General features: G+C 40.0%; 1 protein-coding gene across 1 annotated transcript; it reads right to left on the reverse strand.

Moving 5' to 3' along the window:
* Window positions 1–21,317: 21,317 nt before the first annotated feature.
* PREP (prolyl endopeptidase) lies at window positions 21,318–109,109 on the reverse strand. The gene is made up of 15 exons (XM_066547545.1): window positions 108,933–109,109; window positions 107,577–107,651; window positions 103,605–103,738; window positions 99,214–99,344; window positions 95,595–95,804; window positions 94,240–94,361; window positions 85,686–85,791; window positions 69,758–69,949; window positions 61,120–61,317; window positions 57,486–57,589; window positions 37,160–37,296; window positions 31,424–31,518; window positions 28,240–28,371; window positions 23,811–23,967; window positions 21,318–23,036 (listed from the first exon to the last, which is right to left on the reverse strand). Exons 1-15 carry the CDS (start codon window positions 108,975–108,977, stop codon window positions 22,742–22,744), a joined length of 2,133 nt encoding a protein of 710 aa, XP_066403642.1. The 5' UTR covers window positions 108,978–109,109; the 3' UTR covers window positions 21,318–22,741.
* Between the last annotated feature and the right edge of the window lie 35,070 nt (window positions 109,110–144,179).

Here is a 144,179-nt window from a genome sequence, read left to right on the forward strand (position 1 = left end):
CTAGATGTTGCTGGAAAAAGGAAGGAAACCTTTAATTCCCAGCCTAAGCTTGCATGTCAAATATTTCAGTAGTTACATAAAGTTTTCAATAGTTGTTAGATTTACACCTTTTATTTTTAACTCTACACTCTCACTGCTCATTTTGCTTTTTCACCTTCTTCTGGCTCACCCTTCATCTGTTCCCAGAAGCCTTCTGCCTCAGTCCTTACCAGTCAAGCCACTTGCACAAGCACTGTCATTAACAATAGATAAAGATCTTTTAAATAAATTATTATCTTTACTTCGAAAGATCCAGATGACCAGATGTGCTAATGCAAGAGATCTGTTTGCCTGGGGGAGCCTCTGTTCTTGTTAAAACCATGTTTGGACTGGCTTAGAGTCACACCAAATGCAGTTGACAGACACACAAATGCCATTTACCTCTTGTTTCATCCACTGTAGCTCTGTGTTCTGGAGGTGCATCTACAGAAATGTGTCAGATTAACTGCAGGTGGAAAATCTGTGTAGCATCAGTCACTGACCCCAGCCATGAACTGAACCAAGGTGAGCCCTGGCTGGACAGGCTTGTCATAAAAAGCTTATGAAGTTTAAGAAATGCCACTCAAATATTCATCCAAAAGCCTCCTCTTCAAACCAAACTCTTTATCTTGAAGTATTCAAAGAGAGAAAAATCGTGTAGCATGCCAAGCTCCATGTAAATACAGAAGAGTGACACGGCACATGGATAATCCTGCCCATTGAAGTGCAGCTGGAGTATGGAAAAATCATTGCAAATATCTGTTCTTTCATGTGTTTGCACTAGTTTAGTTGTAGACTTACCTGTCAAGGGTTGTCAGTAATACTGAGATGTGGGGCTGAATTCCACCACAAATTCCATATTTCTGATCTGAATGGTTGAACTCAATAATCTTAAAGGTCTTTTCCAACCTAAATATTCCAATGGTTGTATGAATCGTGGTCATCAATACAAAGAGGACTCCAACCCTGTAAACAGGTTCCCCACATGATTAACTATCTCCATCATGGTCACTGTTCTTACATTCTGCTTCAGACACAAAGCTTTGCAGAGAGCCACAGATAGCAAGGATGCAGTTATATTTAATCCAAAGGTATAAAAATAGGAAGTGAGCATTCACTTCATTATGTTTCTAATGAATTATAAAATGTATATCATCAAAATAAATATTCTTGAAATTGCTTCCTAATGAATCACTTCCACAATGTGCCTACTCAGTTGTGTCAATGATTAATTACATTCTTGCCTCCTTCCTGGAATACAAATGCTTTTGTTAAATCAATCCAACGTCAGTAAGACAACAGACTCATTCTTATGGTCATTCATTTGGTTGTGGATTGATAGAGTATTCCTTTCAGCATCTTTAGAGTGCATCTGAACAGCTGCAAGTGGCTGTGACATAAATGAACGTTCATGTCACCTTAAGCAGAATGAGATGAAAGACAGTCTATTCATCCAGTTTCAGCTTATCAGTGCACAGTCATTAAATACTAATATTATCTGGAGCACTGTGATAAATACAGAGCGTACTGTGCCAGCTGTGAGCGTCATCAGATGAGAGCCTTTTTACAACATTCTGATGCACAGAGGTGAATTATTCCAGATTATTAAACATTTCATTAGCTCTCAGCTTCAAGATGCAGCTTTAGAAGTGGCCAGTCTCACAGAAAAAAATCATTATCACGGAATGCAATACTTACAAATTGGTATTTGTGAAGTTCAGCAATGCCACTATGAAAGAGCCTCAGAAACCTTTGTGTAGGTGAGTGACATCGTTCTGCAAGGCTGAAAAGCAGTTGCTTATTTGCATAATGGCATTCACATCATTGTTGAAAGATTAGGATTCATTTAATGAAAGTGGTCATGGGCAGAGAAAAATGCTTTTGTACTGAATTTAAATAAGCCACTCCTGAACTTAGGTATTCCTCTTTGGCTTCCTAGCACAAGTCACATGGAAAACCTTGACTGCCAGCTGTCCTTGACACTGATGGGCTTCATGTCAGTGAAGACAGTTAATAATGCTCTTTCTTATGACCAAATACTTAGATGTCAGGAAGCAGGTTACTTTTATCTAGTAACTCAACATCTGCAATTACATGGAAAGAAAGGAGCACTGGAGAATTCATTTAGTGAGGTCTGTCTTGCACAGTGCAAAGGGACCAATTTACAATGACAGGAAATGAGAAAGGGTGGTATTGACAGGAATATACCACATGTAGCTGTGGGGTGCCATACTTTCAAAGTATAAGGTTTAGCTAAAATTGATGAAAGTTAAAAGAAAAACCAAAATACAATTAGGTCAATTTGAAGAATACCCAGACATAAAGAATCCATCTTTTATGAACTCTATGTATTAAAAACATTTGATTCAAGTGAGTTGCTCAGTGTTACCTTGTACATAGGCTGCAGCAAAACAAAACTGGTAACTTACAGAAGAAGAAAGCAAAGGTTTTTAAAATGTGAGGATTTTGTAAATACTTTGGATGATAAAGGAAAGGCAGAGTGCCTGAACCACAGCTGACTGCATTTGATAGTGCTCTTTTTCTTCAAAGTGCAACAATTACATGTAGGGAAAATGACATTTAAAAGAAAAAACCACAGCAAAGAAGAAATCAATTTCCTTCACCTATTAACATTCCTCTTTCTTGGTTCAATCCTACCTTTGTTTTTGCACATGAATCTCACCGAATTTAGTTAGCAGCCCTTTGGATGACCCCTCTCCAAATCCATTATGGAAAAGGAGACTCTTGATGTGCTCAGGGGAGTTTAGGGGTAGCTCTGGACGAGGAAGGATTTGGGGTAGGTGCTACTGCTGAAAAGCACAGGTGGCAGAACCATGTCCTGTTTGCACTGACGTGTCCCTTTCAGCAGTGAGGTCCTGGGCAAGGCAGGCTCTCACCATGGGGGTGGCAGGACAGTGGTGCCCCCCAGGACTGTGCATGGTGGGGAGCAAATCCTGCAGCATTTGTGGCAGGGAGGGAGGGAGGGAAGAGCCAAGTAAAGTCTCTGTCCTTGCAGTCTGCTGGGGTTGTCCTGTCTGGGCCAGTGCCTCCCTACTGCGCATGGAGCCACGAGATGGAGGGGACAGGTGCTGAATGCAGGGAGCAGCCTTCTCCTGGTGCCACACCCTGACCTGGTACCATCTCCCCAGTTTGCTGGGCAGAGAAGCCTTTGCAAGAGCTACTCAGCTATTTCTGGCAAAATCTGTTTTTCCCTGATAGTGCCAGGAAGTGCCTGGCTGGCTGGGCTCATTAGCCTGAAGTAGCATCTGTGACCAGCTTCCTGACACATGAATTTGCTTGTGCCTTCCTCATTCATTCAGGTACAGATGAAGAAAGACAGAAGCACTGGGGAGCCAGCCCATTGTCTGGGTGGTGTGGCATCAGGACAGCTGCTGTTTCCTCAGAAAAACTCACCCGGGGCTTCCGTGGCACCAGAGAGCATCTGGCTCCTGGACCATTCCCACAGATCACTGCCCCCTCCTCAGCTCCAGATGCTCCCCCAGACTCTGCCCAAGTGCAGGACCAGACTGGCCACAGGAAGCAGCCAGAGGCAATTACTGGGTTAATGATCTCTGTTGTGACTACAGAAGCAGATTTCTGTGCCATGGAAATCAGCAGGAAGGTACGAGTTCAACAGGATATGAAAATTAGTGAGTACTGGTATGCCAAGGCTTGGGGACTTCTTTTCCTCAAACAGGAAGGTGCTGCTGTTCTCACTGAGCAGCATGTCCATGAAGCACCTCTGCTGGCTGTGTATTAGCTGCACAAATATATTACTGAGACAGCCCAGTAGGGGAGAAAATGGATGCATTAAGGGAGAATGGAGCTCAGAATATATGTACTCATACCAGGCACACATACACAGGCTTAGATAAGAAAATGGATAACAATTGAAATTCAGTTAGGGACTTCATGGCTTATTTTTTCCTGGAAAGTGTCATCCACTTCAACATATTCCTTTATCTTGTTCTCCCTTAATAAGGATATTGTCTTCCAATTGAGTTAACTCTCCTTGTTGCTTAATTACTTTAAAAGAGGATCTCAATTACTCTTTTCATGATTTGTTGTCAGACATATTTGCCAGACATTATTTATAGCAACTGAGAAATTTTTTTCTTTAGTCTTTTCTGGTGTTATCTTTACAATTTGCAGTGTATGCTTTGGCTAAATACATTCAGCCAAAAGAGCAACACAGATAGATCTAATTGCAGACATATAGGCTAAAATGTAGCTTCATTGGGATTGCTCTCAAAAAATGAAGCTGTTCAGAATTATTTATCAAAGTGGCAACTGAATTGTGTTCCTGAAGGCTGGAAATTTGGGAAGGTAATTCTGCTTACTAATGTGGATTGTCTGCCATAATGCCAACAAGCTGTGTATCACTGCACACATAAAATTAATAAATGCTACTAAAACCTGTACTATGATTTTCTGCTACATGCACAGAAAACAACATCTGTAAGAGTATCTGGGCATGGATGACATGCTCAAATACTGTAGTGGTTGCCTGCATATGGAAATCAAAGGGGAATAAAGAAAAATTACTGTGCTATTCTTTCTTTTTCCTGCTTCAGAGCTTTACTTTGTGAAGTAAACGTGTGGACAGATACGTATCAGAGATTTATCCAAGTTAATTTTCAAATCACAGCCCTCTGAGCATGCTAATTTACTGTGCTACACTATTTCTGTGTGACAGCTGTAAAACAGACGTACCTGGCTTAGTGCAAAGCCAGCTCAGAGCTGTCTGTGCTTGCTTAGTCCTGCAGGCACATAAGATGCACTACAAATCATGTCCAGCAGTTTTCAAGAAGCAATACGGAACCTAGGGGGTTAATATTTTACTTCTTTTGGTTATTATTTGCACTGGTTACAAAGCATTACACAGGAAAAAATAAGAAGCGGAAACACAATTTACTGTACTGCATTTTACCAAATGGGCTGTGGAGTAAAGCAACAACAAACTAAAAAACAGCCTCAAGAGACTGATATGGCTGCAGAGCTCCAAAATATTTCCCAGTGTGCTGATCAGCTCATGTTTATCATGGAACAATACTGTGGCACTAACTGTAATACAATGAATAACACAAGATTCAGCTTGAACAGTGTGAGAATCTCATCCTGCTGCAAATTGCTAGGAAGGGAAGAGAAAGGAAGGGAAGAGCAAACTAATGTGGAAAACATGCAAAGCACAAACATTAGGCTGGATTTAGAGAGCTGCAAGTTATTTTACGATCATGATAAACTGGATATTTTGTCATTTAAATGAAGATTTTGAGATCTCAGCTAGCTTACGTTATAACCCAAGCATCGGCATTGAAACGAAGCTCAATAAGAGAACATTTGCAGATAATCTCGTCTCAGTCTCTACCCTCCTCATGGGCGGGCCAAGTGCTGCATCCCGGTGATCAGCAGGAAGGAATTGCTGTGCTCGGCTCCACAGCCTGCAGCTCCCTGCCTGGGGAGCTCTCCTGCTAACCCCTGCAAGCTTTGTGCTCCTCTGTGTCACAGGAGGCTCCAATGGAGGAGCATCCAGAAATAACAGGATCGCCTTCTACTTCAGATTTCATCCTGATCTTTTACACAGAAGTAATAATTTAATGCCTCGTTCATGAGTTTCGATATCCCTTCCTATACGAGTGGAAAACAAGCAGAAGAACTTTAGTTGTGGTTGCCAAGCCTCCTCTGGAATCTTGCTGACTTCTTGATGTGGGTGACTTGTTCTGGAAATGAGTTCTGGACAATAAGTCATGTGGAAAATCATCTGTTTCCTCAGTGATAGATTCCCTGCATTGTCATTTCACCAAAGAAATTTTCTTGGCTGGAATAACAGCAATCCCTTTTGCTAGAGAATAATTGTTATAGCTTTTATAGATGAGCATCACCTTCTCAGACCTTCGTTCTTTGAAAATGTCAACAACAATTGAATAAGAAAAGGCTGGCTGTGCTGTCTACTGTAATTTCCAAAAGCTTTCAGCAAGGTCTTTCACCAGAAGCTTTTAAGGAAGCAAAGCAGCTGTGGGGCAAAAGGGAAAGTTCATGTGTGAATAAATAATTTATTAGAAGAAAGAAACCAAAGGGTGAGAGGAAATGGTCATTCTTCATGGTGAAGTGAGATTGTAAGGGGAGTCCTGCAAGAAATTCTTACTGGCACTTGTGCTTTTCAACACTGTCATACAGGACATGGAAGCAGGGTGAGGAGCAGGATTTGCTGAGAATATGAAGTTAATAATTTATTCTGGACAGCAAAGATGATTATGCAGACTTGCAGAAGGAGCCTGCTAGATTGAGTGGGCAATAAAATGACAGATGAAATTTGATGTAGACAAATATGAAGGTGGGGGAAAACCAATCCTGTTTTCAAATATAAAAAGATGGGTTGACTGCATCCCTCAACAGCAAAAGCTCTGGGCTGTGACAGATAATGGCACTAAAACTATTCATGCTTGTTATCAGTATGCAATCTAAGAAAAAGCAAGTATTAACAACTGACAGAAAAGAAAGAAAGAGAAAACTGGACATCATCATTACGCCATTTCATATGTCCATGATTTTTCATTCCTTCTATTCTGCATGCAGTTCTGATTTTTCTTCCTCAAAAGGGTGTAGAGATGCTGAAAAAGTTTCTGAAAAGAGCAACAAGGATGATCAAAAGTATGAAACTGCTTCTATATGAGAAACAACAAGAGGAAGGGAGCAAAACAGTCTGAAAAAGAGTCAATGAAATAGCATGGAAGGGAGCCAGCTCAGAAGTTAATGAAGTCATGAAAAGCACTGAAGGAGAGGATCAACAGAACACTCCTGGTAGAGGAATGGGGCACTGGCAGATGGAAGTAGTGGGAAACAGGTTCAGCTGACAGCACCAGAGGTTGTTCCACCCTCTGGTGTGTCCCTGGGCTCTGAGCTCCTGCTTTGGACATGGATGTCCAAGTTTGCATCTACTCAAGGGGCACAGACAAACTCATGGAAAAGAGCTTTTCTGAAGCTTACAGCATATTAGGAGTCACTTGCAGTCACAGCTAGAGACAAGGCACCACCTTAAGAACCTTTCTGGTCTTATGTTGCAATCAGCAGCTTTAAATGCTGAAAAAACAAAAAAGAAAAACAGATTTTTTTTAATTTTTTTTTTTTTTTTTTGCCTAGGTGAAGTGATCCCTGATCTGAAATTTGGAAACAGAAACCTTCAGTAAAAAGACAAATGCTGTTTGACCCTTAACATTTGAGCCTGCTGTTGCACCCTTCCAACTTATTTTCCTTCCTTGTCTGCACCAGATGTGAGCACTCATGGGGAATCCCTTATTTGAGTAAAAGCTATTTTTGTGGCCACTGTGTTCCCTGAACTTGTTTCTACCACTTGACTGTAGTACAATGCAATGTTACTAAAAGCATTCAGTTTTTCAATAAAGGTGGGATTCCTTTGGCCAAAGCCACATTAAACATGACACTGAATCAGCCTGGGAGCTACCAAAATATCACTATCACTTCAGCATTCCTGCCCAGCTCAGTGCACAGTGCTACCTATCCTTAAGAAATTAGCCAAGAAAATACAATTGTGTAAAAACTACTGATCATGATTTCAAGCTGCACAGGAAAACAGAGAACACCATGAATAGCCATGAATTGGAGTAAAGCCATGCTTTTACTTAGAACTAAAGGCAACCTAGAGCTAACCATGAGTTGGTTAGACTAATTGCTAGGCTGTGTTTAACATTGTGTTTTAGCTGCCATTTGTTAGCCCCCTGCATTTCCTTTGTGAAGGAGAAGCTCCGGTCTGATCAATTCCTTTGCTGCTGACGATGGACGAGGGATTTTAGAAAGCGTCCCCAGGGTGCAGAGAGCCCTGCTGGGCTGTTTGCCTTCCTCCCAGAGGTTTCCTGTGGAAGGGTACAGTATAATTCTTTGGTTTTAGCAGTTAATTTGCATCTGCTGCTGTCTCTCATTTGTTATTCCTACTCCCCACGCCTGAGACTGTCATACTCTGTCCTTGGCATAATGGGTTTCAGTCAGTATGAAGTGTATGAAGTCATGAAGAGGATAATTAGCTTCTAAATTATGACAAGTGGGAGCAAATGAAGACTTAAAGCAAAGATATCAGTTCTCTGAGAAAAATACTAGAATGATATTAAATCAGATAAGAAATTACAGAAATTTGGAATAGGAGATAGAGACAAAATTGTTTATAATTAGCTTGTTGGGGTTTTTTTCTGTATAGACTACACGTACTTTACACTATTTATTAAATAGACTAATGACTCCTCTGTGAAACAATCTCTTTGAAAACAGTCAGAAAACAGATCTCTTTGAAAACAGATCCCTTTTTGGGATCACTGCTGTATATACCATGCTGGGAATCCTGGCATGCTGCCTGGGAAGCTGCCCTCACCCATGTTACACCTGGGATGAGGCAGGTGTCCTCTCTGGTACCACACCCCAGGTGTGTTTTCCTGCAAGGGTTTGTGTGTCAGGTTTGTAAGACACGGCTGTTTAGGTATGGGCTAAACTCAGAACCTGCATTTGCATGTCCAAAAGATGACATTTAAGAAATTTGTACATTTAAATCTAGATGCTTGTATGATAGAATTGGAAATAATCCAAGTGAAGATTTCCAGTCTACCCTGAGCATTGCACGTGGGGGGTTTGCAGAGACAAAGCTTGGTGTCCAAATCCCTTTTGTGGAGCTCTGAGGCACATCAAAGCAGGTGTGGAGTACACAAGGCTTTTAACCAGGTGTAGGATGAGATCTCTAGTTCTGATCCAGTGAAATATATTTTCTCTATTCAACAGATCAATGCAGAAAACATGAGTTCAAAAACTCGAGCCACTTACCCACTTACCACTTGGAAGCCAATATATAGCAACTTCAGTTTTCAGGTCTTCAAGGCATTCGTGGATGGTTTGTACTGAAAAATGGGCGTATGAAATAAACTCTGACAGCAGAGGCAGCATCTGAATAGTTGAACTAAGCTGCCAATCTCTGAAGTAACTCCTAAACCACCATGAAGTCCTTACTCACACCAGTAGCCATAAAGCTTTGCCCTAACAAAGTTTCAGATGCTGAGATCTTGCCCTTGAAAAGAGTTAAGTTGGTATCTCACTTTAATTCATTGTCATCTTGGGAGAAAAAACATTTGAAAATAACAAAATGCCGCCTGATAAAGACTGTATTCATATTTGTAGTTGCTGGACAGTTTCTATTTTTGAAGTTGAGTGAGTATAAATTCTGTATTTGTGGCAGCACAGTAGTACCAAAGCATATTTAAACACTTGGGCTGTAAAGTTATGAGTAATCTCCTCAGAACAGGGATATTGGTGTCAGAGATGTGGCTGGGCATCCTCTTTCTGCCCTGCTCTGGCAGAGAAGGTAAAAATAACTAAGTTTTTTTTGGAGTGTGGCTAGTTCTTGGGTGACTCAAGACTTTCCTTCAGAAGTGTATCAGCCTTACTGTCCATGTTGTGGACATAAAATGCACTGAAATGAGCTTAGATAAGACTCCCATTATGGTCCTGATGGAAGAAGGTTGTTCAGTTTGGGATGCCCAAGGGGTCTCTCTGATGTCTCAGCAGGGCTGGCACACACCTCCCAAGGCCTGGGAAACCTGGAGGCTGAGGGAATGCTCAGGAGCATCTCAAGTGCCACCAGACATGTGTGGGCAACTGAACTGCTCCACTGGTGACACCCCATTGATCAGGCACTTCTTAGCAGTCACACATGAGCTCATCTGACACAAGGGCTATGCCAGACTTAATAGGCTACTTTTGCAGTGATCTTTTAAAGACATGTATATTTGTTGAGTTTTTTGTTTCTCTTTTTTTTTCCTTAATTTTTTTAGTGTTCTAAAGTTCTGTGCATCACAGAACTATAAGGCACACACACTTGCTAGCTGAATTACATTTTAACAGGGTTCCCTAGCAGACTTCATGAAGTCTCCATTCTCTGATTTGTTTATCTATAATCCTACCTTTTACTATTCCCATTCCCCCTGTTCTATTTATGAAAGAAAGTGTGCTGAAAACACTCTGGAGAAGTGTGAATCATTGTAGCTTGCTTGAATTTAATGAAGTTAGAAGAATTTTTATTAGGGAAGGATTTTGCCTTTTCATCTTCAGTTGTCATGGGTTTCTCCAGCTATCTCTGCTGTAAAACCCGAGGGGTGCAAACTTATATGATGAAACAGTATTGTGTAGTTCGTTCAGAAGGTTATGATTTATCTGTTCATTAGAAATCACAGATTTCTGTTCAGAATTGATTATGTTTAAAGATTCTGAGAAAAAGAAATTCTTTGTGATATTTTGATTAATTCTGCTATGATATGAAAGTCATCATGTGTCTTCCATAGAACACACTCCCATATTAGATGAAATAAAGACTTGGAGAGCAGTAATGGATGTGTGGTCCAAGAGTAACTGTACTGAAGTGGAAAAATATTCTTTGTGTAACAGAGGCATCACAGCCTTTAAGACATCATTTATCTGGGTACGTAAAATTGAAGAAAACTTTTTCCTTTCAGCATAATGGATTCTTGTCAGGAATTATGAAACACAATTTTTCTTTTTCAGGTTTTAACACATTGCTAAAGAATTGGAATTTTTTGCTTTTGACAGAGACAATAGGTAATAATTCACTGTGCATGAAAATAATACCAAGATTGGACAAATCTGCAAAAGACATTGTTAACAGAGCTGACAATAGCTGTTCATCTTTTTTTTTTTTTTTTTTTGCAGCTGGCAAACTAAAATATATTTTCCATTTCCCTCTGAAGATGTGTCTGTGAGATTCATTGCAGCACTATGATAAGCAGGCAAGAAGAAACTGAAAATGGGATGGTATAACCTGAATTGTCTGAAGGGCTTAAGACAAACCTTCCAGTAAGCTCCTCATACCTTTCTCTTGAGCACCTTTAAACTGAGCTCAGTGCACATGTGGCTCCCAGTAAAGTTACTGGGAAACACAGCAGGAACAGCATCCCACAGTCCACTTTACTGCTGGAATCATTCCTGCCTTTCCCTGCACGTTCATGGCACCTGCAGCATCCCCAGAGCTCCTGACAGGAAAGGCAGCCCCTGATGGATGAGGTTGGGTGGGCACTGTAGGGAAGGGAAGGGAAGGGAAGGGCAGGGAAGGGCAGGGAAGGGCAGGGAAGGGCAGGGAAGGGAAGGGAAGGGAAGGGAAGGGAAGGGAAGGGAAGGGAAGGGAAGGGAAGGGAAGGGAAGGGAAGGGAAGGGAAGGGAAGGGAAGGGAAGGGAAGGGAAGGGAAGGGAAGGGAAGGGAAGGGAAGGGAAGGGAAGGGAAGGGAAGGGAAGGGAAGGGAAGGGAAGGGACCCAGGCCAGGAGGGTGCCTGGGCAGGCAGAGCCCTGGGGACGCTGCTGCTCCTGCCCTGCTCCCGCTGTGTCACTGAGAGCCAGGCTTCGTTTCCTGAACAATGGAAACCATGAAGGAGGTTGAAACCCACAGTTTCCCACTACTGTTTCAGACTTGTCCTAGAGGATCAGAGTTTTCCCCCCTGCCTCTGTCTGAGACTGTCAGAGTAACCAAAGCACAACACAGAAAGCAGAAAAGAAGAAAGCCCTTTCACTGGGCAGAAGCATTTAAAGATGAGATTTAAACCAAGACAAAATCTTGCACCCAAATATGAATTTATGAATACTAGAATGTAACTGCTGCAAAACCAATGGAGGACACATGGGGAAGTCTCTCTATCCAGCAGAACTGTCACTGCAGTTAAAGTAATAAGCAAGAGTCATTGATTTTGAATCAAGGCTGAGAAATAATCCCCCAAGTGCTGTTTTGAACTGGCAAGAATTTGGCAGGAGGCACTGATTAATGCTATTGTGCTCTAGCTCCTGTTGAGAGCTTATATGTTTTCAGCAACAATCTGGCAAAAAAAACCCAGAGGAGCAGCAGCAGACCTGTTCATTGAAGAAACCTTATAAAAGTAAAGGTGGAACCACACCAAAAATCTCTTCCAGACATATAACTGCTTTGGGGTAATTTAGGATTATTTAGAGCATGAAGGGCGGTGAACAACAATATGCTCAAACAGGACTCCATATTTTAGGACCACACAGTGATGTGTTCATGACACATTCAGTGAAGTGTTGGAAAAGAGTCTCACAAAATGTTGGTAAAATCAAGTAATTTCATTTTCTAATTTCCTCCCTTTTGTAATAGATGTGCTTTTTCACATGCGTTTCAGTGAGGAAAAAAACCAAACACCAAGACATTGAACCCATTATATGTGAGTTTGACCAGAAAACTGAAAACCACATTTGCACAAATAGCAGAGGTGGAAAAGGGAAGTGAAAATGCAGAGACTGCTGGCATCAATGTCAGTATCTACAGCACAGTCAGTTAAGTTAGAAGAGAGAAGGAAAAAGAATGATAGGATATCAGGTTAGTTGTCAGTTGTCAAGCCAGTTTAAAATTAAATGTGAGTAGAACAAAGGATGTGTAGATATTTAAAGGCATTTCTTGTAATGAGCTGGCACCAGAAGCTTTGTTTTGTTTTGATTAGAAAGCAAAGAGCTCAGGAAACTCCTTGATAGCCCTTGCATGAATCCAAGTAGTAAGGGAGTAGTAGTAATGATCAGGTACATACATATTCCTTTGCATAAAACCATCTCTGAGCATTTTACCTGTGTTTCTCTTTCAAAACACTCATGGGCCAGCAAAGTCACCTCAGATCATCACAGGGGATGAAGACACAAGGACTGAGTACAGAAGGGCATTCCCTCGGCTGAAAAATCCCAGCAGTGGTAGGGTGTCACTTTCAGAGAACATGTGATCTTAATCTTTATAATCTTATTCCTTTTTAAATCTTAAATGGCTTCAGACTGCAAGAGCTGGAAAGGGTTTAAGAATGAAGGGAAATATTTCCTTTTTACAACCATTTCCTCACTTGTCTCCCACCATCTTTCTAGTGTGAACAATCTTCAGGATGTGTTATGGAGACTTGAGAACCATGATGTTTGGAGGTTTTTTTCCCTTTGATTTAAACAGTAAATCGTACATGAAAGTGATTTGCTCCGGTTCAGAGAGGATTGTCCACACTTTTGTGGTAAGGCTCAGACTTCCCAGGACTTGAAGTGAGCAGGTGCAGCAGGGTCTCAGGCTGCCACCTCTTTGCTGCTCTCAGCAGGGCTGTGAGGAATGCCTGCAGGGCTCCCTAGGGTGTGCTGTTGGCTTGGGGCCAGGTGGGGACTTCCTGGGGATAGGGCACAGCTCCCTGGCCTTGTCCCTTTGCCTCGTCCCTAACGTGTGTTCTGACCCACCCTGTCACTGAGGGTGGCTGAAGCGGTCCAGCTGGAGAAGGATTGTCCTTCTGGGATGTCCCTGCTGGCTATCCAGCACCCCTAGCAGTACGGGGGCTCTATCCCAGTCCCCGTGGTTCGGGACAGCACCTGAGGCAAACGCTCTGTGCTATGACAGCAGCGTGACCTTGTGGCAGGACGTGGCTTGGCTTGTGGCTACAGTCAGCAGAAATAAGAGAGCGCTCTCCAGCTGTGGTGAATCCAGGTTTATTGGGTCCAAGGGAAACCAACAGCCAAAGAAGACAAGGCAGCAGTTGCAACAGCTTATAAGGAGGGAGGGACACAGGGGAGGAGTCAGTCCTTGGACGAATAAGGTTTCAGAGGGGCGTGGGATACAAAAGATTGACTTAGGGAGAACACCAATGGGGATAACTTGAGGGTGGGGCCCCGGCCCCTGAACCAATCACTCAACGCTCCAGCTGGAAGTTTCTAGAGAGTTCTAGAGAGAAGGGTGGGAGCGCCAAGTGACGGACAGGGCATGGGGGAGGGATTTGAGAAAGGGTACATTGATCTCCAAGGCAACTGGGGAGGAGTTGGGATAACTGGCAGCACAAAGGAGGAAGGGAGAAGCAGGGCAGAACCATTACATGATAGGGGGAACAGAACAGTCCGACTTATACAGACACAACACAACATGTGGCTGTGATAATTAATGACCTGCAGTTCCCAGATTGCTCAAGGACTCAGTTAAATATAGGCGCAAAATTAGCAGTGGCAGAAGTACCCAAGTAAGGTATACTGAAATATCTCAACAGGTATTTGAGGGCTCTTTCATAGCATCTATGCTGCAACTTCACAATTACTCTAGTGTGAAAATTTCCCTGCTGTTTTTGGATCTGATCTGAAAGTTCATTGCCAAAATGGGAAGATTCACACAGATTGTTGTGCTTTGGATGAGGACTGCCTTCTGCTGCCAGTCATTTTTCAGCTTCCAGTACTGAAAGCCTTGTGTTGGGGGGATGGTGTTTCACTTTGAGGAATCCCCAGACTCCTCCGTTCTGTTGGATTTCGTTTGATTTAGATCTTGCTGGCTGTGTTTTCCTGAAATGAGAATAGGGAAATGCCAGACATACTATCTGCGTGCCTGCAGGAGATGCTGTAATGAAAACAGCACGGAATTTGCAGGAGGAGAAGCCCGCATTGTCTTGGGGGCCCTGTGTCTCTGAGAGACAATTAGTGGGACAAGTGGCTGCTGTAGAGGTGAAATCACCATCAAGGCTGAAAGCTCTGCAAGCTTCCCATCTTCCAGTGTGGAAAGCATGCACAGGCAACATCTTTTCATTAGCAATTTCAAGGAATGAGATGGAGGAGATGCACAAGAGGTGGCAGCAGTCTGTGGGGACAGCTTGCCCTGGTGAAATAATGAGGGAAAGGAAAAAACAACAGAAGCTAAACCACAGCTAGTTCCAGCTAGAGGAGCTGATTAAACAGACCAGGAGGAAGTTCAGAGCAGCAGTATGTCTTGGGCATTACTTGTTTGTTAAGTAAGGACATCCAATTATCACAGAAGCAACTGGAGAGGTTTTTTCAGAGCCACAACTTATGTTCCAAAAGTGTTTCTTTAAAAATCAACAGCTGGAGTTTGCAACAGATGGTGAAAGCACAATGAAAGCAGGGATACAACCAGAGGACAAAATAGGAATTTTAATGCTAGTACCAAACATTCCTGATGGGGGAGATTCAGTGGTCTGTGGATAATAAGCATCCTGTCCCAGTCCCTGCTGCATCCCAGAACTGCCATTTGAGTGAAACAGTCCTTAGGAGGGCTATGTCTGTGGCAACCATATGTCACCCAAGGAGAACAGCTAGTCCTCAGAAACTGGCCCAAGGGATTTCTAAATTTCTAAAAAGTGATCTGGAACAGAAAGAAGAGAGAAAATGAAGCAAAACCCCAAGGAAAGGTCTCTCTCTGCATATGTGTGTGTGTTAGCCTGCAGCTTGTTTGTTTTGCCATAAGCTTTGTAGACATTCTCATATGCTGAAGCTCTGGGTAATTCAGAGTAGATAAAGTTAAAAAGCAAGAAGGTGGAAGAGTGAAAAATTATCAGGTGCAATGTGATTAGGAAATATGAGAACACCTTTTGGAGCTCAAAGGTAAAGAAAATTAGGTATTCCTGTAACATGCAAAACAGTGTAGAGAGAATGGGATGGGAGAATGAGAAGGACAAAGCTGTGGCTGTAAGATATGGGCTCAGAGTCAATAGGAGGATCTGTGTCAGATAGGCTTTAGGTTTTTAAGTCTAAAGCTGTCATTCAGAAAACCCTGTCAGTTCATTGCTTCCCTCCAAAAATATCTCTCCTGCAGGCCAGAAATCGCTCTTGGTAGCCGGAGGTTTCTGCTCTGGCAAAGGCCTGACCTGAGCAGGACTTCTCCTCTGCACTGAATGGCAGGATGACAGGCCAGGCTTAGTTTCCTGCCAGCTTCATGCTTTACAGGACAGCAGGACAGCTGAAACAAATGAGCCAGTGGCAGAATTTTGGTAAGCCCTGTAGAACCTGGGGCTCCCCAGCTTTCCTTGCCTTGGCTGCTCCTGCTGGTCCAAGGGGTCTCCTTACTTGTGGCACCTCCCTTATCTATAGGTCTGTGTGTGTCCTGGGTTGGCAAGGCAGGGAGATCAGCTCCATGCTTCTCTTTCAGGGAGGAAAACCCCTGGGAAGCTGGTTTCTAAGCTAAACTGGTGCTTTCATCAAAATCTGTGCTGGAGATAAAGATGACATGTTCTCCCAAAAGGCTTGTGCAGCCTTTGAGGGCCTGACAGAAGAGTAATTAGCTCCCCTAGATGTCTGCTGTCATCCTGAACAGTGGAGAAAACCCACAAACGAGATGAGCAGGCTAAAAAACTTGGAAAAAAATAACTTTGAGTGCAGATGTTTAAAGGAAGAGAAAGGTAGCCTCTGTAATTTGGCAGTAATCAGGCACTCTGCTGAGGCAGGGCAGGTGATCCTGGACACCTCAAATTCCAAATTTATTTCCTGAGTCCCTATGTAAGCCCATTTTTCTCCACAGACAAGACCCAGGTCACAGAATCAAGCATCCAGAATCACTTAGGTTGGAAAAGACCTCTAATCTTTGACTGTTCACTACCTTGCCAACTACACCATAGCACTGAGTCCTGCTGTTTCTTGAACACCTCCAGGGATGGTGACTCCAACACTCCCCTGGGCAGTCTATTCCAATTCTTAACAACCCTTTTTGTGAAGAAATTGTTTCCCATGTCCAGTTTGAACCTCCCCTGGCACAGATTGAGGTAACAACCTCTGAGTTTTACCATGGCACCCATAGTAAAATGATTAATACCAGACTTCTTTCTTGAACCTTAATTCAGGAGAGGCATCTCCCACTAATCAGATCCTAACATGGAACAAGTATCAAAGATAATGAAAACAATCCAAATTCTCCAATGAAATGTTCTCAATAACTGTCTAACTCATTAGCTGGAAGCAATTTTGTAAATTTGGTACCCCTCCCCCTCATTTGACTTCCTCTGGCAATCACAGTGGCCCTGGAAGGCTCCACCAGGCAGGAAGAATGGGCAGCAGGCCCATGGCAGCAAACTATTTAATGACTGGGTTGTTGTGCAAGTGACTGTCATCTGTGAGAGGAGGATGTTTTCCAGTTTGTCCTTGGCAGCCAGAGCTTTGCTGAAGGATAACCATGTTGCAAAGACAGGGAATTTCAAGAACTGCTTTTGCTTTTCGGCATTTTGAGTGATGTGTGCTCTTATGAAGTTCAGATTTGGAGCCATACTTCTTGAAGCTCAAGGAGAGCTGAACATCTCTAATTAGGAAAAGTAATCCCTTTAATTTCAAATAACAGCTGGAGGCTTGTTTACATACAGTCAACACAGAGGTTTCTCAAGATCTTAAATTTACAGGCAGTGATCATCTACTTTCACTCATTTCACTGTTTTGCTGTTATGTGAAGTTTTTCTAGTTCAGTCTGGGGAAAAGCAGCTTTGGGCTGACCTAATTGTGGCCTTTCAGTACCCTACAGGTAGGAAGCCTACAAGAAAGATGAAGAGAGACTTTGTACAAGGGCATGTAGTGAGAGGACAAGGGGGAATGGCTTCAAAACAAAAGAGGGTAGGTTTAGATTAGATATTAGGAATAAACTCTTCATATGAGGGTCGTGAGGCACTGGAACAGGTCATCCAGAGAAGCTGTGAATGCCTCATTCTTTAGTGTTCAAGACCATGTTGGATGGGATCCTGAGCACCCTGGTCTAGAGTGGGAAGTGTCCCTGCCCAGAGCAGGGTAGCTGGAACTGGATGATCTTTAAGGTCCCTTCCAAACAAAACCATTCTGATTCTACCTGTGTCTACTCAGTGAAACACAAAAGGAAAGGTAACCCATTCAGGAGCTGAAGCTGGGGTCCCCTATCAGTGGTCTTAGGTCTATAGCTTTACACCACTTACAATGAAAACATGGTTTTAATGCTGAGAAGCTTTAAACTAAACCAAAAAGCAGTTTCAGCAGCAGAATGTTAATTCTGGACACTAAATATATGAAGTAGGAAGTATTTAACAGCTTGGCTCAACTACTGAAAGAAGTATCTGCACATACCTACATCACAAAGTTTGTTCTACTACAGCAGATCTTCCTCTGAAACAGCAGTCCTACCAGAAAACAACATATTTTGTTGTTTTGAAATGACACTGTTTCATTTGAAACAATCACAAGACATCAAGTATTGTTTATCTGCTTCTGTTACTCTTCCAAAGGATTCTGAAGAGTGAAATGCCCAAGCCCTTTATTCAGTTTCTTCCTCAGGAAGGAAACAACAGTCCAAGTCACAGCATTTTGTCACTTTGTGCATGACATGCTCTTGTTGCACACTAGAAATGGCCTAAAATAATAAATCAGCATGGGTAACAGTTTTTCACCAGCTAAGCACTCCCCAAACTTGTAAAAATTTGCCTTAACTGGTATAAAACTAACTAATGAATAAACTCCTCTGTTATTTAGTATGTTCATGGTAGTTAGCACTACCAAATACCTACTTAGGACACATCTTGCTTAAAACAGCATGTGTTCCCCCACCTTAGGAGATTCAAGAATAGCAGCTCCTTCCTTTTTACACACAGAAGGCCTGGGAGGCATTGAAAGCAGTGCACAAACACAAATACCAGTTTTCTGAGCAGCATGTGGCCAGCTGGAAATGTTTAATGAAGTCACCACACACTGACTCTTGCTATTCAGACTTTCAGCATTAAACTTCCACTGCAATGGGTAAGGGCATGAGCACCAAGTTTGTTCCTTGCCTCCCTTACTCCTGGTAACAAGGCAGAGGGATCAACAGAAAAGAGATTCTCACAAACACATTATTGCTTAGCTTTGGTTTTCAATGCTGAGTTTTCAGTTATTCTTATGGAAAATTAGGAGAAACAGTCAAATCCTATCCTAGTCCAGAATTTCAGTAAATTTCTGTGCCAGTAGCTAGTCCAGCTTCCATTGAGACTCTGTCACTAGGATTGCTCTCCCATGAATAAACTGAAGACATGAGCTTATTCAGAATTTTCTATTCATGGATAATGTTATCTTGAGGACACACTATAGTTATCTTCAGGGACATGAGAACTGGAAGGCTACCCCACATCACTCTCCTGCAAGAGCAAGCTAAAAAAAGCCTGAGCAATGCTTTTTTTTTTCTCCTTCTCTCCTGGCTTATCTGAAGGCAGAAGTAATTAACACAAGGAAAAATGAACAAAGTCACCAAACCTGGCTGTTCAAACCAGTAGGACCTATCCAAATTCTGAGAGGTCTGTACAAAGAGACAATTACACAAAAGTGGTCTGCTAAAGATTTTCGAAGTAGAAGAGCTTGGCAGAAAATTGTCTGGTTGTTTATTAGCCTGGCTTCCAAGCCCCTCCCTTGGCCTTCCCCCTAAATCCTACTCAGCTTGGAAAACCCCTTTCACAGGAGAGACTGTCAGGAAGTCTATAAGCAGATCTTTAGGCAATCCTGAGGGGCAACCTCAGGCTAAAAATAAATAAATGACCTGGCAACATTGATCTTTGAAAGCTGCTGCTGGCTGTACTGAATCCAGAAGTGCTGCTGCTCATCTTTCTGCCTTCCTACAGACAGATGGCAAAGCAGAGCCAAGTCAAGAAAATCCTGCTCCAGAAGCCCTAGGTGCCAGGGACAGGTATCTATCTCCAAACTCCCTCTTCAGCGCCCTTTATTCTTACATACCCACAGGCCAGCTGCCCTCTTCCATCCCTAGACTATAGAGTGCAGCTCCCAGCTGAAATCAGTACACACACACACACACACACACACACACACACACATATATATATAAATATCTATATCTATCTGTCTTTTTTGCAGTTACCAAAATGTAAATCAACTCCAATGCAAAGGAATTCAAATCTCTCTCTCTCTCTCTGTAAAGAATATGAAGACTCTCAGCTTTTAAAAATACTTCTGACTTTTTTCACATAAATCAACTCTAATGCAAATGTACATTCATGGGAGGAAAGACAACTAAGATATCTTTACATCAGTTGTGAAGACTATTAAGAGAATTATGTAAAAAGTTCATTTATTTCTACATAAAACCAGATTTTTTTTTTCATGCAACATAAGCCTCTTACAGGGCTTTTTGGGGGGGTTGGATCTTGGTGCAAAACATCAGTATTTATTTTTCTAAGGTGGTTTTGAAAAAGCAGATATTTGGGAGGTTACTTTGCCCAGCCTCTGAATTTTGCTTCACATACTGGAAATAGACACCATAACACAAGATACAAGAGTATCTTCATAAAATAGTGTTTCCACTATAGAGAGAATAACCTTGAAACTAGAGTAATAGAAATTTCATTATGTTTTATATAGCAGGAATGGTTTGGCTCTAGGTCTATTTAATCAAAACCCTGAAGGTTTAAATCCCACTATATTACAAGAGCATTACTTGCTCAGAGTTAATTACAGATTCCAGTTGGAGTATGACCCTCTCTGCCTCAAAAGCAGCAACTCAGGTAACAGGACAGCTTTGCAACATCATTTTTTTGGCACCTGAATCCTGAATGTGGCACAGCTGATTAAGATCAAATAAATGTTGACATGATGACCCTGTTACAGAAACACAATGCCTTTCCAGTACTCTGGAACATTTACTTTGTGAGTGGTGTCTCCAGCAAGCAGCTCCACTTTCAGTACTTCTGATTGCCACTCAGAGATATGTTTGTTTTCAAAGTCCCCTGATTATGGGTCATCTGTCATGACACTGAGTCATTCAGGGAACTCAGCTTCAACAGAAAGCTTCAGAAGGAAAAGGAGTTACTTTTAACCTGTGCCAGAAGTTTTGTGCTTGAGCAACCGGAGAACAAGGAAAAGCATTTTTAGGAACAGACCTAGAGATGACTGAGCTGGCTGTACTCAGGTATTTGCAATTCAATGCATGGACACAGTTCAGCTCTATTTCTTGAATGTCTGAGGACCATGTTTCCACACAGCCTATCCTGCAAAGCTCTGTATCAGAGGTGAACTGGGTCCTGCCCTCTTGACAGAAACCGTACATTCAATAGAAGGCTACATGCCACAACTATGAATATTTCCAATGGAGATGGCACAGCTTTATGTGCTTTGTTTCTGTCATGTGGGAAAGCTGTTGACAATTTCTAGATGATCAAAGAAAGCAGTTAATATACCTCTGGGAAAAGGGGGTGCTGAATCTGTACCCTGTTTTCACAGCCTGGAAGGAAAAACAATCAACCCTCCCTCAACTCTCTACTCTGATTGTTTAATTCAATGCTGTTTAATTCAATACTGTGATCAGAGTGCAAAAGTTTACAGAGTATCTTGTAAACAACTCTTATGCCCATGGATCCTAAATAAACCCCAGATCACATACAGGTTCTACATGTGGTATTTCATATGAAAGCAGAAATAATTTTTTTATTTTCTCCTAAAATCAAATTAGCCATACCTAATAAGAGCCTGGAGAGGATGATCTTTCCTGGACTCCAGAGAGAATCAAAAGAAGTCAAGATCATGAGGGAAACACAGAGTGACTCTGGTACAAATTTATTTTAATTTTACTGCCCATCGCCCTCTCTTTTCAATACCACTCCTTCCTCTTCCTGCACCAAGACATTGTTTGTTTAGAGATAAAACTCCTGAGCCCAAGGAGTAAGACAGTAAAAATACTGTCCTTAGGGTCTAAGTATGAATGTAATGACAAGCATGACTCTGGAAGATTACATCAGTTCATCCAAAAATGAGAAACACTTATGTTTTGTGGAGGGGCAGCAAGACTAATAATAGTTGATAGAATACTTTTTTTTTCCCTGCAAAATCAAACAGTAATTCCTGCAGTGCATCAGAGATTAAACAGCAGGCAAATACTCACATCTACACAGCTCTACAGCCTAGATAGGAAAAATGGCAGTTCAAATAATGTGCCTGTGTCAAATCATAGGGGAGTCTGACTATGAGCTCTTGCTGTTTTGCAGCCAAAATTAGGTTATATATGCATGTTCAGATTTTGCCTTGTTAGAGAATGTCCTGTGAGAATCATCAGAAAAAAAACTGAATAATCTGGACAAAGCTGTGGCTTTGGATTGGAGGGGGTTTTTTATTTTGTTTTGTGTTGGTTTATATTTTGTTCATTTATTTAAATCAGTGCCTGGTCTACTCTTCTGTAGAAAGAGAAGACCAGGCACTGATTTAAATAAATGAATCAGTTAAGGAAATAATTTCATATGGGTTGTTGGAGATTATCTGTATAGCTTGACTTAGATTACAGTGAGAATCTAAGATTTCATCAAGTTTTTCAGCCTCCAGTCTTCTCTTCTGTGCGGAAATAAATGGCAGAAGAGAATACTGGTGACATTTTGAAGTCTCTTTGGAAAGAAAGAACAATTTAGCAAAATCATTATTATAGACTGTAACACGTTTATGAACAGAATGTAATATAAGCTTTTTAATAATATTTGATGTAACTGGATTACCGTCTCTTCAGTTTTTCATGGTTATCACTGAACACCTTCAATTTACATTCTTAAATAAATTACTGAGTAAATAAAATATGCTCAGAGATCTTGTATGTGAACAGTACTTACATTTAATTACAAATGATCTGGATATGTTTATAGGTGAAATACATTAAAACTGTTTACAGGAAAGAAGCTCAAATAGCACTAATTTTGAAATCTAAATTTTCACAACAGTACTGAGAGTAGCTCAGCTATTTTTTTGAACATGCTTTTCAAAATGGAATTTGGAATGCAGTAGAAAAAAAAATCAAAGAAATGCCAAAAAGAGGGAAGCACAGAAGATGAAAACTCCATAGCAGGTTGGATCAATAAAATATTAAACTGTAGTTCTTAAATGTAAGTACTACACCATATTGTAGTGTGGCTGTTCTTAAATGTTAAAGCCCTTGTTTTCTAAAGGAGACAGTAATAAACATTTTTCCTATTCAATCCACTCAAGATTTAGACATCGTGCTACAAAGGCAAACATATCTGACACTTCTTCTATAACTTTAGCAGTTGGCTTTCCTGCTCCATGGCCAGCCTTGGTGTCAACATGGATGAGAAGTGGATTGGTTTGTTTACTGCTGCGGCCCACAATGTACTGCAGGGTAGCGATGAACTTCAGAGAATGCAGAGGGACCACACGGTCATCGTGGTCTGCTGTGAGCAGCAGCGTGGAGGGATACTGGATGCCATCTTCTTCTGGCAGTTTGACATTGTGAAGTGGAGAGTACCTGAGAAAAACACACAAATGTTTCCATATCTTTTTCCTCAAGACCCAACAAGAAGGCCCTTTCCTACTGAAACCATCACAGTGGCGTTTGTTAGCACTCAGAATAGAAAAGTTCTCAGTTACATTAATTAGAATTGTGCTAATGGCAAGTGACATGCAATAGGGGCCACAGATCTCTGGCTCTGAAATGTGAAGAGAGTACATTTCTTTATTTCCAAGAGAGACACATCACAGCAATGTCCAAAATATCAGGAGAAGCCAGCAGGGAAACTGCAGGGAAACCTGTCAAGTCCATAGCAGGATCCATCCTGCCGGAAACAGGGAAATTGCAACACTCAACAGAAGCTGAGAAATTAATTAAGATCCTATTATGGTCTAGTGCCATTCAACTCCTACAAATAAATCCAACCCACATTGTATAATACAATTCACAATGGTGACTGCCTCTCCCTCATGGTAAAAAATACAATTTATGTAGTGGTCTACTTGAGAATATTCTATTCTAATAGCCTAAAAGAGTCATTATTCAGAAAGAAAACCTTACGAACTGTTAAAAGCTGCTAGGAGAACAAGGTCTTTGAAAACAGGACCACTTGATTCAACAGGACTTTGAAGACAGTCTGGTTCAAAACTGACTTGTAAGGAAATGCTCAACTCCCCAAATCCAGTGTGGGAAATGAAGTAACCACTAGAACAGATATTGATCATGACAACTGGAAAGTGTTGAGCAGACCGTGCATTTTAACAACCACAGAAAGGATCTGAAGGCACTCACTTGCGCAGCCATTCGAACTGCTCCTTACAGTCGGAGCAGCCGTAGTCAGTGGTCCAGGCATGGCCGATGGTGTACTTGTGGAATTTGAGCATGTCCATCACTCCCACTTGGGCAATAGCACAGCCAAACAGGTCAGGGCGCTGATTGGCACAGGCAGCTTCAGTGGGAGAACAATTCCATTAGTATTCAGGTCTTAAAGAATCAAGTTCAACAGTAAAAGGTTCACTACCAGGTCATACTGGGAGTAGGCTGTCAGTGAATATGAAGCCAAATACAGTTTCAAGCAAAACCGTAAGCAAATGTACAAATGGATAAAAAACACAACTCTGAAAAATGGTACGTTCAAAAGAACTTAAGAGCCATTTCTGTGCTCTTCAGACACCAAACATGTTGTTCTATGAAAAATGCCTTTCAAACCACCAAATTAGGACCGAAGGAGAAATGAACTTTTAAAGCAAGTGAGATTTTGAACTACTGAACTGAAGGTACCTAAACCATTCACTGTTTAAACTTTTAATATTAGTTTCAAGAAAGAAAAGGGCATAAAGGATCAAAAGCCCTCCATTTACTGATGAAAGTTGTCTTCCATAATTACTATGTAAACCCATAAGAAAAGAGTTTTGTTAAAAGCAGACTGTTACAAAATCAGTGCAACAACCTCAAATTAACAAAGTGAATTGCTGCTTTATTTTCTTGTTTTACGATTTTTATCTTCCTACAACTGGAAGGGACAATTTCTTTAAGCATAATGCTTGCCTTATATATTTTAAAAACAACTGCAGTAGGCCCATCAAGCTGAGTATTCAAGGTATAAGAGTGGCAAGTGGGAGATCTCTCCTGTAAATTATTATCTGATGTCATCTAGTTATGTCAGTTTTCTCTGAGCTGGAGTTAAGCCATCCTATAAAAAAGCCATCAAAACACACATCTCCTGTAAATACAACTGTTTCCTCTCTTACTGTTTATTCATTCAGTGTTTATCATAGCCTGTAAGTTCTTCAATTCCAATTCCTGTTTCTTGATTTAAACCTTTTCCTTGGTGATGTTACAAATTCCCCTGCCTTTTTTGAATTTTAAGAAACAAGAGCACTGAAATTTTCACTACTGCAAGGGATCCCAGAATCCCTTAATTAATTCAGAACTATTCACTGTGCATCCACATGTAGGTATGATCTTTCTGAAATTATTCTTCTCTCGTTTTTGTCAATTGTGAAAATGGATTGATTATTGCCACTCTTTGCCTCCTGCTAACCATGACATTGCTGTGACATGACTTTGCGTCCAGCTCAGCAAGGACTTTCTTTCACAGCTTTTAAAAATCCAAGAATAGCTCCTCACCTAGATCACTGTTACAAGCCCCATATACAGCCTGACTCCTTCAGATAGCTCTAATACATTTGAAAGCTGCAACTTCAGCCTGCAGAATTCTTTCTTTTATGTCAGCTATTATTTACTGGTATTCATTTATTAGCTTGCCCATTAGAGAAGTCAGATTTACTCATCTGCAGCTTGTGGATCACCATGAACCATTTAAAACTTGGCATTACACTTGCCCCCTTCTGTTCCTCAGATATTCAGGCTTAGTAACCTGCAATTTCATATCAGAGTTCACTTAGGATCCTGCATGTGCACCATCTGGTCCTGGCAACAAACCACTTTTCATTGGATTGATTCATTCCAAAGCCTTTCCTGCTGATGCTTCAGCTGGAGTCAGCTCCCCAGAATATTCCCCATGAAGAGAGACCCGTGCAGGGAACACCCTCTCCTCAGGAGGGAACATCAATACAAACAGACCATTTAGTTGTTCTGCTTTGCAATTAATTTCCTTTAATGCTCCTTTTACATCTCACTAACCTGCAAGTCCCAGAGATCGTCTGGCCAGCTTCCTGCCTCTGATGAGCATAGAAAAATGTCATTGCTAATCTTAATACTGGAACCAATTTGCTCATCAGTCTCCTGTGGTCTGTCTGTCCCTGCCAAGAGCTTATACTACACCCTAGTTTCTTCATTTAAACATGATTTTTACTTTCTGAAAAATGAAATTTTACTTCTGGTCATCTCTGATATGTAACTATGCTAGATTTATGAGTAATTTCCATAGGTACATATAGTGCCTTAAAGAGATGCTATGTAAAAGATCTTTAGGTTTTAACCTAAAGATCAGATCCCTCCTCTTGAAGCTACTTTCTTTTATGAACATAAATTGTATTGCAGTAGGAACAAAAGCCAAAACAACTATCATAACATTTTATTTTAATACTCTTTATTTCAGTGTCTCTTGAAGCACACTGTTGCTCAGGATTTTGGAAGAAATTGCTCCTTGCTAGTTCCTTACGTAGTTACTTCAGTGAGAAATCACCTATGGAGACACTCATCCATGCACACTACACCTTTTCAATTAGCCATAATAATTATATGCATTAATGAAGTGTAATCTGGAACACCAATTAATTTGTGAATTTTATGCCCCTGTACATAACTTTGAGTTTTAAAATTCAGTATGAAAATAAGCCCTCAAAATGTCAGAACTGGTTTTGTCTAGGCAAACATGAGAGGTCAAACACTGCATTTGCAGGGAGGTTTTCAGCTCACAGCTGTGCTGCTCTGCTCAGCTTGGGGATCACACTGCAGGACAAGGAAGTCTTGTTTTGCAGTTGAATGAGGCAAGAGAAGCTCAGGGCTCTGCAGTCCTCAGAGTCACCTCCTGTTAGCCTGACTGAATGCAAACAGTATTTTGGAAGAGTGACAATACTCTCCCTTGTCAGCTTTTTCTTCAATCAACAAGAAGGTAGAAAATGTGGCAGTGGGTCTTTGAACCTACAGGATGAGTTATGATCTCTAATGTTGCATCAATAACTATTGCAAAATTTATTTTTGCTTTGATAAAAAAAGACCTTATAAGAATTTCCTGAATTCACCTAATTCTACTCAGTCAAGGAAAATCCCTATCTGGCTCATCAAGAGCATGGAAATCCTGCTTGAGTGTAATCTACCAGTCAATTCAAGGGAAGGATTCTAACAAGATTTTTTAGAGGAGGGAGGCCTAGATTCCTGTCTCCCACCAGAATGATGTACTTCCTGCAGTTGCCACTTGCTTCCCCTTATTGACACAGGAGCCCAGCTGAATAGTTCAGCCAGCAACCCAGGGAGCTTTATTACTGAAGCTGGGTAGGATGAGTCTCATCCTGACTGAAGCTGAAGTCCACATAACAATAAAGAAGTATTTTTATATATATGTGTATAAATATATAGAATATATGTTCTATACATATAGAATATGTATAGAATATATATAGAATATATATATGCAATATATTAGAAGTTTAACTGCACTTCCAACTATGTATTTAGGCCCAACATAAAACTGACTTGTGCAATGCTTGCATTCCCAAATGGAGTACAAAGCCTCGAATCCTTTACCATATTCACCCATTTCTATTTTAAATGCACAAACACCTTCTGCCACTTGTCACTGAGAAGCATATAAGCAAAAACCAAAATACAACTTTACAAGTACTTGTTAATCAATCTTTAAAACAATCACTTTTTAAAAATAATAATGCAGGTCTAGCCAAGATGGCTTAGACCAAAGATCCATATAATTCCAAATTCTGTTTCTCATGCTGGATGCTAATTCACTGAAAAATAGAATAAAATCAATAGAGTCAGGATACAGCAGCTAATAAATATAAAAAGAAGAGTGGGCCTAGGAAAACTGCTCATCTTCTATAATTCAGTGGTTTATGAACTTGAGGTGCCTTTTTTACCCCCTTCTCACATAAGTAGCTCAAATCTGTCATATGGTCACCTTTCATACTGCTTAAAAAAGGCAAACAGACCCTGATACTATTACTTTGTGTCTCATTTTCCTTTCAAAATTGCACAAAAAATCACCTTCTTTTTTCTTCTGTTACTTTCAGATAAGGATCTTATTAGAAATAGATTTTGTAGCTCCTAGACTGCTCAGAATATGAGATCTTTCTGTGACAAGACTTCTGTTTAAGAGAAGGCTATTAATTTTCTTGAATTTAAGAACACAGCAGTGAATTTTAAGTGAAAAAGTTGCATTTGTAACAGACCACACACAGTTTCCCAATGCTACATAAATTAATAGTTCAGTGGTTATTTTGTAATGGTTAACCTGAAGAAAGAAAGATAAAAATATGTTTTTTAAACTATTCTTACTTTCTGTGTGATTCTACCACAGGGTTAGCTCTTACCACACAAAACTGTGGGGCTTTTCCAGAGACTGCAGAATTCCAATGTCCTATGCAAACAGCAAATGAAGTAGTACTACTGTACATATTTAACACCTGGTATACATTACATTGACATTCTGACAGCTTTTGACAAGAAGATCTCATCAATTTTGTTTGATTACTTTAATAAGCCCAGCACCAAATCTGGGAAATAGACAAGCAGTTCTTACCAACTAAGAGGCCCCCATTTGAGCCTCCATTAATAGTCAGCTTCTTTGGGGATGTGTAGCCTTCCTTGATGAGGTATTTGGCAGCACACTGAAAGTCATCAAAGCAATTTTGTTTGTTGGCCAAGATACCACCTAGCAAGGAAACAAAACAAGTAAGTTGATACCATAAAATCCTTTTGATACTATCTCTTCAGAAAAACACGTGTCCAAAAATACCTGGGAACAATTCCAGTTTCATGAACATTTTAATAATTGATGCTGCTCAGAAAAACAGCAAAAATGAAAGATTCTGTCAACACAGAGAGGCTATAAGATGGTTCTGTCAATACCTCTGATGCTTTCAGAAACCCTGAATAATACATACCTATACTGTGGAGTGAGTGCCAGGTAATGTTCCTAACCAGTGAAAGGAAAGCTAAAAGCTTTGCACAGCAAAATATATACAAAATGACCACAATACAACACACTTGAGGTTTAAGCTAATGGGACTTTTAACATCATTAAACTCAGTGACAGTTTCTTAAGGCAATAAAGATTCAGCTTATAAAATAGGCTATATAAAATAAGCACTTCTAATTTCCTGGATATATAATATGTGGCTGGTAATTTACTTTTTTTTCCTATTAGCTGTTTTCAAACCAGATGATATAAAGCTATGGTCAAAAAGAGACTTCAGAGTTCCATCTTGCTTTGAAAATTTGTTAATTAATTTTCAATATGGAAATGCTCAAGATACTGCATCATGTTGAATGAAATTCCAAATATCATCATATGTATAAGGGAACAAATAATGACAGAAATTGTTGCTTCTTTTGACATCATTGATAAGACTTCTAGGTCTGAAAAAAAAATTTGCAGGGTGGAATAAGGAAGGAAAAGGATGGTTTTCCCTACAATCTTTGAATTATTTTAATAGAAGAGTATCAGCTTAGAGAACTCACAGTTGTCCAAATCTTGCTTGTTTGGCAAGAGACTAAAACTAGATCCTCCTCAAACATTATCATACCTAAAGACCATGGTAATCTCAGCCAATTAAATGCTAGTAAGAAATGGGAACTAGGAAGAAAATCCTTGCATTCCTGTGGCAAAGGCAGTGGCCCAGCCAGGTAAGTGGGGCTTATAGGATGCAGAAATGGAATCCAGTTTCTTCTACTCCCTTTAAAAGCTGGATGTTTATTCCAAGCTATTACCTAAGGTTCCCCCTATGGTCCAGAAACAGGACAATTAATTTTACCCTAAATTAAGTTAGATGAGCTACAGTCTTCAGATGTCTCTTTATCTCCATTCTCCATCAAGTGATCCTTAGACAACCAGTTTACAATGGTTTTGTAAAACCATTTAAAAAACCAAGAGTTTTGTAAAACCCTTGTTTCTATGTCACAGAAGTTTAGCAAAGTAAGTCTGACATTTAGTCATAAAGATCTGGTAGAACTGGAACCAGTACATTTGTAAGTTTTTGTGGTTTTGGTTTTTTTTAACAAATAAACAGACATACTGGGACAACAAAACTTACTCCTTGCTCAAAACACCAGGCTGGTGTAAGGTCAGAATCATATTTATAAAATTAAACCTAAGCAAAAAAAACTTCCTGTAATTGCTTCTGGAATTAAAAAAGAACAGATACATATTTTATTTCAAACTGCAATAAAAGACTTGGGTCAAAATCGAGCAGGAAATAGGTGCATCAAAGAAGCATTATCATATTAAAATGAATTTTATTAATATCTACTACAAATCAATCTCCAAATTAAAATTAATGAAGGATACTTCATCTTTAGCAATGATATCCTGTATCTGCAAGCACATACAGCTTCTATTTATGAAACTATTACATAATTAACTCAATTGTGAGGAAATGACCCAGACAAATAGTTACCACAGATGAAATAGTAAAATCAAGATGCAATGATCTGGAAATACCATTTTGTCTGATAAAAAGATATTATGGCTTACTGCCATGGCAAATTGCTAGATCACAAGCACCATTGTTTTGGTACATTTGCCTTGCTGACAACATTCCCAGCAACTTATGCACTAGATTCTTGGAATATGAGTAAAGTGTCACCATTAAATAAGGATAGGTATGTTCCTGAAATAAGAAGGACTTTTCCAAGCTTTTTCCCCTGCTGGAGGAATGTGGACAGTTGTCAACAATAAGGCAAGTGGACAAAGACAAATAATTAAGACAAGATGGGAAAAACATGGACTGAAATACATCAAAACTGTTCAGAAAAGGGGAAAAGAGACTGACAGCTTTTCAGTGTTTCACTGGGTTTCCCTGTGGCATGACAGTCAGCTTAAAGAAAACCCTAAAAGGTCAAATGATTGCCTACAAGTTGGATCCCCCAAGAGTTTGGAGGGGATGATCTGAATGCGCTTCTGGAGCTGACGGTTTTCATATGAACTTCAATCACAGAACCATTTAGGCTGGAAAAGACCTTTAAGATCAAGTTCAACTGTTAACTCAGCACTGCCATGTCCCTAAGACACATCTATGTGTCTTTTAAATACCTCCAGGGATGGTGACTCAACCACTTCCAAGGGCAGCCTGTTCTACTGCTTGAAAATCCTTTTGGTGAAGACATTTTTCCAGTCATATTCATCAAATATTTAAAAAAAAAGGTCTATTCATAAATGATGCAAAAACAATACAGAAGAGTTTATACTCTGAACTCAAGAGTTCACACCTTCCATAAAGTTCTGCAAATTTTTTTGTGTGTGCATGTTTGATAACAAGAGAGTCTAAATAGTCAGTGTTGTTGTCTTGGGGATTTAGAATTGGGAACCTGCAATAATGAAAGAGGTATGTGAAACAAGCCAGATCTTTTACAATAGGCAGACTTTTTTATAAGATCAATTCAATATATATAGCTGCATTTTCCTGTGTTTAACTCCAGGGAACTTGATATTGCTTAAAAAACCTCAATGATTTTGTTGGAAAATACTGTCTTTATAAAAGCTGTTTTTAAGTAGGCTGCAAAAATAAAAATAATCTAATGAAAACTATCAAATTAACACTGGACAAAGTACAGATCTAACATGTAAGTACGGAAAAAAAATTAATTTTTTGCAGAATAAGTAAAATGCAAAAGGAGATGTGAACATGGGAGAAGGAGTGAAAAGAAAATGTTGCAATTTTCATTGCTAAGCCTGCAGTTTTGTTCCTGTGCTTTGACTGACTCACCTTTGTGCCAGGTCTCTCCATATTCGCCCCCGCCCCTGATGTTCGCCACTGCTAGAACTCCTCCCAGGTGTCGCACAAAAATAAGTCTTGACACGCTGAAAAAGCAAACAGATAAGAGGATTATTTTTATTTTCCAATTTTTATACACCTACCACTTCTCCAAAAATACTTTGAGGGAAAGATCTCTCCCAAAGTCAATGATGAATCTGTGAATTAAGTCCCTCTTGATGGCGAACCTGAGTAGTTAGAGGCTTTTTTGATGGTTATCCATGGAAATGAAACTCCCAGCAGCTTTGGGAGAGGAAGGAACCAGTGCTGGGCTGTTCTTCCTCCCTTAGTTCTGCTCTTCGAAGGAGAGTGGCCCGTGGTTTGGCCTAACAGATGACAACTCAGAATGTGTCACCATTTACAAAAATTATCTTCAAAGCCTGCAGTCTAGTCCAGTCTAGTCTGCAGACTAGAGTTATGCAGTACCTCTGGACCTCCAGAGCTTTCTGAATTGTTCCTCCTTTATGGGACCTCCACTTCTACAGAGAGGAAAGGAAGATTTAACCCAAAGGAAGAAATCAAAGAATTAAGACTTAAGATCAGCACTTGATTTTTGTTTATGAGCAGGTATTTTCAACCTAATTTCTGCTTAATTTACTTCTTTTGGACCTTTGCAATACTGTATTTGCAAAGAAAAATTCTGTATCTACCATTCCTTTGTGCCAGCAGTCAAGTCAGCAGCTGGACAATCCCATTCTTATTCATTTTCCTCTCACATTGCTAAATACAAAACAAATAGTATAACATAAAATTACAGGTTCTGCCTCCCCTACTATCTCCTGAAACTGTCTGAAAGCTAAAATAGCATATTTGTTTAAAATGCCAAATTGCAAAAGTATCAAAGACATTACTATATTTTTTTAATGGACTGAAGTAATCAAATTATATTTAACAATTTTAAAATGTTAACTGTTGATCTGTTGAGGCAGTATCTTAACATAGCAGAAGCTGCTGCCATCCACCCATCGCAAAGGAGACAAGTAAAATATTAACATTTAACCTCAACAAGTATTTTTCCCCCTCTAGTAGGTTTAAATTTCTTATTTACTTGAATTCTTTGCTCACCCAGAAACCACTGTCTGCAGAAAATAAATTTGTTCAACCACAAGGGCAAGGGCTGTGTCTTTTTACCTTTAAGTCCCATTGCTGTTTATCAGAAATGGTTTGAAAAATAGCAGTCTTACAGTGTGTCTCCTGTGGATGTAGTATCACAACAGGTGGAGTTTTCATACCTCCCAAAGCAATTACCTGTGTACTGGCACATGTTCTTGAGAGTATATATCAAGGAAGATGGAAATGAAAAGGAAAGCACAAGGATAACTGATAAGAGATTTCTGCATTTTCATAACCGCCAAAGGAAAAGCTTCCACCTAGGCTGGTTATCTGACCCATCATGTGGCTCAGGAGTCGTGAATTATCTCAGCTTCTGTAAAATGAATTCTTGAGACCATTCTGTGAACTGCATTTTCCTTAGACTGCTGTGACATGCTGATCAAATGCAAGATTGATATTCTATCAGCACATTGTGCAAAGGTCAGAGAGTATTACTGTGTCAAACTCCAGGCCTCTTAATTTCAACAGGTTGCTATGCAGCTAATGTGGTGTAACCTGACAGGAGGTTGCCTCATGAGACTGTGGCTTCTTAATGCTTCTTAATTTTTGGTATGTAGAGTCACAAAACCTCCCAAAATATTCTGCACTTCTTTTCCATGTCTACCTCAAACTTTGGAACTCTTGGTCCAAATTTACTTGATTCCCTAATAACCAGAAGTAGCAAGTAAGAATTAAAGGTAAGGTAAGAGCTTGCTTCCCAAACATACTGCCTGAGAATACTTAAAAAAAGAAAATATTCCACAACAGAGTCCATCCTCTTCCATCTGCTGAAAGAAACTGTGCCCATCTGAAGAATCATGGTGAGTCAGGACCCTAACTTGACCAATATTTTGAGTATTTGTAACAAACCTTCTCAAAGTTTTTCTCTTGAACTTTAAGTTCAAGGAACCAGGTTTTATAAGTATAAAATCCAAACTTATTATTTTTTAAAAAGTGAAAATTCCAAGTAATCAGACAGCACAAAGCTCAAGTTTCACACACAACCCTATTACTGCCTGCTGTGTTTTTCCAGGTGGATTCTTGCTTCCAGATTTGATTTCAAGTCAGCTTGGTGTCTGAGTCACAGCAAACTGCCCAGTCAGCCTGCACGGCTATGGAATGTCTCATTCTGCAAAACAAAGGCTGGCTCCCTGCCCTTCCCAACAGTCTCTGTAGCCTTTTGCTCATTATCCCTGCTCTTCCTTCTCTCCTGGAAGCAGGGTAAAGGAAAGGGCAACAGGGTCAAGATGGAGTCAGTGGAGGAATCAGAAGACAGTTCCCACCATGGAGAGCTCCTTCCAGACTCTCTAATCACTCTTATGGAGCATAAAACAAGAAATAATAAATCAGATATTGTTTTTTTTACAGTAGAGAACAATGTGAAGAGCAGTGCTTCACAGACCAAGAGCACCTCCCCAGAATTACCATCTGCTGTGAGGTATTAGAGTTGACAGAAAAATGCAGGCTAGTGCACAGGTGATGGGGAAGAAGTGCTGAGCCACTGGACTTGGTTGCTTTTTAAGCTTTTGTGGAGCTGAAGAGAGCAATAACAGAATAAGCAAAAGGAGTAATCCTCCACTCTGCACTGAGGGCTCACAGTCTCTCTTCCCTGCACCACCTCTTTGCTTAAAGGCTGGGAACAACCTGGCAGTGACAAGCAATTTCACAGTCTGCTGCACAGCCAGCTGTATTCCAGGATGACTTAGAAATTGCTTCTCCTGTACCCACGCAGGCACACGCACAACACTGAAGGGAAACATGTTGGTTCCTACAGTGTAGTTAGCCAAATCTGAGGCATCAGTGGTGGGTTTGTGATGGCATTTCCCCAGCAGCTCTGCCAAGCCACTGGTATCAGCTCCATCAGCCTTCACTTGCACTTGCTATGTGGGCTGTATAATTAATGACAGTGCTCTAGCAAGCACCATCTCAAAATGCCACCAAATGAAGCTCCCCAGTCCAGAAAGGCATATGAAAAATGCATGCTTGCATTCAGAAATAAACCACTACTGTAACTGACTTAATGACTTTGGCCTAGCATTCCTGCAGTTATTTCTGGATCCTGTAACCTGTTGGTTTGTTTCTATTGCTTTCAGTGAAAAAGATTTTTTAAATTTTTGATATGAAAAGGAACACCAGTTTGTGAAGTAAGCAGAAATAAGTTCCCCAAACCAGAGAGCTGGCTCATGCTCATGGGTGTGAAATACCAGTAAGAAAATACTGTACAGGCTGGAAGACATACAGGACAGAATTGAACCACTGGAAAGAAGATGGAAGGCTTTGTGGAAAGTTTTAAGTAAAAAAGCCTAGGAGTATTTAGCCAGGAATTTTTTGTCTTTCTTTAAAGGTAAGCTGGCTCCTACTGGTTACATTTCCATGGCTACATCTCAGCTCAGAATCAGGTGAGTGATGTAGCAAGCCTCAGCCTTGGCCATCCTCTGGCTGCTTTCTAGCACTCATGCCTGTGGTCATAAAATAAAAAAAAAAACCAACCAACCAACCAAAAAAAAAACCAACAAAAAAAAACAACCCAAAAAACCCAAAAGCAAACAAAAAAATCCACCACCAAATCGTGGTGTTGGGCTGTGGATAGAACAGCACTTGGATTTGGGAACTCCTTGTGGAGTGCTGCAGAATGTAGTAACAGAGATGGAGTAAAACATTAGTGGAATCTGCCAGGTAAAGGTTGAACTGGACATCCTGCCTTTCTGACATAAATTCCCTCTTAAAATTTCCTTTCCCTGATTTTTCCTCCCTACTTTCGGAACACATTTCCTCACCAAGTACTCAACTCTCAGGTTATTAGTCATAAACATGTATTTGAAGGCTTTGGCTTTTCTTTTTTTTCTTTTAGAAAGAGAAAGCTGAGAACTTTTATCTTGATATTACAAGGAAAGAGTAAGGAGGGAGGTGTGGCCAATCATGTTTTATTTACATTGGCAGTGGGATAATATATTTTGATTTGGAGGTCACTGATAGTTCTCTGTGCATTTACTTTTAAGGGACTGTTACAGATTCATATTCTTAATTTATGAACTGTATAATGAAGGTTTCACAGGGTTCAGGAAAATATAGGTCACTGCTCCTACCTCCCATCTTCCTCTCTTCTAAATGTCAGCTGCACCCTTTTGCTGCTGTTTGCTGGACTCCTACGAGAATCAATTTTTAGCTTGCCAAAATGGCAGAAACCCACCCACTCCGTTTTGCTGGGATAGTTTTCTGTCATTCTTGTGAGGTAAATCAGCTTAGCAAAGGATGCAGCAATCACCAGGGCCAATGGATGGGAGGTGGAAGTAGGGACTGTAAAATACCTTCTCCTTCTGCCAGCAACCAGCTCTCCAGATGTGAAATTTTACCTTAAATCAATAGATATGTAATAGTCATTTTACATTCTTTAAAAATGAAAACATGGTAAGTTTTGTAACAGTTCTCAGCATCTACAATAAACTGTAATAAATCAGTGGTTAAACCTAAGTAAAAAAGAATTTTGAAACTATGCTAGTTATATAATTGTGTCTCTCAAGAACCACTGGAAATTAGAAGTGTAGCTTTACGAGGCAGACAAAAAGCTTACAAATAATCACAAAGTACAAGATGGGAGGTCCATTGTTAGACAATGTATTTGCTAAAAAGGACAAGAGAGTGTAAATGCTATTCAGAAATACAATCACAGGAAATAAGAAAGGCAAGCACTATAAAGGATTTCTTGAAATGTGCTAACTCTAAAGCAAGACTGGTAGCAGCTAAAGTTAATAGTATTGTTTTATAATAGATTATTTTTCTGTAGTGAGCTGCTCTTCTGCTTCCTGAAAAAACTGTTCTCTATTCAGCCCTTTCCATTTCTGCTTTCCTCTGCCTCATCTAGGAGCATTTCTTAAGTATTCAAGCACTGCCTCTTGGCAAGTCTATTCAAATTGCCTTGCTTAAGAAATCAGCCTTTTCTTTAAAGAGATCATCTATGCAATAAAGCTTATGGCTTTTGAGAGCTACAAAGCCTGATCTGAACACAGCATTTTTGGTTTACAATGTGTTGCTTTGCATTTGTGAGGACAGTATCATTCGTGTCTCAAGACACAATCCTCTTTCCTGATCATATGGGCCACAGAAGGATTTTGTTTCTGATGTAATCTCAAAAGAATAATATGAAAATGCAGCCAAATTTTAATTATTTATTTTAAGTTAGTCAAACACTTGATTTTCCATAATATTTAGACATAGGTAATTGTTTCACTTGGAATAAAGAAAATTTCCTATGGTATTAGTTCAGCAATGGGCTCAAATATTTCCTTAATATATTTGTCCATGTTTTTCTCTTGAACTCAGTGACAGAGCAAGAAGAGGTTAAGGTGTAACCCTAAGGGCAGGGTGACTGCTGTAAACCTCAGGACAGCAGAGCACTCCTCTGCTCTGACATAATTTCTTCTGTGAGCCTGGGTAAAACCCTCGAATTCTGAACTAACAAAGCAGACAAATGATGCCTGGTCAGCCCTTATGGCCCTCATCTTGCTTCTTAGGAACCTGAAATGCATCCTGTCAGATTCATGGTGACAGCTGCTAATACCAGATACTTCAGAAGAAGGTGTGGATCACCCTGCTTACCTGTAGCTTGGTGTAATCGATATGTTGAAGCCTCCATATCCATACAAAAAGGCAGGGTGAGAACCATCTAATTTAATTCCTTTCTTGTGAATAATAAACATTGGGATCTTAGTGCCATCTTTGCTAGGGTAGAAAACCTAAGACAAGAGAAAAAGAAATACAAAATGCTCTTAGTGCTGTAACTTTCCACAAGTGCTGTTAACAACAATCAGAGGTGACCATTTCTATGGGGTTTGAGGGTAGAACCTTCCAAGCAACTTGCAGCAATTGCCCAGGTCAGGTTCAGTACTGGGCACCACCTGCTTGGTTGCTTAGCAGCTCTGGAAAATGTATCAAAAAGAGACAATACAAAGGGTGTGATGGTATCACCTTTAGGCACCTTATCCTTCAATTCTACACACAAGAGGGTTTAAGAAAATGTTACAAAAAGAATACAGCTCTCTTCAAGGGAAGACTGTCAAAACACAAGGGCTGCATGGTCCATCACATGTGAAAGGAGCAAAGACTGAGCTGGCACAGAGAACAAACAGAACTAAAACCAGATTTCCTGCACAGATGAATTTACCAAGGCAAGTCTGTATCCAGCAAAAGTGGACTAAGCATTGCCCACTCTTTCAGGTTGTCTCAGGGACACTTCAACCTTGTCAGGGTGGTAAGACAAGCCATGACAGAAACTTCTGTAGCACTTTGGTGCATTTTCAGACATTACTAGGCAACTAGAACCTTGCAGAATGCCCAGTCCATCAAATAAGATAACTGAACTGCTCACTGGCTTTCTTCCTGAAAGGAAACTAGCTCCCAAAACACAAAGTATCCACACAGCACACGCTTTCATACATCCTTCTATTGCTGCCACAGCACTGTGTGAAGTTGAAAGCTGAACCCCACGTACACAAACATACACTGCAATTGTTTAACACAGTTCCCACATCTTGTTTTGATGCATGTCTCTGCCTGCATACTCTAATTTGGGATCCACTGTGTTATATTGTGCCAATCAAGAAAAACACTGTGGCTGTGAATGCAGTTTGTTGCTTGTCCTAAAATTCTGGCTGATTCCTTTTCACTGCCTTGCTTTAACATCGCTGCAGCTTCGACTCAAATTAGAACAAAAATGTAGTAAATGAAGAATGACACATAATTTAGTTTCATGTTTACAATCTCTGCTTTTAAAGGAAATAGTCCTACAGTGATTTGTAAAGCACATGATCAACAGGTTCTATTTTTACAGCACAAGAACCTCATCAGTAATATGAACCTATGCAATGCATTTATTCTGAGCATTGCCTGTAATGTGAAACATGTAAATCCACATGGCTGAAAACAAAGTAATCTTATTTAATTTTAATTTAATCATTGCTAAAGAAATGTGAGAAATTTCAAATGAAATCACATCTCCAAAGGCTTTACCAAAATGTAATATAGACATATTACAGATAAAAATTCAGTATTTCACAGCACCCACAGTGGATGAAAAAAAAAACAACAAAAAAACCAAATGCCTAAGGGTGTTTCTACACAGATAAAATCACTGTTTCCAACTGCCATAACTGTATCTTAACTGACAAAGTGCTTTTCAGAACAGTAGAGTATAATGGATTTTTACTTTAAATAGTTACTTGAACACTATAAACGAATAAAATAACTGATGAACAGAACTGCTGAGGCTGATGATGAGGATGTCCAGAGACTCTTCCCTAAAACATCATCTGTCACTCCAGCTGTTGCTGGAAATTCTCAGGAAGCAAGCACCCAGCCCTTCTATATTTCCAGAAACTTACTGCAGTTGGCCAGTCCTTTCCTGATGATTAAAGTATGCCACTAATCTTACTGCTGGTTTCTGAATGTGGTCTTTATCTTTTATATAACAACTCCCTGAAAACTGACTGCTGTAGGGCTTTTACTGTCATCAGTTAAGATAAAATAACATACCATTAAATGAAATCTCAACAGAAAAAAAAAGATGCATGTCAAGCTCCATGGCATTGCTTAAATTTGCAATTTAAGGGTTTTCAGTACTATCTTTGCTAAAATAATTATTACCTCTTCCTCCAAGAACACAATAGAGGGGGGGCAGAAATCAATCCAGTGAGACACTAAGATATGTGAAGGCATTTAAGCTTCTCCAAATAGACTATTTTCAACAACTGATTCAATCTCACCTTTAAATTAGCTGTCATCTCTGAAGCAAGTCCAATGGTTTATTCATGTAACCAATAAAGGGATGTGCTTCTATCTCAAAGATTAAGGTAAACTGCAAAGGGCAAGCCCTAAAAAGGATTTCCCAAGATGGTGTTTCATGCCTAACTTTAGATGCTGTCAGCTTTTACAGTGCTAAATGCTCATAAAAGGGTACTACCTTTTCCTGTGTTATCACAGACAGGAGAGATCCACTTGTGCCAATCACATTATATTACTCATCGTTCATATAATTTCCAATAAGGTCTTAAGTCACTAAGGTCAGCATATATAAGAAGAGGACAAGTTAGGAAAATTAATTTGAAGGGAAAAGGATGGAGAAAAAAACTTCAGAAAGATTATTATGAATGCTGAAACTCACCATTCAAAGAGGGACATGCTAAAAATAAGTACCTTCAGCCTTTAGGAATGCAAGAGCAATGCTGTGTGGTTGACAGGGCACTCCTGCTGTGTGCAGCCCTTGGTGCTATTCCAGGACCACAGTGCTGGAGCAGCAGAGCAGCCCTGGAATAGTTGTAATTATCAGTCTCACATTAATGTCTCTGTGTCACATGGCAGAGGGGTCTCAGGGCCAGAAACACCTTCAAATTCAGATGGCAGAGCCTGAAGTATACATTCATAACTCCTAGTCTACTTATTGTGATGGAAGGAGAAAGCAACACTGTTTGCACAGTTACTCATTGCTACAAATTACATTAAAATTAAGCTATATAAGCAAAATAGAGCCCAATCTTAATCATTCTTCTTTAGTGCATACATATGTATTTATAGAGTGGTGTGTTACTTTCTTTTGATTTTTAAACTTAGCATTTGAAAGCAATTTAGACTTTGTTTTCACCAGAAAAAGACAATGCATGTTTAGTCAAAGACAGTTCACAGAGTAAATTTTACAAGCAAATGCAGTTAATAGCTTTGTGCTCTGGCTTGTAAATTTACTTAGGGGTTAAGCAGGATGAAGAAGTTCAATACATTCATTCCTGGGGAGGTCTTTGTCCTCCTAATTATCATCTGCTTTAAATGTGCAGTATTTATATTAGGTGAATCTTCACTTAGAGAAGAGGGGAACTACCAGCAGGCATTGTAGACACAGACCTAAATTCAGAAAGGCTCAGTATTTATCCACCTCTGCCTCTGCAATGACAAGAAGCATCCTCTCCATCTCATGTCACCAGGAGGCAAAACAAAGTATTTTAGAAAACCAAAAGGTCTGAAAAACAGATGCTGCAGATGAAGTTTTTCTTTCATTTATTTACAGAGGTAACATAGCCAGACACAGAAAGAAAAATAATTTTGGCAATCATCCAATATGCACTTCTCTTGTAAATATGAAATCAGTACCTTAGAATTTTAAAGAAATTGACACAATCATCCCAATAAATAAATAAAACTAATCTGCTGCACACTCACATTGTGCCACATAACTAAAAATACCTAAAATTACTGACATTGAATAGAAACTTCAATTTTTAAAAATTAAAAACCTCAGCAACTTCTGAGTATTTAGTTTTACATTTTCTCCCTTTCAGAACTATTTTATGTGTTTATATAATGGAGAGATTAAAAGATGTCTGTAATTATAATTGTTTGGGTAAGAAAAGCGCACCTGAACTCATCTTGCTTTTACAAAACCTAAAATCCTTCTACACAAAAACCAACCCCAAAAAATTCACCTTCTAAGGTAAGATTCAACACAGATTTTGAAATGCAGCTGTAAAACACAAATCCAGAATACTTTTGTTCATTTGGGTCTAATGTTTATTTTTTTTGAACTGTGAACAGTATCTGAATGTTCACAAATCTTTTATTATTTGCCTGACTTTCTCATTAATGGCAAAGCATTAAAATCCAGTTAAAAAGTGATTAATTTGTCTTGTCAAGAAAGAGCTATGTCCTGTAGATAAAACATGAATTTTACACACTAGTAGAAACTTTAATTTCTGAGACTTGAAAACACCCCCTAAGTCACAGAAGGCTAATTATTCACAGGAAGCCAGTAGTTATTTTAATAATAGCTCTCCCAAATTCTCTTTCAAGATTAGGTATTACATACCAGGAACAGCAATTGTTTCCATATCTGTGTGCGCTTGATTAAAAACAGGTAAGAATCACACTTGTCATGAATTGACATCCATTGTGTGAAATGCCAAAAAATTTTACAAAGAGCAACTAAAATGGCATATAAATCAAGCTGGAATGCTCCTTATTAAAAATTCATGTTCAATAATTTAGGTTGATTAACGCCACAACAATGCCTTTAAAATAATTTTTTCCAATATGTCCTATACAGTTTTTCAGAGATAATTCCTTTTCATTTGAAACAAACACAGGATTTAGCAGTTTTGTGGGATTTAGCAATATTTTTCTACTTCTAGGTAAGAGCAGCTGCTCTCACACACTGCTGCAGCCACCACAAAACACACTGTTCAGTCCCAGCAACCCCTGGCACAGGGGCTACAGGGAAGGACTACTTGGAACTGAGTTTCAAACATCCAGTCTCACATAAAGTATTCCCCTTGTTAAGTAAAGATTTCTCATCAGACACCAACATTTATGTTTTGAGATTTGGGGAAGAAAAGTATAAGGAATTCATAGCAAATCACATAACATTGCTCACATTTTGCCAAATATCACAAATGCTTTGTTAAATGTTCACTGTTTTAAAAATCCCACACCAGTATCTTTGAAAGGTGACTGGGAACAGTAAACTTAGAGGAATAGTCCCTAGAGAAAGCCTTCCTTCACAGATGGTGGCATCCAAGTTTTCAAACCTATGTTTAGGTACAGAGATAACAGAGCCAGAACAATGCCACATAGCAACATCCCCCCCTGACAAGGGCTAACACTGGCTGCTTCAGGAGGGCAAGTCACAAAGAGCAAGTCTGAACATGCAGTGCTGGCAGGCAGGGAAAAATCCTCTCTTGAGATGCCAGGGCAGAAAACTCTCTGATTCAAGCAGAATCATGTGCTGCCTTCCCCACCATCTGTCCACAGCCCATTCCATCCTCATCACCTCTGATCTTACAAAACAGACACTAGTCTGGGGTTAAAGATCATTGTACATCACAAGCAAAACTCCCCATTTATTGCAGCAGTGGCATGGACCCAAGTGTAAGATCTGCAGTGGCCCCATAGGCAGCTCTGGCAGCCAGCCAATGGCCACACAAAACCAGCTCTTACTAAACACCAGTTTTTGTGTTCTTATATAGAACATGAATCACAAGTCAGGAAAAATAACAAAGAACTGTTACCACTACAGAGCAAATCCACAGGACCTGAGGTTTCCTTTCTTTAGAGGGGAATCCTCATCAATCTTCTTTAAGCCTCTTAAATTAGCTTCAAAGCAATTCTGTGTGGGTTGCAAAGCTTGCTTAACACTGAGCTGGAGAGGGGCCAAAGTAACTCAGTACAGTAAAAATTCATGCAGGTAAAACGCAAAAAGAAGGACACCCACCACAGACATTTGCAAAAGCACTATGAAAATAATCAAGAAACTGCTCAGAAGAAATTGTTTCACCACCCACCCACCCACCAGCACAAAAAGCAGACTCATGCTGACAGAGGCAAAGTGCCAGGAGATGGTCTCCTAGAGGAAATGTCTCCTTGCTACTAGGTTCAGCTGCCTAACTGCAGGGAGGTATCTCACAGGGTGGTGGGAGGATGCAGAGGAAGACAAGAGAAAAATACAGGTGAAAGATGGGAAATCCTGCAAGACTGCCATGACAGAAACTGCTTTTAAATCACTCTTCTATATAAGTTAAAGCCCCTTACATAAAGCATTAGTTGTAAATGGGATCCAGTGAGACCCCCACACACCCTGTACCTCTGTAGAGAGGCTTCTTGCCTCTTCTGTTTATCCTCTGCCCCTTTCAGTGCAATCTCAGAGCTTCCTGCAGCAGAATAATTTAAATCTGCCAAGTACAGTTATTCCTCTTCTTTCATCAATTTGTCTTGAAGATGACTTAGTGTATAGTGAAGAGACAGACAGATATGAGACAGATAAATTTACCTTTTCATTTGAATATATACTCTTGTCATGTTAAACAGAAAAATGTCCCAGGGGTCTTTGTAAGTTACAGTCTCTTTTCTGAATTACCTCTGTGCTCATGCATTCAGGAAATGTACTACTGTGAAGTAGTATAGCATGAGACAAACCAAGGGGTGTCTTGATGGAAGTAGCACACCATTATGAATAAAATTATAAATAACAGCTGCTGGCTAGTCCATTTTCTTTCATTAAATCAAGCTTTACTTCACTCAGTAAACTGCTCTGACAAGAGACAACTCACTGCAGTACTGTGTAGGCATTAGAAAATAAACACTACTCATTTTTACCATGCTGGAAATCAGTTCAAATTGTAATGAGAAACACTCCAAGAACAAAAACATAGATGCAACTTACCATGGGGTAAGCAAGAGGAAGAACTGACTTTTTGCAAGCTACTTCACAATAACTATTTTGATTTATGGTTTTCTGATGTGCTGACACACCTAATCTGACACACTGTGAGATGAGAGAGATGCATTCACTCAGACTAGCCAGTAACTAGCTAACTAACTAACATTCACTAGTAACTAGTAACTAGAATTAGTAACTAATTCACCTTCCCTGGTTTTGACTCCATCTTGCTTCAAACTTTCTTGGCCATCTCAACATAGCCTCACTGCTGAGTGTTTACAAGCTTCAGGAAAATGACACCACTACTGCTGGATTTTCTCCCTAATGTTGGAGCATCTGCACAGTTCAGGTGCTCAAATTTCACCTGTTAGCTCATACCCAAAAAATTCTTGCACAGAGAAAATTCAATCTTAAAAATGGAGATGTCAAGTGTCAGCTTGTATCAAAGCCTCAAGAGGATCCATGCATTTGCTTACATGGCCAAGAAGCTTTGTTCATGACTTTCAATGGCCAGGCAACTTCAGAGGGCTCTTCTCTCTCTTCCTTAGAGAACCATACCAAGGTTTACTGATGTCAAGTTGGGTACCCAAAATCAGAAGCACTATCAATCACTAAACACCTACAAAAATTCTGCATGTGACTAGTAGAATATTAAAAAAAATCATTAATGCTTTTTAGTTTGAAAGTAAAGAGAGATCTTCTACACCAGACAATGCATGTTTCAAAATCAGTTCCAAATCACTTTCCTGTGAATATTTATTCTGAAGTACCAACTGAAATAAACAGGTCATTAAAAGTACTGTGAAGCAGTTCCATATGCATTTTCTCACTCAAGTTACAGCTACATATAATTTACTTTCTGAGATAAACTTGAATTTCAAGTTACTCATTTGCATCCCTACATGAATAAAAAAACCCAAAATGGTAGAAGGGGAAAAAAAAATCCCTTGAGAATGGTCAGGGAAAAACTAAAGTCCTGTAAAATACTTGAGGTGCTATCTTAGAAAAAATAATTCTAAGGTTCAGATGGTATTGATTTCAAGCTTCCTGTGGAGACAGTACTATTGTTTTCAGATTTGTAGCAGTCATTTGTACAATGAAGAAAAATCACTCTGTGAGTAGCAAGAAGCAGAAGAGAAGTATGAGTTTTCATTCATTGTTGTAATAATGCTTAGGGAAAAAATGATTCCAAGTCTAATATAAAGCAACCCAGCAAAAATTCCAACTGATGGTATAGTTTCCAGACAGATGTCAGAACTAAGACTTTGAAGGGACTTCATACCAGGAACACCAAGGAGTGTGATGAAGCACCCTTGTAGTACTCTTGGAGCAGGGCAGAGAAAAACAAGCAACAAAAGAGGAACATTTTTTTAAGCCCTAAGACTAAGGACAGTTTGCAGCAATCTTTTGTTTCTTAGGTAAAACATGAACAAGACAGCAAAAGCCAATAAACTTGTATCATAATCCACAACTAATATTCAACTCTCAATAAATCAAATTTCTAATGACACCAGATCAACTAGAATGAGCACTATCAGTTCAAAAACCACCACTAAGCAGAAAGAAAAAGTCAGGGATGTCCTTACTGGTGAAATATGACTCTGTGATTTCAGGCATTATGCTTTGAAGCATTTCTGCATCCAGACTATTTTTAGCTGTTAGCAGGGATCTCTGTACACTGGTTCTTTCAAGAATAATTGACAAATTGGATGAAGAGCAAGCAGTTCAGGGAGTTGCCAGGGAGAATTTATGTAGCAATTTTTCCCTGATTGTGAGAACAGAAGCTGGAACTAAGGAAATCATCTCTTTCTTTATACCCTTCATCTACACAGTTGAAACACTAGTTACTGTGAACAATAATAGTTCTTAGAGGCTCCCCATGTCCCATAAATCTCCTGTGAGATAACTCAAGGACAGAGAAGAAATAATTAATCTAAGGGAAGATAATATTTTATCAGTACCTCTGAGCAGTGTTGATAAAATAAAATCAACTGCTAAATGAAGATGCAAACTAGCTTATCATTAATAAAATTGCACACTGATGAATTTGTGCTGCATCATAAGCAGACAAAAGCCCAGAGAAAATGAGTGATTTAAATGTTTTTTGGGGAGAAAGTGAACTGAAAAAGAACTATCTACCTTTATTTTCCTTTAAAAAATGTTCTTTCAGAATTCACCAAGATTTTGTGATTTTTAAGTTTTTACTACTTCAGTTCTTATACTGAGGACAAATAAGAGAGGTCTGCAGAACAATTCCACTCATGTGTTCCACTTAACACAATTTTGCAACTTTGCATCTCTGGATACTTATCAAAGCACTTTTATGTTTAGCGTGCCTTTTCAGGAGTGATTCCAATTTAAGAAAAAACAACCCACCAAATCTGTTGACAAAGCATTGACTAAGCTTTTTAAGCTCTGCCTTGTTGTTACTAGTGCAATTTTTTTCTGTGTTTGGTATAAATGGAGTAAATGGAGACTCTGCCCTTCAAAGTGGTCAGCAACACCAGTGCATTACTAAGAGGTGTGATTGTGCCATCTAATACTGAATAGAGGTTCTCCAAAATCTCCTCATTGATATTAAGCAGAAATTATTTTCCCAGTATAAACTGAACTGCTCCTAATATTATATGATCATCCTGGTTCATATGCATCCTTTTCTAAGGTAATCATGCTCACAGTGAATGCAAGAGCTGTAACTTTAGGTTACAAGACTCAATATAATTTGCTTTCTTCTTCCCCTTCCAATAGCAGAGTCTGCTCCAAGTAGTGGCCACACAGAATAATTTTTCAGAGGTTTTCATCTTCCATATGTCTATGTAAGGTCTCACCAACACCTGACATTCTTGTTTTCCACTCTCAACTCTGTTAACCTGCTTTCCACCATGATGATGAATGTTAATTAACTACAAGAAAAACCCTAATCTACCAAGCAGTTTTGACCCTGGATGAAGACAGCAAGTATAATTTTATTGGGCTGCAGTGATTATGTGTGTCCATATATATCAAGAGTTTATCTGCATTTTTAGCAGTTCTAATTTGGTTTTGTCTCCTTTAGGTAGGTAATGCATAGCTATCATTATCAATCTTCCAAATGTAATTTATTTCTCTGTTCTGCTTCAAGCTGTGGCTGGTAAGGGCCCTGTCTGCATTTCCATGCTGCCCAGCACACTGTTGAATGTGGCCTATGATTAAGACTCTTAAGTCCTGCAATAACCAAGCAAATAAAGGAGCAACAACCTTCTCATTTGTTCTCTGCCAGCTGCCCTACCTCCTTAAACCTCTTTGTAACAGTTGCATGCCAAACCCAATAAATAACTGCATAAACTAGTTATGAACTTGTGTGTGCCTGGAGGCCTGCAACTCTGAAACACAAACCTCCCAGCTCTGCCAGAGCCACTGCTATTCTGAAAACACTCCAGTTCCCCAGCTGCCTACAGAGACACTATCGAGAATGAGAGATGCATCCACTGTAAAGTATTTAAATGGGAGTATGGAGCTGTGGTGAAGCTTAATTGCTAACAGGAAACACGGAGACACTGCAGAAAAGAGGGGACAAGGGAGTCCTTTTTGGAAGGAGCAACAAAGAAGCCAAAACTACCTGAAATAGTAAAATGCAATCCAGCAAGGCCAGAAATACAACATACTATATAACCTGACAGATGCAATCACATAAAGAACAGTGAACAACTCACTAAAAAGTAATTTAGAAAAGTATCTTGGAGATGTAGACATGCCAAACTGAACCTGAACAATGAATTGTTAGGGAAAAGGCAAACCCTACATGAGGACATATAAACCAAAGTCTCACCCCCAAGGTGTAATGAAGTAACCCCTCCTGTTGCATTCACATTTGCAAAGCCTCAGCTGGAGTGCTGTGTCCAGCTGAAACCATGGCACACCATATGCTGAGCATCTAAACAGATTCCAGGAAGAGGATGCAGAGTGATAGCAGGCCAGGAAATACAATCCACTAGAGAAACTGAACAGAGTGCAGATTTTTCTTTTGATTGTTTTTAGTCAAAAGGAAAATAAAATTGAGGGACACAGTGACAGTCTCTAAATCTGCAGAAGTTGGCTGTAACCTGAAGAGAACCAATTGCCTTCCATGGCAGTGAGGGACACAAAGCAATGCATTTCAAGCTCAAGAAGGGAATTCAGGAGAGACCTTTAGATGGTGTACCCCTATTCCCTGCAAAAGCTTTTTAACAGGAGAACTTGGGACAGATTGCCTAGGGAGTGTGAAGGCTTTTAAACACAAGCAGACAGAAACCAGGCAGGAACTGGTACAGGCAGAAGTGACCTGCCACAGTGCCCATGACAGCTCAGTCATGCCCATGTCACCACCACATCCAAGCACATTCAGGCATGGTCGTTTCTTCTTTTTCCCAGTCTTTTTGCCCCTTGTTTATTACAGCAGCTCTGCTACAGGTTTTTCTGTTCAGCACAGCTGTTGGGCAGTAGAAGTTGGTTCCTCTCTTCTTGCAGGTAAAGCCAGTATCCTACCTCCTGGGACTCCAACAGATGAGCTCTGAGATTGTTCTTACACAGATTTTATGTGATTTCAAGAAGAGAACCTTCAAAAGCAGAACAGACTCTAAAACAGAACAAGTGCCTCCCTTCTCACAGCCTTTTGCCTTTTCATATAACTATGAAACTGAGAAATGTGAAGGCCATCCAGGGAGTTTATACACTTAACAAAATTGACAGGAACAGCTGGTGAGAAGAGAGATATTCAAAAATCCACCACTTGCATTACAGATCTTGAGAAAATGGTTAAAAAATTTAAGTATTAAACATTTACATGTTAAAACCAAAGAAAACATTTTTAAAACTTGCCCATATGTATAACACAGATGTGCAAACACCTATTAACAGAGTGCCCAACATTTTATTTTCAAGTAATATGAGCCTCACTAACAAATAAATTACTATAGTTGCTACTGTTCTGGAAATTTGTTTAAATTTAAACACTGTCCTGTGGCACAGACAGATACATACCTGGGTATGTAACTCCTACTAAGAATAAATCCCCTTCCTAGGAAACCTAATGACTATTAAATGCACTTACATGACACTACTAGTACAGGACTGAAAAATACAACCAGAAAAGTCTGGTTTTCCAGGAGGCCTACTAAAGGCAGCCAGTGTGCCTCCCTGCTAGGGCAGTGGCTCAAATGCTGACCTATGCCAGTGATGACTGACAACTGCAATCATCTAATGATCTTTTGCCAGCTGAATAAAACTAATGATTGTGGTCCCAGAGCAATCTGTCCTCAATACAGCATTATCATCACAATTAAACCCCACCCCACCAGCCAGGCTCCATGAGGCAAAATGATGGGTGGGCAGATGGATAGAAATATTCCCATTCTGCAGAGGAGCATTCCCATTCTGCAGAGGAGCATTCTCATTCTGAACAATGCTGGCATGCCAAAGTTTGACATTTATCTTCTTAGTGAGAAAAGGGGCAGCTATCACTTTTTTCTTTCAGTAGAGGACTATTTCCCATTTTTATGACTACTTGGTTTAAGCAGGAATTAAACAGCTATAAAGAGGCTTTAGAGCATTTTTTTCTGTGGAACTATTCTGTGTTTGACCCTCTATCATGGATGGTATTGGCCATTCAATCTGCACTATACAAGACACACAAACACTGTCATGATCAAGACTGTGTGCTGTCAGCCTTTATTACTATTAGACATATCAAGAGGGGGGCTTTTTATTGATGTTGAAGTTCTCTGAACTATTTGTGCAAGATTTTAATAACCACCTTGATTAGGTTTTCAATCCACATCTGAAAACTCAACTCTGAGGATCAGCAAACCACTGCCATTAGAACAGCAAACCATATCCCGAGAGCAACACCTCATCACTGTGAAGCCATGGACAAATTTCATCCTGAATGTTCCTGTTCCTGTAGAATGAAGTTAATAATATTCACTACCTTTGAGAAATAACACTGATAAGCCTATACAAATGGGAGAAGAAAAGTTGGAAGTAGATTCCCACTGAGGAACATTAAACAGAATTCTTACTTACCCTGTGAGTAAGAGAGTTAATTAAAATAGCAATGTGTTCATGCTTAATTAGTGGAGGTGAGTTCAATCAGAGAAGTGAATATGAAAGTTCCAGGAAAAACAGAAGGGAAGAAATTCTTCAGTGACTTTTTAGAAGGAAGACAAACCCCAAGTATTTTTACTACAACATTATCATTTTAATATCTCTGTATCAGCAAAGAATCTACCTACTGAGGTTCCTGAAGACCTCAACACATGTGTTTATTTAAGGTGTCAGAGTGAATGACTTTTTAAATCTTTTTGATGGCAAAGGTATTTTCTTATTTACTGTAAAAATCAAAACTATTTTTTATTTACAATCAACAGTGCAATCATTTGAGACATGTGAGGCAATCCTTTAAGCTCCACAACAATTCCTTAAGTTCTTGTTTAAAACTCCTGGGTGCAAAGAGGAATTCAATTCACCATAAACACTATGTTTAACGCTTACAGGTCTTTTAGTCTGTGCTATTTCACCTCATGTTTTGGGGAATTCTGAGAGAGTGTGGAATACAGCTTGGGATTAAGTAAGCCAACTAACATCTCCCTTCACTAGAAAAGTGGAAAACAAACCACTGCAAGTTCAAATAAAAGTTCTACTGAGTAAGGTGCAGGAATAGTCTTTCATAAGGAGCTTTAGTTCAACTACTAAGCAATCACTTCTCTTGCATGCTTGAAACAAATGAACATTTTTATAAAGTCTAGAGCATGATGGTTCTACAGATGCTTCCATTTTAAGAAGCTCTCCAGCTCCCTACACACTCAACAGAAAAATCAACAATTTACAATTAAAAGCTTGGAACTATTGAATCTCAAAGCCTATATGACAATACAAATGAACACAGAGAGTATTTAAAAAAATATTTTAGTATTATTTTCACATTGTGTAGTTAGTAGTGTACTAATTCTTCCTAAGAGAAGTTTTTCACTTGCCTGCATCCCAAACCACATTTCCATTGTTCTGCATTCTGCTGAACAAAAGCTCCCAACTTCCTAACTATGCATCAATTCCCAGGGTATATAACAAGGGACAGAACAAATCCACACATTAGGACCTCAAAATAGGATTTGAACTGGATTGGTGAAGAAAGCAATGCAAAGTCTATCACTTCATCCTCTTATTTGGAATAGAGAGATGTGGTTCCTACTCTAGATACCTGAGGAATATCTGAACTGCATTTGATGGAGCTACTTAAATTATAATGGATGTAGAGCCAACTGCTATTCTGCTACTCCAGCATATGGATTTCAAAGCTCGAGAGCATTTAAGGTCATCATGAAATCATATCTTGATACTCTATCTAGATGTAAAGTCCTAAATTCTGACAATTTCCTTCCTTAAAAAGGAGTGTAATGTGGCTGCAAATATTTGACATATTTAATATACAATCTCTTGGCTTTCAAGAACTACAAGGGCCTTTAAACTAGAGCACTACATTTTCAGTGTTTCAGTGTTTCTTCACTGACCTCCAATTAGAAGAGGTAATGGCAGACTAATGTGGTGTTTGTAACAATCACATGCCAAGGCTCTAAGATACTATATTCCACTATATTCCACTGGCAACTTGCCAGTGCTGTCACAGTTGTCACTGTGATTTTGTTGATGTCCTCCAGAGTGAGACTGGTGCCTTGGTGCCAAAGCACTAAGTGAGATCAGAGCCAAAGCCTTCAATCTCCTTCCTGGGAGCTCTGAAAGAAGTGGCTCAAAGCTTATTGCCCCTCTGCAAGAGAGCAGGTGTCTGCCATACTGTGGCAAGCACTAAAACTGTGGTGTTTGTCACATTCCTTCTTCTCACCAACATTTCACAGAATCACAGAATATGCTCAGTTGGAAGGGACCCACAAGCATCAAGTCCAGCTCCTAGCCCTGCAGAGGACAATCCCCAAGAGCCACACCACGTGCCTGAAAGTATTGTCCAAAGCTTCTTGAACTCATTTTCTTCCTTACTGCAATACAAAACCTCAAGGAAATAAAAGGAATAAATAGAAACAAACAACAATAAGCAACTTGTTTTCCCCAAGCATTAATTCTATCCTCCCATCCCATGAGATCAAGGCAGGATTCAAACCCCAAATACTGTGAGAAAAAAGAAAGTCCAACTCTTCAAAAATCAACCCCTTTTTGGTTGTGATGGATTCTTAGGAGAGGGATGAAAATTCTGCCAAAATTACTTATTCCTCTGTAGAAAAGGGGAAACTTATTTGTCTCTGCTCAGAATCAGTTGCAAGTACATGCCTTCAGTTCTCTGGTATGAGAGTGCTTTGTCTCAGCAGATAAATTTAAATGATCTTATAACTTACAATGATCTATTAATATAGAAAGCCACACTTGGGTTGTGGTCAGTGGGGCTGGCATTGGGGCTGGTGCTGCCTAACACCTTTGTCAGCAAAATGAACAGCAGATTGAGAGTATCCTCAGCAAGTTTGCTGGCACCAAGCTGTGGACATGCTGGAAGGAAGGGTTGTTAACTAGAGGGACCTTGGCAGGCTTGAGAGGTGGGACTGTGTGAACCCCCTGAAGTTCAACAAGGCCAAGTGCCAATTCCTGCACTTGGACTGACACAATCCCAAGCACAAATACAGGCTCGGTAGAAGTGGACTGAGAGCAGCCCTGAGGAGAAATACTTGGGGTGTTGGCTGACCAGACACTCCATGTGTCCCAGGCAATGTGCACTCACAGCTCAGAAAGCCAATTGTGTCCAGGGCTGCATCCAAAGAAGCATGGGCAGCAGGTCACCCCTCTGGTGAGGCCCCACCTGGAGCACTGCATCCAGCTCTGGGGTGCCCAGCACAGGGACACTGACATGTCAGAGAAGGCCAGAGGGGACACACAAAGATGATCAGAGGGCTGGAGCACCCCTCCTATGAAGACAGGCTGAGAAAGTTGGGGTTGCTCAGGAGAAGGCTCTGGGGTAGCCTAATTGTGGCTTTCCAGTACCTAAGAGGGACCTATAAAAGAACTGGAGAGGAACTTTTTACAAGGGCATATTGCAATAGAAGAAAGGAAATGGGCTTAAACTGCAGGAGGGAAAGTGTAGATGAGAAATTATGAATAAATCCTTTAGTGTGAGGGTGGTGAGACACTGGAACAGGTTGCCCAGGGCAGATGTGGATGCATGATCCTTGGGGCCAGGATGGATGGGACTTTGAGCAACCTGGTCTAGCAGAAATGTCTCTGCCCATGGCAGTGGGGCTGGAACTAGATGATCTCTGAAATCCCTTTCAACTCAAACCATTCTTTGATTCTATGACATATATGTGGGTAAGGGGGAAAAAACTATGTTAAGACAATCTCTATAACCACACTGAAAAAACAAGAGATAATTATAGTATCAGCTCATGCATTGCTCAGCAGGTTGAGCTTACTACAGTTTTCAGAGGACACTGCCTTCCTCTGTTATTTTTATATTAATGAGGGAATCTAATGCTCATGGAATGATACCACCAGCAACAGCAAGATCCAGGAATAGCATGGGCAGGTGCTGTGCACAAGTTTCTCTGCCAGTCAGTCTCAAGCCTGACTCATCTTCTCTGAGTGTTGTATTTTCCTGAAGCAGAGATTAATCACTGTGCCAAACTGTATGGTGTAAAGTTCCACTTGGAATGAGAATGACTGTAGACAAATATTCCCTATCAATGCCTCATAACTTGAAATCAGTACTGCAATGGCTTGGTGATGGCAGTGAAAGTGAGCAAGAAAAGAATATAGTTCTCATGAAAATTACTTCATCTGCAAAAGTAATTTTTGCAAAAGAAAGGTGGAAATTCCTTCCAGCACAAACAGAAATGTATTTTTTAAGACCTGTGCTTCTTGCATCTGGGCTGCAATATCTAAACCACAGCTGCTTTTTTAATCAAACTAAGTTGTAAAAACAAGCTCTATTATGAATTTCACCTTTTGCAAGAGCTAATCCAAAGTGCATCTGTCAATAGCAACATCTATTTTTGGTTCATCTCAAAGTATTTTAAGTATTGGAGGGTATTCAAAGAATGGTAAAAGGAGCCAATCAACATTTTTATTGCTGCAATTTTAACACTTAAAAGCCTACACATCAGCCTAAAAGTAGGTGTGCTGTGAGCCACACCAGAAGACTGTTTATCCATGATTAAGTGTCACTGTGAGGTGCTAACATGGAGAGGCATATAAGAACATAGTTGGCAACTATACAGAGATAAAATACTTTTATTTAAATAAAATGCTTTTATTTAAAGCAACAGTTGAGTTATTAACACAGTAAACATCTTAGGGCAAGTGCTGTTTTTAAGCTCCTATAAAAGTATTTTTTCCTTCTGTAAAGCCCATCCCAGGCTACTTCCTGAAAAAGTCTGTCATTGTGATAGATGGAAGTACACAGGGAAGAAAAAACAAATTTAAGAAGTGCTTGGCAGAGAAGGAGTAATTAATACAACCTAATGTATCATTTAACAAAAGCAGCGAGGATAAATGTTTGATGTGTGGCAAGCATTTTAAACAGTTTGACTTTGTTATGAAGGTCACAGAGTCTTTCAAGGTAAGGACATAAATACAAGCTACAGCACAATAAACTAGACTGTACTTGCAGGGTGTCACATGGAACCAATAACTTACAAACATGCTCCCACCCTGGTGCAGAAGTCAGGTGTGTTGAAACAGCTCTCCCTTTAGTGCAAGTTGGCTAATTTGCTCTTAGTTTGGGCTGTAAAAGGATAAGATCTTAGCCCTAGGTACAAAAAAAGCAGCAGCTCTATCACAAATTTTCTTAGTGTAGTGAACTTTATTACTAGTCTACCGTTGCACTTTGCAACATATGCCAAATACTGTAGATTGGATTTGAAAGACCAAAAAACAGGCACTGTGGCAATTTTCCAATTGCCATTAATTCAGGTTTCATATACACATGACACCTTACATTTTAGTTCAAATCTTGACCCTGTTATATTCAAAGACTTTTGAAGAAGAACTCATTACAGTTTCATACATGCTACACAGCAAAGCTGGGAAGACATTTATTAGTAGGTATTTCTTCAGGTATATGAGAATAAAGAAAGAACCTTGGCAGGAGACCTGCCCTTCATTAAGGACATGGATTAGGACAGTCAGCAACATTATCCTCTACTACTTCACAATTCTGATGGAAATTAACATTAATTAATAGATTCTGAAGCATTGTTTACTCTCCTATAATAATCAGGGTTTGCCTACTTTAGTATATTTCTTGCATTCTTATTTCAGATTTTTTTCACAGTTCCCTGCAATGTTGTCTGTGTTTTGAAATGGCTATGTATTCATTTAGGTTGATCTGCTTTGATACCCTTCCATGCCCTTTCCCTCCTACAAGCAGAAGCACCATCAAGGCTCTAAGTGGGACCACACAAATGGAAACAAAGACTGGAGTCCATCTGACCTGCGCAGCACTGACAGGCTCAGTTACTACAAACTTGAGCAGGCAGTCCCAGCCCTGGCCTTGACAAACAGCCTTTTTCACAGCTCAGCTGAGATTTCTCCATGGATCTGAATGAAACATATCAAAAACTAATTTCCAAGAGGTGCCAAATTGAGATCATTGTTGGTATAAGGCAAAACTGGATGACTGGTGAGCCAAGAGTGCTCTTCAGAAGCACTGATCCCAGTGTAACTACACAGGTCACGTCTCCCTAGAGCTGGAACTGAGCAGAAGCCAAGTAAGGAGAAATCCAGAAACAGTGATACTGACTTCCACCACATTACAGCCTAGCAGTGAATCTCTGCCAGTGCTTTACAAAGTGAAGGTTTCCAAGGGCATAGCAACAGCATGCTTCCTCCTTGAAATGATTTGTAGTACTGTTCTACTTTACCTTAATTTAGCATGCTATTGATTTAAGTGTAAAACGAGATTTTATTTTTCCAGACATTTATTATATAAAATTTGATTTACTAGAAGAATACATTATTTCTAATTTACAGCAACTTCTTCTATACCCTTTTTAATTACATGGGTATTCGTGTTTCATTATTATCCTTCTGGGTTGGATGGCAGCATAACAATTGTACGAAGTTCTTTCCTAAGAGAATGCAGTTTTCTTTTTCTGATCCAGCTCACTCTGCCCTAAAGTTATCCTGAGGAAGACCCTTAATGAATTTGAGTGAAGCAGCAAAAATGCATTCTCTGTGGGAACATTTCAGCAAATTGTTCTCTACCACACTCTTACTTCTGTCTGGAGATGCAGAGACAAACAGATGGGGCTGTTTACAACCACCTCATGTACACATACTACTGCCTTTACGCTTTTAGAAAATGTGCCTTGGCATGTGTCAAAATTAACAATAAGATATTAAAAGAAGTATCTAATCTATTTTCAAAGACTCCAAGCCATGCTGTCACATGGCATTATGTTGCTTACCTTCTACACAATTTCACCTTTTTGCAGGCTAAGCTTATTTAAGTTCCACTTTTGGCACTAGACTTTGTTATGCCTTTGTCTATAGAAAGAAAAAGCCTCTATTCCATTCGTACTCTTAGTCAAAGATGGAAGCATCCTACATATAAAAAAATGAATCCACCCTCCAATATTTATTCTATAAATTGCAGGTCTTAAACATGCTAAACATTCCAATATAATGACTGTTTTTCTAGACCCCTAATTGTCGTGAACGGAGGAGGAATTGCAGCACACAATATGCGTGGATGACAAATCCCCCCGTTTATTGAAAACTCACACATATTTATATTGGTGTTAATGAAGCTTATACATATTGCAAAAGCTGAGCTCATTATTGGTTAAAGCACACTTAGATCAACCACACCTACTTCTATCTTCTAATGATTATTTTGTTTCTATGTTTGCATTCTTCTAGCTTCTCTACCTAAGATATCTACATTTTCTGGCAAGCAATTTTCTCCCCCATCTTCCCGTTTCAGCGAAGGTCACTATGACCTTTGTCAGTGATTAGACATTGGTTGCATAATCCCCAGCTTGTTTCCCCTATCCTTATCCATCGGTATCACATCGAAGTGGCCTTTCTCAGCTAACCAATTATCCAAAAAGCTCTCTACACCTAATGATTTCAGTTGAGTCACTATCACTGGATGTTTTTAAAAGACAAACAGATGGGCACTTAGTGACACGTTTGATGATGGACTTGGCAATATTATGGTTGGATTTGCTCTTAAAAGGTCCTTTTCAACCTAAATAATTCTATGATTTCAACGAATTTCCACGAACTCTCTCTACAAGTTCCATACCTGTCTTAAAAGTCCTGACCAGGGCATAGTACTTTATCAGGGTCTTACCAAAGCTGTGTTTAGTAAAAAGATCATTTACTACTTAAAATATGTATTTTGTATAATCTTTTTAGTAACAATACTTGTTATGAGGTCAAAGCAGTTGTCTATGAAGAACCCTGTATTCTCCTGAACCTGTTCCATATAATCTGTAGTTAACACTGTTTTCCACTGAAGTAATTTCTCTTAACTTTATAAACCTTAAATTTAGCTAATTCTTATACACCTTTATTAGGTGTAATAGGCACCTCCAAAGGAGTCTCCACGCTACCACACTGAGATACTTGTCTGAGCCTTTAGAGCATCTACAGTAGTATCCAGTTCAAAACCAAAGCATAGCTCTAAAGGAAGCCTCCTCTCCAATAGCTAAGTCCAGTTGTCTTGAGCTCTTGCATAGGTGATTAGAGCAAGACAGCAGAGTTCATGCTTATTACCTGAATTGTCTGGTAAACTGAAGGATCAAATCCTTTAACAGTCACTTCTCGGAAAACTCTTGGCTCCAGTTCCTCTTTGGTCAGATCACAGTGATATATAATACCTAAAATACAGAATACAATGCAAGCTTGTCAGTTTAGTATACATCCATCATTAAAAAGATGCCAGTTTAGGCACTGTGATGGAGTCAGGAAAGGGAAAGGTAACTCAGCAGGGTGAAAATCAGTAGTTTTGGACACATTTTTTCATTTATTATACAATTTAACACTTACATATTTATGCATTTCATCTAGGGAGGGTGCAAAGGCTTTCTGTGCAGAAAGAGTAATTCTCACCACTCACACAAAGCTGGGGGGGGTTAAGTAAAATAGGGGAAAAAACCATTCACATCAAGTTAGAAAGGACTTATTAAGAACAATAATGTTAGAAGAAAGAAATGTAAAATCAAATTTAAAATGCTCCCTTTTACATCCACCAGACTGAGAATAAATATATCAAGAATTTCACTCAGGTCAACAATTTTCTCCTTATGGTAAGATATTTGAAATTAAAATTCAAATGGCCCAGATAACAGAAAGAGCTAAACATCCACTTGAAATTGTGGCAGACTAGCACAGGTTACCTATAGAACTGAACAAAATCTGGTCTTGAGTAGCTTTTCTTACATCTTGATTCTGCAAGCTTGAAGAAAACTTCACTTGAGTTGTATGTATGATTTCCAAAGGATTGTGCCCAGGAGAAAACTTATGTCTATAAATAGTATAGAACTTCTAGGTTGCAGCAGAGGCCAAATCACAGGGAATGCAGCTATCTAGACACTACACAGATGTGTAATTAACCAAGAATAATTTTGCATTTAACTATAAAACAGATTTCCTGTCATTCAACCCTTGTAACATTTGAGTATGTGTCATACAACGTGACTATCATGTTTGCACACTGGTTAACATACTAAAAAATCCTAATATTCATGCCTGTACTACAGATACATGTGATGCATAAACTAACTTGAGTGTTAATTATTCTTTGTTTTTCTCCTTTACAACAAGCTGGTCCCTGCAAAATTTGGAACATATATGAGGGAAAATAACACTAAAATGTATGGCAGTAAGCACTGGACTGGGATCCTCAATGTAATAAAATCAACCAAGGTGGACAGGACTTGATTGAAATCCTGATGTATTGTGTGTATTATAGATACATTCAGGAAATAGAAGTAATTACTACAGAGATTTTAACTATAAAATTCATACAGACTAAAGCATGGAATAATGAGGAAACTTGTTTGATACCAAGGAATTGCCTCTTGAAGTTAATCTTATAGACTGGAAAATCAGGAAGATAGATATTGGTAAACAAATGCAGATGTAAACAAACATTTCTAGCATTTGATAAAGCCTTTTCCTATAACAGCGAATTACCAGGGGACTAAAGTAGGCTACCCTAGTTTGCTGGGATTTTTTTTTTATTTATCACAAAATGACATAGCAAATCTAATCAGGTTGATAGGTCCAAACCAGCATTAAGGCAGCATTTTCCTTAAAGATCAGGATCCAGAAAATCATGTGGAAGTGCCCTCCAGGAAGCAACAGCAGAGCAGCTGTTTGACACACAGGCAGCTGCCCAAGCTGGACAAATGTACTGGCAAACACTGCACACAGAGCAGGCAGAATTCCCACATCTTAGCAAACCACATGATGAAGAATAAGCAGTCACAGACTGCACTTCCAGAGCCAATCAACCTAATGTTACACTAACATGCAATTCAACCCCTGCTACTGCATCTCTTGTTCTGTTGTATTTTTAGTGTCACAGCAGTTAATATAAAAAACCATTATAGTATTTTTAACTATTTTGCTGGGTACTAAATAAATGTAAAATGCCAGTGGTCACCTAAGCATCAGACCAGACTGGACAGCAGGGATAGCCATATTTCTCAGGGAATAACAGAAATTATTTTATGGTGTGAGCATATATGGGTTTAGAACTCCTTTACTCATTATTTCATATGTATGGTTATTATTACTTTTGTTGTAGGTATTAAACAAGAGTATGTTAATTTGTTTCTCATTTGAAAAAAAAAGAATAGTCCAACCTAATAGAGGTGCAAATTATATTGATAGTAAAGTAGGAATATTTAGGTTAACCAAGGATCAGCCCCATACCTTTTGTATGATTATTCCACTGATGAGGTGAAGAGAGGTTGCACACAAACTAAAATAAACCTACCTAAAAATTACCTCTCTGATCTGCTTTTCTCATTCTTTCCTTACCCTCATACGTCTACCCACATTTCTCACCTCCCCTTTTTCTTCCAGATTCCAGGTCACCCTGCCCCAGTTAAGAGAGCTATGCTATAGTGAATTCTTTGTAGATGCTAAGGAAATCAATGAAAAGGAGAAGAATAATCTGCCTAAGCAACCAGCAGACAGTGAGAGCAGCTATTGGTGGCCAGCTGGAAAGCCACAGGCTAAAACAGGTCTGGGCTCTTCCCCTACACATTTTTAGCAGCTGCACAGACTCTACTGGACCAACTGAGACGAATGGTGCAGGCCTGTAAAACTGGCAACTTCTGGCCCACAATGTGGGCAGCTCAACTATGAACCATCAAGCTGGACAAAGTTAGAGATAAATGCAAGAGTGTCCACAAGCTACTCTCCAGCTGCAATGGCTGCAACAATCTGCATGTTGTTTAAAAGAGGAACTGAAAATAGATGGTATTTCTGTTTATGTAAACAGTAAGACAATAGGCAATTCATACACTTCTTATTTGCTATGATCGAAACCTAATTTTGATAATTTGACATAATCCTTTCTAGCAAAACCAGCAAACTTATCTGAAATATTTTACAGCCATTTTGCAATGTAATGTTGCTGTGCTCTGACTGAAACAAGCAAAAACATAGGTCAGATGCTACAAGCACATTTATGATACAAAACCTTGGAAGGAGATAAAGATGCTGAAACCTATCTGTCCTTTCATATTTGAATCCCATCTTGTATTAGGTATTGATTGTTTGGGCCATAAAGAAAGAAAAAAAAGAGTGAACAGTAAATACATTTTCTTGTCATGTACTAGGTTGACAATTGTGTAGAAACTCCCTTCCTATGCAAAATCCTAGAATATTTACTGTTTTGCCACACCTGTATTATGTAATGCTTTGGACAGCTCCAGCTTTGCAGGACTGTACAAAGATGATTCCTACAGCAATCCAACAACACCAAATACTGTAAGGACAGACAGTAAGGATGCTCAAATAAGGCTATGCATAAATGAATCATAAAACTATCAGAAACAATTTCTGTGACTTTTATTAATGTTCTTTAAAATTGTGATTAAAAATCACATTAAACACATTAACATTTATCTTTTACTGAGGTGTTCACCTTCTGTCTTGGTGTATGAAGCAAGAACTGTGAGAATGCTACAATTTTATCTCCAGTACACGTCAGTCTTTACTCTTAATGAAGGTGTCTCAAATACTAGCAGGCATATTATTTAGGCTTGATGAATCAAAGACTGATACATTTTTATGTGCACAATCACTGCTAATATGGGTGGAAACTACAAAAAAATGAGAAAGACACTGTTCTCGGGAAAAGGAACAATAACATGAGACAAAAAAATCTTACCTGGAGATAAAAAGGAAGTAAACTGGTAGAATATTTCAGTGTCCTTCTTTTGGCCACTATATCCCACAATACTACCAACTTCTAGGGGAAAAGTCTTGAGATGTGCACCAGTGGCTAGGTCATGAAGCTGCAGGATATTCTTCACATCATGCAGGTAGCACAAAACCAGGAAATTGGACTTCACACAAGCAACCCATTCTGCACAGCATGGAAAAGAAAAACAAAGCCACAGAAAATACAATTTAAAAAAGTAAGAAAGAAAACAATCAGACATACTCTGATCCTATGCATTTAGCATACCTAAATGCATGCAGCAAAATTTTTGACACACACTGCCTTTAACTTTTAAATCTTTGTAAATGAACCCAAAGTAAAGTCTGACATTCTCTGGAAATGCATTAACCATGCTGCTTAAAGTTAATTTATGCAGACACAGGAATAAAGAATTGCTTAATCAATATGCTTATGCATTTAGGATATTTATAGATCAATACTGCTCTTAAATATCACAGATTTCAATGCATAACCCAAGCAAAACATTTATCTTTGCCAGCAATACTTATGGAAAGTAATGAAAATCAAAACAATCATTATGATTTATACTCAAACTAAACTCATAAGGAAAAAAGACATGATCCTGTATTGCACATTGAGGTATAGAACCTAGATGTTACTATTGCTCTTGGTTCTATTGCTGAAGTAATCAGGAGACTATTCTTGCAAGCAAGCCCTACTGGGTGCAAGAAAAGGGTTTTTCTGGGGTGATATTCTCATCATGCCATTAAAAAAAGCCCACGTGCTTATTCAAACATAGCAACTAATGTTGCTAAACAGCATTCTTGAGACACTAAGGTAACAGGAGCAGGATGCAGCACAGTGAATTCAATCCTGAAGGATCCAGGACCAAATCCCTCTGCAGAGGTTCATTGCCTTCATGTCTCTCCTGGCAGTCCTAGTTCCAGTCCCACTGTGTCTGTGCAGCTGTGCAGGAATGAGAGATTCTGCTCCACAGAACTTTTCCCATCCTGAGTCTGTTCCTTCGAATAACTACTAGACATATGTGAACCTTTATTTCATGGCATGCCAATTTTTCAATTGGACTAAAAACGACTTAAAATAAAATATCTGGTCTGTCATTTCTAAAAATCTCTGTGGTTCTGACTATCTCACTTCAATCTCCATCTCTATAGCCCATAAAGTGTAGAAACTCTTTGGAGCTCCAGTTCATCCATGATCTATAATGTAACATACTCTTTCCTGTCTCCTGTGTCATTGGCTTTAGATCTCTAGTGACAAGTCTATTTATTTACTCATACAGACAGGAGAAAGATTAAAACATCTTAATATTGCTCAATATTTCTGCCATTTAAGAAATTATTTTGCAACAAAAGTATTTTAATTTCTCATTAATTCACAAATTGAATACAAGCAAGACAAAATACAAGCAAAGTTAAAAATCAAAGAAAGTATCCTGAAGGAGGTAATGTGGGACATTTTTATTTTAGATGAGGAGGTGATTCTTATTCTCTTCCAAGTATATATACACAACTTCTTCTCTGACAATGCAGACTGGAAATCTAAATCATGGGCAAAATACCAGTGTTGGAAAATGTTTTTTTTTATCTGCTGGAAGCAAAGAATTAGGAGAGGAACCAAATGAGGAAGAAAATTTAGATAGGACAGACAGAGGTACACTGTAATGCCAAAGTAGCACTGTGAGATGGAGAGTTTAATGCAACAACATTGGAGGAAAAATATTAGAGCATAAGCATATAAAAATTGATGGAATTTCAGTTTTATGCCATTTTATGTTATTCACATCTTAACAGTTTTTTCTAGTTTCCTCAATGTCCTATAAAACCAAATAATTTGAATTCAAAGAGCTGTAAAGAAGACAGTCTTATAAATGCATCTTTGCATATTCAAATTCCACAATAAAAGTTCCAAGTTGTATGTTGTGCCCCTTCCATTAAGGGTAACAAGTTTTTGGAACTGAAGGTCAAAACTCGTTATTCTGAAAGCATCATTTATGCTTTCATATAGAGTTCAGGTCTCTCATGAACCCCTAGAGCTCAAAGACTTTCAAATCCTTTTAGCTTGTTTCTGAAGGACCACTGAAATGTAATACTTGTCTTTCTAGGCATGTGAAATGATGTTTCATAAATACCTAAATAAAGCTTTACTACTCCCCTCTTCCCAACTGCTACCATTCATATTTTTTTACCCTCAAACTTTCCAACACCCTCATGAGCTTCTAGTCTAAATTTGGGAATTTTCTAACCAAAGCTCCAGAGAGAACACTAACTGAAATTTTAGCCATGACCTGAAATAAGGTACAGCATAACATAACACTGTTTATAAATTAGTAATAGATGTGTAATTTTAGCTCTAGGGTGGCTAAAATTTCTTAAGTGAGGCTGGAGAACATAATAAACATTGCAAGTTAATAGTTCTATTCAATTACATATTTTGAAATAGAGAATCACTCTTGGCTGTATACACAAAGAGAATATGTAGTAATTTAAAATATTTTTTACACTGTCACTGCACAAATTTTCCAACATTTTTATGTGGTTTATGAAATTCATACAAAATATGAATTTAAAAGTTAGCATCCCAACAGCAACACACCTTTTTTGCATGCAGAATTATTGTCTCTGCATGCAAAAAAGAATCCCATGAACTTCACTAATATTCTTTACTAGATCAACTTCAAATGTATATAATATATAGATTTGCCTCAAGAAAAATATTTAAGATATTTTTATTTTAAAATTATGTTGTGGTGATGCTTTAATTCCTCACTAATTATTTGATTAAACAATTCAGTTTAATGGATTTTTTCTTTAAGAGCCGATGTTAATTATTACTTTGACTTATATATTTATGAAGAAGTACTACTCTTTTTATTAGAAAGATTCAATTGCTCAGGAGAAAGGCTGCTGGCTTATGTGGGGATTTCTGTTACTAAGGAACTTGCCTAGGAAGCAGCAGTATCAACTCTCCATCACCTCTTTGGTTTACAAATTAGATGCTCTCAGGTGGAGATAACAGATGAGAAGCCAATGCAAAATGTTTTTAAGACATTCCATGAAATTTAGGAACACAGCTTCTGAGTACAGTACCTGTATTATAACTGGGTTTGGTGCATTGCTAACTGCCTCCAAAACTTACAGTAATGGCAGCTACAAAGAAACGCAAAGATCAAAATAGAGCAAAACATTGAACCAGACTTGAAAGACCAGAAGTAAAAGAAGACACTAAGAACCAACACTTATATACACAGCAAGCTAAAACAATACTGAATTATTAACAAGAGCTATTTTTTGACTGCAAGCTCTAAGTTGAGTCTCTGTTATTCCCATGCTCAGCACTGAGAACCACAGATACTGTTGGGTGCATTGCATTAGCAGCCAACATTTTGGTTTTGCTCGTGCAGTGCAGGATGCATCCTGCATGCCTCTGTATTTCCTAGAAACTTTTAAGACTGTGTGACTTCGAATCTCCTGTCTAAGCCTGACACCATTGCTATAGGCACCCTTTATAGACAAATGGGGAGAAGAAATAAGCACCTTTAGAGTGCAAATGAACCATTTATTTTGGATACCCCATTCTGGGATACTGTGAATTGCTTGCTGAGCACTTTCATATACACAAGCGATGGTTTTTAAAAACCTAACTATCCAAAACCTCTCCAATGTATAGGTCAATTTATGTTCAGTTAATACCAATGAACAGAGCAGTTACTCTCTGGGATACACCTAAATTTATCAACCTACCGACTTCCAACATCCATCAGGCACAGGATTTATACTTCTACACAATAAACACTAAGAGGTTGCCTTCTCCAACCTGAGCATCTTGCTTCAGGCATCAGAGAGAGATGAACATAGTTGGAGGCAGTCCTAAGTAGTGAAAGCAGGTGTGAAGAGTTATCCTTGGTACTGGCCAGTTCTCTCTGAAGAGTACAGTGACCACTTTGGTGAGGATAATATGTTACATACAATTCTTCAATAGCTAAATTTGAGCTAGAGGAGATATAATTCTTAACAAGGCCTAGAAAACTGAGCTCAAACTGTGTCGAGAACTTCTAGTTCAACCTTCCAGAAATTCATATACTGCTACTTTCCAAAAACTCTTTTTAAAATTTTGACAGCTGTCACTAATCACAAAGCTGCTAGCTGCAATGCTGCTATGAACAATTTTTTGAAACTGTTTCAGTGAAAAAAGGGGTTGAATCCTCACACTAAACATCTGTGCCACTAACCTTAGTGACTTAAAACAGTTTTGACCTTTCCTTTCTGCAGCACTACTACGGCATGTTAAGTGTCTGAATGTACAAACATGCTTTGACAGATGCAGGCTGAAATGCTGATGGAGAACACCCCACACTAGAGGAGCCAAGCAGCCACAGAGCTTCAGCAGGAATTGCTGAGTTACTCGATAAGGCTGTGCTTATGTGTCCACTCAACACATATATTGTTGAGTGAGAATAATTAATGTATTGCAATGGATGCCAAATCTGTAGCTGCAAGACAGACCTGGAATGTCATGGTGGTTTTTTTGGTCATCACAGACAGTGACCAAAAACTTCAGTATTTCTGCAGATTAACAGATACCAATGCTGACCTCAACTACAATGACCTGTAACCATTACTCAAGGCTACTTACAATTAAACTTGCAGGTAAAGCATGAGCAATTTACAGAATAAAACATGAATAATTCTGAAATGTGTAGGTAAATGTTGACAAGCCCTCACAATATAAAGCATGTATCTTCTCACTGAGACCCCATCCTCAGTGGCAGCCTGCTATGTTAAAGTTAATGGGAAAGCTTCAACCAATTTCGACAAGTCAAGGATTTGGTGCTCCTTCCAGACTTTCCCTCCTGGCTTCACTATGGTACTAAAACACGAATTTCAGCTGCAGTAACTCCCCTCCCCATCTCCCACACATTTATGAATTAGTTAGCAGGTTAAAGGTATAAAGAAAAATACTATTTTCCACTTGTGAATTGCAGCTGAGGCAAGGGAAGCATTTTACTTGCACTGAGTTTAGGTGTGCAGATGTGTACAAGGTACAGGGAGCACTGCTAGCTTTGCCTCTGCTTGTTAAATGGCCAACTGAGATTCAAGGAACTGTTCAAGATCCTCTCCTCATCTACAACACATTCAGGAATTTGTCTTATTCCTCAGCTCTCCTTACACAGGAGAGCTATTTTGCTTTTCATTGCCAGAGGGAAAGGGCTGGAAAGTAACTGCTGCCCTCCAGTTGCCCTGCTCTACCAGTACTGAGCATCCTGGGTGCAATGAGGGGTGCCACAGTTCACAAAATAAATCATTTAACCTTCTAAACCCAGCAGATCTATCCTGTGCCTTAGAACTAGGGTTGCAGGTCTGTTACTGTCAGTCTGCATTTATAGTGTCATAGCTGCCTTTCAATTCTTGCAGCTATGTGGTCATTTAAAGCACAAGTTCAATGTCAGATGTGAATCTCTCCTGTGGTTTGATTTCAGACTCCCTGAAAATTAAAACTAACACTTGATAAACAAACTCCAAAGGGAAGGAAATTAGCCTCATCACACTACAATATGCTCTGAGGTGCCCTCTTCAATTTCCTTTTAAAATAGCTGTCATTTATTTCTTCCCCTCAGCTCACAGAGTAGAGATCTAAATTTACCTCATCCCTGTGTAAAATCCCTGCTGACAGTTGTAAAATGAAGTGCGTGTACAACTTCACTGCAGCAACATGCTTGATTTTTCCCCTTATTTCCCAAATTATCTCACTTATAAACAGTTCTTGAAAAAGAAAGGGTCAAAGCCAATAGAAAAGTCTATCTTAAAGAATATGTTGAGGAAACCAAATGACATTCACACCATCATATAGGCATGTGTCTTTATTTCTTGGTTAGACTGTATTAGCTGTAGCATCTTTCTATGAATACAATAACACTTTGTGGAACATCTCTTTATGCCAGTCATGGACACTGGTAGAGATTCTTAATTCTCAATCATGAATTTATTATTTGTCAATAAATCTATTTCTGTAACTGCAGCTTTCATGAAATTGAATCTAAGTTATGATGCAGAAATGAACAGGCTATGTCTTCCAGGTAGGTCATACCAGAGCAGGATCCATATATCCCAATAAAACAGATTTGTGACCTAGGGTATCGCTAATTATAATGCTTGTGAAGAAATACTAATACAGCTAAATTACATCTTGTTAAAGTCACTCCCACACATAAGTAAAAAGCAGTAATACCCATTTACCCTCTGAATCACTGCTGCCTTAGCTTTTGCAGAAGGAGCTTCATTACACTGTCATCTCTTTATCAACCAAATCAAAGTCACTTGACTCCAAGATTTCCAAGAACGAATTATTAACTGTCATCGCTACAATTATGTCTTCCTTAAGAAAACTTGTAATGATTAAAAGAGCCTGACATGGAGACTGGCTTGCTTGCTGGCTATATCAAGTGAAGGAGTGAAGTTTTTTATTTATTCAGGACTACAACTTCTTGAACATGATAGAACTCCTATATCTTGATGCTAAGATAAAACATTAATCTGCAAGTGTCTGTAACAAAGAAACAACTGAAGAATTTAAATTTACTTTTCTGTAAGATCTACTATAGATTTATTAAGATCTACTTAAAACTCAGACTCTTGTATTTGTTACTTCAATCCAATTTCTTTACATATTGCCCCAAAAAGCTATAGAGGGAAGTAGACATATGATTGCCTGTTCTGGCTTCACATTCAATGACAGTAAAAGATAAATGACACACAACATATTCCTGAAAGTCACCCTGATGGCTTTATATGACAGATTATGTTTGCTTTCAACTATTTAAGAGCTGAATGCCTGTTGGGTTTACAGTCTAAAGGCCAGTGTCCTCAGCAAACGCATTCATCTGAGCTTTCAGCTTTTTTAGTGCAGTTCTTGTTAATTCTGTACTGTCAAGGCTGTCATGTATAAGCCATTACATGAATGTTGCATGCATTAATTTTTTTTTTTGTTTGTGCGTGAACATGAACTCATCACGACTCTGCCTTTAGAATGAAACCAAAATGGAGTTGAGCCAAATACCACCGTGTAGGAAAGAGCAGATCTGGCATTTATCTTACTGGAAGGAATAGATAATCAGTGCTTACAGAGCCGCTGGTCAAAGCTCCTTTGGCTGCCTAGACCACTCTCCATGTAAATCCACACATGGCAACCACATTTCATGTCAGTCACAGGTTCCTATCCCATTCTGTTTATACACTCACCACATCAATTCTTCAATTTGGTCCCACTTTATAAACTGCTGTCCCTCATAACTTAAGCATGGCTGAACACACTGCCAGTGAATTTGCACATGACCAAAATAAAGACTTGGAAGCAATTTTTCACTTACATCTATTACAAATTCTCTGCTTAGGACTTGAAACATATTTCATTTAAGATGTAGGTTGCTCCTGATTCAAATAGTTCCCAATCTTAAGAAAAGATTTGTGGCTCACCAAACTCTAATTTGCTACATTTCCATTCACTAAAATTCTCTCAACATTCTAGACCCCAGTCATTTGCAACATCACTACAATTCTGGATATGTTTAGAATAAACATTTATGTCACACTGGGGACATCTAGTCTGGGGCAGAAATCACACAGGACACATTGTGAACTGCAGAGAGAAATAAAGATTTTTTTAAGTGACAAAAGCCTTAAGCTGACTTTGAAATGTAGTAAAATAGGTGTGTCTCAGTGAGGAAAGACAGAAGGTACACTATATGTACATATGAAATCAGATACACAAAGAGAATTCTACTCATTCTACAAAGCAGCTCTTCACTGGAAAAGTAGCAAACATGAAGGAATTTGTATAAAAATTGATTAATAAGAAATTCAGAGTATTTTTCAATAACTAATTTGCTAGTTAGATAAATCATAATTATACCTTGTACTGTATGGAGAGCAAACTACATAAATGTACACGAGGTATCTGTCAAAATCAGGTTCTTCTGCATTATCTGAAACTAATTCTAAGCTTTCACAGAACTTTCTGCAAAATGATAGGATTAAAAAATACACCTTTATTTTGATTATATCAAAACCAAACCTTCATGTTTTGAACTTACTTCTATACTTTAAGAATTCCATGCCCTTACACTTCCCTGAGGCTTTTTTTTTTCAAGTATTGTTTACTCCTCTTATTCCAGGAACAAAAGAAATCCTGTCTCAAATTCTGACCAATTCTGTTCAAAGCATGCTGCAGTACTGCCAGATTTGCTCTTTCCCTTCTTTCTGCTTACAAAGTCCCTCTTGTTGTAATCACTGACTATCTAGTAAGCATTTATTTCACTGACATGAAGCAGGAAAATACTTTCCCCTCATTTCCTACAAACACCAAATTAAAACAAGGACAGATGAAGCAACTTCACTAGGGCCACACAGGACGTTAGAGAGAGAGAGAGAAAGAGATGTTCTGAATCGCTTGTATCTCAGCAAGTCTTTTAAATTGCAAATCCTAACCAAAGTTTAAACACAGAAAAAAAGCAAGAGGGCCTGTAAAAGATCATTCAACAGACTAATTACTGAATTAATTTGGAAAAAGCAGAACCTAATGTCTTTAACTTGACATGAACTCTTACCTAGAACATCTTTTTCATGTTCAGGGACGAGAACTTTCCATTTGGATTCCTCTGGATCACTGAAGTCAATGTTGATTAACCGATAATTTGGAGAGTGGCGGTTTGTCTTGAAAGTGAACACTGTTCCTTCATTGGTCACATACTCGTACTCAGCCTCAAAGTTATCTATCAGCTTCACCCACTGAAGGATTCCTGTAAGATCAAACACAGAATGTCAATTACTCAAACAAAACCTTCCAACAACGGAGGGCAAGGCCTCCCTGACAATTGCTGTGGGCTCTTTCTTGAACAATGGTGGCGACCAGAAGCAGTACAGTTAGGGAAAGGCCAGAATGTGTACCAGGTATTAAGGACTCCCAAAGACTGCTCCAGATCAATAGGCTGCAGTGGAAAAATGCCAGGTCACAGATGTGTTAAGATGACTGGTTTGGGGGGATTTCTAGCAAAATACTGACAGAATTATGGCTTATGTTTCACCAGCTTTTCTAAGGGGCTTCTGGAGAGCTCAGATGTTTGCCAAGCAATGCTCCTACCACAGTGGCTGCTGTGAAGCCAATGCCACAGAGCACATCAGGTTCAAGGGAGTTCACAAGTGCCCCCTTCCACAGTCTTAGAATGAAGGGCTGCAGCTGAGTTGAAAGAGTGCACTAAGCTTTCAAGTGCACTTTTATTTTTAACAGCTTTTCTAAAATTACTATTTAATTATAAAGAAATGTTTGGGGATTTTAGTTCCTGCAAAAAAATTTACTTTGAATGGAAAGTTTTCCATTCTCCTTAAAAGCCCAGAACTTCTCGCAGAATAGAAATGATGCTATTGGAATGAGTACAATAAACTTCAACATGAGGAATTTCTCTTTCAACTCAGGAACAACATTCCTGAAATGCTGTTCTGCAGAAATTTGTCACCATCAAAGGACAACTACATTTAGGAAAAACATATGGGTTTCTGAAGAAAGAAACTGCATTCTGCCTATCAATCTCTTAGAATACCACACTCACTAAAAGAAGCAGACTTCTCTCAAAAATGAATTGCCTCAGTTTCAGACTGTGGTACAGAGTGGGTAGTATTGACTCAACCTGAAGATGGGATTTTAAGATTCCACTGCTTTTTATTCACATTTTCCTGTTTTGCAATAGGTTGAGAGGCTAGTAGGAAGAAAAAGCAGCAAGGCTAGGTAAGACATGTGATGTATTTGCTATATGTACAACTCAGCTATCATCCAAACTTACTATTGGCAAGCATCATACATTAGCTATGCTGAAAAATCAGAATCCTTATTGACATGTGAAACTAAAGCTCTTATATCTTAAAATAACATTTAGTGCACTGTCTGCTCCTTTCCTAAAGCTACAGGTTGGGTTTTTGCTTTTAAGTATAAAGAAATAAACTGTTCATAAATCTGTTTGTGAAACTCTGTAATGCAGTGTTTGTATCAATAAAAAAAGCATTTCAGCTTATTTTATAATATTAAAAACTGAGCAAGGAGATCATAGCCAAGCTGTAATTACTGTAAATTAAAAAAAAAGAAAAGAATAATTGAGGTAGCAGTGAGATGACCTAGGTCATTTTAAACCCATTAGATGTAATAACAGAGTATAGTCAGGCCTGGTACATTCATAAAGTTTGTATCTCTTAATTGCCATTTTGGTTTAAAGGAAACTTCCCTGTCTCTTCATGCAAAGTGATTAAATTCCACTTTGTGTACTGCTGTAGTATGGACTTTCCACACAATCCAGTCAATTTAGTATCCTGAGTGAATACACTGCCCCTTAAATTTGATTTTTATTGAGATCCAAAGTTTAGCCCTTCCCAAGAGATTTCATGTTGAAGAAAAATCCTGCTAAGTCACTGCAGTTGCTGTGAGTTCCACAGAAAAAACCTGCTTTGATGCCCAGTAAAAACAAAGCAAATCCATCCTGCAGCAAACCCTAATAAACACCATGAAAACATTTCAAGATCCCAAGTCACATGGCATTTTAGTAAATAAAAACTTTAACTGCAGAGTAACACCATAACAATACTGGTATCTGACAGAATGAAACCATCATACTGAAGTACAAGACTTCATAAAAAGAAATTTCCAGGCTGTTGAAAAAACACACTTTTTTAATGGCAAATGTGAACAATAGTTGTAGTCTCCATGAGTGCAACAGAACTTGGATTCCATGAAAAAAAAGGACAATAATGTGACACTAGGGATTTACATTGCTTCCTTGCAACTCATTCATCCACTCCCAAATGAGCAGCTAGTAAATAAGTGAGAGGGTTGATGCTCTGCAGGGGTACACTTAGTTGTCATTATACAAAAACAAGAGCATCCATCTTAGTAAAGTGGCTTTTATGTAGTCCTTAGAAGACAAATATTGCAGTTGAATTACCTCTTAACCACTATCTTACTGAAGTGGTTAAATACACCAACATCTAATCCAGGATCAGAGGCAACTAGAGGCAGCCCTTACATCAGACACATCATTGCTGCACAGGGCATGTGCCACAGTTCTCGGTGAGAGGAACAAATCCTTCGCAATGACACAGGTATCAGCCATAACAGGATGCTTCTTCATGCTTGGTTGCAGGTGACCTAGCTGTGGCTGTGACTGAAAGGCACATTCTAGCATTGCTTCAGATCCTCCTGCTTAGCCTTCTCCTTTGGGCTAGAAATAACCTGATGACAAACACAGGCACTAACATGGCTGAAAAGTGATGGGGACAGAAATCATTTCTCCCCAGGTCATGCAAGTGGTAACACAAAGAAGGGACAGGCCCATACTACAGCCCACTAGAATGGCACTGCCCCCATGTCAAGAACTCTGGCCTTGCCCCTCAGTAACAAAAGAACAGTATGTCTGTAAGTTATCACTTCAAAAAGTACTTGAAAAACAAGGTGAAGGACAGACATTCAGTCCATTCTTCATAAAAAGGAGAGAAAAGAGTTGAAGAACTGGATCTTGATAAGGCATTCAAACGTTTAACCACCAGCCCACTGAGAACACGTGTCTTTGAGAAGAATCACTGAGAAGTGGCATTTGGATAGTCCAAGGCTACTCTTAACACCTGAAATGCTGAAGACTTCAGTTTAATCCACATAAGCACACAATGAGATAGATTTATTATATACAGGAAAAGCATCACAGTTTCCTGTACACTGCTGCTATACCCTAAATCTTTACCCTGCCAGTCCTTCTATTAAAATACATTGCTGAAAAGATACAGATGGTTTTGCCTGTATGTTTTATACCAATCAGTTATTCATCATCACATAAGTGCATTACAATAGGAACTGCAGGTAGAATTCAGTAGACACTAAAGCCATGCCACACAACAGAAAATCATAATCCTACAGAGCTAGGCTTCTGCAAAAAACAAAAGCAACATTCAGTGTTACAGACAGAATTTTTAAACTAAGTTCTTGGATCCATAGAAGATCAAAAGAGAAATTTTTTCAGTAAGCATCACAGAATAAACCCTCAATCTTGTACTGGCCTTGAACATAGTAAAATATTCCATGGTCTGCTGAGAGCTCTGGGTGATGAAGCAGGTCTGTGAATGACAACAACTACAGGAGAAGGAAAAGATAATTTGAACAAATTGGTCAGAGCATGAATTATCACAAGGTCTTGTTACCAACCCTCTTTATACAGAAAGGAGTAGCTGAGAGTCACTGTCAATCACTTCACAAAATGTTCTTGATACTTCTGTATTTCATCTTTCACAGAAAGGCCAAACAATCAATTAATGGCAAATAACCTCTTGCCTGTGCCTACTGGAGAGACAGGGTTTAATGTTAGGGTTATCTTATACTGGGAAAAAAAGTTTTCAAAAGGCAAACCTTTGCATTTGGCTTTTTTCATGTGCTCTAACAGTCAAAATTATCAGGTGAAGATATAAATGCTCATCTCCATAAATCCCATTCTGTCTCGTCATTTTTTGCAAGACAGCTTTTCTACAAATGGGGCAGTGCTGAGAAAGCTCAGGAAATGAACCAGGAGGCTTGGCTCATAACAGCAGGACAGGTTTTCTAACCCAAAGAATGATACCACATTTTATTACAGTACACACATTAAGTAAATAAATTTCTACCTACAGAAAGATCATGATTTTTTAACTCCTAGATTTTCATAGAATCACAGAATGGTTTGGGTTGGAAGGGATCTTAAAAGCCATCTGGCTCCAACCACCCTGCCATGGGGATAGGGTCATGTTCCATTAGACCAGGTGCTTAAAGCCCTGTCCAACCCAGGTTTGAAAACCCCCAGGGATGGGGCATCCACCTCTCTAGGCAGCCTTTTACAGCGTTTCACAGTGCTAATCCACAGTAGGTTTTACATTCAGTAGAAGACAGATAATCTCATGGTGTACAGCATCCATCAGATTGGAAGAGACTATTTCAGGGCCCCTGTGGCATGTTCATAACATATTCTGGGAACTGAATGGCAGAGTCCTTCACTCAGACATCTACTTCCACATCAAAATCTAATTTCTTCTTGAATCATGCAAGACTCAGCTTGCTCCCAAGCCCCTGCTCTGAGCAAGGCAGCTAGGGAAAAGAACTCAAGGTTTTTTCCCTCTTTTTTCTTCAAAGACACAAATATTTAATTGTCTCACTTTGATCTCCAAAGGCCAGAGATATTTTCAAACAATTTGGACTTTCTTTAAAAGCAAGATCTCTCTATGTCTTGGGACCTGACTTCACCTATAAACATCTGAGGGAGGAAATACTGTAAAGGAGATATTAAGATGTTCTTAAAGGAATGCAACTTTTGTATTTGTATTGAGAGGGTACAACTCATCTTGCAGATGATGGATGACAGCTACTCAATGATCATGGAAAGTTAATGTATTTGCCATCTAAAATATAAATAAATGGAAGGGAGCAATCTTCATTCCTTTGAGTTAAAAAGTTAGACGTGTCAAGTTATATTCAAAGATTAATCCAGAAGAAAGAAATCAAGCACTTTTATGAACAGACATTTCTCAATCACTTTCAAGGCTCCAATTTTACTTCCACTGGGATAATCACTCAAAAGACAGGAGAAGAGAATATAGATGATTGATTTTGAGAGAGTTATAGCTCATGCCCTCAGACAGCAGAACACAGCAACTGAAAAGCAGGCATCAAAGCTAATCTCTCTCCTTCACACTACACTTTCTCTAATACAAACAGATGAAAGCACAAATACCTCATCAAAAAAATAACTTCATTATGAATACTATTTACCCTGGTGGTGTTCAAAGCCAGTTTGAATAAAGCTTTGAGTAACCTGGTCTAAAGGGAGCTGCCCCTGCCCATGGCAGGTAGGGTTGGGACTGATGATCTTTAAGGTCCATTCCAACCCCTCAACATTCTATGATTCAGTGATTTAGAAATGTAATGTCCAGGCAGAGAGCAGCAACGTGAAGATGTCCTTGCTCAAATTAGCAGCAAGCTATTTAATTTCATAGAATAGTTTGCATTTGAAAGGTCCTTTAAAGTCATCCATGCCAATCCCCATGCAATGAGCAGAGACATCTTCAACTAGATCCAGTTGCCCACCTGAATTTAAATGTTTTCAGGAATGGGGCATCCATCACCTCTTTGTGTTGTGGCAACCTGTTCAAATGTTTTAACACATTCCTTGTAAAAATCTCCTTTCTTTTGTCTAACCTAAACCCTTTTTAAAGCTTAAAGCCATTACTATTTTTTGTATGGGAACAAGGCCTGCTAAAAGTTTGTCCCCGCCCTTCTTACAGACTCCCTTGAAGTTGTGAGGCAGCAGCAAGGTTTCCCTGAAGCCTTCTCTTCTCCAGGCTGAACAACCACAGCTCTTTCAGCCTTTCCTCATAGGAGAGGTGCTCCAGTCTTTTGATCTTCATCGTGGTCCTCCTCTGGGCCCACTCCAAGAGGTCAATGTCCTCTCTGTGCTGGGGTCCCCAGAGCTGGATGCAGTGCTCCAGATGTCTCATGAGAGCACAGCTGAGGCACAGAAACCCCTCCCTCATCCTGCTGCCCGTGCTGCTTTGGATGCAGCCTAGCATACAACTGGCTATCTGGGCTGTGAGTGCACATTGCTGGGTCATGTCCAGCCTCTCATCCACCAACACCAAGTCCTTCTCAGACCCAGCAGGGGCTGCTCTCAACCCCTTCATCCTGCAGCTTGCCTTGATAAAGGGGGTTATCCCAACACAGGTGCAGCACCTTGCACTTGACCTGATGGAACTTCATGAGGTTCCCATGAGTCCATTCCTTGAGCTTGTCCAGATCCATCTGTACAATATCCTGTCCTTCAGGAACGAAGCACACTCAGCTTGGTGAGGTCTGCAGGCTGGCTGAAGGTGCACTCGATCCCATTGCTGTCCAGCACTGCTCCCACTCTGGGACCCCTGAGCACCCATTGGACCAGAGACACTCATCACCCCTGACCATTGGGACACTGAGCTGTTGACCCTTGGGATGTGATCATCCACAAATACCTCATCCACCCCAAAATCCACCCATCAAAGTCCTATCTTTCCAATTTAGAGATAATATTGTAGGAGATCACATCAAAGGTCTTACAGAAATTCAAATAGATGACACCCTGTAGTGCTTTTTTTGTCACTAATTTTATTTATTTTTACTGCCAATAATTTCCCTCCAAAAAGAAATACACATAAAGTATGTATTTATACCTATATTTATGCATAATAAATTAAAAAAATACAGTGAAAGCAAAACTCTAAAATTGACATTTAAGGGATATGAAATGTTTTTCTTAAACACTCATTGATCCTTCCACAAATTTTTCAAGACAATTAATTTTTTTCTCCCCATTTGTTAGGCTACAAGAGCCTTGTTTTGATATTCATTTTTAAAACTTTAAAAAAAAAGTTACTTCAATCACAGAAAAGTTTTTCAAAACATGGAAGAGTATTCTCCCTCTCACCACATTCCACTTTCTAGCTGATGTCTACTGTCTCTTGTTCATTTTCATTACAAAGGTTTTGACCCACTATTTCAGGCTACACAGCACACACATACTGACTCATCCCTTTGATGTTACTGTATATAGCATTGTTCATTGCTTATTTATTTATTAAGAGAGCCCAATAAATTGCAATACTAAGCTAAAACACAAAAGGCCAAACAAGCCTTTTTTCAACACTGAAGTGGACAAACATTAACTTTTTCCACCTGCCCTCAAGTCATATACATGCTTTTTTAGTGTGGGGGAAAAAAAGCCCAACATTCTAAACACAGAAAGAAAATTTTAAAAAAATTCTGACTGATAGCCTTGCTCTTAAATTCTTTCTTGCAACCCTTCCCTGCCAGTCTAACACAAAGCAATTCCAGCTGACAATGACTAAGCAATTCCAGCTGAAAATGAATAAGCTGTGAACTTCTGTGTTTGCTCCATTTTTATCACATCTTTTCAAGCCAGTGGTTCTCAAGTATTTTTCTAGCTCCTATTCCTGTATATGTGTCCTCTCACCACCTCACACTGTTCCCACCAGACACAAACCACCAACCTCCAAGCAGCCCAGTACCCAAGCACAAGAGCCCCTATCACTGTTCTCTCTCCAGAAAACTCCTGTACCTCCTATTTAAAACAAATCTGTGTTTAGCTTCCTTTCCAATCCAACAACTCAGGTGTGCTTTCCAATTAGCCAACCCTCTCAGCTTTTTGCATTCCAGAAATCACTGCAGGTTTTCATTAAGGCTATGTTTCTACACACCCAAAGGCTATGAGAAGAGCCACCTCTTCTGCTCCCCATGCTGGTTTATACCCCTTCTTTTTTCCCCTCTGCACTCATGCTTCAGGTCCCCTAGGAAGAGCAAAGTGGGGCTCTGGCCAGAGTTCTGAGTCAGTAACTCATAAAACAGTTCTACAGTGTTCACAAGAGGATCCTGATTTTTTCATTAGGCTTCCCAGCTGCAACCACAATACAAAATAAAAAAAAAGGTCAATACCAAGGACAACTTCAAGAAGACCAATAGACCAGGTCACGCTGGTCTATGTTCATAGCCAAGGGTGATTAAACAGCTTTCATTTATTTCTTGTTTCACACCAACAGATTGGTGCTAAATTCCTTCTTCGCAGCACCAAATCACATATTCAAAAGAGTAAAGAGTCAAGGCTGACAATCTAATAAAAAAGAAACAAACAATCTCATTTCTCAAGAAAAGGGAAAAACAAAATTATTACCAGGCACAGGAGCATGAAGAGACATGCTACATAAATAACTGCACTGTTTTTGTGGTTTGTTTGGTGGTTTTTTTTGGTTGGTTGGATGTTTTGGTTTTTGTTTTTGTTTTTTTTTTTTTTGGTAAGGTGTACAACAAAGTTTGCTAATTAATAATTGCTTGATTACTGTGTATCCAGCTGTTTGGCTACTATGAGGCATTTTCAGGTATATCAGGAACAGTTAAGCAAAGTGATTATTGAAAGAAGTTTTCTTGTTTGACTGGTTCAACAAACAAACAAACCTGAGTGCTGTCTGTCTTGTGGAAGCCAAGTTTGATAAAATAACTACCAAAAATTGTGCCTTACAGTGCTCAGCTACTGGATAAATATGTGGGTTTTTTAAGAAATACTTAGCATTAGATCACTTTTAACTGTTTGTTACAGGAGCCAAGAGTTGAAAAGCCTATGAGCAGCTTAGCAAGGTAAGTAGGGAAATCTGGAGTACTGAATGAGGGAATAACCTTCTGGTCATGAACCCACAGTGCTGTCCTTCCTGACCCAGCAGGCACTGCACCCCTGCTACTGATTCATAAGGCAAAATTAAACTTTATCAGTTGGCTGACAGAGTGGTCAAATCCAGACAAAAATCCCATAATTTTGTCCCTGATCTTTCTAAACCTCACCCCACAAGGAACTAAAGAGGAAGAACAAAGCACAAAGGGAAGAGTTATCCATATCCACAGTTACTTGAAACAGAGTACAGCAAGGGAGTTACCCCAAAAGCTTAAAGAGCAGCCAGCTGTCTGCTCCCAGGGGGTCTTCTTACAGCACTGTCTTGCCACAATACTGTGAATTATGACCTCAGGTCTTGAGAAATAGAGTATTTGTAAAATACTGATATGAGATAAAAATATTTTTAAAGGTGTGTTTGGTTAAGTTAGTTGTAAATATAAAATTCCAATTGGTAAACCTGGTCATTTCTAACAAAAATTTTGTCACAAAAACTGGACTGGGTTACTCTGGTGGGTTTCACAAAACTCCTATGGTAGTAGGGGAGGAAGGGAAACAATATCTCCCCAAATCTCTTATCTTTTCAGACTAATTTAAAATCTCCATTAAAATGAAGCTATTACATATTTGTCATAGCTTACTTAGCACAGTGATTTTCTATTCTAAAAAGGAGCATTCTTGGCACAAGTAGCTCACAATGGCCTCCTTAAAAACCTGAACATTTGAAGAGGAAAATGACTCAGTCTGTATACAGTAGAAACCCTGTGAAGGGGGGGAAGGAAAGCATGAAGAACATTTTAGCTAATCTGGGAGACAGAAAAGATGCTCAGATGCTTCCTGTACCATTCATGGAAAGAAACAGAAACACTGTTGTGTAGATTATCTTCTGAGGACAACAATCTGACAAGGAATATCACAGGAGACTGCACAGCCAATTTGATTGGTCTACAGCTGTTGACAAAAATATCGTGACACAGTAAAGGGGGAAGATTATTGATGCACCTAAATTTTTAGATGCAGAAATAGACAAGTTGAATCCTTTTAAGTCTCCTGAACATTTAGAAATAGTCTACTCTCATTTATTAGATGTGATCTCCATTCAGCGACTAAGATGATTTCCCACACAACACAGGACAAGTTAACATCTGTTGACTCACAGCCTGAGAAATGCATGAACAATCTATGAATGCACAGGACACAACTTCCTTCAGTACTACAAAACTAATATAATGTTCTCTCTTCCAGAGAGTCTTTGATGACATCATTATCATCTCACTTATTATTTAAAATATGCAAAAAGAAGCAACAACTCATGCTGTGCAGGAAGGTAATGAAATGCATTAACTCAAGATTACTAAAGCAATAATTAAGTGGCAAATATCGGACAAACCATGTTTCATAAAAAGATAAATTGTGAGAAAGTTAAACCAGAGGTTTCCTCTTCCTCAAAGCAATTTACTTTAGATTGTTAGCAAAATCATTCTGTTGTATCTCTTGATGATTCTTGTGGAACAATCCCTTTTAGTGTCTTGGATTGAAAAGGTACAAGTTTACTTTTTTATTTGTATTGTCTAGACAGACAGCAAAAATGGGACAGGCATGTAATTGAGCATAAATATAGAAGAAGTTCACAATTTAAGAAGGCAAAAAAAAAAGGGTTTTACAGCTTTGCTTTTTCAACTGAATGAGCTTATCTGGTTGGATTAAGATTTTCAAAACAGCCACAAACTGTTGAGTTTAATTTGAAATTTAAAAAGGAAATATTTTCTTGCTATAAAAACGTGCCATATAAAAATAAGAATAAAAATGGAAGATTACACGTTCCTTTCACCTACTGGGGAAAGAAATATCTGAGATCCTGCAAGCTTGTTATGGGCTATATTGTGTTGCTTGATGAATCCCACAGTAGCTGACTCACCCCGAATTCACAGCCATCTTCCAAGTTCTAGTTGGCAGATATTTATTAACCACTTTTTATTTCCACACATGAAACACACTGTTTAATTTTGCACTCCTGTTTCTTCTTTCTTTTCCCAAGATGGATACCCCCCCTTTTCAATCTGCTTCCCCACTCTACCCTGCAAATTTAAGCAAAATAATTCAACCAGCTACCGTGCTCTTTGAGGGAAAAGGCCTCTTTTTGTCTCTCAGACAGACAAAATGAACTTTATTCTGAGCAAGAAAAGTCTCCTAACACATGGGTAGAAATATTTTTTAAAAATTGTGCCACATCTCTTACCTACAGCAAGTTAGAAGCAAAGCCCACAAATCAGCTAGCCAACCTTAATTCTAACAATCCTTAAGTAGAGCACATTTACTTATTCTAAACTATGATCTTACAATACAAATAAACTCAGAAGTATGAGAAAGTTGCTGACACCAGACTTGAAATATTTAATGAGCATATAATTTCATGTCCAGCTGTGTGCAGAAGTAGACTAGTTCAGCTAAATCAAACAAGTCCCCAAAAATGAAAATAATGAAAAACTCTACCAATAAAGTCTATAGATGAAAGAGAAGACTTAATTTTTATTTGATCCTATGAAATCTGCCACATACCAACCACTATATATCCTGTGCAATATTGCCAGATTGCATGAAGTTTTCAAAATCTTTTTCTTCAGTCTCAGTGAAATGAGAAAATTATAAAAAACAATCACTGTTTCTAAATAAGCTGTACATCATACTATCAAAAGGATCCAAACTATGAATCACTTCATGGAAACACAAATGGCTTTCACTGAATCCAAGAGCCTCAACTTAGAAACCACAATATTGCTATCGAGTACAAGAAGAGCCAGTACCAGGTAACTAGCCTATAAAATACCTATACAGGAATAGTTTATTATTGTGATTCCTTCATAGTTGAGGGAAGTCCTAATCTTTGTTTTGCTCCATCCAGACAAGGGAAGTCAGGTCTGCCTATTTATCCTCGCTGCTACAGCCAGGATGCTGCTACAGAGTGATACAGTCAGTACATTGAGCACAGGAGCTTCTATGAGCATTGTGTGCCTTTAGTCCATAAATACATACATGTGCATTTATCTTGACCTGCTGCTCAAACAGGACTTAATTCTGATGTATCATAGAAATTAAACAGTATAAAGGACACTTCTATAACCAGCCTCTGTGGGATTTTCAAGGACAAGTCCAAACACTGGAAGTGATATAAGGAACATGGATATAAGAGGTCTATTACAGAAGGAAGGATAAAAAAGAAGAGGGAGACAGAACAACCTAAGTGCAAAATTACTACAAGATTGTTTGTAGTACCAGCTCTGTCCTTTCATTTCTGAGCTACATTCTATATATTAGGTCCTTTCCCTTGATTACTAGCTCTGTTACTTTTTTCCTCGCCATTACAAAACCATAGTCCTGCCTCTTAACAGAACTTTTCCTTGGTCAATTAATTTCAACAATTCAGGAAGCAGTGTAGTCAATATCACTTTAATAAGGTGCTAAAAACAAAAGTAACTAAGAATTCAATTGTCATTTCCAGCTTTCAGTTGCAAAATCAGACTTATTTGCACCTCTGCCTACAGCAAGCATCTCCAGGATGCAAAAGCATTTTGACTGAATTAAGCAGAGCCTCTCCAATATTATTTCACTTTTTCTTCATGGTTACTAAATTGAAGCTTCACTGTAAAATCACTCTGTCCTTAAAACATCATCTATATCAGATGTGTTACCTGCTAGATCCTAGACTACCTATAATATCATCCATTTTCTTTCATTTTTCAGCTTCCCTCATTCCCCCTTTGCCAGTCAGTACAATTTCTGAAATAACCAATACTCACTCAGATAGTCCTGAAACTAGTTCTCTTTTTTCTGACAGCTTCTTCACAAACATCTGTGTCTTAATCAGTTAATTTTCTCCCTCCCCTCAACTTTGTACATTTTTTTCAGATTTCCTGCTTTAATTTTTTCAAGTTGCTTTCAGTTGTGAGGTATTTCTCTTTTCTTTTTCTCCCTTTAATCTTAGAAGCATGTGAGCCACAAGCCACTTTTTGCAACCAGCACAGGGGTCCAAATCTGTCCAGAGAGATACTTGTATTTCACATGGACTGAATCATCCTGAGCGAGCACAGGAGAGCAGGAGCCTCAGCTAATGGTCCAAACAGGTACATTCAGTCCATCACCTTATCACACTTACAGTCTGGAGGTGATTCTCACTTTACCTCCAACACAGAATTTGGCAGCAAGAAGAGTCCTTCACTACAGCACAAGGTAAGAAAATTCATTAATCATCTCATCCACTTTAGATCTCAAACCAGTCAGTGATGTAACAACTGATGGATGAACATGTGGCTTAGACTAATTTAGCCTTATTATTACATACCCAATAGCCCATTCAAGAAGATGGGTTTACAAATTTAAAACCTAACAGAATTACTCCACTTGTCCACCCTATGGGTCCTTTAAATCATACACCTCCCTATCAGCCAACATTACTTGCCTACAATATTACAATGCATTTCCCTATTTATTTAACACTCTTCCCTGTTAGACTTTATTTCAACTCTGAGAGCACACTTGTCTAACACACTGTGAATTGATCTATGACTTACAGATGGCACTTCTGAGAAAAATCAGAATAAAAACCAGGTTGTTTAAGGAACTCTATAGAAATGTAGCTATGCTTGTAACTGTTCCTTTCAATCCACAGATGGGTTCTGAAACTTCATCATCTCAGGTCACCACAACCTCCCAGTGATGACAAAGCCCTGCTGAACACCATAATGATCCAAATAAACAGATGTACAGGAAGGGTGCATCTTAAAAGTCCTCTTAAGTGAGTACACAGAGTCTTGTATGCAACAAAGAGACACAAGTCTCTGAACACTGGAACCAGCAGAACCTAGTGGTGTATGGGTTTGTATAAAGTCATTTGACATTCTAACTTAATTATATCAAGATTCAGCATAAACAGAGTGTCATCCAAGAATTCACACAGGAGAGAGCTGTTATGAATATCAAAGTTGGAAGACAAATCTTCATTGACTTTCTTATCTCTGAGAATCCACAAGGGAGAGAACTTTGCCCGAAAGTGGCTCAAGTCTAAGATGATAAAAATTTCTTCTGAAGCATTCTCCACATCTGAGGAATCCATAAGGGTGTCCATTTGAGTGAGTCTTCAAGGTATAACAAGATTAAATTTATGCTACAAGCTTATGGTCTCACGTCTGCCTGGCCAGCTGACCTTGCACACACTCTTGTTAGGCTTGGACCACTGGGACTCCTGCTTTTCCATTACCACTGATTGCATTTGGGAGCCAATGCTTCCAAAAGCAAAGTGGGATTAAGCATCTCTTATTTCCACAGAAAGCAGGTTGCAAATAAGGAACAGGAGACATACACATGTCCTTTTTATCCATACACATCCAAGAGAAAAATCAATGATTTGGCAGCAATTATAGGTTACCCCATTCTGTTGTCCACTGGATTAAGCAAGGCAAAGGGATCCTTGCAGGTTAGACAACCCAGTAAGCAGAGCTTTAAACTAGAAAAAACAGGAGAAAGTGATTTCCTCAACAAGTAAGGAAGACGTGGCTGGGGTAGGCAAGCCAAGGGCCTGGGTGGTAAGAATGAAAGAACACAGCAATCCACAAAACAGAGCTGAAGTGGAGTCTCTCCAAGCATAACCATGTAAAGAAGGAAGTGCCAGCAGAACAGCCTCATGGAGAAAGCTCTCAAAATTGTACTGAGGAATCAGCACACTTGGGTGCCTGCCTGAACTGTCTCTACACTGATGCACACAACATGGGAACAAACAGGAGGAGTTAGAAGTCCTCGTGCAGTTTCTGGACTATGACCTCAATGGGAAAATGGAGACATGGTGGGATAGCTCACAGGAATGCTGTGCTACCAAGGACAGGTAAAGGTTGTTTAGTAAGGATAGGTTGGCAAGGTGAGGAGGTGAGTTCTCTTTTATGTGAAAGAACAGCTGGAGTTTGTGGAGTTCTGCCTTGGGACAGTTCAGGAGATGGTAAGTAGCTCATAGGTTAATCTTAACAGGCAGACTAGCATGGGTACTACTGCAGTGGTAAATACTACTATGTGCTATAGAGCACATAGTAGTAGTCTACTGTATGTAGTAGTACATGCTATCAACTTCCTGAGTAGGAAGAAGTAGATGATGCCTTCTTCAGACAGCTGGAAGATGACTCATGTTCACAGGCCATGCTCCTTACAGTGGAAGTTCTAGCCACTGTGATGCCTTCTGTGTGGAAGGACAATGTAATCTAGGGCTCAAGCAATCTAGAATGGAGCCAAAGAAAGAAAGGTGCCCTGCCTGACCGGGTATGTACAAATAACGAAGAATTGACTGTGCAATTCTGTGGAAGTTGCTGGCAGCCTTGGCTGATGTTTGGCTGTAGACAAGTCAGTAATAGTGTCTCCTCCTTAGCCTGAAATATGCTGTTAATAAACAAGAGAACAAGTTTCTTGAGATCCAATATTCAACAAAGAGCACCTGCAGTGTTTATTCTGTTTCTGAAGTTTCCGAAGAGAGAAGCTGCAAGAATCAAAAAAGCTAAGTTGTGTTCTATGCAAAACACACATTGAGGAATACCCTTCCATAATCCAATGCTCTGGAAATACAAAACTACCAATCAGTAAACCAGCTCACTATGCCAACAATTAACAACAGCCATATGGTGGAAAGTGCCATACTTTCAGCTCACACCATTGTGACTACAAAGCCTAATACACAAAAGCCAAAGGCTACTCCAACTAGAAGGCAAGAAAGGAGCATTTCAGGAGAGCACATTTGAAATATGAGTTGATACTTCTACTGTAACAACAATGGTGCTACCAAATCACACTGGAGGATTTTTATTTCCTAGCACTATACATAGAAAAAAAATGTTATCTATAAGTTAGTCACTTTTTGTAAAAAAGTGCTATCAGTGCTTGAAGGGAGATACATGAAATTTTTAAAATACAAAACAAGTTTTTAAATGGAAAAGTATTAGTGGTGTAGAATGAAATTGAACATACACTGGTACAGCTGCTTATACTATACCAACTTTTCCTTGTGACCTTTTAAACAAACTACAGAATGAAGAATGGAGTTTTTCATCTATTGATACATAACAGAAAATGGAATGCTAGCAGTGCTTATTTTATCTAATTTCTGCATGAAGGTGGTTAAGCAATACATGTATTTCAATATATATATGTATTTCAATATATATATATATTTTTCATTCAAACATAAAGTATTTCAAATTTTATATTGCCTTAAAAGGAAGCAAGCTTACAAAGCAACACACACCTGATATACCCTGAGACTCCTTCTGTAGATCACAGTACCACAGTCTGTTCACTGGATCACAGCCTTCCCTGATAGACAGCAAGACATATCGACCATCATCCGACACCTGGAAGAAGTAACAGAAAAATCAAAGACAATTCACCCTCTGGAAAAGAGAATTCCAACTTGAAAAAGTTCACACATGCAGAAAAATCTAGTGCTGCTGTTAAAAGAACACTACAAGCTATAACCACATCATAAATTATCTGATGAAGCTTCTTGGTTCGCTTTTGCACATGCATGTACACACACAACAGAATTTCTGAAATGGTGTCTGCTAGTACAGAAAGTCATCAATTAATCCTTCTTGCTACTCAGGCTTTGCAAACATATATTTCTTGACAAAGCTTTTGAAATTGCAAATCCAACAAGAAAAGGCAGAAAGTAACAAGAAGTCTTAAAGTCTCCTTCTCCTGACTGAGCTGTTTTGAGTATATTCCAAAATTACCAAATTTTGATGTTTTATTAACAGAGCTGACAGAGAAGGCTGTCTACTGTCCACATTCTTATATGACCATATCTAATGGGAATTTAAGGTCACAAAATACAAATCTGGGTTCTGGACATTTTCCACTTGGTACTAAACGCAGCTTCAAAACAATTCTTATATTGTAATTACTTCTTAGATACATTTCAGTTTATATTTGTAAAATTTGTTATGCAAAATATCTATAGAATGAGTTGTGCAAAATAAATTTCAAAATAATTAAGTTTTAATTATACTGCTATTCCAATAGAGCCACAATCTTAAGGACACAAGAAAGGGACCTAGTAGAATAGAAACAAATCTCAGTGTATGAAAATTAATAAAAAAAACCCAACAACCAAACACTCCTTGAAACAAAAACAATCCCCAAATGCATGTTTCCAAATCATATTTTTACAGGCATTTTGTTATGATCTAATTATACCACAAAAAAAAAAGCCCGTACAGCCTAAAGCTCACAAGACAAATAGAAAAGAACACCTTTTCTAGAAAAGATTCCTACTGTAGCCAAAAACCCACTCCCTTATATGAAACAGCAAAGCCATCTTTTACAGGGCACCCTGCACCTAGAAACAAGTATATCTAAAAATGGAAACTAAGATTAGGTGATCTTTCTTGAAAGATACATCTTCAGTGGTTTTAGGTAAGCAATAATTGCAGGTGTAAATTTTAATTAAGAAAATGATTGCAATATACTGCTTAAACATCTGTCCATACTTGTGAAAGTACCAAGTTCCCTTCACTTCCTCACCAACTGAAAAAACATAACAAATAATTTTAAGTTATATTTAAACATAGAGATTTCAGTTATATTCAAGAGTATGTCACACAAAACTCTTTTAGTCACGGTCAGAACCCACATAAATTTATTCTTTGATTCTGTGAGTGAAACAGTTAAGAGAAGACTGATAACTTTACCCAAGAAAGAACAGAGATGTGCAAATTTCTGATGTTGCAAGGGCAATTCAGGATCTCTGATGACAGCAAATCTGAGTACATCTAATTTTTCCTTCCATATTCCCAGCTGGACTAGTTAAGAGTTGATAGCAGTTTATGTTTAATTTGAAGTAAGAACTCCCAAAGCATCTTGCTTGTGGGATACCAATTAAGTGTGTCTCTATCACTAAAGCTATTCTTATACCAGTGAGTTCTACAACCCAAAGGATTTTGACAGAAACAGGACAAGATGGTTGACTGCAGCATGCTAAAATGTTCAGTATTATACTGCAGATTTAGACATCTACACTGCAAAGTTACAGTTTGATGAGCAATCTTGGCAGCAGCATCACCTTATGCAGTCTCCACCTCTAGCTCTTCCTACTGCTATCGTTGCTTGTGTCCATGTAAATTCAATCCCCATGTCATGCCAGTACAAGCATCCACCATTTGTGGATCAGTTCAGGGAACTGATCCAACTGATAAAATGGCATGTTCAACAACAACAAAAAAATTTAAACCTCCAAGAACCAGAAAAGAAGAAAGAATCCAAAAGAACAAAACATCCAAACAAACAAAACAAAGAATCCAGGAGGGGAAGGAGAAAGAAAGAGGAAAAATACTTAAACAATCCACAATAAAAAACCAAAGAAGAATAAAAGAAGCCCCTCTGCCAGATTAGTATCTCAATCAGTTCACTGTTCAGTTGCACAAATGGCCAAGCTAACACACAGCACCAAACAGCTGGAAACATGAATAACAGGGGTAGAGATTGCTTAAGGCAGCAGCTCAGATTGCAGCACTGATGAATGTGTAATCACAGCCCAAATGCCACTGACCCTACACTGTAAACAGACAAGAGTCTGGGTTTCAGGACAGCAAAAGGAAATAGGATTTACCAACTATCATTTGAATTATTCTTACACTGCTACATCATCTTCATGAGCTGAGCTGCAATCCCTGCTCTTGGCTCACAAATTTATGAACTGAAATTTCATGCTAGTACCTCACTCAAATCTCAGAATGCATTCATGGTTCAGCATAAGGGGGACAGCTGCAATGTCAGACCTGATTTCCCACATTTAGGATGAAAAGGAAACATCTCAAAAATTTCTGAGAGAGATCTGGAATGCCAGTCAGTACACATTTCCCTCATTAAAATAATTACTATCATTTCAAACAACACCCACTGGTAAAAGGTAAGTAGGCTATAAAGCAATTGCACCTCTTAAAACAACATTTAGTATCTGTCAAAACAGGACAGAAGAAATCCTGTAGCCTTGCAACTGGAGCTTTTGAAAACCTTCAGCATAACAATGATTTTACTGGCATAACACAGCACTAATCCCTAACACAGCACCAGTAAAGGAAGGATTATTTCAAAGAACTGATGTTGGTATGTAGCTCTTAGTTTCACTACTACTGTCATTCAGTCGGTTGGCAATTTTGAGTTTGTTAGACCTACTATTTCTTAAATATTTATTGTGACCATCATTACACCATACAAACATAAACAACACTATCACTAAGACAGCTGTACTCCTAAGTACTATTTTATCTAGTCTTTCAGGCATCAAAACCTTCACATTCTCCTTTATAGTATAGTTCTGGTTTATACTGGAGTGTTTTCTCTGGGCTGTTTCTCTGCCTAGTGGTTTCAATGCTACCTGTTCTCTCCATTTTGATGAACAGTAACCACTGCTAAGACAAACATTAAGAGAAGAACCTGTAACTTCAATATATCAATGAACACCAAAATAAAAAAATCATATGAAGTCTAATCAGTAAAAACAGTCTAACTACTCAAATCTCATCTTTGTTACAAAATACAACTAATTCATTATACAAGCCATATAAAGAACTGCAAAGGGTTATGAGAATCCACAGCAAAAACAAAGTGAAATATTTTGTCTAGCAGCAGCAGATTTCAGATCAAAAACTCATACATAATTGAACAAACAACAACAAAAAAGAATAACCATGAGAAAGCTGTTGAGTTTTTAGACTTCCTGGCTTTATGTATTACTCAACTAAAATGTCAATATGAGAGATAGTAGAGTGCTCTACTTTCAAGTCATGTGCATACTAACAGGGAATATTAATGCAAGTTCTGTGAATGCTACCTGAACAGTCACAATTGCCAGGTTCAGGATAAGGAAGAGCTCTCTATATTCAGTTCACAAAGAGGGGCCCTTAGAGTACATTGTATTCTATTAAGGCAACTATATACACACATCATTCCTTTATAGATAATAAAAGTTTTACTACCTTTGCCCTTTTTTATTATCAAAGTGGAAAAAATCTAATCACTGTGTAATTTGTTTCTGCATAACAAGGTACTGAAAATAAAATAAATAAAATTCAGTTATTAGATCCTATGCCTGTGTTGAGAAAAAGAAAAACTCTCTTCTTAACTGCAGGCATTAACACTATGGTAATCTACAACCTGATCTGCATCTGCAGTTATTTCAAAAACTACAGCTCCTCATGCACTGGTGCCCTTTGCATATGAAACTGAACAATTGTCACTGCTATCTAATGCATTTCCAATGAAGCACAGCAAATGAATCACGTACCAAAAAAAAAAAAAAAAGCAAAGCTCAAAAAAATCACAGACAGAATCAAAGCTTTCCAACAGTGCTAAAAGGTCAAATTACTAACTGTAATGTATCCAGCCATGAAAGATCAGATCATCCAGAAAAAGAAAGATGTGCGGCAATAAAGATGCAACTGTGCAATGCATGGAACTAAAAACTCACTGCATCAATAAGCTGGATTTTAACACTGCTAGAATTTTCACTATATACTATGGATGTAACAGCTTAAAACCACCCAGAGAGACTGAATAGATTTTTTTTAAAATACTTATTTAGGAATGTACCCAGTCACCACAATAAAACAGATTAATGACAGCAGTTACTTCCTTAACTTTAGATATATGCTGCACAAAGACTTTTGCATAACACCACTAACCCTGGATATGACTCTACTAAGAATTTACATGCAAGAAACCTTTCACTTGCTGCAGAAATGACCTCTTTTGTTACTTATGAGTATTTTTAAGCTTTTAATCAGATGAACAAACAAAAATATTAAGCACAAATATCCACAAAGCATGTTGGTTCTACAGAGAGAAAAAAAAAATTACTGTAAAATTTGCTAAAATATTTGGCAAGTAAAGAGCAATCACACTGAACAGCCTCAAGTGTTCTACAGATGTGCACATGCGCCTGTGCTGCAAGGATCTGCCTGCATGATGACAAAGAACTCCCACAGTAGTCTCCTAGCCTTTCAAATTCCACTTTTATTATCTCACATTTATTAGAAAAATCAAAGCTATTTTCTTTCCTAGAATAGGAAACTCTTCTGTAAAGAGTTGTGGGTTTTTGTGGGGTTTTTATGGAGTTGTGGGGTGTTGTACTGGCTTGTTGTTTTTTTAATGAAGGGAACATACAGCTATGTTCTGATATTATCTTTGCAGCGGTGCCAGAAAATCACTGAAGCTTGCAAATAGCTCATATCACATTTTATGTTCTTGCAGTCTTTTAAGATGCTGAGGATTGGGGCACAAACTCCCTCTCACAAAGCAACCTCCAGGGACTGCCTGCACAATCCAGGCCACCTGAAGCTGCTACTCTCAGGCTGTAAAGGTGCTGCTTTGTTTTCTGTTTGCAGAGTACCGCTTTCAGAATCAAGCAGATTTCAGAAGCCCTAATGATGAGTGATCACAGGAAAGCAAAATTTCAGGATGAGGTCCAGCAGAATCTCCTTCCTACATTCTGAGGCAAAGGCCTGACACTTTATGCAGGATGTGGACACGGTTATATGCAAACAACATTCTGATGTGGTCTGTCCACCCACTCCCCAGGTTAGAAAACTTGCTCTGGGCATTAATTCAAATCTCTTATTCCAGCTGGGTTTTTGTTCCTGGATTTTAGATACCATGTGCTGGTAAAACCAGCACTTCTCATCATATCCTTTTGAGCCTCTGTGACCTTTGGGGTTGAAGGAGCCACACCAAAGGCAGAGAAAGGGATTTTGACCCTAGATCATCACAGCAATATGCACACACATATTTACATGCATTCTCTTTCCTAAGTCTAGCACAGAACAGAATCAGTAGCCTTTTGGGGTGACAAACATCACACAGAATATTTACTGCAGCTTTCAGCTTGCTTTTGAGCAATGAAAGCACCAAAGCATCTGGAACCTGGCTATGTAAGAAATTATCAGCCCCCATAGTCCCACACGCAGCCATGATTACCTGCCTCTTTCTTACAAGTAAAATTCTCTGGGCCTACTGCCAGGGCTGCAGGAAGACATTCATACTAGTCTTCTATTCAAGATTCATTCTTGATTAAGACAGTGTAAGGCTTTAGAAAAATTCCCACAGCCCTGTTTTACCCAGCAGTGTGTCTCACTTGAGTGAACTGGCAATGTTTTCAGCCCTCCATGCTGCTCACTCTTCCCTAGTGGATGCTTCTATGTTGCTGCAGTGAAACCACTATAGCCAGCACACATCTGGCACAGCCTGCTCCTCTGTGCTCTCAATTTCGTGTGCAAGATCATCTGCCTGGTTTAGAACCACTGATGTTAACTAATAGCTCTAAATATAAAATGAAGAATTAAAAAAAAAAATTGTAAATTCAGAGACAGTAGACAGTGTTTGTTAGAAAACATGAAAAATTGTACTTATTTTACTGCTGGCAGAATTGGGATAGGAGGGTTCCTCTCACCCACTCCTTTCTGTTCTGTTTACTTTCCTGCTGGTACCACAGGGACTTCTTGCACTACCAACTGTGAAAGACTGTTATATAACTTATTGTTTAACTTTGAGAATAACAGTCTGTCTGTGAAAGAGAGATATGTTCAGTCAGTCTGGAAAAGAAGCAAGAAAATGCCACTTAAAACAGAAAAGCATAGGAAGCTCCTGTTTTCCCAGAATACCTATGACATTGCCAAGGCTTTAAAAATCTTCATACCAGACTGCCCTCTGCTGGGCTGTTATTCAATTAAATTCTATCCCTGCTCTTCACAAATCTCCCAGAAATGCTTATGCTTTTTCTAGACTAATGAAAAGATTTTCAAAACTTACATATCTGACTAAAAAAAAAAAACAGATTTTTTTTTCCCTCAGAAACAATCAATTCAAGTGAAGAGCTGGAAATGCATCTGTATTTCTCTGCCAACACCATTTTCAGCACCACAGATTTTGTTTAAATCGAGCATACTTGGGGTTGGTGTTGAATGTATAATAAGGAAAAGCACCCTGAAACTATTTGCTTGCATACTGTCTTGTAAAAATATTAAGCTGACAAAATTTTATACAACCCTCTTTTGTCCTTATGAATGACCTAGTTTCCTATCTCCATTGAGAATACACACCACTCTGACTCCCTACAGTGCACCTGAGATTATTTTTTCTGAAATATCATGGCAACATTATTAATTCTGCAGTCTCTGAAGAATTTCCTTGTCAGGTGCTTTTCACTTGCAAGTGAGGTATTTCTCTTCCTTGACTTTGGTTGCAAGACCTGCAAATTCAGTTCAAACCTAGGTATGAAAGTTCAACTCCCTCCACCATGGAGAAAGGTTTGGTACTAGAACACCTACACTACAAATCAACTGTTTTCATGGAAGCTTATGTAAAAACATAATGTCTCCAGTTAGCAGCACTAGCAAAGCTGGTAAAATATTTTTTTTTTTTTATCTGACAAACACATGAAAACATGCATTTTGTAACATGCTGCATTGTGCAAAGTTGTACTTTAAAACCTATAGCAGCATCTTAGTATCAAGGAAATATATTCAGGATAGCACCAAACAGCCATATAATTTGATTTTGACTAACAATATTTTAATTTTTCCCCCACTACTTTGTGGTCTTCCACTTTCTTAGACACTTAGAAAAAGCTGACCAGAAAACTTATTGAAATGGCCTGCAAAGATTTTTGATCCATTGCACAAGGACGAAACAACATTTTGCAATTGCACTGTTTTGGTTTGGGTTTTGTTGTTTGTTTTTTTTTTAACTGCAGAATATTTTTCTCCTGACCATTAAAAGTACCTTTGTTTTCTGTCAGCCTACAGTAAAGACAGCCCTAACATTTCCATGGGTTAATATGTTGAAACGTGACACAAACTGATGATTTTTCAAAAGAGATTCTTGCAGAGGAAAGTATTTGCAGGAACTGATCACCCCAAACCAGGCTAAAACCACTTCATATTCATCAAAAGCATCAGACAAAAAAGAGACCAATATAGAAACAAAATGTACTCATCAAACATAGTAGGCAAGAGAGTACAAATTATTACAAGTATTCATCCACAGAGAAAACGTCTGTTCCCTGATAAATAGAATGACCATTACTACATTCCAGCAGCACTTCAAATAAGGGCACTCAACTGCACATTGCCAAATCTAATATGGGGAATAAAACACATTCATTACAAAAGGTTTACTGGGATTTTGCACCATTAGTAGTTCAATAAAATAAGCTAAGGAAATAAATTCCATTTCCAACAACACAGTCTGTACCATATGTGTGCTGATAAAACTCATAGGGAAATTTAGAGTTCCCCAATTATACACAGAGTATTAACAGATTTTCTTAATCTGTGTATCTCTGTTCCTCAATTAAGCAGAACAGACAAATTTATTTTTCAGGGAAGACATTGCAAAATTAAATATAACCAAATAAACATAAGGCAAGGAATGAACAGACACTGGATATTAGAATAAGCTTTTTGTGCCAGAAGTACAAGCTGGGGCTAGACACTGACCAAGAAGAAACAAGAACAGTTATACACTGTCCATCAAATTATCTTCTCTGTCTTGGAATTTGTATCAGGAAGAATGACCTCAGTGTCAATAATCAGGCTGGAGGAGTAATTTCTTATTGTCATTGCAGGCTGAAGGCAGTCTTATTTTCAGGAATTCTTAATCAATGATTCTTAGTTCAATTGTCAACTCTACAACACTAATAAAAAGTGTTCTTTTAACAAAATGTTTTGAAATTAATATCCACTATCAGTTGTTAGAATCTGAAAAACAGAATATGATAATGGTAAGGTGCAAGATATTTACCATACCTCAGCTCCACCCATCCATTTTGGTTCATCAGGAAATTCAGCACATAGGATATCTTCTGACTGGTTAGTTCCTAATACGTGATAATACAGCTTTTGATGCAGATTAGTGGAGGTCTCAGTACCTAGTGAAATGCAGATATTTAAACCAGTAAGTTCTCAAAGAAATGCAACAATCATATGAAACCCTTAGAAATTTGTGTATCCCTTTGTATATGAAAGGGATATTCAGAAGAGAGGACTAGGAATGGTTCCAAGCTACAACCATTCCCCTCCAAACAAACACCATCCTACTAAACAAGATAAAACTTCATGCTGGAAACCTGTTTCAAAAGTAACCCTTTCCTTTTATTGTTGATAATAAATCTTCACCTTTGAAGAAGGTATAATTTCAAGCTTTGCTTTCTAGAAATAAAAGCAAGTAAAGAGGAGAAAACCAAGAATCCTTGCCACTCTCTAATGACATTTTCCTTTCCATTTCACCCAGTGCAATTAAGGGGAGATTTACTGCTAATTACACTTCTAGAAACTTTCATGCTTCCATTTGCTGAAAATATAAAAGTGATGTATTTTAAAGCACTGTATGAGGTGCCACTTGATTTAATTTTTTTAAAAATTTCATTCTTGCACTATTTTCCAACACTTCAGCTTTTGAACTACAAACAGGAGGTAAAAAAAACCTCAACACAACAAGGTTGGTGTCTATATTGCCAGTCTGGCAAAATTATAGCCTTCAAAAGCAAATACAGAGGTAAAATTCAGGCTCTCTCCAGTTTAATGAAGAGCACATCTCCAGAAGAAACTTTTCAGTAGCTCTGCCTTATAATAAAAGCTGCTAAATTCATTCCCCAATGATGCTCCTCTGCAATTTATTCCACTTTGTGTGGTGCTCCTTGAATTTTGCTAGCATAAACATTTTGTTTTGCTTTGCTGTGAACCACACATGAATTAATCTGTTTGAACAAGAGAAACCTTATGCCTCACATTGCTACTCATCAGGTCAATCTCCCAAAGTAGTTTATCTATGCCCACACAAATCCATTAGGGGAAAGATCTAAGTAAGCTTCCAGCAGGCATCAAATTCTAATCAACACCACCAACAATATGGAACCTAAGTAAATCATCCCAGAGGAAAAGAAAGGGAGCAGCAAACTTTGAGAAAAAGAGGGGCAGGCAGACAAAAAGTGATTCACACTAACTGAACATAGGCTTACATACAAGACATAATTTGATCTCTAATTTCAGAACCAATACAGCCACTTGTTTCAATATAGATTTGTAGAGCTAATTGTTGCACCAATTCACTGCAAAAGTGATTTTGCTCCCACATAGCATGCAATTAGAATGGTCATACCTACCATCACTTTTCCCATCTTGCTGTGGGTAGCAGTTATAGAACATGCCTTTTCCATCATGGGTCCATGCCATGCAACTGAATTTAACTCTCTCCAGTGTATCTGGGAGATCCTCAGGACCTTCTACTTTCATAAACTTAATAGTAATCCAATCAGAGCCACTAGAACTCAGGCCATATGCAAAGTATTCACCATCTTCACTGAATGCATAACCTAGGAAATCAGAAACAAACAAAATGAAGAGAGATTAAATTGGGATACTAGTTAAAAAAACTGTTCACCAAACACTAAGAGAAGGTTTATTTTCTAAAAACACTGCAAGACACTACATCTGCTATCACTTAGGAGTCACACCACTTTGTCCAACTCTGTGGAATTCTCAATTAATTTGCAGATCCAAGTTTAGGCACAGATACTCAGTAAGTGTATCCATATTCAGTAACGTAAGTTGTGCCAAACCAATTATGGTTTGAATCATATTTCTTCTACTGCTTGCCCTAAGCTTGGCAGGAAGAGCTAGAAAATTAAAATAGGCGGAGAACTTGAGTGAAATTTTAAGAGAAACAGTACCAAAGAAGCTAACAAAGATGCAAGCTGTATATCGAAATAGTGTAAATACCACTTAAAAAATGGAGTCACTGAAAACTAGACCCTTTAAAACCCTGAAAACTGAAGTAACTGGGAAACCACTAGCATACAAATGGTTAATTACCAGTATTCTCAGCAAAAGACCTGTGATATATATTTCACTTTATCCAAACAGTGATAAGACAATAAGACAATAAAGAGCTTCCATTTTAGTTGATGAAGATCAAATTCATGCTTGCAAATCAAGTCAAGCGAAGAGACTGAATTATCACAGGCCTGTACAGACCTGAAAGCATCTACCAAAAAACAACCTAAGAAAAAGTTGCATTTCACAGACATGGCAGTTTTGAGAGGCACCACTGTGCCAGCCCAATATATTCTCTCCTGTAGGAATGTAAGAGTGGTAATTCTGATTCAGAACACAATTCCATCTAGCTGTCCTCAGGAGTAACCACAATGTGATACCTACACAAGTAAGAACAACCACATAATCATGGAATGGTTTGGTTGGAAGGGATCTTAAAAATCATCTAGTTCCTACCCTCCTGCTGTAGACAGGGACACCTTCCACAAGACAAAGGTTGCTCAAAGCTCTGTCTAACCTGGCTTTGAACACTTTCAGGTATGGGACATCGACAACTTCTCCAGGCAACCTGTTCCAGTGCCTCATCACCTTCACAATAAATAATTTTTTCATAAGATCTAATCTAAACCTATTCTCTTTCAGTTTAAAACCATTCTCCCTTGTCCTATCACTACATGCCCTTGTAAAAAGTCCCTCTCCAGCTTTCTTGTAGGCCCCCTTTGGGTACAGGAAAGCTACTAGAGGGTCATGCCACAGCTTTCTCTTTTTCAGCCTGAATAATCTCAGCTCTCTCAGCCCTTCATCATAGGTGAAGGCCTCTAATCTTTTCACTGCCCTCTTCTGGATTCCCTCCAACAGGTCCTAGAGTGGGGGCCTAGATGGAGTGCTCCAGGCAGAGTCTCACAGGAGCCCAGTGGAGGGGCAGAATCCCATCCCTTGCCCTGCTGGCCCCACAGCTTTGGATGCAGCCCAGGATTAAATCACTTTCTGGACTGCAAGCTCACATTGCTGGCTCATGTCCAGCCTCTCATCCACCAGGACCCCAACTCCTTGGTAGCAAGGATGCTCTCAATCTCTTCATTCCCCAGCCTGTGCTGATACTGTGCAATGCAAGCACAAGAACAAAACGCGGGAACAAATGCAAGAACAATGCAAGCACATGTAATATTTCCCTCAAATATTCTTATCACCTCCAACCATATTTAGTTTAGCAGACTCCTTTTCCATGCAGTAGCTGGCTAATACTCCTGAATGTTTCCCTTCTCCTTGATTATGTTCAGTTTGCTTTTTTCCACCAACACCATCCGTTGGTAAGGGGTTCTACAGATCTACTTCATGCAGCATGAACCATCACCTTCTTCTGTTTGCTTGGGACCTGACTCCCACTACTTTCATTTGATATTCCCTTCATTCTTGTAATAGAAAAATGACTAATCAACTCTTATTCCTTCTCTCCATCCTATTGCATGCCACACTAAACTGTCCCTTTTCCAAGCTGATTAATCCAGGCACACTCAGTTTTTCCTTTGATTGTTCCTATTGCCCTCCTCCAACCTGTATTTCAGAGCCCCTTTCAGGCTGAGGAGACTGGGACTTGTTTTAGTGTTCAATGTATAAACTCCTGGGTTGCTAATGTAATGGTGCCTCCTTGTTCTGTTCTCTATTTCATATAATCACAGAATCATGAAGGCTGGAAAAGACCTCCATGACATCAACCTTGGACTGATGACCACCTTGTCAACTAAATCTCAGCACTGAGTGCCACACTGAGTTTTTCTTGAATGCTTCCAAGGAGAAATTTCTTCCTGATGAATAAATTGGTATTTGATGTCCTTGTTTGGCTTCTACCAAGAACCAAGTTAACATTTTCATGGAATTATGTGTTACACATTGTTCCCAAGAGATCATCATGAGCTCCAGAGTTCACTCCATCCATTCCTCCATAAATGAAGTTAGGATTGTTTATCCCCTGTGCATCGCTTAATTTATCTGCACAAAGACTTTTACCTGTTAATTTATTGCCCACTTAAATTATTATTAAGGTCTTCCTGCAACTCTTCAGTCATGCTTCAACCAGGAGTAACTTTGTACTGTCACCAAACTATGCTACCTCACTGCTCACTCCTTTTTCTAGTATGTTCAGCAGATGAACACTGCAAATCCTAGCACAGTCCTTGGCAGGACTTTACTTGACAGCCATTCAGTTCTTCCTTTCCTTGCCCTTAAATCAATTATTAATCAACACCGGGAGTTTTCCCTCTTGTTACACAGCTGTTGGTTTTCTAAGTGCATTTGGAAGGAGACTATGCCTTAAGACTTCTAGAAATTGTAGAAGTTCTAGAAAATTCTAGAGATTATATGAATGCAATATACACAGATTAAGGCAGGGCTTCACCATAAAGAAAGCCATATTGATTCTTTTCAGCTAGGTCACTTTTAGAGAAACATTCACTAATTCTGACGGCTGTTTTTATTAACTGTCCTTGAACAGACTTAGAGGACTTCTAGGTCCAAGAGTCTGCTTCTAAAAATGAGCAAGTAGGGAGTGAAAATTGACAGCTAAGAGAAGTTACATCCTTAGTGAACACAAACAGTTTTGTGATCATACAAGTTAATGCTATGTTTCTTCACAGTCTCTTTAACTTGTTGGCTTGTGTTAAAGCTTCAAAATACAATTTTAAGAGAACTAATCAATATAAAAACAAACTTTTTTTCCTTGCTATGGACAGCCTCAAGAGCTGCTCATATTTCACTGGAAACCTGTTACAGAGTTGTGAAAAAAAGCATTGGGAAACTGAACCAAGTTAATTGTGGATACAATGTAGATTTAGAAATGTTCTTCTGAAACGCCCTATAAATCCACATAGGGCTACTGTAATTACTTAGAATAAATTTTCAGCTTCTGCTGAAGACTGAGACTTACTCAGCAGGAACTGCTGTCTCACTAACCTCGTAAGGCCACTGTGCCATCATCAGAAAGCTTATTTGGATCAAGAAAAACTTTGGCATCGGCATCCAAGGAATCTTGTACATATAAAACTCGCTGATTCTGGAGCCCGGTATTGTAGAAGTGGAAATACCTAAACAGAACACAAGAGGGAAAAAATAAGTAGGAAGAACTCTGATTTTCAGTTAGGCAAGCACAAAATAACTTGTATGAAGTTGTCATTAAGTGAATAAAAGACAGATCAACAGGTTAGGGAAACACAAGTTTTACAGCAGAGTAGGAGTCATGGCTAGGATGGATCCAAAATATCCTTTAAAAATAAAAGTTGCGTTTGCCACAGTGCATTTCAAAGAATTCTAAGTATACTACAAACTCCACATAACTGTCTTTGTTAAACAACTCTGGCAGCTGCAGCATTTCTCTGTTACAAGCACTGGCACAGGTTCCCACCCCTTATGTTCTCAGCTTTTTCATTAATACAGCTGCTTTCAGTCCATGCTAGCTGACAGACTTATGTTCAAATCAAATAGAACCAAAACTGTTTCAATGTCCTTAGAAATGTGTGTTTGAGAAAGTTGTAGGAACAGACAATTAAAGAGCTGTCTTTAGTGAGTGATACTCTTCATCATTCTAAGACACATCCTATGACACCACAGAGCTCACAGAAATCAACACCCATCTTCACAGTACTTTACTATTCAAACACATGTCTTAAAAAACCAGGCAGCAGCTTTGCTGGGGGAACAGGAGAATTTACAGAGCAACATTCAAATCTAAATATAAGTTCATCTATTCCCTAAGCCTGACAAGTACTTGGGTACAAACATTGGAACCTGTTAAAGTCAGAAGGGGAAAATATACTTACAAGGGTGTGGTGGTTTGACAGGAAATGTGTTTTTTGGGATGCTGTGTTTTTGGCCAATGGATATTCAGACTTTAATATTGGCATTTAACTTGGCTATTGGGACATGGACACGCCTCTGAGAACACGGGGTTAAAAGTAGAGCTCTCTTCTGGGAGGGTCTTCTTAGGTTTCTGGCGGGAAAGAGTTCGAGTCTCTCTCCCGGCCCAGCTGCTGGCTGGGCAGGGGGAGGGGAAAGCTATGAGGCTGAGAGAAGTAGGCCTGAACTCCAGAGTAGAAGGGTAGAAGAGAGAGAAAGAGAGAGAGACACCGGGAGCCATCGAGCAGCCCTTCCTGAGAGACACAGAGAGAGAGAGAAAGAGAGAGAGAGCCGCTGCCTGGGACTGTAACCTTGAAACTGGATAAACATGGGCCTGTGCCGGCAGCACGGCTGAGACGGAGAAGAGGGGGGGGTTCAGCCGGCCGCTTGTAGGAGCTTTTAACTCTTTTTTAGAGAATGAGAACTTTACAGAACATTGACCTTTTCTAGAAGATAGAGTGGAAGATGAGGAAGGAAATGGGCTAGTGTGAGAGAAGTCTGGGCGAGTGAAAGATAGTAGAAGAATAGAGAAGAATCTTAGTGGGAAGAGATGATGGAGTGGCTTTTGCTGGACTCTTTTTGTATAGCCATGGACAGAACCATGTTCTTTGTGATACAGAGACTGCATTCTAGGGGGAGGCAATGGCCTCAGAACCAAGAAGGTTCAGTGTTGATGCCTCTCGGCCCCAGGGGGTGAGAATATGGGAGAGACAGGTGTCCTAAAGGAGAGATTGTTTGTGATACAGAGACTGCTCAGTGTTGATGCCCTTCGGCTCCAGGAAGTGAAAAAATATGGGGGAGACAAGTGTCCCAAAGGAGAGATTGTGGGGACAGGTGTCTCAAAAGAGAGACTGTGCCTTTTTTAGAACGAGACAGAGCATCCTTAAAAAAGACAACTCTAGAAGCAGTTCTGCTCCGTGTTCAGTGGTGAGAGCACTGGACATGAAAAGGAAAAAGTCACAACGGCAGATGTACTCCGGGCGGTGCCACGAGTGACACAGAAACACACGAAGCTTCAGCTGTGTTTCCAGGGGAAGCCCATGGTACAAGAAAGACTCCTCTCCTCTTGATGAACTGAAGATTGATTGTCTAAAAGGTGCTGCTAGACTGAGAGTTGGTGATTTGAAGAACAAATGTATTGAGTTGGAAATTTGGTAGAGGAAGAAGAAATGCATTTGTGAAGTTTTCATTTTCCCTGTATGTGTGTTCCTTTTTATCTGTAGTTGTAGAGTAGTTAATAAAGTTCTGGTTCTTTTCTTTCCTAAGTAAGAGCCTGCTTTGCTTATTCCTGGTCACATCTCACAGCAGCTACCAGAGAGAATGTATCTTCATAGAGGCACTGGCATTGTGCCAGTGTCAAACCATGACAAAGGGCTTGGTTAACAATATCAGCTAGTAATACGTTCAAGTAATAACAATAATGTTCAGCAAGTGCAAAACGGAAAGATTAAAAGAAATAGAAGAAAAAGAAAAGTAATTTTCTATTTGATCAGCCATTTTCTTGCCAATTTCATTTCTGCAATGCTGGGCAACAAGCTGGGAAGCAAAAGTCAAGCAATGAGACAGACACAGCACCTCCCTGGGCACCCTTCCTTTCTGCAGACTCCACAGAACAACTCTTCAGACACTGTCCTTTAGCAGCTATCCTTCATCAGAAAACCAGAGTGGGGAAATTTAAGGATTTCTAAGTGTCATGAGCAGTTCAGAAAATTCTTCAAATATAATAGTTCCTTTCCCCACACCTTACTAACTGTTATTTAAACTGGTAGAGACTTCTTGATCACCTCAAACACCACAACATAGGGCTTTTCTATTATATTTGAACTGCTCTGATTTAAATCCAGCACGTGCCAAGAAATAGAGTATCCCTCAGAAAGACTAAAAAAATATCTATTAAAGTTGAAGTAAAGTGTCATGAATTACAAGCACATCAAGCTCTTGGCACAAATGTTCTTCCTGGAGGACAGTCAGTTGCATTAAATTAATTTGTACCTGTTAGCAGAGACTGTATTTATCACTGCCAGCCCTTCTGCAACATTAAGCCTTAATAGCACTGAAGGTAACAACATCCTGACATGCTTGCACTGCACAGGGAGAATGGGTCAGAGAATCCAGAGCAGACACTGACCAGACCTGGTCACCTGCTACATCTGCATGAGCATCACATACAAACTAACAAGCTTTGCCTGACTCACTCAGTTAGGCATACTTCCCCAGCAGGGAGCTGTTTAGGCAGCACTGTCCTAAGCAGCTCCACTGCCTCTGGGCTTAAACCTCACACTTCTATACACTGACATGTTGTGCCACATCCATGACGATTAAAATTCACATTAAATCCACCAACAGCTTGGGTTCACTCCCCACCATATACCTTCAACAACCCCCACACAATACAGAATTTGCCTCTCTTGGTAATAAGTATCAGTGCCTTCCTCACAGCACAGATCACTAAAACAAATCCCTCTCAATATCTGTATAGAAATCTTAAGGCAACAAGATATCCTCTCTTTCTCATTATCTGTAGATTATGGTGAACACATGTATGACATACCTGGGTGCCCACTCAACAAGGACAAAACAAATTGAAAATATTGAAAAATATTATCTGTGTTTCCCATGATTAAGAGTGGCTGGTTGTTTGCACTACCTCTTTTTTAACTGCTAGAACAATCTTTAGATGTAGTTAAGTCCCTTTACTCCCTTTCTCTAGAAGCTTGCTAACGTTTCTAAAAGAAGTCACATTAAATTCAGTAGAAGCTGCAGTCTCCAAATCTTGGGTAAGACACAGAAACACCATTTCTTCACCTAGCCACAGATTTAAAACAGGGATATGAGTAGGTAAGGCACTGGAATATAGCATGATTTCTTTGTTTCTAAGAAAACAGATCCTTTTCCATCAGTTGCTTTAAGTCCTCCAAGTGATTTTTCCTATATACCCTGCAGCTACAGGAGCAGTTTTTCACAAGGGAATTCCTACTGCTTTTCACTGGCTATGACTAAACAAAAAAAGCCTACCAGCTGCTCAATGAATGACCAGTGTAAGAGCAGGGTTCTAGCAAATATGTGGAACAAAACACACATGATGGGCTTATGCTGTTTTCGGACAACATGCCTTTAACTATACTGATAGTGATCAAGCCTTTCTGAAAGGAACTCCTCAAAGCTTTTCTTTTACAATAATTATTCTACAAAATCGTCTGAGTTCTGATAAACTCACAAATTCTTCTTATGAAAGAAAAGACAATAAAAGAAGAAGATAATATGATTGGGAACTGGGGAGAGTGAAGCAACTTTTGCTCTGCATCATGCAACCACACATGTTAACACTGGCTTAGTTTTCTTACTTCGCAACTCTAAGAAAATAAACACAAATATAATTTGTTTTCCTAATTAATAGTTGCTTCTGACTTGCTTCACATTGATCACCACCTCCAAAGACATTCCTCACATACCTTTTTCCTTTCTTGAAGTGGCAGCTGTACTTAGGATAATCATAGAGTTCAGTCATTCGTTCCTTGAACAGTCCTCTAACAGGACACTGCTCGAGAAAGGGTACTGTGAGCTTGTTCTGAGCCTCCACAAATGCCTGAAAGAAAACAACCAAAAAATATAAACTCAAGCAGAAATGCCTATTTTCTACAGAAAACATTTTCAGAAGCAATGCACCACAGATATCTTTCCCCCATATAGATTATGCAGTGTCACACCTGAAGAATCTTACATGCTTATTTGCGTTATGCCACAATTCTTTAATAGGGCTCAATTTATATCTTGAATAATGACTCTCAAGGGCATACACTGGAATAACCAGCCAACAGACAAGACAGTCCTGCCTTTCCCCTTAAAAAACCCCAAAACAACTACCAAAGAAAACCTTAGCAAACAAAAACCCAAACAAATACACAAAAAAATCCCCAAAACTTAAGGTAACAATCTCCAAAAGCACACTATGCATTCAAAAACTCTCATATTTGCCTAAATGACAAATATTGCCCACAGACTGCACTATTATTTCAGGAGCTGGGAAGAGCTTTAAGATGACACAAAATTGCCATGTGCATCATCTGTTCATATTATTAACATAACACACAGAATTAGTCCCAGTCAGTATTTCATGATAAGCCCAAAATACTGCTCAAAGATCAGTTCTTAGGAAAAAAATACTAATCTCTGCAAACTCTGGGAAGTCTAGTTTCTTTAGAACACTCCAGCTCCCATCACAAACACTTATGGACAGTGATCAAAACCATTACCACTCCAGCTGTTTGTTGCATGCATGGAAAACCTGGTGCTCTGTTGGTGTTTCATCATCCCTATTTATAGCATGGTACATTAACCTAAAATTAATACCTAAGCATCTTAAGGTGAATCACAGCTGCCAACAAGCAGACGTGCAGGCTTTTCTGTCTCTAACATGAAAGTTTTTCTGTCTCTAACATGAAGCAGGTAGGAGAGGACACTGTGTGTGGCTGTAACTCACAGCCAAATGTTGCAGTGGCAGCTGCAGTGTCACCCTCGACCTCTAGCTCCTCACCTCCAGCACAAAATCCCATCCACTCATCCCTTGCTTACACGGGGCTCTTTTCCAGGAGAGGGTTTGAAAGAGCCTATTGTTTCTACCTGTTCTGAATCTGTTACAGGCAATCAGATCAATGCATTCTAACATCTGAGTTACACCTTCATTGCAGGGCATGACCCACAGGAACAGCAGGGCTACAATCCACATTGCACAACTTGTGCTCCACAGATCTTCATAAAAGCCAGTGGCTGTACAGGCAGAGTACCTGGCACACACTTACCAGCTGCTATCAGTGTTTAGTTGTGTATTAATTCTTCAGGTGACGTGCACAGCACATCCCATTGGTAAGTCATGCAGCCTCCACATTGTATCACTTTAACTGTCCCCCCATCAGATGGTGAAAGAACTTAATGAAATCTACCCAAAATGATGTGTATCTGAATTGGTTTCTCTAAACGGAAACATGTGAATTTCAAAGACTACATGCACAAAAACATGGACTGTGGATCCTATACAAATAAACTAACTTCTCCCAGTCCTGTGACATTTTCAGAGAAACAGTTGATTTTAAAAACATGTGTAAGACCATCTAGTGTACTGGACAGCCAAAAGCACTTTCCAGTTACATGCAGGGAACAGAAACTGGCACACAGCTTTGTCTCATCCATCTATAACATGACCAAAATGACAACATTGCTGCAAGGGTATACTGGAACTGTGTGTTACCCACTTTTAACTGCACAGACACATCTTACCACATCTGCTTTCATTGGTGATATTTAGAGAAACACAGACTTTTCCTTACAAGCATTTGTTGCCCAAGAGCATGCTTACAGACTAATTATTACGCTCACAACTTATCACTCGTAATTTTGCTTTTATAGGAACTTAATGTATTTTTCTCATTTCCAATTAGTATGCACCAAAGATTCCTACATTATTTGTAAATGGAATGCCACAGCTGCATGAACAAGGAGCAAGGAATTACAGATTTTTCAAAGAGTTTTGTGGAGAAGAATACAGTCCACTTTGGAAACGTTCTGTTTCCACACTTTTGAGCGTGAAGTTACACTCATGTTTAAAAAGCAATACATAATTGAAATATTGCTCTAGATAAAGTACAAGAATGTATGTCAGCAGAAACTCTCACAGTAAACAACTCCACCCACCACGCTGAGCTAAAGAGATGCCCCCCAGGCTACAGGTCTGACAGTAACTGTACACCTTCATGAACCTAGAGAGAAAGATTTTTATTGTACCTGTCGGTATCTGCAATGTATCATAAGCCTTGAACCAGGGCAGACTTTGCTAGCAGCAGAAAGTAAAGAGTAAGGGTCCAAGTAAAGCAACTTCTTATGGCTGCTTTGGAAGCTAAGGTAATTTGAAAAGCAAAACAATTTTTAAAGCATTGTACTACCAGTAGATATGGTCTACTTGAGGCTGAAGTGTCTGGCCATTAAGTAGGCCAACTGTGATTCTAAAACAACAGTCAAACTAAATTCCATCTAAGAAACACATGCCCCAAATTCTTTTTAACCATGCTTTTCTACAACCTATCACCTTTCTACATTCTACTAAGCTACTCTATCAACATAACTGTTCCACTGACAGTATATACTTTCCATGCAAAAGCCTCAGAACAGAAACTGTTTAAATGTGTCTTTGTTATTACTCTGCAAAGCATTTACAGTTCATATATATATTCAGCCAAAGGTAGCTCAGTGAACTCCTACAAGAGAGCACATACCTTTCCTAAGTGTTACAAAGAAAAATTAATTAGAGTTCTTGTGACTTCCAAGGGCAATTGGAAAATTTATCAAAACATGAACAAAACACTGGTCTATTATCAAATCCATTTAATTGTAGATTTGAGAGCTTCAGTTCTAGTCCTAATTCAAATACACACATGTTCAGAACAGTACAACCCAACCCCACATGATCTCTGCTTTTTCATCACTTGTCCATCCCTCATGTCTGGAACAAGCTCAGCATTACTGCCTACACTGTCAGTGAGTTAAGGTACTGTACATGACTAAAATAGCAGCAAAAGGCTTTGCTGTAGTTTAAAAGTGATCTTATTTCCCACAAAGCGTTACAACAAACCAAGAAGTTGAAAGTCCAACTAAGCCAAAGCCAAGACAGCAGTGAAAGTGCGGTGTTGCAGTTGTGGCTTATGTCATTACCAGAAGCATTTCACCAGGGCAGCACATTTCAGCTGTGCCAGGGATGTTTCCTCAATCTGTCTTAGACATCAACGGCCAAACAGCAGCAGACCATGAACGCACATTCTGCACTTCCTTTCCATAAAGTGAGATAGGAACTTCCCCACCTGACCACAGATTCATTTTTATTACATTATATACCTTACATATCTGGAGGAGGGAGTTTGATTACCTTCCATATCTGGAGGAGTTGGTTTGTGTGCTTGGGTGCCCTTGACTGGTCCAACCAAGCACACACAGGGGAAAAAAAAGTTAATGTTTCTCTTCAGTATGACACCACCACCTTGAACATTCAAACTGGCCAAGAAAAATGGGGGCAAGATAATCATGGGTTTAGTTTTAAAAATTCTGTGATCTAAGTTATACTAAGTATTCCAGACTTTCATAGAACCATAGAATGGTTTGGGTAGGAAAGGACCTTGAAGATCCTTTAGTTCAATGCCATGGGCTGGGACATTTGCCAGTAAACCAGGCTGCTCAAAGCCCCATTCAACCTTTCCTCCATTAAAACACAATAATGGCATTACTGTTGGTGCCATGAAATACCACATGAACTACACCTTTGTTTACTATGCAAGTTTTCAAAATGTATTGGCAGGTTCTTCAGAAGCAGAGTACCAGTGCATCTGGTCTATAAAAGAGAAGCATGTGAAAGCAGCCATTCCTATGCAAAGAAGGGTTACCTTCGTCTCCTCACTGTCGGGATCTTCGAGCCAGCAGTACGGATCGCTGATTTTACAACCATGGTAATCCGACACCTGAATTTATAAAAGACAGTAATTTAAAAAAAGACATGCACACAAGCAGACTCTATCCATCAAGGAGTGATAGTCAGCATGAGGAAGGGCATTTGGAATTTCACAAAAGCATACACTGCTAAGGAGCAAAGACAGAACCAACACATTGCTCCCAGGTGAGTTACAAGTATTACCACTCTTTGGTGATACACCACAGCAGCAGGTAGTTCTCAGAAAAAAACACAGAGCACCAGAAAAATGGTGAAATTCACATAAATTCCTTCCACAAGATAGATTAATAAGCAAAAAAGAAACCCCACCAATCAAACCGAGACCCTTAAGGTTTTCAAGCCAAACTATAAAACCCGATTACTGGATATACCGAAGGTATGGTTCCTGGTTACACAAACCATCTCTGGTTTAGTCCTCCCTACTACTGTTGTCCACAAATATGTCCATAATGTGTATATATATAAATCGTTATTTTAGAAAAGCAAAAGCCCACCCCCAAAACAACAAACAAAACAAATAAACCACAGAAGATTAATCCACGTGGTTGAATTTACCTGCTTCCTTCCTCCAGTACATAAAAAAGACTAGATACCTGCTACTAGGGCTTGCACAGTTCAGCCTTACAGTCAACTAGGAAAGTAAATACTTTAGGATTTTTTCCAGCTTTGGCTCATACTGGTAAATAATTTGGTTTAAATGCAATGTAAATCCTTCCTGGCCGGTGCACAATGCACAGTGCTTTGAAGAAGGGAAAGAAAATCGATCCCATTTTAGCCAAACTTACACTGTAATCCCTTGTGTATCCACATGCGGTGGAAACACAGGGAGATGAGACTATGTTACAGATGTGCCATCCTATATAAACAGACTATTTGTTCCTCTGCTGACGCTGCTGCAGCCCGGGCGGAGGCCTGGCTTTCCCTGACACAAGCACCAGTTCTGAAGCTCCGGGATGCGCCGTGGGGCCGCTGCTCCCGCACCCCGCTCCCGCCGCCCGCCCCGCACCGGCTCCCGGCCCCGCACACGCGGGACGTGCCGGAGGCACCGGCGCAAGGGCCCCAATCCCGCCCTAACAAGCCCTCGGCAGCCGCCGCGGCCCGCGGGCGCGATAAACCCGAGGCTCTCTGCACGGAGCACGCCCGGGCGTTCCGCGGCCGCAGCCGAACAAAGCCCCGAGAGCCGAGGCGACACCGCCGCCCCGAGGCGGCCCCGCCGGCAATGGCGAGCCGGGTGCCCCGGGCCCGGCGGCCGCCGCACGCCGGGTGCTGTCCCAGCCAGCGCCCTACTCACGGCGGTCTCGTCGCGGTACACCTCGGGGTACTGGAAGGCCGGCATGGCGGGCTGCGGCGGAGAGGGCCGGGAAGCAGAGGAGGCGGAGGAGGAAGAGGAGGAGGAGGAGGCGAGGCGCGGAAGCGGCCGCGGGGCTGGGGCCGCGTTTTGGGTCGCGGCGGCAGCAGCCGGCAGCAGGCGCGCGGCGCGGCACAGGCGCAGCGCCGCCGCCGCCATACGGCCGCCCCCCGCCAGCGCCGAGCGCCGCGCAGCGCCCCCTGCCGGCTCCTGCCTCGCGGGCGGCAGCGGGGCCGGGCGCCATGGCGGCCGCTGAGGAGCCGGCCCTGGCCGTGCGGCCCCGCCGGCCTTGATCTCTGCTCCCCGCTCCCGGTGCTCAGGCAGGGTTCGGTACCCGGCTGCACCCGGGTTTCATCCTCCTTATAGTAAACGTTTGCCAAAAAATAAAATCGCAGGTTCTCATTCTTTTCCCGCTCGGCTCCCCAGCCTTGGCACACAGTGAAGGAAGAGGCTCGGGTCTGGCTTGCTGAGGTCCCCTCCGCGCTGGCCCGAAATTAGAGCTGATTCCTAGGTGGGGTTGATTATTTGATTCTGATTCTGTGACTCAGGCAGCTCAAAGCCAGGTCACAGAATCACAGAATCGATTAGGTTGGAAAAGACTTCTGAGATCATCAACCTGTGACAGAACTCTAGCTTGTCTAGTAAACCGTGGCAGTAAGTGCCATATCCAGTCTTTCCTTAAACACTTTAGGAATGGTGACTCCACCACCTCTCTGGGCACCCCATTCTGATGTCTAATCACCCCTTCTGTGAAGAAATTCCTCCTGATGTCCAACCTAAACCTACCCTAGTGCAGCTTAATACTGAGTCCTCTCATTCTGTCACTGATTGCCTGGGAGAAGAGATGGACCCTCACCTGGATAGAACCTCCTTTCGGGGAGCTGTAGAGAGCAATAAGATCACCCCTGAGCCTTCTCTTCTCCAGGCTAAACCTGGCTTGGTCCACTCAAACCTCTAGTGCGTTTCCATTGAACATACCCCTACAAGTTTCCAGTGACTCCCCCTCACCCTAAAAGCAAAGGACAAGTTGGCCACCTGGTCCCAGTGAACTCCAGAACACCAGCCTGGCTGGCTGGTGCTTGTCACCCTCGCCCCCAGAGTCATGGTGTGTAGTCCCACACCAGCCCCCACTCTGGCCTGCACAGCCAGGCTGGATGAAAGGGCACCCATAAAGGTGCTTCAAATGAATGGCTTCAGGCTCATCCATGGGTATTTTTTTTACAATAGGGTTTTCTGGGTCAGAAAACTTGCAAACATTTTTCCTCCAGGGAGAGACCAGGCGTACTCCTCCTGCACAATGGACAGACAAGAGGCGGTTTGGCAGCATGGCTGAACCAATTTTCTTCTAAATGAAGGTGCTGCCCACAGCCTTTTCCAAGCTGTTCTGTCAGCCTGGGGAGGACTTCACTGCAGCTCTTCATCCAGGGTAAACTCATGTGTATGTGTGGTTAGTAGCACCAGCTGGAGACATGGAGGTTTGTGTGTGGCCTTAAAAGGTCTGGTAAGCCCAAAGAGTGCTCATGGTTGTTAGTAAAATAACCACCTGGAATGACAATCACCTAAAACATTTTGGAAATGGCATCAAACCTTTATAGTTACCAGCTCAGACCTGTGTCTTGATTGCCTTCTCTTAATGGAAAAAGTTACCATCTCTAATTGGACATCCTATGTAGAGACTGAGGGTTGTGTACATATGAAATATGCCAGCCCCGCAATGGCCATTATTACAAAGCGACATAACCATGCTCATCATCTTTGCTTCTTACATCCTAAACAACAGCTATGTGGCTTCTTTTCTCTTATCCCTTCTCTTTTGGCCATTTTTCCTTCTTACCTTGTTTCTTTGTTAATCTTCTCCCTTTGCAAGGCAGCAGGACAGCTGCTGACTACAACTGCACCTTTTGTTCTGGGGCTCAAGAACATGCCACCAGCAAGGAAGTTGATGGCAATGCCTTGACATGCCTGATGCTGATAAAAGCTTGCTAATTGTCTGAGCAACTTGCTTAGGTAGATACTGGCAAGCCAAGGCTGTTTCTGTCTAAAGCTTCCCAGACAGAACTGTATATGCACACAAATTTGCATCATGGGGAGAATTATTAGCTCAATACCTCTGTCAAGCGTTCTGCTTGCCAGTGTGCAACACAAACAAGCTGTATGTCCACAGCTTGTCTGGGAGTTTTGGGCAGCTTACTGTGAATTTATTTTGTAGACAGTAGAGGCCATGCATTTGATTCAGAGCTGCAGTTTGCCTTGTGAAAATGTCTTTCTCAGCCGGGATGAATGTATTTATGTTTATCCAGAATGCCTGATTGTTTAGCAGCTCGGGCACGGTTATCTGTCATATATCTGACTGAACAGCCCTACATCTCAATATCCTGGGCATTTCCACAACGCCTCTGAAGATCAGCTTCATGCTGTAAAAGCAGCCAGCCTGAGTTGCAGTGGAAGTTTTGGGCAGCTGTGCTTCTTCCACACAGCTGGAGCTCCCTGCGCTGGCGGGAGAGGGCAGCCTGTGCACACGGGTGCTCCAAACAGCAGCGCCCGGAGTTCCTCAGGCTCCAGCAGCGCTCTCGGAGCAGGGCATGGCAATTCCTGAATGGGTTGGCAAGCATCCAATAAGCACAGCAGTTATCCATCACAATACCTTTCAATTCGTCCTGGATACAAGACAAAGGTGGGAATATACAAAAAACCCCAAGTACATAGCGGTCCAGGGTAAGATCTTTGGACGTGTAATTTTACGAGATGAGCACCAGGGACTGAAAGTGAATTTTCTCTGTACTGTAAACTCCTCCCCTGTTTTTTGGGGGGGTAGTGAGGGGAGAAGGAAGTAAACAACAGCAGAAGGAGCAAATCTACACTGTTGGATCATTTCTTATCAGGAAAGCAGTTAATGCAGGTTCACATCGTGTCTAAAACACTGCGCAAAACATACTTGTTTTACCAGAGACCATGCACGCCCTGTACAAATGAAAGAGAGTGCAGTGTGCAGTCTGATAACAGAAATCCTTACTATGAAAGGAGTAGCACTCTTCTGCCTTTTTTGATATGTTTGGCTAACACAAAATTAAGTTATTCACAACAGGACTGTGCTATATCTGAAATTTTGAAGCCTATCTTAATTGTTGGTATTGTAGCAGAAAGTAAATTTCTACTAAAATTTTACCTTTTCTTGGGCCTAACTAGCAGAGTTCATCTTTGATATTTTGCTGTCTTTTGAAGATAAATTGCTGAGTAAGCAGAATTTTATCTTCCCATATATAAAATAAAAAGTTTGAAAATCTCTCAATAGTGTTTGTCATCTTATCACACTCCCGTGTTAGCGTGATTCTGATCATTTGCAAAACAGATACCGGTCTCTGCTGATATTAATTATGATTCTGCTGATCATCCAGTCATTAGCAAATCTCTTTCAGCTTAGTCAGCATCTCCACAATGACTCACTGCAAGTAGTACATTGACTCAGTAGGAAGTGAACTCATCATCTTGGTCAGGAAAGATCTGACAAAAAAATCTAGCAGCAAAATTTGTTTTTACCTTTCCTTGTCGCCCCTTCCCCAACCTCGCTCGCATTATGACTTGCCAATAACTGGAAACTTTTCTGTTATAGAATGAAGACGCGTCTGTACCTTTACTCCTGTTTTCTATACATGTTTTTTATTTCATTTACTTAATTGTGTGACATCAGTTCTGCTGTTCAGACGTTTACCTACAGGTGTCAGCAGAACCTCAGTCTTGTGCTACGATGAGCGTGTGCTGAGGTGTACGAATAACTCCAGTTTCGGAGGAATGTGACTCTCAAATTGTCTGCCCTGATGGGTTTCTATTTTGGAAGCACTGACTCAGGAGCCTAAGTCCTGTTGATTTTCAGTGATCCTTTGATTCCTAAATTATGTTCATCTAGCCTACACATTAATTATGATAATTTTGTATTGTTTATAGGTAATTAAAGGATTGCTCGGTTTTGAGCTGAATTATGGAGTGGCTTACATAATAAAATATGGTTTTATTATCTCAGTCACAGAAACTTCTACATGTCCTAGGTCTGGCCGATATTTGAACGTACAATCAAACAAAACAATCTTTCATTGTGGCAAACTTCTCTGTACACCATGGGACAGGATGGGTTCATTGAAGTCAGTCACACTGCAGAATCATCCTCTGGCTTGTCCTGGCTATGTGCATTGGTGTGCTTACCTCTCCTTACACCGCTGTGAAGTCAGTTCAGTGATTCCACAAAGCATTAGCGTGGCATTGCAATTACAAAGTAGTATTAAAAGGTATTGCAATCTAAACCAACATATCTAAACTGTTGTAGGAGGATGAACACAGAGATCATAGCATAAGTACACCCAATCCAAAAGCACTTTTCTGTGAAGGAACTTTTTCAGACAGATGAAAGTTAAGGTGTTTTAGGTTCACCTTTTCCTTGTGCAGTGACCTGAGGTGAAGAACAAATACAATTCTAATTGTAGTCAAGACTGATGACTCTTTATTATTATTATTCAATTTTAACATGAAGGATTTGCCAAAAAACAGAGATCACATAGTAAAATCTGTGGCCTTCTGTCCTTGTGTCCTTGGGTTGACAGTCAATATTCAGGTCTCACTTCATGTGGTGTGCTTGGGTTGTTTAATAAGTTTTCACAGAGACCTTCGGTGTTTGCAAGATTTGTAGGTCTGGTGCCTAATTATGCACCAATTCACTGTGTTCCTGATACTTAGATTACACCTACTTCAGCATTTCTGGAAATTAATCCTAATCTTATACAAGTTGGCTGGGACTCATGGCTCAAGTATTTTGCCAAATTCTTCTTAAGAAGGCTCTTGCAGAAGAAAAGTTAGAAGGAGTTGAACTTTTCTTGCTGCACAGTATTTTATTGCCACACAGGGCACTAGGGTGTGACACAAAGTCCAACAAAGTCGATAGAAGGTTTTGTGTCTGCTTTTTTCCCGCACCTATTTCACTGAATCTTGAATCAGCCCTTCCTCCACCTCCTCCCACCAAACATCACTCTGAAAACAAAATTATCTTTACAAATATATTTTTCTATCTAAAGAAATTATGTTCATTCTTTTGTGTGGAAAGGTAGCAAATCCATATTAGTAAAATGGAAATATAAGTGTTAATTTTCAGTGTTTGCTTTTGCCTTTCCAAAGTATCTTTTGTTGTTGTTGTTATTGTATGCTGCAAAAACACCTTATATGCTAACTCCTGCCTTCAGTGTCAAAAGCAGCTAAGATAATCTTTATATAGAAAAGGATGACAGTGTAAATAATTCTTACATGGCAGTATCTGAAAATGGAGATAAATATGAATTGGAAGAAGGCTTTTCATTCTTTTTCGTTTTGAAAATGTAAGGATAAAAATTTTCTTGCTTTAGATGAAACCTTCTGCCTATTGAAGTCAAAGGAAGTTTTGTCACTGATTTCAAGAGTGTAGGAATGTCACCCCTAATCTTGGCAGTGAGCAAACCAGTAGGCAGCTTCCTGTTAACAGATTATGACATGATGACAGAATTTGAAATACACTAAACATAGGGAATCGGATATATTTTTCTTGGAAAGGAAAACAGTTTTAGCTCTTTTTAAAAGACTCCACGTCTAGAAATATCTTCTGCAGTCATCATCTACCCACGTTTAATATGTTTTGAATGTATGTGTTCGAATGACTTAGAAATAAAACTTTCTGTTATGCCTCAGAAAACATTTGGTTTGGGTTATAAAAATATAGAAACTATAGATCCTTGCAGAAAGAATAAACTTTGGAGTCAGAGCACCAGAAATGTGCTTCCAAGAGAGACTTGCACTTGAGAAGAACCTTTGAGAAGAACCTCGCAATACCTGAGAAAGAAAGAAAACTATATGTAATTCAGTGATCACCAAATCTGAAATTCAAAGTAAACACTGTGCAAGGTTATCCCACAAAGTAGTGCTTTAGCCACCCTGTATAGCAATTCATTTAAAATATTACTTCTACAATTCCTACAATACTTCTTAAAAATAAGAAGAATGAAAAAAATCCAATTCCAGAATTGCTTTCTTAAGAAAGGCACCTGATTTCAGTAGATGCTAAATAATCAAAATAATTATAATTCACCTTTTAAATATTTAGGGATAACTTTAGACTCCTCTCTGAAGGAGTGTGAGTCAAACCTAGTCCTGAAACTGAATAACACATTCCAAAGATGCTGAATATCAAATCTCTGTATTTCTAGTACTGCAGACTCTGTGCAATTCAGATGTGGACTGAGTCATCACTGTGCCATTTTCTACACAGGGCCAGGTGCTAGAGATGCTCCATGCATTTATGATCTACTACTTTCAGTCAAAGTGAAGAACACAAGACAACAGTTAGCTTGCATTCAGAGACACAGAGGAAAATAATGTGATGTTATAGGTCACTGTGCATGTAACACTTGCAGCATGTCCACAATATGGTGTTTTGTTGACTGCGAAAAAGGAAAGCTCCCGGGGAAAGGTTGAAGGTGCATAATGGCAAAGTTCTGTATGTTGTTACAGAGAGCTTCACCTTGACTGGCAGAGCAATGTAGAAAGAGGACATTACTGATGTCAAAGGTTCCTGAATGTGTGATGACAGATGGTGCCACGGATGGGTTGTCCAAGATGGCAGCGTGGCTGCAGTCTGTACACAGGGGAATTGTGTTGTGCTTGATGTCAGGGGAGTGGATGGGAGCATGGGAGGAGAGGGGAAGCCTGCTTATAGCTGTGGGCATGGAGGAATGAGCAGGAAATGGACTCCATCCAAATCAGGGAGAAGCATCTTGTGGTGAAAGGATGAAAGCTGGACTGGTAATTTTAGCTGTGTGGAAGTATGAGGAAGGTCAAAGCTTTGAAGTTTTGTGTGTCAAAATTTACAGAAAGCCTTGAGAGTCCTAGACTGTGGGTGCTGGAAAAGCTCAAGGACCAAGCAACAGTGATGTTAACCAGAGTGAGTGGAAAAAGCAGTAGCAAGGAGAGCTTAGAAGACAGATTAAGAGCTCTGGTGTGCCATCCTGAGCTTGAGCCGATGGCGAGACTTTTAGAGAGAGGCAGACTGAGCGTTGGGCTTGGACAGACTGGAGCAGACGGGTGGACTTGAGTCATCAGCGTGAGCAGTTGGGCTTGTGTGCACAGACGACCTTCTCCAGAGAGGAGGTGCCCTCTCCAGGGGGAGGAGGGAAGCTGAGCAAGGACAGAGCCCTCTGGAGCTCACAGAAAGCTGGAGAAAAATGAAGTCATGTTATTCTCCTGCTCCAATATGCAATTTGTTGATAAGAAAAGCTTTTAATAACTAATTTCAAACCATACAACCAAAATTTTTCAAGAGATACATTCTGATGTAGTGTGGGGCTGGTACAGAAACCCTATGTGATTAATTCAGTAAATAGTAACTTTTGTAGAAGAATTGGAAGTTTTTCAAGTTACAATATTACTGAAAATTAATGTCTTTAATTAATTCTGTTATTTCCTTCTCTTGGAGAATTGTGCAGGAATTTCAATGATCTAATGTGTATTAGAATATTTTTCTTCACCTGGAAATTTTAATTCAATTTTTGCAAACTTTTTTTTTGGTTTTTTAACCCTATGGTTTCAAATTCTAACAAAATGTGAAGGAGAAGAAATTGAAAGAGATTTCATGGAAATAAATTCCTCTTCTGAATATTTTTATTAGATGTTCTTCCTTTGCATTCAGTCTAGACAGAGAAGATATTTTTCAATGCCTGGAACAGTTCCTGAGTACAGCCAGAAACATGGAGCAAATCAGAGAAATTGCAGAAATAAGTATGACACATTTGAGTAGAAAAAAAATTCCACAAAAAATTCTCACAAACTTCTCTCTAATTCATTGTATATAATTAATCTAATTTATTTTTGCCTCTTGGCAGGTCTCCTGTTCTAAACTCTGCACATGCCCGAGAGTCATCAAAATACACAGGACAGGGCCAAGGTAAAACAAGGCCTCTGCCCTATAATTTCATAGACCGACTATTCCAAAGCACTGCTGAAATTACCCAGGTCAGAAGAGCCCTTTGTGAATCTTGAGAAAAAAATTTAAACAAGCATTTGTACTAAATAACAGTGGTGTTATTTAGCTCCCCTTCTCCCCTGTCCTCTCATATGAAGTGGGATTGTGATGTCAATATTCTTCACCCATTTCTGATGTTTAGTTTCTGTAGAACCAACAGACAACTCCTACAGGTTATCTGATCCTTTACAAGAATTATTTAATTATCTACAGTTAAATATTCCAGAGGAAATAAAAGTACTTGGGAAAGAAACCTAAATGAGAGAAAAGCAAGAATTAAAGACAAGGACACATCTTCTGCAAGAAGGGTCTTGCTTGCCTGCTAGACTTTCTTTGATCTCTAATTATGTTAGATGTTAAGTTGTTGATGTTAGTGCTGTAAATAATCCCTCTGAATTCACTAATTAAATCTTTTAATATTATTCATTCCCTCCTACCAAAACTTACTTTAGTAATTAAAAACATCATGGTAATTTATTCTGACCGTATGACTATTTTGTCAGTTATTTATTTAAATAATTTTATTTTATTACAACCTCACAAAAAAATTCATCCTCATCATTTAATTAAATGATGTATGTGAAAAGCCAAGAGGTATTTGGAGTTAGGCTGTGTTTGTTCACTTTATTTATGCGCTTACTCTTGCGAACTTCAGGGTATTTACAAAGGTATAAAGGGTAACAGTTGTTACCACACCAAGTAAAACTTGCAAAATATCTCCCTTTGCTTCATGATAAGCATGTTATCTAAATCTTGTAAGCACTAAAGAGATCAGAGAAAGAAATGTACCTTTCTCTTGTGTAATGCTACCTGGATTTTCTTTTTGTCTCATGGGAGACTGGCATGTTGCTGTAAACCAGCCTTCTTAATCACGTGTGCACTCACTGCCCTTTTACTGATACCACTCACATGGAGAAAGACACATTTCTGCACAGCTCTTAGGATTTCTCTTTTACCAGAGCTAACTGAAGGTGGCTGCCTATGTAAGATCTTTGCTCACACTGGCAGCTCTGAGCTGGGGGATTTCAGCCAGAGACACATTGGAGCATCAGACAGACTTGCTCCAAGACTCAAACCTTCGGAAAAAGCACAGTAAATTTAGTAACCATGCCCCTACACCTACTAAAGAAACTGAATTTGTCTTCTAGTTTCAGGTTAATAAACCTAACAGCCTCATTTCCTGGAGGATGCTGAAAATAAATTCAGCCAGACCCCTTGTTTTCCAGGGTGTGGAAAAGTTGGCAAGCAGTGTTCTCCAAGGAAAATCACGCTGAACAAGTCCCTTGGTTGGAAATCCAGGGCAGTCTTCCTTTTTCTTTTTGCAGAGCACAGACCTGAAATCATGGTTGTCTGAGTTAACCCTTTTTTACTCCCTGGAGGCAGCCTGATATACAAAATAGACACTGTGCCAACCACCAGCCTGGAGCAGGTGCCTTGCCTGCTGAGCCATCCACTTCCTACGGCCCACCATAGCCAGGGGAGGTCAACTCCCTCTGATTTGCTCCTCTTAACTTCTCCATTTTAGGATTATTTGCTCACCAGTGAGGAGAGGCACTCAGTGATAAGACAGAGCGTCACATCTGAGCCTGACACTTCACAAATCACATTAAAATAATATTTATCTGTGTCTTCCCCACTGCTATTCAACTCCTCCAATCCCTTCATAATCTGTCCCTGAATGGGCAAGATCAGGTTTGGAATGAAAGCAAGGAAATGAGGAGAGCCTTGATTGCCCAGCTCCCTGGAGTCTGCCTTAGAAACCACCCAACCAGCTCATGGCTCATAGCTGCCCAAGTGAAATTGTTGGGATCATGGTTATAGGCAGGTCTTCCATGGAACCTCATGCTTCTGTCATTCCACAGCATCCTCACCTTTCCTCAAGTACATCAAAGGACATCTTCACCACATGTGAGCAGAAATCTTATGTTACCTTATGCTGTGTTGATTAAACTACTTGAAGACCCTTCTGGAGCGACTCAGGGAGGACCCCACCTAGTCTGGGAAAATGGAATTCTGGAATGGCACCACGGGAGGACCATCAGCAGGTCTGTGGTCCAGCTTGCACCTACAAAGCAGGTGATGAGTAACTAGCAGGACTGAACACATAACCATGTTTCTGGCCCATATACCTAAACCTTTCTGCTAACATCCAATTTAACTGTGGAGACATCTTGCATTGTTTTGCTACAAATCTTGCAGAATTCAATGCTGTCCAAAAAGTGTGGTCTGAAAGCTCATTTACCAGTACATACTATGCTGTCTGGTGTGTTAAAAAAATGCCCAATCCAATGAAGTCAGGTCCCCTCCTCCTTTCCCCTGCCCTTGCATACCTGCACACTCAGCACTTCCCTCACATCAAGCATGATCTGCCTCTAGGTTTGCTTATCACAGTCTCAGGAGTAAGTGCTATGCAAAGTTAAAATCTGTTGAGCACAAGGGCATTTGACCCTGACCACAACCTGCTGTTCCTTTAACAAACAATTAAGACATTCCATGTGTGACTAAATTTGAAAGCAAACCCAAGAATTAACCAGCTTGTTTTAAATAGGGATATAAATAAGAACCAGCCCAGCCATTGCCTAAGAGATAAGCCAAAACTTTGGGGTTCAATAAAAGTTCAGTCACTTCTGAAGGCTGAATATTTATTTAGGGAACAGGGTCATAATTTAGGGAAAGGGTCTTTATTTAGGGATTCCAGGAAACACAATGTCCCCCTGAATCTCATTTCTATTTGAGTAAGTTTCCTCTGAGTATGAATGATGCTAAAGGAAAATAACAAAGCCAAATCCATTCTTGCCTAGCACAAAAAGTATTTCTGTAGGACTTCTAATTCTAGTGTGAAGTAGCAACAAACAAAATAGTCACAAAGGTATCTGCATAATTCTGCATTATATGTCCATCTCATGGCTTGTGAGAAGAGAATGTAGTAAAAAAAATCTGCATTTAAATCAGGTTTATCATAGAAGCTTGGCTGGCATAACACAGATTAGCTTTTAAAAAGATGCTAACAAAAATGTTAAAATTAGTGGCACCTTGCTTGATCAATTTCATTAGAATGGCATGTACCATTTCTTATATGAAGTGATGTATCAAATCCTTGAAAAAGCTAATTGAAATACATCTAATTTTTAATATATGTGTTACATATGCGTTATCTGGATCATATAACAGGAAAACCTAAAATAGTTTTCATGCTTTATCTAGGTAAAAAATGCTAGAATAAAACTGCATGTATCAGGAGAATTTGAAAGTAGGTTTTTTAGCATGAAAATTTTCTCTGTGGCAGAAAGATAGATGAGAGAACTTTTGTTCTGCTTAATAGTGCGAAGTTAAGAAAATCAGTAATTAAGTTATGAGATCATGGAAAGTGACTATATCCACACATTTTTCGAGGTGATATGGAGTGCAGAGAGTTCGTTTTTCAGCGTTTGTAGATTGAAGATTACACATTAACCACAAGCCTAACTGATAACTCTATGGACAGAGTCCGTTCTTCTATGTAACATGGCCTCACTTGTCCCATGCATGATGTTTTATGGGAGCTCTAAAACTTATGCTTGCACTGTTTTCTTGCAAATTGTTTTCCATGTAGGTCAAAAGAGCCTTTCCTAAAGGGTTCAGCAAAATATCTGAGGATTTTCATGTAGATAAGATGAAACCTTACATGAAAACTATTAGAAGGAGGACTTTTACTTCAGAATATGAAAGTGATCAATTATTCCTATTCCTGTTGAATTTGGAAGAGCACTGCTGTTTGTCTAAGAATTGCACACTACAGCCTATCACTGCTTGGAAGTATTTAAGTACCTAACAAGTATTGTGATTTCAAAGAGACTGGGTACATGAGCATCTTTGAAATCTTAGTACCTTCTACATAAAATCAAGGGCAGTAGCAAGGTCAAAGGGTTTTTGTGATGCTTCTGACACTTCTTTTTGTGAGAGATTTTCTCTGAGTAGCAGAGAAATTGTTAATATGTCCGAAGTTGCTGGTTTAATATTCTGTTTTAACAGCAGAGAAAGGTAAGCACATTGTTACAGCAATTAGTACAATGTTAGGATTTGCTTTGAAAAGAAGGAAGTTTCCATGCAATATTTTAAAGAGATGTTTCATGGCAGTATCAGGGGTCAGATGAAAGTCAAAAGATCCATTTGTTCTGTTAAACACAGGATGATGTATAAGCACATCACGGTGTAATTATCTTCCTAATTAAAATCTTTAGTGTCTCATACTACAAGTGAACTAAACTTGTGCAGCCAATATGGTAAGTTTACACTCAGATACAACACAGTGGTATCAATATTGAATTTTATCACCCTGTAGATCCTTTGTGATAGTTTTTTCTTTCAACCTTACGTAAATAAAGTGAACGCATACCATTCATTAACTACTACATATTTTTCTGTGTGCATTTATAGCTTTAGCAAAACATTAATTTTCAACCACATAATTTTTTACATCTCTTTTTTCACAGACATGCTACAAAAGTGTTTCAGTGACCATGATGTTGAGGTTGTCTATTATTGGTAAAAAGAAATTATAGATATTTTGTTGAAATCAAAGGGATTCAGAGCATTTCAATGTCCATATTTCCAAGATGAAAGTTGTACTGAATATTTTGACTCACTCATTTGCTCCTATTTCACCATCCTAATCAATTTTCACTACGTGGCACATTTTATTAATCATACATTTAATATGTGCCTACTATTTCAAATCTACTAACTAATACTATGATATTTCAGCAGGATTTTCAAAACAAATCAGCCCCAATAATTTGATTGCTCTCCCCCAAATTTCCACTTTTCCAAGAAATTTCAAATTAGCAGCTTTTCCACCATAAAAGACTGAATATCAAAATGTAAAGAAAAACTTGTCTTTAAAAAGTTTTCTTTTAAAACTATGGTAATTTTCATTTGGAGTAATTTAAAATGAATTTCTTCTCTGTAACATGCAACAAATAGATTAAGTTTTCACTCAACTGTGGCAATAATTGCCTTTTTGAAAGGCTTCAAACCCAAAAATTTTTACAATGTTTTAATTAACTTCAGAGAAATCATGTATTTTTGATTTCCTGGAAACTCATGTTAAAAGGCAGATAGTACTTTCTTGTTTGATTTATGCCTCTTTTGAGGAGCTTCTTAAAGATCAGAAAGTTTAGAGGTCAGCGAGATGATCTGACCCTTAGTAAGTGACCCCCTAATTATTCCAAAAGACTGAGGCACTGGGGATTTGGGATCTTCATTATTCTCCAAAATGCAGTGTTTCCACTGAGCTCTGTTGAGAGATCCCTTTCCTCAATCAGCTCTTTGCCTCCCCAGCAATTCTATACTTTACATTCTTGTTTTGCAGATAACAGAAAATCTGTCAAATGAGATATATACTTGATCTTTCTTATCATATTGTTTTACCACAAATGATGCAGTGCGTGGTATACAATTCTAAAATAGCACCAGAAACTATTATATTCTGCTTCCAAAAGTGAGGCTGTCTGAAGTCCACAGATGCTGGCAATGTCTTTTGAAAACCTTCAGAAGCTTGATCCAAAACCAGCTCAAGCTAATGAGACATTTTCCACTGACTTAAGAATGACTCAGTGAAACATGTTATGAGTTATAAAGAAATAGGTGCATTTTACTTTCAGGCTTTTTAGGGTGTTGTGGTGTGGAGTATTTTTAAACAATCAGCTTAAAGGCTAGTTCCAAAGTGCACTGGACTCAGAAGGCTGAATCAAGCTGAAAATTCTGTTCTGTGAGCATTAATATTTCACTAAGGCAAAATTAGCTCATAAATGCACCCATCACTTACCCAGCTGACTAGATCCTTCCTCATGCTGCTTTGCCTTTCTATTGAAAATAAGTTGACTGGTGCCCATGTTTGCAAAGAAACACCCTTGTACTGGGGCAATTTATTCATTGTTAGATTTAGTGACGTGTGCTCCTAAGCTGTAATAGTAAATGATACAATAATGCAAATGTTTCAGGCTCTAGACCCCCTTTTCTTTGGTTTTTTTATGAACAAAATGACAAAGTATTTTCTGAACCATACTCTGAGAGATGCCCATTTTTTAAAGGAATTTTATATAACACACATGAACCTAGTTAAAATGAATGAGAACTGGGGAATTAATTCAGTAAAAATAGTGACTGGCCAGGAGTGAGCTCCAGTTAGGAGTTCTGCATGAGTTAAATATGATATTTTACTTCACCACTCTACACCTCAGTGAAATGGGTTAGGCTTATTATAAAGAAACAGCCAGATTTTTGTCTTTCACCTGTTTTTTTACTGCAGGTTCCTGTCTTTTAACTTTGATTTGTATAGCTGCACTGTGTGCTGGTGTCCCCACAGGACACTTTGTTTCCTACCTTTGAAAACATTCAAAACAAACAAGACCCTTTCTCTTCCCATAGACAGTACACATAATATTAATGGTTATCTACCTGTGATAAGCAGAGCAGTATCACTTTACATGACTTGAAAGGGTCATCCATATCGTCAAGCACAATTAACTTGTCTTACTCTCACAAAATGGGCTGGGGGACGCAACTAAGAGGCCATACTTCTTCACATACCTGGCAAACAGTTCCAGGACAAGGAGACACCCAAAAGACACAAAAAGATCCTAAACAACAAGCACAACACGCTTTCTAGTGAGAAAAGAAGCTGCATTGCACCTTTTTGATGTGATACTCTCTATTTGTGGTGCCTGTCTGTGTATTTACTGAGGTGAACAGTTGCATGCAAGTTTGAACAAGCCAAGCTGCAGAATTTAACTTCCTGCTTATCCCACTTTTAAAGAAAGCAAACTCTTTGAAATATTTCTGGAAAATGGAGTGAAAGTTGTTTTGCGGCTATATCCAGACTTCAATACAAAGTGTTCTGAACTTGCACAGAACTTGCACTGTTTCTATTCAGGTTTTGGTTTGCAGCCTACCTAGATCAGAAGAGCAAACTAAGAATGAGTGGTAATTCCAGCTCTCTGAAGGAGGCTTTCACACCCTACAGTACCCTTCAATTCTCAAAACTAATGTGAAACGAAGATTTTGCTTAGAGGAGAAAATGTCCAAGTGTGTGGAGAACAATGTTTTTAATTCAGCATGTGAGCATATCCCCTCTGAGTCAGCTCTGAATCAGTGTCCCAGCTGATGTTTAGGGTAGTGCCATACTGTTTAATTCAGATGTAATGATGCTGACCACTTGGGCTGTGGAGAATGGCATAGCAGTTGTCACAATAACACAGCTATTAAATGCGTGACGTGACCAAATGCCATATCAAAGTACTGTTCTAGCCACATACATTATTCCTGCAATTAAATTAAATGCATTTCACTTCCTGTCTTAAATAACTGGGGAGTACTGCTGCCAACAAGGTGCTGACTTTCAGTAGAAGAATGATTGACTGTCAACAGCACATCCTTTATCCTTTAGAGTTTTTTCCTACAATGCTTTAGGATCCTTTAGGAGAAAGTGACCGGGTTAACCCAAATTTTTTCTTTATTAATTTAATCAAACTTGTAATTTTATTAATAAAATTAATAAATTTTTATTTTTTATTAATTTTATTTGCCATTTTATTTTTACTACTAATGAAAAAAAGTCTTTATAATGCCAATCATGTTGTGTCTCTTCTCCATTTAAATATGCCTGTATAGGGAGAGATGGTCAGAATAAAGCTAGCCTTCCTTATCAGATGAAATTTAAAATAGAGAATTAATTGAACAATGCCTATTTCCCGTGTTTTTATTTAAAAAAAATCTGTAGTTATTTTTTCAGCAGAAAAAAAATGTCTTGAAAAGAAAGCAACAGCATTCCCAAATAATTCTTGTCAATTTAAATTATTCTGTGAATCATTTCTATGTGCGTTTTCACCTTGATAAGAAAAGGAAAGTTGGAAATGCTTCGGACATCCATTTTTATTTCTTTGACAATGATTAAAGCTAAACTGGTATGTTTTGGTAAAGAAATCGCCTTTTACCCTGTAGAGTCCAATTTTTTGCCAGCCCTGTGCTGGGCGAGCGCAGCCTGCATGAAAGCCGGGAGATGCCCAGGGGTTTGGGACGGGCTGGATGGAGAGCGCAGGTTTGGCGCTGCAGGGAGAGCGGAGCCCCCGGCAGGCACCGAGGGCCGGGCTCGGAGCAGCTCTGAGTCCCCGGCAGGCAGCGAGGGCCGGGCTCGGAGCAGCTCTGAGTCCCCGGCAGGCAGCGAGGGCCGGGCTCGGAGCAGCTCTGAGTCCCCGGCAGGCAGCGAGGGCCGGGCTCGGAGCAGCTCTGAGTCCCCGGCACTCAGCGAGGGCCGGGCTCGGAGCAGCTCTGAGTCCCCGGCAGGCAGCGAGGGCCGGGCACGGAGCAGCTCTGAGTCCCCGGCAGGCAGCGAGGGCCGGGCACGGAGCAGCTCTGAGTCCCCGGCAGGCATCAAGGGCCGGGCTCGGAGCAGCTCTGAGTCCCCGGCAGGCATCAAGGGCCGGGCTCGGAGCAGCTCTGAGTCCCCGGCAGGCAGCGAGGGCCGGGCTCGGAGCAGCTCTGAGTCCCCGGCATTCAGCGAGGGCCGGGCTCGGAGCAGCTCTGAGTCCCCGGCATTCAGCGAGAGCCGGGCTCGGAGCAGCTCTGAGTCCCCGGCAGGCAGCGAGGGCCGGGCTCGGAGCAGCTCTGAGTCCCCGGCACGCAGCGAGGGCCGGGCACGGAGCAGCTCTGAGTCCCCGGCACGCAGCAAGGGCCGGGCTCGGAGCAGCTCTGAGTCCCCGGCACGCAGCGAGGGCTGGGCTCGGAGCAGCTCTGTCGGCGCTGCTGTAACACGAAGCTCGGGAAAGGTCAGCAGCGCTCTGCAGTCGGCTCTCTGCCTATCTGTGCCATCTCTTGAAATAACAGCGGCTTCCAGGACTCCTTCACCTTCTTCCCTCTCGGGCCCCGGCATCCCTTCCCTCCCCGGTCCTTCTCTGGCACACATCCTTCAGCACCACTCTCTTTTCTTCCTAGAGCTTTTCCTGTTGTCATCACCAAGACCTCTATGTCCTTTATTGTACTGTCTCCTCTCAGGCTCAAAGGCTATCTCTGACTCTGGAGATAAAGTCTCCACTAAGAAGGAGATTTAATTTGGACAAAAAACACTGTAAAGGGTTAAGAAAAAGAAACATGCTGGTGCCCTGTTTTGGGAACAAATCCACTCTCGCTGTTATTTACTCACACAGGTAAAATCAAAAATTGCTCTTAATTATCTACTCTCTCCTTATCATACCCAAACTTTGTGAATTTCCTGAAAAATCTATTTATGATCTGTACCCTTGAAAACTTGGAAGCAGTTCCTTGGAGAAAAGCTTCCATATTACTCTGCCAAGTGGATTACCAAAATAGACCTGCATTGTTATTTTTGAGTATTCGTGACCCTTCATTCATTTGTTTGTTTTAAGGGGATTTTTTTGATTGAAGCTGTTTTGCCTTGATGACAATGAAAGTTGAAAAGGATGTTTTAAGCAATAAAAAAGTAATTGTTTAAGTTTGCAGTGCAAATTTTTTCAGAGGGATCTGTGTATTTGAAAGAAGGAGATTGCTTCTGTAACACACTGTGTTATGTGGTAGATCAGGTACTAAGAAACTTCACTAACCTGAAATAGAAACTTTGGTTTCAGTACTTTACTTTGGAAGAAAAGTAATTTCTAATGTACTTTTAGGTCATAAAGTCTTGATGAAATTTTCTTCAGAAATGAAGAAACCATCCTTGCTGCAACAGCTGTGCTTGGGGCTACGGAGCCACCCGTGTCTCGTTTTCCCACGTGCTTCTCACAGATGTGCCAGCAGTGGGTCTTTTGCTGCTGGCAGTGTTTGTCACTAGCAGGGCCTCCTAAACACCTGCTCAGGTGGGGCACCAGTCTGGTGACTGGCAGAGGAGGGGGAGGCAGGCTGGGCTTTGCTCTTCACAGACACCATCCTGTGCAAATTAAATGGCTGTCTGCAGAGGTACATTGGTGAGTAGCTGAGTCCCTTCTCTCAATGGTACCTGTGGCAGAGAAAGCGCCCTGTGCACTGTCACACCACAGCACTGATGGCACTGAGGAGGAACAGCAACCTCTTCTCTTCCTTGCATTGCTAAATTGTTTTGCTGCAATACAGCATAAACACAAGGAAAAATCTGTGGCATCCAAATCATGTTCCTACCTGAAGAATGTTTCACATTAGAAAAAAAGCAAGCAAACAAAATGAAAATTCTTAACCTAATAGAAATATGATGAGCAGTGCACAGAATTTAACAGACTTTGTAATTAACTGTTCCCCAGTTCCTGCTGAAATATTTGACCAGACTCTCCAAGAAAATTCAGTCATGATTAACTAAAAAAGAGAGTAGGGCCTATTTAAAAGGAAGGCATTTGTAGTAAAATACCTTAAAAATGTTCCTAGGACAGACAGATAATCTCTAAAAACTTCCATTCACTTTGCCACAATGCTGTACCTGACTTCAGAAAGATATCTCAGCTTGTACAGACAGAGGAATCAAAATAAACTCTGATTGCTGAAGCTATGTTACAATTTAGGAGCATCCTAATAGCCACTCTACTGAAGATAAAATCTCTTCCTCAGCCCCGAGTACCTGCAGCCTTTCAGGAATGGGCATAGAAGCTCTGAACACATATATAAGTGTATTTGTAAATAATTCTGTACACATACATGTTGCCTTCTCAAACATCATGGTACCTATTTGTCAGTGGTTTGTCTGCATTGCTTGCTCTTTAGTTTACTTTTGAAAGTCCTAACACCCAAGGCAGATCTGAGCTCAAGAATTACAGACATGGTGTGTCCTTCGTGAAAATTTTACTGGAGACCTCTGAAAGGAAATTGTCAATTTTCACGCAGAGAAAAAGTATTCCTTGCCCTTAACTAATGCATAGATGTCTGACTCTAGCATTGTAAAATGCCATTAGATAAACACCCCTCTCCTAAATATGGTGGAAGAATATGCCATTTGCAAGAACATCTACTGAAAAACAATATTTTAGGTCCAGAAAGAACTGCTTTTTCAAATAGTAATTTCTTAAAATTATGGATTATTCCATAACTCCAGTGAATAGACATACTTATAGGAATATGCATGCATTTCTGTACCCCAAATCCTGTTTATCTTATAAACATGATGACCAAGACATTGTTGTCTCCAACAAAGATAAGTGGTAGGATTTCAGGACAATAAATTAAACTAATATCTCACTGGAGGAAGTCCAAATCTTTACATCTCGTCCACTTTTCTTTTACACTATTTCTACCAGAATAGTCCCCTTATTTGAGAGGTAAAATCATAGTAAGGAGTCATTGATTTGACATAAAGTCATGCCAAAAATGTGTAAATTAATTGTAGAAGTATTTAATGGCTTTGTGGCCATAGTGAATAATTCTCTTGGCTTTGATAGCTTGATTTAGACTGCAACCTAGAAATATTGTTATAAGTCCAGCTCACCCTACATGGCATCACAGCTGCCACTTTTCTGTCATCTCTTTCCAGTGAGGAGTTTCCATCTAATCTCAGCAGATGATGACCTAGCTTTGCTTATCTATGTCCTTTTGCTGGGGTACAGCAATGTGATGTACACAGGATTTTGAAGCATCAGATGGCATGGGACACTACAGCATATAAATTATCTAAAGCAATTGGAAAACTTTTCTTTTTCAGGTTCTACAAACCATTACATGCACAAACCAAGAGATTCCCATGTCATGTAAAAACCATGGGCAGCCAACCCTTCCCCTGCTCTAATGAAACTAAATGTAATAAGGATGATGGTCTTTGAGGAAGACAAATGATCAGATCCATGAGTGAACTCCAGTCTAAAGAGTTCCACCAACTTCCCTTCCAAGGGCCTAGCACCTTGGGGCCCATTTTTTGGACTTGCTTGCCTTACCTAATCATATTTGGAACAAATATTAGAATATATTTTTCAACCATTGAAACAACAGGTTCTGAAACAGCTGCCAGAGTTGATGGAGAAAGAATAAAAAATTACCTCTAAGATAAATTTATCAATGGGATTAAACAGCAAGAGATTATGATGATGATGATCTCCAAACATGGACATTAATATTTAAGCCATTAGGCTTTGTTAGTTTCATGTCTGGACCTTCTGATCAGCACTAAAATAAATGTGATCTCTGTTCATTAAATTAATTGTGTCACCTTAAGGAAAGGCTTTACTTTTCTGCTGGCCACTAGTAGAGACCAAAGATTTTTTTCGTCTTGATATTAAACATGACTGCAAATTTATTTTGTGTTTGAAGATAATTTCTTCCTGCTCCTTTTTGCAGCAATAACCTACCTACAGTAAGAAAGGATATCACATAGGATGTGCTGGGGGTCCTATCTGCTCTTGGGTGCATACGTAACCACCAGATTTGGGATCAGGAACACATTTTCCCTCATGCCCAGTTGGTGAGGCCCATAGGTGTCTGGAGAGAGTGAGGGCTTCTCTACAGAGGCACACATAAATAAATTCCTGCAGCCCTGTGAGCAAACCAAACAGCAAACATAAACAGAACATGGCCAGTGATCTTGAGTTACCTTGCTCCCTTCTTGTGGCACTACATGGTCCTGCAAGAATCTTCACAAAACTTTTTTCTGTGGTATGCTGGGAATTTTATGGGTTGTGGTAGATGGAGACATGTGGAATATGTGTGCTCAGCATCCTTTTAGGCCTTTTGTCTGGACCCCAGTCTGTGTGATAGTCTTAGATCTCACAGTATATTAAAAAGGAAAAAGTCCCACATTCTGTAAACAGAAAATCCAAACAATGCACTGTGTGCCTCTCCTCTTGGAGGAGAAGAGGACAAGAAAACATTTTGTGCATATATGATGAACACTACCTGTGCTACTTAATGCATTAATGACAATTACTTGCAAACTTCTGGTGATTGAGCTGTAAGACTCTAAAGCACAAACTAGAATAAAGTAAGGGAAAATAGCACAGAGAAACAGAGATTTCACTGTATAACACCCTCAGTATTTTTAGAATGCTAAGCATAAATTTCCTTCAATTACATAAATAGAGGGACTCAAAGGTAAATGTAATTGTTAATATTCCCAGCATGTGTATCTAAATCATGTTATTTATTGACCATTTGTACTATGAATAAGTGTACTTAAAGACACTTTAGTGTAAAGTGTTACTGTCTGCTAAAGATCTCTTCACTAAATGTTTGTAGAGTCCTGAGTGGTTTGCAAGTCAATTAAACCACTGATGGAACAGAGATAAACACTTCCTATTGAGAAATGTCACATCAGTCTTTCTGCTTCATTTCATTGTGTCATTTAATGCTCTGAATGGCATTCAAGTGACACAGCACCAGCTATGATATCATGGCACGGGCTGTACAACGTGCTGAGCCACGTGCAGATGGATAAACAGTACTCTAGTTGTACCAGCTTGCACAGAGACTAGAGACAAGCTGTCATGTATTTTTTCTTAGGGCACACAAACATGCAACTGGAGTTTTGATAAATGGATTTTCTTCCATGCATTACTCTCTAAGGAGCAGCATGCAGGCATGTGCAATTTAACACCTGCTAGCTCTCCCTTCCTTGAAAATTAAGAAGTGTGGCAACCAGTGTTGTCAGGATCTTTTTAGGATTAGGTTTCCTCTTGCTTTCTACTAATGGGAATGTCAGCAAACACTGTCACTCTGTTCTACCTGATACATCACTCACATTGTTCAGGTTAATAGATAAGGCACTGGAGTTTCAGGAGCGCAACTTGTTAGTGCTTGCAATTTTTCAAACAGATGAAGTACCTACCTATTATAAACTATCTTTATAAAGAGCTTAAGAGGTCATGATTTCTTCAGAGCTATGTAGTTACAAGGAAGGTAGAAGCATTCTTGGTGAGCAGAGAAACCATATGTCCCTATTTTAATATAAGGCCTCATGAATGCAGTTTTAAAATACTTGAAAGCTTCCAGATTTTTATTGCATTGTTTAGATGTCTGATATGGTGGATAGCATGTTCTTTAATAACAGCAAAATATATGTCAGAGTTGACTTAGAATTCATTGTTATATTGAGTACTATGTTTCATTCAAATCTAAATTGTGGAGGAAGTACACAGTAGTATTTAGAAATATTTGGTAAGATAAACACAGAAAAAAAGAGAAGATAGCTCAATGCACTTGGGAGCTATTAGATTTGTTCTTGTACTTCAAATTAATGTTGGTGTCATATGATTCATATTTTATGATAAACTAATGTAGCACCCTGAAATAGAAATAAACATTTCTCAGAAATGTGTTTGCATTGCTGTCGAATCAGAGCTTGGCATCAATACCAATGGAACACATGAAAGAAGTATCCTTCTTTTCTTCTACAGGAATATTTTTGGAACCATGTTTTGCAAATACTGAAGAGCTTGTAGCTGCAGCAGACCAAAGTGAGCTAGGTAGCCAAGATAACCAGGAATGGAACTTGCTGCATTTCCTAATCAGAGCAGTGACACAATATTTTCTCTGCTCCTCTTGCCAGCTAACGGTGCTCAGCCTCCTTCCCACTGCCCCTGAACCATGCTTCCAGCACTGGGTGTGTCACATGGAAGAGAGACCTGTCCCTCTTTTCCATCCGTGCCTTTGCTCACAGCGTGCACCCCAATTTGACCTTGATTATTTTTATACATTTCTGGCCCCTTTTTTTTTTTTTGCGATGCATTTTAAAAACAAAATTAGAAATTAAATTGGAATCAGAAAAATGAGATGGAAAAGACCTGGAGGCTTCACTTTCTGGTTTTGGGAAAGCAAAAAGACATGAAATTATAAAAGTAGAAATATGCATGGAAAACCCAAGTCAGGGGTTTGTGTATATTTCTTGTCACCCTACTGTACACAAAAGGAAAGTCATTAAGGTTACTAGTCATGAGAGTTCTTCTTGATAGTAAAATTGCTTTGTCAACAAAAGGGCTAAGTATGTTAATGTATCATATTTCATCTCCTGCTCTTGCTGTCTATATATTATATGCTTGCTCGTTTGAGTATAATAAACCCCTAAAATTTACAGCTTCTTCTAGGATTTTTATGTGAAGTTAACTGAAAACAGATTTTACTCAGGGAAAGAAAACAAAACCCACTACAATTTTTGCAACTGAAATGCTTCTGCTTTGGAATCAGTCCTCTGATCAGAGAAGGTTCTCAGTGAACCACTGCTTCTAGGTCTCTGTGCTGTGGGACCCTGCACACAAGGCTCTTTGGCAGATGGGAACACCCCCTCTCACCTGTGTGTGTCCTCCTCAAGGGAGCACAGCATCAGGTGTTTGCTCATTTGCTCTCCTTTTGGACCTTTGGCTTGACCAGTCATTGCTCATCTCCAGTGGGAAGGGTGAAGGTTTTTCTGTCCCAGAAGGATTGATCTGGTGGTTACAGGGTTCTTCTGGGATGTGGGAATTTTTGAGTCAAATTCTCTGAAGCTGAAGATACTAGCCAGATTTCCTACTTCCTGGATGAAGGGACTATGGCATCATGCACAATGTAAGCACAGCTACTTTCTTCTTCATTCAAGCTTAATAGAGGCCATAACATTTCTTCCCTGAGCACAGAAAATCATTTGAAGCTCTGAAGCTGTTACAAAAGGGTGCTATACACAAGCAAGAGAAAAATATTATTGACACCTCTTTTTTTCAGTGCTCATTGTAGTTTGTTTAGAAAGTCCTATCATGCTGAGTAGAGCACTCAGACAGGAATTTTTGGGTGCTTACCTCTCTCCAGTCAGCCTGCTAGATACCTCACCCAGAAATCCCCCTCCACAGCCAGGTGTTCCAGCCTGTAGTGTGGGTTATTAAAAGGCTGAAATTCCTTCTGGTGCCTTGGCCTCAACAAGGTTCTTCTTAAGTAATAGACACTCAGCACTGGTGTGAGCCAGCTGCTTCAGTGCATTCCCATTCTGTCATGGACAACATGTGCCATCAAGTGCTGAAGGTCACCACGAGGTCGCCTAGAAGGGTATGGATGATTCCAGGTTTGGATGCAGCTGGACACAGAGCTCTTGCAAGAAAAAACCTCACATCTGCAGTAACCAGAATCCAACCCAAAGCCTGTAGGAGTCAAAACAGATATTGCTGTCTTTAGTGTGAAGGAGCCACTCCATTAGCCATAGGGAAAAAAATCTTCAGGACAGGCTTGCTGTGCAAAAGCAACATTAAGCCACTTCACAGTCAAAACTTTAGAACAGACTAATATGAAGATTATTGGGAAATCAAAAGAAAGTATTTTAAATTGACTACACTACATTAGGGGTAAGAATACACCTTAAAGGAAATTTTAAGATAGCTTGAATAAAATATTAAATTATAACATTTTGAAATAGGCAGCGTCTTCCAAGAATTTCACCAGGTGCCTGGATTTTTTTGTCCTGGGGAAAAAGGGAGTGTGAAATAAAACCAGAGCAGACTGATAAATCTGTAGTATAATGCTGCAGCAAGCAAGTCTTTGGGCATCATCTTGAACTGCAGCTACTGAGACCAGATGGATTGCCCCACAGAATGTGTGACAGAAGTCAACAGGACATGTGGTGAGCTGCCCTTTCATACCTTAAATCCTGCCCATCTTAACCTTCTAAATTGCCACAGTGGTCATGTCACAGCTTAAAATATATCTTTCCTGGTTCCTTATGTTTGCTACTCTGAGAGTTACTCTTGAGGCTAGTGGAAGGCAGGAAGTTAGGTGCTGTTATTTTTTTCCATGTGTATGTAAAGCTTAATAGACTAAACTAGGAGGGTCAACAATAGGCGAAATTAAAACAGTTCTAAAAATGAACTGGACAAGAGGAAACAATTATAGGGCTGCTATTTGGAGGAAACAAGCACTGGGTGGTTCAGTTGCTAACACAATGAAGGAGACAGCCCATGATGGTGCTTCTAAACCCTTCCTGGTCTGATATTCCCAAACTGTCCAGTGTTGTTTAGTTGCCTGGAACAGTGCCACAGACACTTCCTGATAGGTCAGGAGCAATCCTCAGCAGTCGCTGTGAGAAATAGGAAGCAGGCAAAGAGGGCAGCAGTCAGTGACATCTGCTCCTTTGAGGAGCAGCGAGCACTTTCCTCTCTCTGGGTTGTCTGAGGCAACGCCTTTGGTCAAAAAATAACTCCAGGAGCTATCATAGATTTCAGAAAACATTGTCAGATAACATTTACAGTTGCCTAGGTCTGCTTTTAGGATGTCAAAGTGCTTGGTAGTATTCTTGCTACCATAACCCCAAATCACTAAAGCAATATTAATTGGTGGGGAGCAGAAGACATGTGACCTTAAGCCACGTGCACTGACGGGGAACTTAGAAGACTTGTCCTGGTTTTTGTGTTGATACAGAATTACACTGACTGCATCCTTGGAATGCTCAGCTTTCCACCTGTGACCAGAATTCTTGCTTTCTCCTTGTCCTTTAAATGATACATTCAGCTGCAAGAGGTTTGTGGCACTGTCTCACATTGGGTGTTAATACTCCACATGGCACAGCAATGCTGGGTCTCACACTGCCGTAACAATAACAGAGACAGACTCTTACATCCATCTGCCTTACTGCTAATTAATGCACTTACCTATCAAACCCTAGATCTGAAAAATAATCAGTTTCATTTTTAGTGGCAGACTTTTGCCAGGCCCTCTGATGTCTAATTGAAAGTTAATGATTAAAAAACAAAGGTCTTTGTTGAACACAGAGGAATGTCAGAAAGGGAAAGTGCTAGGAGCCGAACACATATATTACCCAAATATCCATTGATAAGTGGGATGAAGATAAGAGAGAGTTTCTCTAGTATCATTTTTTTTGTGCCTCCTAAAATGTTTTTAGTAGGTGAAGGTAATCTGGAAATTTTCATTCAAAAGGCTAAATAAAAAAACAATGAAGTGCTTTCAAACCTCTGTTCTGGAGAATGTATGGAAGACATTGTGCACAGATTTCTTGTCTGTCAGGTTTTATGATGTGAGGTGAGAGTGGTGCTTTTTTTTAATCCAGAAAACAATGCAGACCACAACTATATCATCAGAAATTTACCACATGGTTATTCCTTTTTTCTCTGCAACATTTTAATTGCAGCTGCAAGAGACTGAAAAATCTTGCCTGATAAGATTGCTTTTCTCCTTTGAAAATACAATGGAAAGCTACGATGCACACACAAAAGCTCATTAAATTAAATGCTAGGGATTATCTCTGAAGGTAAGGGAACATAGAAGGCAGGTGGAGATAATGAAAGCAGGACATTATCCCATTAACATTTGTTCTGTTACTGCACCCACTTTGCTGTCAGTTCTCATTAGCATCCTACCAGAAAGCTACAGACTAGCTGGTAACTCCAGCACCTCTGCATACCGGCCACTCCTGCAGAGTGAGGAAAGGTGCTGATGGCTGCATGTCAGGCAGGGCACTCACATGCCAGGGAAAAGTGCAGGCTGCAGGTGAGGCTGCAGAGAGGTGCCTGATCCGCCCTTCTCAGCACAGCCAAGTGCTGCTGGTGATGCAAGAGCTCTGCTCAGGTCTTACCAGAGAAGTGTATGCTCTTTCAGTGTTCCATGGCCTCACAGCACCCATGCAGCTGTGAATGGTGCTCCTTTTACTGGAAAGTGATTCAGCGTGATGCACTTGTCCCAGAGCACACTCAGCACCCACAGACCCCTCTCTAGTACCGAGGAACTCAATGTACTCTTTAAACAGGCTGGCAACGAGGGTGGTGTGGGGCTCTGCTGGCCCTGGGGCAGCTCAGGGGAAGGAGGCAGCAGAGTGAGGATCCTCCTCTGGTCATTCCCAGCTGCCAGGGCGACCTGGCAGGGTCTGCAGCCCCATTCCTCACTCACTGCACGGCTCTTCCAGAGCAGGAAAGCCAAAGGGGAAGACGACAATAGGACAGCTCTGCTGTGTCCCTGGCTCTGCCCTCCGGAGTTCCCCGGAAACAGGAGAAAGGCATTTGCCTGCATTCCAAGGTTTTGTTTGTTTGTTTGTTTGTTTTCTGGAGAATCACAGTCATGGCAGTGGGAAAGCAAGAGCCACTGGGAGCTGGTTCTTTAGGCTTGCTCAGGAGACTGATTTAGAGCTTTCCTTTCCCAGAATTTGAAACTATTTCTGCAAGCACAGATTGACCTTATTTGTTCATCTGATTAAGCATAGACTTTCATTCCTCCTGCAGAAGATGAGGAAGAAGATATAGAGTAAAAAAGCATCCATGGAGGAGTCCTTATGATGCCCCCAAACTGGTAGCAATCATTACATGACAGTAGAATTTGCAGAAATGGGGACACTGTAATTAGCTGGCAGTCAATTCATTGCTAGTCCAGCTCATTGCCAATTCATTGCCAGTCTGGGTAATCCACTTTCAGTCAGTGCCCTCACTATTTTTACCTTCTTATTCCCTCCTATTCTTTCCCTTGCCTTTGGAGTTTCTCCTCTGATTTCACTCCCTTCCTTTTCTTTCTGTGTAACTAATCTCTTCCTAATTAAACCCTATCCCAAGAACCAGACTCCCAAATCCATCAATCATTGCTCTCCCTGGCTTTATGCTTTAGTTTTCCCTTACCCCATCTCTAGTTTGTTTACATACACTAAAAACCCTAATCTGTTGAGGTGGGGAAAGCCCATTATTCCCTGTTTCTATTCTAAACCTCTTTTACCTCTCTTCTTTCTCCCTCTCACCCCCTAACTGCCCCTAAGGCTCCAAGGCTTATAAACATTAATATAATTGCATTTGGCTTTGAAGCACATATCAGCCCCACACAATAAGATGCCATACACAGGATACCTATAGGCTATGCTTCATTTTTTAAACTGTTTTCCTTCCTCTTTTCTTCTCCTGTTTTCATTATCTCTCTGTTTTTGTTTGTCTTCTCTGCCCCATTTTTCATCCAGGACCTCTCTCTGCTTCACCCCACCCTTGCAGCCTCACCTCAGAGGAATGCAAACCAAATAACCATTCAAGACTGGTGAACTTTGAAACCCATGACATTCAAGTGGGTTGGAAATTAGACAAAACAATTTCACCCATCCCTTGTTTAGGACCCTGATGAACAGCTTGCTGTAGCCTCCTGGGTTAGTGTGCAGAAGGATGTGCTGCTGCACGTCTCCCTTTCATAAGGGAAACACTGGAATGTGGCTGGGTACCAAAAAGCCTGTTGCAACATGGTTTGTTAGAAGGACAGCCTGGATTCCCCACACACATCTCATGCACAGGGTTTTTCAGCTCACCTTCTTTGATAGTGAGCACATGGAAATGGCAGGATGAGTCTTGTTGATTGCTTAAGTGGAGTAATTTTTTTAGGGTAATGAATAGACTAGTTGGCAAATCTGCTTGGCCCAAGCTGAAAATCTAACCCAAACAACCAAATAGAGCTTTGTTTTCTTGAGTGAGAAAACAAAATTAAAAGGGCTCCCCAGTTTTCATTCTCTTGCTTTTTATAAACAATTTCTTAAGGCTGCCCAAGAAAGTCACGTGCCATTCCTTCATTGTCTTCAAAAATCACATCCAAGCTGAGGCCAAAATGTATTTTATTTAGTTAGAAAGTAGTTTAAACAGTGTCAGAGTGAGCAAAGCCAGGGTTCTGGAGCCTGAGACATCAGGGGGAGATATTTTCCACTGTGCCCCCAGCATGTCGGGGCTGCAGGCAGCAGCCAGAGTCCCTTGATGTGGGGGCTCCCAGAGAGCGGGGGGTCCCCAGAGCAGAGGGGTCCCTGCCCATGGCACAGCAAGGGACAGGGTCTCAGACACAGGTGCCAGAAGGGCCAGTGCTGTGCCACTGTGCACAGGAGCAGCAAAAGCCCACCCCTGCCCATTGTTTGCTCAGCTCTCTCCCTTCCCTCTCCTCACACACAAAACAAGGCTTGCAATTATCACAGTAACAAAGCTGGAATTGAATTTGTTTTCTGGAAAACCTTTAATATCAGTTCTGGTTTTGGCTCTTATAGGATGAAGCTGTTCTTTTTACAGGAAGGGGTGGAGATACTTTCTTGAAAATGAGCAAACAAAGTGAAAATAAAATATTGTAAACTACAGGAAAATGCTTGAATCCAGATTCAAGCAATAACAAATCTTTAAGGGACATAAATCTAATTTTCCATGCAATTTGTTTCAAATCATGATAAGTGACAGATGCTTTCATTTATTTGGCTGAATTGTGACAACATTTTTTTTTTCTATAGCCATCCAAGCCTGATCCAAAATCTACTAATGCCAGTGGAAGACTCCCATTGTCCTGAAATGGGCTTTGGATCAGGCCCTAATTAGTCTAGGACAAACCAATAAACTCAAATACTTGGATTGTTTTACATTGAATCTCAAACTATACTTGGTTTTCATTCTACGTTTACTAGAACAGCTATGAATAACTTAGATCCCTTCATTTAGGAAAATTTAACTGAATTAGTTTCTATGAAAAGACCCCAACAAGTTAAAAACCTGCCCTGGAAACACTATACCTACATCATGTTAAGAAAAAATAGGAAAAGCTTACAGTTTTTCCATAGACACAATGCACACATTTCAAACATGGCAAAAAGCATACCCAGGAATCTTCCTTCAGCAGAACCTTAGTGTTCCCTAATGACACTGTGCTGTATGCCTGCCTATACCACAGCAGCTGATGTATGTATGGTATATAAAAGAGTGTGTACACAAGGATGCATATTAAGTACACCTATAAGCAACCATCGTTTTTATTGACGTAAATAAACTACACTCGCTGAAGGATATTTTTTTGTTGATATAATTATATCTACATTAGAGTCCTTTTGGCATGACTATTTGCTTCAGGTGAATTTTTCACACATCATAACAAAGCTGGCAAGACTTTTAAGGGTTATTAAGTCGTAGGCTGGATAACATTTTAGTTGGCAAGGCGTAAGCTTCTTGACTTGCTCTGCACTAAATGATACAGTAGAATTTACCTAATGAGCACACTGGAGAAGGTGCGTGGTTCAGATGCTTAAATCAAAATCTTACATTCATAACACATCCAGTGCCAATCACAAGTTTTTATAAAGAATAAAAAATGCAGAAAAGGTACACAAACAAGTGCAGACAGCTGCCTTTTCCTTCTGTTTATAATTAGAGCAGACAGCACCCTACCTAGCTCACTCTGTTCCAGAAGACAGGTAGCCACTTTATTATTGCCACATACTCTTCCAGCAATGTGGTTTATTAGGCTGGGCTTGCTGCCATGATAGCACAGCCCCATGACTTTCAAAGCAGACCTGGTGTATGCCTGGCTAGCTCAGAACAGAGCCACGTAGGAATCAGCTGCATTGCAATACTGGGTGGAACTTCTGGTCCAAAGTTAGAGGTACACAATGTAGGCATCTATATCTGAGTTAGGTCTCAAGGCTCTTTTTAGAGGCAGTGAAGAGACATGGGCACATCTGGGGTTCAGCTCTTTTCATTTGCAGGTGCATGTCTAAAGTCAGAGGAATTACACGTGCAGGTGTCTAAACTTGGGTGGGGTGATCTTCAACCACCTTCATAAAGGCTGCAGCTTGGGCTTGATAACATGGAAGCTGCACTGGTTTAAGTTAAAGAGAGATGCTACAGCCACATGGAGCCATGGCTATGGTACAAAGTGAGGATGTGTGCCTGTGGATAGTATAGATAAGTATCTTCAAGGACACTTCAGCAAAATTCTCTTTTGGAGACACATCAAATCATTGTGCTTGTGCTGTGACTACTTCCCTGTGGAGCCTGTGCCAGTGCTCAATCACTCTCTGCATGAAAAACTTTTTACTGATATCCAATCTAAACCTCCTCTGATTCAGCTTCATGATGTTTCCTTAGGTCCTGTCACTGGTCCTGAGAGAAAAGAGTGGGAGTAATGGCAAAAGCAAATTATGTTCTTAGTGATGAAGAGGTCCCAGATGCTAAGGTCTTCTCCCTGCATGGAGTTCCAATGAAATGGAGGATGGCTGTGTCAGCAGGCAATATGCCTTACTTAATTAGGTCATTTACAGGAAAATAGCCAGCACAACCTTAGGCTAAAAAACATTTGCAGATTTTCAGCAGCTATCCAGTATGAGATGTAAACCTTCAAAATGAATAAGCTGATTGTGGTGTGTCAGACACTCCTGACCATGTTTGAAAGAAAAACATTTTAAAAGCCTGTTCACACTGCATAGTTCCTTATGTCCTTTCTGGTAATTAGCACATCTCTTCAGTGAAACAACCTGTTAAATAAATGCATTTGATCTACAGCAGTTTTTGTCAATGGTTCAGACAAATTCACCTAGTGCATCTTTAAGAACTAAATCTGCTGAAAGAGGGGTTTATTTTATTCTGAGGCAATATTTTTAACAGACCTCAGCTGTGTGGGAATGAACAAATGGGTGGCTTTAGAAGGTGCCAGCAACAGCTTCTGATGTGTATTTGATGTTTAGAAATACCTTCATGTTGTAAAGGCATCTCCTATTTCCCTTTACATAGAAAACAGAGTATTTGGGTGGAATCTTTCGTGCTCACTGGTGACCAGATAATCCTAATACCTGGCACGTTTCAAAGCTGGGGTTCTTTTAATCTGCCCGTATTAAAGTCTGCTTCACAAATTTATCTCATTACAATATATAGTGGTCAAAGAAGGTTATTCATATAAATTTGAATGAGGTGTGTTATTCAACAGTCTCTCCTCTCTTGTTTGGCTTCCTGAATAACCACCACCAGAGCATGTGCACATAAAAGAAATTGAATCCAAATCAGCAGCCTGCCAACCTCTGTGATTTGCTTCATTCATCTGTGGAAAGATTTTTCAAAGCTCTCACAATTCAGTCTTTTAATGGCAACAGCAGATTATTTTCCTGGTGAAGAGGGAAAGCATTTTTATGAACACCCCAGGCTTTTCAGATTGACAATGCATAATAAGAAGAACTCTAAGTACTACATGCAACTTCTACACTTTAACCAAAGGCTACTTAACAGAAACTGTTTCCTCTTCTGTGTAGGAGACATTTTTTCCCTTCATTGATTCTTTCTTCTAAGGTAATTTTACATACCCTGGATATGCCCAACTTTTTTGTCTTGCAGGTTTTGAGCAACTCTCCATCAGTAAAGCAAGTAAATGTCACTAGGGATCACTAAGGTAGGGTTACATAAGTCAAAGAGTACAATTTCATGTCATTTAAAATAGTGTAACTCTCCACACTGTTCATCTTGCCTTCAGACATTTGTTCTCCCAGCTTTGAAAGGACAGTTAGGAACACAGCCCTGGGGGCTCAACTAACAAATCTTTGATCCAGCCATGAACAAATAAGCAAGTGTTTACTCTCTGTCTGACAGCTTGGCAACAAATTTCACCCCTGATTTCACCAAATCCTTCAGAAGAAATTGCATTTATTTTGACAGCCGCTGTTTAGCCAGGTATAGTATGTCCTACCAGATCAACCCCAAGTTTCTTCAGGTAAATGCATGCTGCAAGGTGAGAGGCAGGTCAGGGGATGATTAAAGGCTGTGTCTGGCCCTGGGATGCCAAGGTGTGGGTGTCACGCACCCACCTTGCTCTCAGGGCAGCTCAGCATGCAGACACCCTTCCCTCCCCAGAGGAGCTGCCTGCCTGACACACAGGCCTGTTCCCCAGGAGTCTGTGCTGCTGTGTGACACTGCTCCAGGCATGGCTGTGTGACACTGACACTGCTCCAGGCATGGCTGTGTGACACTGACACTGCTCCAGGCCTGGCTGTGTGTCACTGACACTGCTCCAGGCTGGGCTGTGTGACACTGACACTGCTCCAGGCATGGCTGTGACACTGCTCCAGGCAGGGCTGTGTGACACTGACACTGCTCCAGGCAGGGCTGTGACACTGCTCCAGGCAGGGCTGTGTGACACTGACACTGCTCCAGGCAGGGCTGTGACACTGACACTGCTCCAGGTTGGGCTGTGTGACACTGACACTGCTCCAGGCATGGCTGTGACACTGACACTGCTCCAGGTTGGGCTGTGTGACACTGACACTGCTCCAGGCATGGCTGTGACACTGACACTGCTCCAGGTATGGCTGTGTGACACTGACACTGCTCCAGGCAGGGCTGTGACACTGACACTGCTCCAGGCAGGGCTGTGACACTGACACTGCTCCAGGCTGGGCTGTGTGACACTGACACTGCTCCAGGCAGGGCTGTGACACTGCTCCAGGCATGGCTGTGACAGTGACACTGCTCCAGGCAGGGCTGTGACACTGACACTGCTCCAGGCCGGGTTCTGTGACACTGACACTGCTCCATGCAGGGCTGTGTGACACTGACACTGCTCCAGGCCGGGTTCTGTGACACTGACACTGCTCCATGCAGGGCTGTGTGACACTGACACTGCTCCAGGCATGGCTGTGACACTGACACTGCTCCAGGCAGGGCTGTGTGACACTGACACTGCTCCAGGCATGGCTGTGACACTGCTCCAGGCAGGGCTGTGAGACACTGACACTGCTCCAGGCTGGGCTGTGTGACACTGACACTGCTCCAGGCCGGGTTCTGTGACACTGACACTGCTCCAGGCATGGCTGTGACACTGCTCCAGGCATGGCTGTGTGACACTGACACTGCTCCAGGCATGGCTGTGACACTGCTCCAGGCATGGCTGTGTGACACTGACACTGCTCCAGGCATGGCTGCGACACTGACACTGCTCCAGGCAGGGCTGTGTGACACTGACACTGCTCCAGGCCAGGCTGTGTGACAGTGACACTGCTCCAGGCCGGGTTCTGTGACACTGACACTGCTCCAGGCTGGGCTGTGTGACACTGACACTGCTCCAGGCATGGCTGTGACACTGACACTGCTCCAGGTATGGCTGTGTGACACTGACACTGCTCCAGGCATGGCTGCGACACTGACACTGCTCCAGGCCGGGCTGCGTGACACTGACACTGCTCCAGGCCGGGCTGCGTGACACTGACACTGCTCCAGGCCGGGCTGTGACACTGACACTGCTCCAGGCATGGCTGTGTGACACTGACACTGCTCCAGGCCGGGTTCTGTGACACTGACACTGCTCCAGGCATGGCTGTGACACTGACACTGCTCCAGGCATGGTTGTGTGACACTGACACTGCTCCAGGCAGGGCTGTGACACTGACACTGCTCCAGGCAGGGCTGTGACACTGCTCCAGGCAGGGCTGTGAGACACTGACACTGCTCCAGGTATGGCTGTGTGACACTGACACTGCTCCAGGCATGGCTGCGACACTGACACTGCTCCAGGCCGGGTTCTGTGACACTGACACTGCTCCAGGCCGGGCTGTGACACTGACACTGCTCCAGGCCGGGTTCTGTGACACTGACACTGCTCCAGGCTGGGCTGTGTGACACTGACACTGCTCTGAGGCACTCCAGGGCTGGCATGGCAAACCCACCCTGAGCCAGCCTGGCCTCTTTGTGCTGCCATGCAGTGGCAGTGACGGGGGCATGTGGGGCCAGCCTCCTCTGCCTCCCAGAGCGGGTTTGCTCTGGGCTCTCACAGGGAATCCCCTGTTGCCATCAAAATGCTCGGACTGCTGTTCAAAAGGCCTTCTAAGGGCTCAAATCAGAGTAAGGTCAACATGAAGCACTGCTGGTCAATTATTTTGTAACTTTAGCCTTATTTTTTTTCTCCAGAATGCTGGAAACCATTTGCTTGATCTCTGGTCAAAGGCAGGCTCCCCACTACCCCTCAGCTGTCACTAGAGGGGTAGTGGAGAGCTCTGGTGGATGGACAGTGGTTTTCCTAACTTTGGTACATCCACATGAAAATGAAACAGCGCTGTTACGCTTGGATCTACTATTTCCAGAACCTAATGTCAGTGAGCAATTAGTCACTGGAGAATGAGACAAATATTTGCCTGGAAAAGGGATCTCATGAGATGAGTCAGCAGATCAGCCTCTGCTCTCTCCCCTAACAGGCAAATCCTTACCCAAATGCTAGTCATCAGGGCAATCAGAATATTCTATAAACTGGTAATCCAGGCAGAAGTTAATGGTGTGAAGTAAGAAGAAGGGATATTCCTAAATGTTTTACCCATTCACTCATCCCTAGCGTGACGAGCTAAATTTAAGCCCTCCAGCAGATGTGTGCCAAAGTTCACATAATGTTGTGTTGGTGTTCATCAGTTGTATTCATAAATTGAACTTATGGCACATTTCTTATTAGAATTTGAAATAATGAATGAAGCAATGTTTTCCCTGTGGAAATTTCTTGGCACAAGTTCTTGGGTACTTTCAAATATGATTTTTGAA

This window comes from Molothrus aeneus, chromosome 3 (assembly GCF_037042795.1).
Source record: "Molothrus aeneus isolate 106 chromosome 3, BPBGC_Maene_1.0, whole genome shotgun sequence".
Taxonomy (NCBI): Eukaryota; Metazoa; Chordata; class Aves; order Passeriformes; family Icteridae; genus Molothrus; species Molothrus aeneus.

Excerpts from the sequence above, each read along its gene's own strand:
- PREP (XM_066547545.1), bottom strand. The coding sequence starts at position 108,977 with ATGCCGGCCTTCCAGTACCCCGAGGTGTACCGCGACGAGACCGCC. Across the intron at positions 37,297-57,485 it reads CAGTTTACCAGACAATTCAG|GTTTTCTACCCTAGCAAAGA; the intron begins GTAATAAGCATG and ends CTCTTGTCTTAG. Across the intron at positions 31,519-37,159 it reads TCGATTACACCAAGCTACAG|CGTGTCAAGACTTATTTTTG; the intron begins GTAAGCAGGGTG and ends TTGCTTTTTCAG.